The following is a 144,179-nucleotide window of genomic DNA, read 5'->3' on the forward strand; positions in this document are numbered from 1 at the left end:
AGTCCACCCAATACAATCCCCCGTGTCCACTGCCGGGGGAGTTGATGAGCCCTCTGGTCTGTGAACTTTTACCTATATGGGGGTGAGCTGATCTCCTTATTCTATATTTTTGTAATTCCTTTGGATAATTATATATATGAATACAACTTGTGCTCTATATTGTCATTGAATGTTTGCTTGTCTTATAGATCATCCTCCTGATGAAGCGGTTACCTGCGAAACTAGTCGAGGGATTTATGTATACTCCTCTCCATTCAAAACTCCTCGGGGCAACCCGCTAGTAGTTTGTCAACTGTGGTGTATACTATGTATTATTTTAGAACATTGTTATTTGTATAGCAACTTTTTCCTTTGTTTCTATTAAACGTTATACATTTTTTAACTATGTTTTTTCTGTTTGTTTACTATGTACCAGGAGAGTCCAACCAAAATAATATTTCTTGGTTGTGGTTGCACAGGGTCAACATGCGCAACTGCTCTGGCACTCACATACCAATCAATTTTCCTGTAATATGAACTCTGGATGATGGTACGGTTATAGTCTATGTATCTTTATGTAATTGAGACAATACTCTGTTTCTTTAAGACTGCTTAATTCCCCCCTGCAGTTATTGTAATTAGTTATGGAGCTGGAGATACTCAAGACTACATTGGGGGGGGGGGGGAGGGTGTCTTGTGTTATATATCAGGGAAAGGGTTAGGAAAACCAACTTGCTCTGTCCAGCATCACTTTGCAAGGACAGGCAGGTGGGGGTAGTATCCACGTTGCCTATGAGTCATAATAGATTGGATGACTCAGTTCCAGGATCGTCAAAATCTAACGTGCACTGCTCTCATCCCTAATAGCAGGGATGGAACATTGGGCAGATATCACGGTCAGTCTGGGTACTATCCTATCAGACTCTACTGTGTTACACCCTGGAGTCCATCTTGTTCTGATGGTTTGAGTCTGGACAACCTCAGATGACTGGTACAGATGAGTCTTGGAGAAAGGAAGGTGTTGTGCTATGGGAAAAGGCAACAATGCTGCCACAGGAGGGGGTTGTGTCTAATCGATGCCGGGGTAGTGTCCCAACTGGTCCTAAACAAAGTTAAAAATACTTGAGACCTGAGACAAGGGTATCGGTGCTGTTATCAAATGTGCAGTGATGCCCTATATTTGGCATACGGGTTAAACTGTACTCAGTGTAGTACACTACCTCAGGGAGTCTACTGCACATCTTCCCCCTGTCCTTGGAATAGATATAGCAGGGACACAAGGGTGGACCCCTATTACCCCAGAGAAAAGGCTTGATATCAAACCTGACACCCCCATGCATTTACAGAAACTTCCTTTGGGATTTGTGGCTGAGTTAAAAGCTTGGCTGGTAGATTTCGGGCAACAGGATAAAATATTAAATATACTAAGAGATGCTGAGAAACCAGCCACCATTGACTCACCCATGATCAAAATAGATTTATCCAAGTATCCCATGCTTTAGACACAGATGTTAAGATTTCCTGGTGGGAACGTTTATTTGGGTAAAGTCCTAACGCTACAGCTTTCCTAAACATTTTGCTCCACCCTGTTGTCCTAATCTGTGCAGCCTTATTGCTTTTCCTGATGTAAGTAATAATGTGCACTACTATCAGGAGAATGAATGCCAAAGCTCAGAGAATGTGCACCTCAATGAGATATCTTCTCTCAAGGAACAGAAAGGCCACTAACTCCAAAACAAATTTCTGAAGAAGCCTGATCCAATCCAGACCAGTACAAAGAATTTGCGTATTTAAGAGAAGACCCTACATCTATATTTTTCTTGTTCTTTGTTGTTCTAGGGATAAGCCTCTTCAATTTGTAATAATAAAGTACAGTCAGATTTACTCAAATTCTAAATGTTTTAATCATTTTTTTTTCTCCTCTCTTGTGGTTAATATCTGTGTACCTGACCTGCAAAGATACTGCTAATTACTTGTATGGGAGAGGAGTTTTTTTTTTTAAAGGAACTATATATATATATATATATATATATATATATATATATATATATATATATATATATATATATATTTTAATTAGTTTTAATATTTATTTATTTTTAAACCGATGTATTAATTTTTTAATACAGATTCAATGCTCTTTAACAGTAATCTTGGTTGGAGCAGCATTAAATCTTTCATTATTATTTTTACTATTTTTCTTGTTACTCACCTCTCTGCTGTTCCTTTTCCTTCTTTAATATTATGCTCTCGAAGTGTTTTTAGTTTCTATTGTCTATCTCCTCACTCAAGATAATGTAACTAAGACGCGTGAGAATTCCTGCCCGCCAGTACCATATTTTACACCCAGTGAAACCAAAGTATCCCTGGACATCCAGGTTTTTATGTCTTAATGTAATTCTACCTCCCAAATGTAATTCTACCTCCCCCTAGTCTATCTACTGCTTTATAGTCTTAATGGCCACAGCGCTGCTCCTGTCTGGCATTCCTCCAATAACTGTACATCAACGTTCTCCTCTCTTTTTTGTATTCATGCACGACTGTCTGGAGACCTGCCCAACCACCACCGCAAGACAACCAAGTGATTTCTTGAGACAAATGTGCCACAAATAAGACTCTCCTGAACTTTACTTGCTGAAAAGTGCTGTTTTGCGGTCCGATACAATCATTACACCATATTCCCAAGTTACAGGACTAGATGTGCCAGGATCGCGCCCTCAATGTTTGAGTTACACTTTTCCAAGGCAGAAGGGCGATGAAACAATGCAGTACAGACACTCATGGTTCGGAGGTGAAGTATCAAAGACACCAGGATTTCTTTACTATCTCAAGTCTACCTTGACGGGTTCTGGCATGTTCAAGAAAGGAAGAAGAGCCTGCAGTGGTGGTGGGGGAATGGTCGGGGCTTCTGGGCTGTTGTGGGTGGGTACAAAATCATTGACGGCGGAGAAGAATGAACTTCAGGGGGGACTGTGGTGGAGATTTTTGAATTTCATATCTATAACAAGGAGCTTCAAGGGAACCATTGCAAGGACTAATTAAATTACTGTGCCCCATTAAATGTATATATATATATTGTAACCTGGGAGACAGGTAGCAGGTACAAAAGCTTCCTGGGACAAGCAGGCTTTCAGGCACAGATACCAGAACAAGTGAAGTAGTGACAAACAGTGAAGTGTTTAATGGTGATATTTACAAGTCCATAGAGGTGCTGTACAGTGTTCAAAACAAAACAAACAGAACAAAATAGCCAAACAAAAAACGTTGTCACTGCATTAGGGCCGGTTCACACAGCGAGGCGATGCGAGGCGACACGACTCGCCTCGCCTCGCTCCCGCAAGTCGCCCCCATTCTGTACAATGGAACCGTTCTGAGAGGAGCGACTTGAGTCGCTCCGACTCAGAAAAAAGGTTCCTGTACTACTTCTGGGCGACTTCGGGGGCGACTTGCATTGACTTCTATACAGAAGTCCTCTGCAAGTCGCCGCTGAGGACCCCGCAGGTCGCGGCGAGGCAAGTCGGAGACGCCTCGCCGCGCCTCGCTGTGTGAACCGGCCCTCAAGCTTCCTGAAGTCATTACAGAACCTCCAAGTGCCATTGGGACTAACACGATGGGGCTATTGGATTCCTCAATGACATCTAGCTCCAACATTCTTTTAATTTCATTGCTGATGTCCTTTCACCTCGCTTCAGTATGGTTTGAGCTTGACACGGACCCCAGGTTCAGTAACAATATCATACTGAAGTCGTGCCAGGTAACTCTGAATATTTCTCTCTATTCCTTATCAGGAACTCTCTAGCTTCCTGTTTTTGGGAATATGACAGGGTGTCTGGAATCGTGACCTCAAGGATCAGAGGGGACTCAGTACCCTTAGGCTTGAGGAACCTCGCAGTTAAGGCCTGTCTATCCTTTCAGGGCTTTAATAGGTTAATGTGGTAAATCTGTTCGGGCTTCCTTTTTCCTGGTTGATATACCTTGTGATTGACCTCCCCAAGTTTTTCAATGACTTCAAAGGGACCCTGCCACTTAGCCAGGAACTTGCTCTCAACAGTGGGAACTATCACCAGGACCCTGTCACCAGGTGAGAAAATACGGAGTTGGCCCCCCCTGTTCTGCAGTAAATGTTCTTTTACCTTTGGCATGATTGCTGCAATCCTCTCTTGTATTTGAGCGATATGCTCAATGACACTTTTATGGGGTGTCTGCTCCCCCTACCAAGTTTCTTTGGGTATGTCTAAGAGTCCCCGAGGGTGTCTCCCATAAAGCAACTCAAATTGAGAGTACACCGTAGAGGACTGGGGAACCTCCCTGATGGAAAACATCAAGTATGGTATCATGAAGTCCCAGTTTTTCCCATCCTTGTCAACAACCTTTTTCAACATCCTCTTTAACGTCTTATTGAAGCGTTCCATCTGTTTGAGGATGGTACACCAAGGTTCGCAACTGCGTCACCTTAAATAACTCGCACAGCTCCCTAGTTATTGGTGACATAAATGGGGTGCCCTGATCTGTAAGGACTTCTTTAGGGATGCCAACATGACTGAACACCACAAACAGCCCCTTCTGTGGGGGCAGAAAGGGCCTCTAAAGAGCGGAGGGGGCTGCAGGATCAGGTGAGGACAAGAGCGGCACGGACAGAGCGCAAGCAACTCGCGTCCTCACATCCCAGTCGTTTACCTTTATCCATAGTGCTTGAAGGTAAAAAACATTCAGCCTTTAGAGACATTTTATTGTGTCCCATTTCCTATCACCTACAGCTCAGATCTATCAATAATCTTTATTAATATATATTAATTATCCTAATTAAATCTCCCTGCTTTTACTAATTGCATTCATGATTTCAGGTCAGTTCTGGTGCGGATATGTATGCAAGCGCCTGCATTTTCCTGAATCACATTCTTTTTTAGATTTAGCAGCAAGTTTGTTGTGTTTGTGTATGATAATAAGGTTATAGGCTGTATGATTAACCCCCAACTGTCCCTGATTTGGAGCAATGTCCCTCATTTTGGTCTCATCCATATAGTTGTATATATAAAATGCACTTTTTACCTATCAAAAGGTGTTTTCCAGCGCTAAACCTTTCATGTGATTTCTAAATTGCTGCATTTGTAAATTACAAAAGACAAGATAAAGGAATAGCAGTGGTAAAAAAAAAAGCAATTGTGGGTTTGACTAATTTTTTTTCACAATTCTCCTTTAAGTGGGCGTGTCCTATGCCTGCATACTTTTGCTGAAAGGTGTCACTCATTACCATCTCAAAAAGTTGGAAGGTATGGTGTAGGGGCGTGATAACTGACAGGGGCCCTGCACAGGACATAATGAATACGTGTCACAGAATTAGGAAGTAAAGGTGGGAGATATTCACAAAGAAGGTTTACAGACTTCAAGATCATTCACACAATTTTTTTTTTTAAATCAACCAGGTTTATTTTGATTAACAGTGCATACATGTTATAGATTACATTTACAAAAATGGTACATATCGTACAAATCCTCAAATAACAATTGTATAACCATCTCAAATCTTCGATATCACATCACGTTTTATGCATGAAATAAATAAAGCAAAAAGGTACCTTGTGTCAGTGTTTTGGGTTGCTTCACTACCCATGGGCCGGAAGATATACGTGTCATTTACATTACTATGTGTTGTGCAAAAGCAGGCTATGAACAAGTGCTAGACTCCTGCAGCCACCTGTCCCAGATTTTGTAGTATTTCTCAGGACATCCTCCATTGGTGTAGATACATTTTTTGTAGGGGAGGGTGTTGTTTATTTCTGCTTTCCATTCTGCAATGCTCGGGGGACAAGTCCTCATCCATTTCCTAGCTATTGTCTTTCGTGCTGTGAATAGCGTCTCGTGTAGAAATGTCTTCATGTACCTGTCGGTCGAGTCTGGCAAGAGTCCTAAAAGGCACATTTTTGGGTCTAGCGTGGCTGGAGAGCCCATTTCGTCATGGAGGAATCTTACTATCTGTGTCCATAGTCCCTGTACTTTGGGGCATGACCACAGTAAGTGAATGAATGTTCCTGTCTCCCCTCCACACATTTGGCACAAAGTGGACTGGGAGCCTCTGTACCTGGCAACCCTGAGGGGGGTAAGGTATGCTTGATGGATTATGTAAATTTGGGTCAGCCTGTCCGAAAGTTTTGGCGAAACTGCCTTACAGAATTCCAGAGCTTCCTCCCATTCCCCGTCCTCGATAGGTCCCACCGCCCTTTCCCAGCGAGGCTTAAGTCCATAAGCTATTTTAGTTGCTTCTGGGGTAGAGAGTAGGTTGTAGAAGGCTGAAATTCGTTTTTGAGGATCAGTGTTTTTGATGATTGCCATAGTGACATTTGAAGTGGGCTTAGGGGGGGACAATGGGAATTGAGTGCGGGTTGCATGTTTGACTTGCAGATATCTAAAGAACATATGATTGGGAAGATTGTACTCCTCTTGGAGTGTGTGGAAGGTTTTTAGAGTCCCATTGGTAAGTAAATGATGGAGATAGAAGATTCCATAGGTGGACCAGCAATCTACATCAGGGATTTTGGCAGAATTCAAGTAGGGCCTTGTTGTGCCATAATGGGGTGAAGTCGTTATATTGGGGAATCTCTTGTTTAGCGGAGGCAATGTCCCATATGCATCTGTATTGATGCAGTAGGGCCAGCTCACCAGTCCTCAAACCAGTATTTCCGGTGTTTATTGTTATCGCATAAATAGGGTCTTTAGCGTATCTGGCCCACTTGGATCACATCAGCTGGAGGAACCTCTCCCTGTCTGTCTTGTCAGTGTGGTATAGTTGCGATAATTGGGACAAAATATAGTATAGGTTGAAATCTGGTAGTGCCATACCTCCCAGGTCAGGTGGGTTTTTTAGCGTCTGCCATGCCAGTTTGTGTCTGTTAGGACCCCATACGAAAGTTTTGAGGAGGGCTTCTAGAGTCTTGAAGTATTTCAAAGGTAAGTATGTTGGGGAGTGCCATATAACATATAATACTTTGGGAAGTAGAACAATTTTAATTAAGTTTATTCGGCCCCATACCCCCAGTGGCAGGCGAGCCCAGGTCCTCAGCTTAGTTTTTACATAGGACATAAGGGGTTCAATATTGAGATGTACAAAGTCTGTCGACATTCTGGATACATGGATCCCTAGATATTTGATGGTACTAACTCTCTGAAGTGGCAGACTGGTCTGTAACTCGGTTGGTGGGAAACTGTCTATTGGTAATATTTGCGATTTTTCCCAGTTAATTTTTAAACCGGAGAAGGTCCCAAATTGTTCAATTGTATGTAGTGCCACCCGCAAGGAGGATCCCAGATCTGCCAGGTATAAAAGGGTGTCATCCACGTACATACTGATTTTTTCAATCAGATTACCTGAGCATAGTCCCTTGATTTCTGGATTATCCTGGATGGATATGGCTAGCGGCTCAGCAGCCAGGGCGTATAGCAACGGCGAGAGAGGGCAGCCCTGCCTTGTGCCCCTGGTGAGGTCAAACTGCTCAGAGGGCCATCCGTTCGCCATCCCCCTGGCTGTGGGCGACTGATACAGCAGTTGTACCCATTTAATGAATTTAGGGCCAAAGCCATACCCCTCCAGACATTTCCACAAGTACTCCCATTCCACCGAGTCAAAGGCTTTCGCCGTGTCTAAAGTCACCACCACCCTAGATCCTGCCTCCATGTGTGTAGCCTGTAGGTTGATGAACAATTTGCGTAGGTTAAAGGATGTGTTGCGACCCGGCATGAATCCCACCTGGTCGACATGTATTAAGGAAAGGATAACTTTGTTCAATCTCAAGGATAGTACCTTGGCGAGAACTTTTATGTCTACCTGGAGTAGGGATATTGAACGATATGATTCCGGATATCCCGGGTCTTTCCCTGGTTTGGGAATGAGCACTATTACTGCCTCTCTCATGGATGGTGGTAAGGAAAAGGTTTCAAACAGGTGGTTGTATAGCTTGAGCAGTTTCGGGGTAAGAAGTTCACTGTACTGAGAATAAAACTCGATTGGAAGACCGTCTGAACCAGGGGATTTGGATCTGGCAAAACTGGCTATAGCCGTGGCTATTTCATCTGTAGTGAGGGGTGCCTCAAGAAGGTCAAGCTGGTCTGTCGTCAGTTGAGGGAGGGTAATGCTATGTAAGAAGGCCGTTCTCTGGTCCGTTGGGTCTGTAGTCGTCTTGTATAAATCTGCAAAGAAGTCTCTAAATATAGCAGTTATTCTTTGAGGATCTGTTATCTGATGGCCCTCTGGTCCATGTAGCGTGATGACCACTGGGGGTCTATCCTCACTATGTACCAGGTAAGCCAACAGCTTGCCTGCCTTTTCTCCATGCTCAAAGAATTTCTGCTTCGTGAAAAACAGTTTTTGTCTGGCCTTTGTAAACTGAAGTTGAGTTGCCACTCTGGATTGCAGCTTGAGTCGAGCTGCTATCTCTGAGGTAGGATTAATGGCATACTCCCGTTCCGTGGAGGTTAGTTCTGCTAGCGCTCTGTCAAAGATATCTGCAGATTTTGTCTTAATTGCATTTATGTGGGAGGTAACGGTCACGCGCGTGTATAGTTTGAATGAGTCCCAAATCTCCGCAATAGAGGCAGTTTGGTCATTTTCCGCGAACTATTGTTTCCATAGGTTCGGGAGCTCGTCATCGTCCGGTAGCAGGGACAACCAAAATGGGTTTAGGCGCCAAGGCTTTGGGGGTTTACCCATGGGGATGCTCAGTGAGGTCCAGTATGGGCTGTGGTCAGATAGTAGTCTTGGGCAAAAGGTTGTTTCCAGTATCCGTGGCGTTAGGGTGCTTGATACAAGAATAAAGTCAATGCGGGACATGGTGGGAAGGTGAAAAGCAGGAATAGGCTTTTGCGAGGGGAAATTTGTAGCGCCAAGTGTCTATTAAGTGGACAGTGGAGATCAGTTTTGAGAATTTTGTCTCCCTGTTAGCCGCATCCGTCCCCTGTGTAGCCTGGAGTCTATCTAAAAGATCATTCACATTATTAGTAGTAGACTAGAAATAACTGGAATACAATATGGAAATGAATATATGATTTTACTTTTTTTAATTCATTCTTTTAACATAGATACGCTTTACATTTGAAATACATGAGTATTGCACTATATTGTGCTTGCATAGCACATAACGGGTTAAAGAGAACATTGAGGATGCTCTCCAATGGGCGGTACAAGGCGGTGCAGCCTCTAGAGGGAGGTAAGGGGTAGTGCCGCCTCTAGTGTACTGGGCGGTATGAGGCGGTGTGTCCTGTAGTGGGCGGTACAGCCTCTAGTCTAGGTGGTATTACAGGTCTCTAGTGGGCGGTACGGGCGTCCTTTAGTGGGCGGTACAGTGTGTAAGGTGGTATTACAGGGAGGGGGGGTCTGTAGTGGGCGGTACAGTGTGTAGTGGGCGGTGCGTCTTTCAGTGGGCGGTACAGTCTTTCTAAGTGGTATTACAGGACGGTGCGATCTGTAGTGGGCGGTACCGTCACTAAGTTGTATTACAGGGCGGGGAGTTCTTCAGTGGGCGGTACAGTCTTTCTAAGTGGTATTACAGGACGCTACGGTCTGTAGTGGGCGGTATGGGGCGGGGCGTCCTTCAGTGGACGGGACGGGACGGGACGGTGCGTTCTTCAGTGGGCGGTACAGTCTTTCTAAGCGGGGCGGTGCGTTCTTCAGTGGACGGTACAGACTCTAAGTTGTATTACAGGGCGGGGCGGTACGGGGCGGGGCGTTCTTCAGTGGGCGGCACATTCTTCAGTGCAGTCCAACGAAGAACGCCTGTAGGGTGTGATAGTGGGCGGTACAGGGAGGTGTGGTCTCGAGTGACAGACGGACAGGTAGTTCCGGGTTAGGCGGAGGAGGGTGTACACAGTGTGAATGTCCTGTGTCGCTGTCAGGGGTGATATCCGGGTGACCAGTGGAGTGTTCGGTGTGCGGATAGGGATAGGAGAGCTCGGCTGTAGTAGGATGAGAGCGGTGTGTGCGGGGCCTGGCGGAGTGACTGGGAAGGATGCCGAGGAGTGATCTGCCCTAGGAGGGGGAAGAAGTAGGTAGGTGGGGTAGGTAGGTAGAGCGGCGGGTCCTCGCTGTGATCTGGTTGAGGGAAGGGTCAGGCTATCCGCTCAGTTGGCGGGGATCAGGGCAGCCATTCCTGCATACGGCTGCAGGCTCATGGGATCGGAGAGCAGCTCTCTGAGGGGATTCACCCTCCAGGAGCCTCCATGGAGCCAGCCCTCCGGTCTCACCATATACCCGGCTCTGCTCCAGGATGGACGCCTGGCCTCAGTCTTCGTCTATCAGCTGGAGAACCAGGAGAAGGTGGATAAGGCCGCTAAGGTACGAGGATTGGACATTCCAGGGACTGTCATGTATCATGTGTGGGGACACAGGGGACTGGCCAATCAGGAGGCAGTCTGTCACTCCTGGGAGGGGTCATTTGTCCCCTTAGTCCCACAAGAGCAGGGACATCCAGGCTGTGGAGCCCAAGATGGGGAGCACCATACCAGAGCTTCTCAGCCCTGTCCTCAGGTACCCCCAACAGGCCATGTGGGCAGGTTTTCCATCATCTTCCCAGGTGCCTGCAATCAGAGTCAATGGCTTGGTATTTTGTACAGCTATTTCATCCAAGGGAAATTCCCCAAACATGGCCTGTTGAGGGTACTGGAGGACTGAGGCTGAGGACCACTGCACTATACAATCTGCTTTAGATCTACTAACAGCTATGCAATTGGATTGTATAAGTTTGTCCTTCTATTACATTGTTTTTATAGATGTTACTGAGATTGTACGATCAGATTGTAGTGTGTATGGCCACCCCAAGATCAACTGCAGCTCCATATCCAAAGAAAACAATAAAATGCCCGTATTTGGAGTATTACTTAAGCTATAATAACACGCTAGTAGGAGGTCACCCTAAAAATACAAGTGTGGCCCCTGACACTTCCAGGGGACTGCACAAAAGCTGGCTGTTCAGTTAGGCTGTGATACCCCCCGACACCCAAACACCCGCCCTGGTGCAATTCTTCAGACTGCAAAGTATGCCAAGGAGAAAGTTGGTATTGGTTTGTAATGAGTGCAGTAATAACTCCCTGACATTGGCGACCGCTGTAACCGCTGACCGTCCTATTCTAGTGCTACATCTACACCTCCTTTGCAACCCTAGACAAGTAACTTGTAAACCTTTTTAAAGCGTTACCTATAGAGATTTTTAAAGTGGAGTTCTGCTCTAAAGTGGAACTTCCACATATCTGTCTCCTCCCCCCTCCACTGCCACATTTGACACCTTTCAGGGGGGAACAGGTACCTGTTATTGATGGAGACGTGGTGCCGTCCTCATTCGGCCCCCCTCCTCATTCCTCCGCTGCTGGGGCAATTTCAAACACACTTGACGCATGCACAAGAGAGAACCGGCTGTGATGCCAAAAAGCTTACCAGGAATGGCGGCGGCTCCCGACAGCTGATCTAAAGATTGGCTGGGGTGCCAAAATCGTGGGCTCCCTGGACAGGTAAGTGTCCATATTTTAAAAGTCAGCAACTGCAGTATTTGTAGCTGCTGACTTTTTAAAATTTTCGTTGGGGGCGGGGGCCTCCTCTTTTAAGTATTGTAGCTTTTCCCCATTCCACGAGTATGCGCAATTTTACAGTGTTACATGTTTGGTATAAGTCTACACTCTTTACTATTTATATATTGTGTTTTTATCATTCGTTAAAGTGTGTGTGTGTTTTTTTTCCCCCCAAATAAATTGTGTTTGAAAAACAGCTGTGCAAATACCGCATGACTTAAAAAAATTGCAATCACCACCATTTTATTCTCTAGGGCCTCTGCTAAATAAAATATCATGTTGTGGGTTTGAAGTAATTTTCTAGAAAACAAAAGTTTTTTTTTTTTTCATGTAAACAAAAAGCGTCAGAAAAGGCTTGGTCTTCAAGTGGTTAATGTCAGGGCTGCTCTTGAGACCTTCTATAATAAGTTGGCCTCCACCAATATTGGTGGATTAAAAGAAGATTTATTTATTTCTTCCTAATCTTGTCCTACTTCTTGACTTGTTGAGTTTAGTAGGCCATTATGTTCCATTGGGAGTTTTCATATGATGACTGTTTCATTTCTCCTGTCCTACTTTTACTTCGCTACCTTCTGGATGTGATTCTTAGACAAATATATTTTGCGCTCTGTTAGTCACTCTCTTAAAGAGGAGCTCCGGGCTCTTTCAGAAAAAAAATAAGTCAGAAGCTACAAATACTGTAGTTGCTGACATTTAATATTAGGACACTTACCTGTCCAGCGATTGACGAGGTCTTCATCCGCACTGATTTTGTAATCTGCTATTGGATGCTGCCGCCGCCATCTTGGCTAAGGGAAACCCGCACTGAAGCTTTGTGGCTTCACAGCTGGTTCCCCAGTCCGCATGCGCGAAGTGCACTGCACTTTGTGAATGGCCTGACAACAGGGGAAGGGGCGGGGGGGGGGTGCCGAACCTCTGGCTGAGTTCACTGTGCCGAAGACAAAGCAGGTACCTATCGTACCAAATGTACAGGGTGAGGAGGTGACCAAGCAGAGCTTCCCCTTTTTGGTGGGGCTCCGCTTTAAGTCTGACTCTCATGGTCTGAGAGCTATGTCTTAACAGTGCCCATGGTATTTTGCTGCTATACTAGGCAATAGGAAATGTAAACAACATTTTGGAAAAATACTGGCAGGATTTTATACCTTGTTGAAGGAGGGGTGCACTATCCAAAATTGACCATACTTCATAAGAGTGTCTATAGACCACAATGGGAGAGAGGGATTCCCCCATCAACACTGACTGTGTTGATGGGGAAATCAAGCGATTTTGTTGCAGGAAAAACAATTGCTCCAAATGTGGTCGGTTTAAACCTACCTTCCAGTTCAAGGAATGTAGGCCAAAACTTCCTAAAATCTTCTACAGCCTGTGATGGCGCTGTCCCCAGGTACTGTAAGGGGGAAGTGGCCATTGGCACCAATGTTCCCTATGGTTCCAGGAGGAAGTGCTGTTCTTTTCTTTCGGGCCACACATGGAAAATGTGTACTCTCTCCTGTCGCACCCGCTAAGCTTATCATTGGCAACCAGGGAGAGCACACTGCTCATATGGTGCTCCCTCCAATGGCACTAGGGGGATGCTGGTCCCAATGGCTGCTCCTTCCCTAAATAACTGGGGACAGATCCATCACAGGCTGTGGAAGATTTTAAGAAGGCTTCTTTTGGCCTACATCCCTTGAACTGCAAGGTAAATCTATCTGAAAGGTGGTTTTAGCACACTATGCTGCTCCACCCATATCGGACAGCATAGTCTGCTTATTGGCTAACGGCCGCACTATTATTACACTTTCGGGGTCTGGTCATGAGTGCGTGACAGCTCACTCCCCCTGTGATTTTATGATGATGATGTCTGCCTGCACCTGCTGATCGTTCGGTGCACTGACAAAATGGCAGTCTGCATATGTAAACAAGGCAGATTGCCGTTCTGTCAGTATGGAAAGCATGGATACTGTTTCTGTAAAGCAGGAACACAGATCCAATGTCGTCCACTAGTGAAAGCACCTCCCCAGACTACACTGAAACATTAGCTAGGCACACGGTTCACCCTTTGATCTCTCCTGATGTTAACCCCTTTCCCAGCCAGTGTCAATAGTACAGTGACAGTGCATATTTTAGCACTGATCACTATAATATTCTCGCTAGTCCCCCAAAAAAAAGTGTGAGGTGTCCGATTTTGTCCACCACAATATTGGAGTCCTGCTATAAGTTGCTTATTGCTGTCATTACTAGTAAAATAAATAAAAAATAAATATCCCATAGTTTGTAGATATATGCTGCTTGGGACTTTTTTTTTTTTTTAATCAAAAATATGTGGCAGAATACATATTGGTCTAAATCTATGAAGAAATTGGATACAAAAAAAAAAAAAATCATTGGCTGTGTTTTATAGCAGAAAGTAAAAAAAAATATATATAGTTTTTTTTTTTCAAATTTGTTGGTCATTCTTTGTTTATGGTGCAAAAAATTTAAAACTGCAGAGGTAATCAAATACCAACAAAAGAAAGCTCTATTTGCAGGAAAGAAAGGACATCAATTTTATTTGCACGACTGCGCAGTTGTCAGTTAAAATAATGCAGTGCTGTATTGCAAAAAAAAATGGCCTGGTTATGAAGGGAGGTAAGTGGTTCAAGCTGAAGTGGTGTGTGGTTTTTTTATTTATTTATTTTTAAACAGCACCAGGGACTCTACTTGTATGAATGCAGTTTCCCATGTGCTGGTTGCGATTGTGTTCCGTGAAATCTTCAGACCATGGAAAAAAAAGAAACTTTGAAAAGTGCAGTTGCACTCTGCAAGTGCAATTGCTCCAGAGCTTAGTAAATGAGGTAACTCTTCACTTTGCACAGATTAGCCAATCGCCTGCAAAGGAAAATGGGGAAAAAACAACATTTTTGATTGGATGATGGAAGTCAGCAGAGCTTTTTCTCATTTTCTAAGCTCTGAAGCACCTGCTCTTGCGGAGTGCAACTGCATTCTGCAAAGTGCATAGTCAATTTGCCTTTAGTAAATCAACCCCTCTGCTCTCCTCGGTAGGCACCTCCATAGAGCATCTGCTAACGCCAGCCAAAAATGGAGTGCAAACATGATGATTATCTTTGTGAATTGACCTTTGGGCAGAAAATAGAGCTGAGACGGATGATTATAGAGCACTCCTAGTACAGTGCGTTTATATCAGGAGCTAGTTTTCAAATCTTGTTTGTGTTTGAGCTTGGTGGTTGGACATTTAGAGCCCATTCACACAGGGGCAACTCCTGATCCGACTTCAGGTCGCCCCTAGTCGCCTCAGGTCGGACAACATTTAAAAAGCAATGTAAGTGAATGAGAGCCGTCTTAATGCACACTACTGAAGTCGCTCCGACTTCAGAAAAGGTTCCTGTACTACTTCTATCCGACTTGTAGGCGACCGGTACCCATTGATTTCAATGGAGGTCGCCTCCAAGTCGGATCTCCGTTTATACGGAGGCGACTTTGACAGAATTATCAGCTCTCAAGAGGGAACTCCACGGCAAATTTCTGAAAAAAATTTGGCGTGGGTTCCCCCTCCGAGAGCATACCAGGCCCTTAGGTCTGGTATGGATTCCAAGGGGAACCCCCTACGCCGAAAAAACGGCGTGGGGGTCCCCCCCAGATCCACACCAGACCCTTATCCGAGCACGCTACCCGGCCGGCCAGGAAAGGGGGTGGGGACGAGCGGGCGCCCCCCCCCCTCCTGAGCCGTACCAGGCCGCGTGCCCTCAACATGGGGGGGTGCCTTGGGGGAGGGGGGGCCTGTGGCCCCCCCACCCCAAAGCACCTTGTCCCCATGTCGATGAGGACAAGGGCCTCTTCCCGACAACCCTGGCCGTTGGTTGTCGGGGTCTGCGGGCGGGGGGCTTATCGGAATCCGGGAGCCCCCTTTAATAAGGGGGCCCCCGGATACCGGCCCCCCACCCTATGTGAATGAGTATGGGGTACAATGTACCCCTACCCATTCACCTGTGGAAAAAAAGTACAAAAAAAAAACACAACACAGGGAAAAAATATTTTATTGCACAGCTCCGGGGGTCTTCCGTCTTCGGGGGTCTTCTCGCCGGACTCCTCCGCTATCTTCTTGTAGCTCTTTTACTAGCGGAGGAGTCCGGCTGTCTTCCTCCCCGCCGCCGGCCTCTTCTCCCGACTTCGGGGGTCTTGTCCCCCTCTTCGGTTCTTCTGCCGGGCCACCGTGCCTTCTTATAGCTCTTTTACAGGCGGTGGCCCGGTCTTCTGTCGTCGCCGCCGCCTTCCGTTCTTCTTCTTCTCCAGGAGATGTTGACACGACGCTCTCTCCGGCCGGAATGCCAGAGCCGCCCTGCGCTGCCACTTATATAGGGACAATGGGGCGGTGTCACATGGGTTGATGTCACATGGGTTGGTCACATGGGTTGATGTCACATGGTAAGGGGGCGGGGTCACCATGTGACATCAACCCATGTGACCAACCCATGTGACATCAACCCATGTGACACCGCCCCATTGTCCCTATATAAGTGGCAGCGCAGGGCGGCTCTGGCATTCCGGCCGGAGAGAGCGTCGTGTCAACATCTCCTGGAGAAGAAGAAGAAGAAGAACGGAAGGCGGCGGCGGCGGCGGCGGCGGCGACGGCGACGACAGAAGACCGGGCCACCGCCTGTAAAAGAGCTATAAGAAGGCGCGGTGGCCCGGCAGAAGAACCGAAGAGGGGGACAAGACCCCCGAAGTCGGGAGAAGAGGCCGGCGGCGGGGAGGAAGAAAGCCGGACTCCTCCGCTAGTAAAAGAGCTACAAGAAGATAGCGGAGGAGTCCGGCGAGAAGACCCCCGAAGACGGAAGACCCCCGGAGCTGTGCAATAAAATATTTTTTCCCTGTGTTGTGTTTTTTTTTTTTGTACTTTTTTTCCACAGGTGAATGGGTAGGGGTACATTGTACCCCATACTCATTCACATAGGGTGGGGGGCCGGTATCCGGGGGCCCCCTTATTAAAGGGGGCTCCCGGATTCCGATAAGCCCCCCGCCCGCAGACCCCGACAACCAACGGCCAGGGTTGTCGGGAAGAGGCCCTTGTCCTCATCGACATGGGGACAAGGTGCTTTGGGGTGGGGGGGCCGCAGGCCCCCCCTCCCCCAAGGCACCCCCCCATGTTGAGGGCACGCGGCCTGGTACGGCTCAGGAGGGGGGGGGGGGGGCGCCCGCTCGTCCCCACCCCCTTTCCTGGCCGGCCGGGTAGCGTGCTCGGATAAGGGTCTGGTGTGGATCTGGGCGGGACCCCCACGCTGTTTTTCGGCGTAGGGGGTTCCCCTTGGAATCCATACCAGACCTAAGGGCCTGGTATGCTCTCGGAGGGGGAACCCACGCCAAATTTTTTTCAGAAATTTGCCGTGGAGTTCCCCCTTGAGCTCATTCTCTGCTTGGCCTCGGCAAAAGTCGCCTGGCCTGGGGCGACTTGTAAGTCGTCCCAAGTCGGGCTTGAAGTCATCACAAGTCGTTTTGAAGTCGTCCCAAGTCGTGCTGTGATCTTAACTCAAGTCGTGTCCAAGTTGCCTGACTCAAGTCGCCTACAAGTCGTGTTGCCCCTGTGTGAATGGGCTCTTGGGTATAAAGCAGAGTGCTCCGAGGCCGAGCTGCTGTAAGCAGACACATTTTAGTGCCATAGAGGCCTGAGAGGCGAGTTGTTTTCTTTAGCACAGCATACACATTTGAATGTACCAGGCATGATTTGGATCCCTAGCTCGTGTTTTTTTTTTTTTTTTTTTTTTTAATCAAAACCACCTGCATGTTTCAGCTCAGGTGTTATTTGCATAGCTACCTGTGCACTGTAAGCCTATATCCCCTCGTGCTCTGTCTGCCAGGAGGAGGGCATAACTTTTGTGGATTTGTGCCATGGTAATTATCAACAACAGAAATGAACTTCGTGTCCTCCCCCAGGTGGCTGTACTATTTTCTACTTCATTATCGCACAAGGGAGCTGTAGAAAGAAACCTCAAGGGGTTAAAAAACAGTACATTCAGCATTTGTACATGGAGCAGGGATCGTTCATGCTTCCCTCCCAGTAATGCCAATCTTTTCAGATAAACCAATACATTTAAAAAAAAAAAAAAAAAAACACAAAATTCAGAGGGAAAGTTTTGAGTCACTGTAACTTGGCAGAGTTTAAAAGAAAAACACACAGATGCTTACCTTGGTGGATGCAGCATCTGTGTCCATTGCAATTTCTAAGACTGAGAACTGACTGATAAAAGATTGCTGATCGCTCAAATCTCGGTCCTCCCTTTGTAGACAACCATTGACTGTCAGTGACCAGCTCTCTGCTCTGCCCCTCCAGAACTCACTGAGAGGCTGAGCCAGCTGCCACTCCAGGCATCTGGGTGGATCCCCACATGAAAGTCTGGTTCTATCCAGAGCCTGTACCAACTGAGTGATGGCAGTCCACAGCAGACTTTGGGCTGCTGTTGGCAGAATATGAGTCACAGGAGTGCAGAACTAAGTGCTTTATTGTGACTCGTGGTAGTACTTTTCCTTTTAAGGGGAATGGGAAATAGAATTATATTCTGTTTATCATCTTTTTAGCTGCAGTTGCACGATGTGACTGTTGCAGTGATGGCAAATTATATCCTTTATTCTGTGTACCCTGTAATCTACGTTTTTTATAAAATCGTGTTACTGTGTTTTTCTGCCTCCTTTCAAAGTCCTCTGAGCTCCAAGTCTCTTCTTTTTTTCCTATTTTTTATTGTCTATGTGGAACAAGCAATGCATGTTAGTTGCAGTCATGTGCACTGCTCTATACACACTATGAATCCCAAGGTCCATCTCAGCAGGTGAGCGATTACATTCCTACATACAGTGGGACCATGGAGACCGATTGTAGCCACTCTCCAGCAGGAAGTCGGGTCACAGCTGCTAAGTAATTTGCAGGTGGCTGAGAGCCGGTTCACACAGGGGCGACAGTACTTCAACACGAGTTGGGGCGACTTGCAACATGACTTTAAGTCGCCCCAGGCCAGTCGACTTTTGCCGTGGCCAATCACAGAATGAGCTCTCAAGGGGGAACTCCACACCAAATAAAAAAAAAAAAAAAAAAAAAAAAAAAAAAAACCCGGGGTGGGTTCCCCCTTCAGGAGCATACCAGGCCCTTAGGTCTGGTATGGATTTTAACGGGATCTGGGGGGGACCCCCCACGCCATTTTTTTCGGCGTAGGGGGTCCCCCCCAGATACATACCAGACCCTTATCCGAGCACGCTGGCCGGCCAGGAAAGGGGGTGGGGACGAGCGAGTGCCCCCCCCCCCCGAGCCGTACCAGGCCGCGTGCCATGTTGATGACAAGGGCCCCCCCACCCAAAAGCACCTTGTCCCCATGTTGATGACAAGGGCCTCTTCCCGACAACCCTGGCCGTTGGTTGTCAGGGTCTGCGGGCGGGGGGCTTATCGGAATCCATGAGCCCCCTTTAATAAGGGGGCTCCCGGATACTGGCCCCCCCACCCTATGTGAATGAGTATGGGGTACAATGTACCCCTACCCATTCACCTGTGAAAAAAATCCAGGGGCCCCCTTATTAAAGGGGGCTGACAGATTCCGATAAGCCCCCCGCCCGCAGACCCTGACAACCAACGGCCAGGGTTGTCGGGAAGAGGCCCTTGTCCTCATCAACATGGGGACAAGGTGCTTTGGGGTGGGGGGGCCGCGCCCCCATGTTGAGGGCACGCGGCCTGGTACGGCTGGGGGGGGGGGCGCGGTAGTCCCCACCCCCTTTCCTGGCTGGCCGGGTAGCGTGCTCGGATAAGGGTCTGGTATGGATCTGGGGGGACCTCCACGCCTTTTTTTCAGCGTGGGGGTTCCCCTTAAAATCCATACCAGACCTAAGAGCCTGGTATGCTCTTGGAGGGGGAACCCACGCCAAAATTTTTAAATAAATTTGGCGTGGAGTTCCCTTTTTGAGAGCTGATAATTCTGTGAGAGACGCCTCCGTACAGACGGAGATCCGACTTGGAGGCAACCTCCATTGAAATCAATGGGTACCAGTCGCCTACAAGTCGGATAGAAGTAGTACAGGAACCTTTTCTGAAGTTGGAGCGACTTCAGTAGTGTGCATTAAGATGGCTCTCATTCACTTACATTGATTTTTACATGTAGGGCGACCTGAAGTCTGATCTGAGTCACCCCTATGTGAACCGGCTCTGAGAGAAATAGATTATTTTTTGCTTTATGAATGCATACTTGAGTTCAAATGTTTTTATTTTTTTACAAGAGTTTAGTACCACTTTAAGACCCCAAGGGGTGATGCAGATGCCTGAGGGCAATTGAATCATCCTTGTTTGTCTAACCTCCCTTTAACCTCTTGTGGACTGCCCCATGCACATATATGGTGATTGGGCAGGCCTCTCCTATGGGGCGGCGGCCTATGTGATCCGGTATTTATGGGTAAGGGGTGGACACCCGCCGACCCATCTATGCTGTGATTCGGTACAGCACAAGTTGGTCAGCAGGTTCTGACCAATGATTTATGGCTGGGACCTGCTGATCAGCTTAATGAATCATAGTACAGAGCCCTGTGCTTAGTAACAACACAGGGCTCTTTACATGGAGCAGCGATGTGGCTTTTTTTTTTTTTCTCTCCCTGCAAAGCAGCCACATTGATTAGAAAAGCAGTGCACGTTACATTGTTAGGCACACAGTTAACCCCCATTGATTGCCCCTAGGTGTTAACCCCTTCCCAGCCAGTGTCAGAACAATGACAGTAGGGCTGCAACTATCGATTATTTTTATAATCGATTCGTTGGCCGATTATTGTTTTAATTAATCTATTAATTGGATACAATTCTCAAACAAAAGCATGGTCTATAATTTAGTTAATATATTAAGTTTCACCACGTCATTATACGGCGGCTGTTTGAAGATGAATACCATGTTATGGTAGTAGATGCCATAACCCTGATATCCTTTTCCTCTGCGGACGTTCGGCTTTCAGATAAAAGTTGTGTCAGCAGCGGATTCGCCTCAAGGGGGGGGGGGGGGGGGGGGCTGCTTAAAGTGATATCAAACGTCACTGTCGACTAATTGTCTTTAAAGGGGATTTTTTATTTATTTTTATTTTTTTAATTGCATTGTATTGTAAATATGACAAGGTTTTCTATTACAAGGTTTGCATTCCTTGTAATAGGATCAAAAGTAACCCAATTTTTAAAAAATAAAATAAAAATAAAAGTAAAATAAGAAAAATAAAATAATTTAAAGCGCCCCGTTCTGCCAAGCTCACGCAAAGAAGCGAACACATACATAAGTCGTGCCTGAATATGAAAACGGTGTTTTAAATCACACATGTGAGGTATAGCTGTGATCATTAGAGTGAGAGCAATAATTTTAGAACTAGACCTCTGTAACTCATAACTGGTAACCTGTAGAAATTTTTAAACGACGCTTATGGAGATTTTTAAGGTTCAAAGTTTTGTCGCCTTTCCACGAGTGGGCGCAATTTTGAAGCGTGACATGTTGGGTATCAATTTTACTTGGCGTAACATCTACAATCTACAAAAAAATTGGGCTAACTTAATTGATGTCTTATTATGTTTTTATTTATTTATTTTTTTATTCAAAAAGGTGTATTTTTTTTTTTTTTTTTCAAAAAAAAAATTGCGCTTGTGAGACTGCTGTGCAAATGAGTGTGACATAAAGTATTGCAACGACTGCCATTTTATTCTCTAGGGTGTCTGAAAAAAAAATCTAATGTTTGGAGTAATTTTCTAGCAAAAAAAAATGATTCTCAAAAAGAGGCTCGGTCCTTAAGTGGTTAAAAGGCCAATTTTATTCTTTAATATCTATATGCAGTGGTAAATATAAATAACCAGCTATAATAAGGGAACGAAATGATCTAATCCACTCCTGAGCATAAGAGACAGAAGAGATGTACATACTATTAGAGGTTGAATCTGGTACATATTATTGGACTCGGAGATCAACATTTTTATCTAAAAAAAAAAAAAAAAAAAAATTTCTTTAAAGACCTAAAAACGCAGTGTTTTTGCAGACTTTCTGACTGTAATATATGCATGCGACTCCCTTCATAGACGGTTAGCTTGATACAAGTTACCTGCACCTGCTGTCACTTATGCTGGCCATACACAAACAAATTTTTCCTTCCGAAATGTATGTTGTAAGAACGTCCGATTTTTCTAATCGTTAGTGGAGTCAAATTTGACATTTGTTTTCAACCACAGATTCCAAAAAATTGAAGGAGCAGAATAGAAAACGTATTGATTAAATTACTTTTTGGACAGTGTTTTTGTTTAGAAGTTACGCAAGTGAAACATGTTAACTTGACTAGGGTGCAAAAACTTTTGCATATGACATTCATTCTTTGAATGTACAAATTATTTTTGTACGAATATTCATACGAATGTTCTACAAAAAGCCATACATGTATGGCCAGCATAAGACATTTAGTAGCCGCGAGATGTGTGTGGTTTGTGTGTTTTTTTTATTTTATTTTATTTTTTTATCACCTGTCATAATGGGGTTTAAAAAACAAAAACAGCAGATAATCGCTACTATATGGTGTTAATTTATGCTGCAAAACTGTGAAAGTAATAAACCAGCAGGCTAGGAGAAGGTTGGTAATCAGACTGTATGACTTCAGTGCATTATAGAAAATGAGATAACTGACAGATCTGAAAGTAATGTTTGATCACAAGACCTGCTTTGGAAAGAACAGATCGCTCTCTTTCAGCCAGCTACAAATAATACATGAGCATGTTTATTTATGCATTTGTATTATGTTTTGCTAGTGTCTTTTCATAAAGGCATGCCTTCACTTGTGTGGGTTTTGTTTAACCTTCTTATTTATAATATATCTCTTTGTATTTTAGCATTTGAAAACCTTACGTCATCCATGTCTGCTCCGTTTCTTGTTGTGTACTGTGGAAGAAGATGGGATCTACCTTGTAACAGAGCGGGTACAGCCCCTGGAAATGCTTCTTGACAAACTAACAAGTGATGAAATTTGTGCAGGAATCTATGACATCTTGCAAGCTCTGGTATTTCTACATGATCGGGTAAACAACCTCTTCTGTTTTTAAGAGGAAAAAAAGATATATAATTTTTTTTTTTAAAGTTTATTTTAGGGGCACTTTTCGCGCGCTTGCGGGGTGTCACTCCCAAAGCGCTTTGCAGGCGCATCAGCAGCGCTGGCCATTGATTTCAATGGCAGGAGCGTTTTAGGAGCGATGTGTACACTACTCCCACAACGCCCCAAAGATGCTGCTTGCAGGACTTTTTTTCTTGTCCTGCAAGCGGTGCTTTCACACTGGGGTGGCAGAGATGGTGTTTTTCAGGCACTTTACATGCACTATTTTTAGCCCTTTAGGGCCTGAAAGATGCCTCAGTGTGAAAGTAGCCTTACAGAAAATCCCCTCAGTCCCGCTGACCTGGAGTTTGGCAGTCGCCTGTTCTGACAGAACGTATAGCCGCTTTACCGGTCCCGGCATTTAAAATCCCTGCGGCTTGCTCTCCTCTTTGCCTACGGCGACAGGGCGGGCTACACAGGTTCTGATGTGATGCTCTGCTGCCCATGTGATGGCGCCGAGCAATTGGAAAGCCTCCTACCTATAGGAGATTGAGCCACAGGGGATTTATAATCCCTGAACTGGTGAAGCAACGAGCTGGTGTGTCAGTGCGGGTGATTGCTGGACTCCAGGTCTGGGCGATGGGGGGGGGGGGGGGGGGGGTTGCAGTGGAGAGGGGGTCCTGTGTAAGTTTTACCTTTTTTACAGATTTTTCTGTAAGGGTACTTTTACACTGGGGCATGGGGGTGTCGGCGTTAAAGCGCTGCTATTTAGAGCAATGCTTTACAGTCATTTTAGTGGCACTTTTCAGCCGCTAGCGGGGGATTTAAACACAGCGGCTAAATAAAGGGTTAAAAGTGCTGCTCCCGCTGCGCTGCCCGTTGATTTCAATGGGCAGGGGTACTTTGAGAGCTTTGCAAAGATTCTGCTTGCAGGACTTTTATTTTATTTTATTTTATTTTTTTTAAATCAGGCTTTCATGCTGGGGTGACAGGAGAGGCGCTTTACAGGCGCTACTTTTAGCGCTGTAGCGCCTCCAGTGTGAACATTGCCTAAAGGTGAACGTGCCCTTTAAGTGGTGAGTTGAGCTGGGAATTTCTCATTTTGTTTGGCAAAAAAAAAGTAAAGCCCAGCTTTAGCTGCCACTTTTAAAGCGGAGGTCCACCCTAAAATGGAGCTTCCGCACATCGGATTCCTCCCCCCCCCTCCGGCGCCACAATTGGCACCTTTCAGGGGGGAGGGGGGTGCAGTTACCTGGATAATCTAGGTAACTGCACCCACTTCCTGGCTAGCTCTCTGCGGAAAGGGGCATACATTACGCCCCTTTCTGCAAGTGCCCGCCCCCTTCCGCAAGTGCCCTGCTGCCTGCTGGGAAACACACAGATCCCAGAGGCAGCGGGGACCGTCCTCATTGCGCAGCGCGGCTCGCGCATGCGCAGTAGGGAACCGGGAAATGAAGCCGAAAGGCTCCATTTCCTGATTGCCATACCCAAGATGGCGGCGGCAGCACTCGAGTGTCGATCTAGAGATCGGCTTCGGGTGCCGACATCGCGGGCGCGCTGGACAGGTAAGTGTCACTATTTTAAAAGTCAGCAGCTGCAGTATTTGTAGCTGCTGACTTTAAAAAAAAAAAAAAACACGGAGTCCCGGCGGACTCCCGCTTTAAGCATTTGCAGCAACATGCTTTTTTCCCCTAATCATCTTTCAGGACAGCCATCTGAGAGACCTTGGCTCCTCCCCTCTGTAGGAAATGCCTGCACCAGCTTTCCATAAATTTTCCTCCTCCCCCGCTTCTCCTCAGTTATTTGTTTCCTCCAGGAGGGGAGACACTAAGGAAACCAAGCCAGGAGAGTCAGGAGGCTCAGGCAAATGTTCTGGAAAGCAGCAGAGGCTGCTTGGGCAAAACAAAAGACAGACTGATTTGTAATGCCGTCCCCGCATCACTGAGTGCAGATAGAGGTCGGAGGGGCTCCTGTTCAGCTCCGAGTGTGGAGCAAGGAGGTGCATGGCTGGCTGTCTCATACCCCCAGCATCGTAGAGCACTCAACAGTGCAAACCACGCTGGGTATTGTGATCGGTGGCGGGTGACGTCACGTCCGGCGAAGGGGGCGTACATTTCCGGGTTTGCGGCTTCCGGTTTCCGGACGCGAAACATGAAGAGGAGTCAGGCGTGAGCTGGAGAGGAGCCACATATGCTGTAGAGACAGCGGAGGCCCCTGTGGTGACATCAGCATGTCGGACGCAGAGGGAAGGGACACTGCTCCAGCAGAGACCAGCTCCAGCCATATCAAGGTAAGGGGAACCTAGGGTGGAACTCCCCTGGCCTAAACCACTACCCCCCCCCACCCAATCCTCACCCCCCCCCAGGGTACATGGAAAAGGGGGGGTAGGCAAGGTCCCTCCATTGTGTCAGAGGGTGGTTCATGGGGCCCCTGGTGAGGTAAGAGTATGGCAGTATTAATGTTGTGGGGTTTTCTTTATGTCATTGCAGAAAACAGATAAAACCAAGCCCTCTCACAACTCCAAAAAGGTGCCCTTCTTGTAAAAATACACTTAAAGATTCCTGGGGGAAAGCATTGTGTAAGGAATGTATTAATAAATTAGTGCAAGAACATTCCACTGAACAGGGCAATGATTTAGCGGCATCTGTTAAGGAACTATCCAGTACCTTTTGAGTCATTCAAAACCTTTTTTTTGAAGGATTTCAGATCCCACAGGTGCAGACTGCTCCTCCTTCAGTACAATCGGCACTACCAAAGACACAAGCACTACCCTCCACTAGTGCAAGTCCTTTAGTAGACCCTAGGGAGGAGGTAGAGGACAAGCCTGACAGCGCAGCTTCTGGCTTCCAAGAATCAGAGGGTGAGGCACTGGAAGGGGATTCCAGAAAACCCTCCCAATACAAGCTCTCATTAGAAGAGGAAGATCAGCTTTTGGGAGCCATTCATACCACATTGGGTATACAAACGGAAAAGAAACCTTTATCCCTACATGATCAAATGTATGAGGGTTTAGGAGAACAGGAAAAGAAGAATTTTCCTGTGCACGAGGTCCTAATAAAGGCAATTAAAAAAGAATGACAGGAACCAGAATGAAAACCATTTTTTTTTCTAAGGCCTTAAAGAGACGGTTTCCATTTGCAGGTGATGAATCAGTATGGAAAAAACAAAACAAAGCTAGATGCAACCTTCTCACAAGTTTAGCTTTTGAGGATATGGGGGTCTTATCTGAAGCAATGGATAAGAGAATGGACTCTCTATTAAAGAAGCCATGGGACTCCACAGTGGGAAGCCTAAAGCCAGCAATGGCAGTCACGGTGGTGGCCAGAAATGTAGAGTTTTTTTGGTTAAACCGTATTCAGGCACATGTCAAGGAAGGAACTGCAAAGGAGCAGATTTTATCCTCTCTTTTTTTTTTTTGTTTTTTTTTTTTTCCCACTCTACTACGAGGCATTGCGTATATCGCAGATGCATCGGCAGAGCTGGTACGCATGGCAGCCAGATCTTCGGCTCTAGCCAATTCTGCCAGACGGACCCTATGGCTAAAGACATGGCAGGGGAACTGTGCATCCAAAGGCAAACTGTGCTTGATCCCGTTTACAGGGGACCTGCTCTTCTGGCCAGTATTAGCAAAGGTACTGGACTATACAGCGGACAAAAAAGACGTTTACACTAAAATGGAAAGCAGCTTGGAGTCAGCCTCAACAGAATAAAGAGGCAAAGAGGGGACACAAAATCCCGCTTCTCAATGCCCAAGACAGATAACCAAAGGAAACCTTGGGTCCAGAGAGGGAAAAGCAAGGGAGGAGCGATTTTTCGTCGTCCTGAGCAAACCCACAATGAAGTAGTCTCCATGGGAGGAAGACTGGGGGCCTTCATCTCACAATGGGAAAAAATATCCTCCCAATTTATTTTAAGGACAATAAGAGAGAAGGGTATATTCTAGAGTTCTCAAAATCACCACCAAACTTCCAAAAAACAAAGAAAAATCCAGAGGTTTAAAGAGGTCCATAAAGGATCTCAGAAAACAAGGTGTAATCGTAAAGGTATCAAAAGAAGAAAGAGGACAGGGCTTCTACTCCCACACATTTGGAGTACAGAAACCCTCAGGAAAGATCAGGCCAATCCTCAACCTCAAACCCTTAAATCTATCCATAACTTACAAAAGATTCAGAGTGAATTCCATATACTCCGTAAAGGCTCTGTTACCCCCAAACTGTTATATGGCTTCACTAGATTTAAAGGACGCGTACCTACACATCAAAGTTGTCAGAAGTTTATAAGGTTAGCAATAGAAACAGGAAAGAAGACCATACACCAGGGATATGCAATTAGTGGACCTCCAGCTGTTTCAAAACTACAAGTCCCATCATGCTTGTGGCTGTCAGACTTGCTATGCCTCATGGGACTTGTAGTTCTGCATCAGCTGGAGGTCCGCTAATTGCATATCCCTGCCATACACCTTCAATTCCAGGCTCTACCCTTCGGCCCATCATCTTCGCCCAAAATTTTTATAAAAATTCTAGCGGAAGCTCTGGCACCATTGCCACTAAAGTCCATATCCATCATTGCCTATTTAGACGACCTTCTCCTTTTTGCAAAAACTCCCAGAAGGTTATTAGAAAACCTCAAATACACACGGACATTGGACATTGGAGCGCTCGGAGTAGACGCAGTAGCGCAGAAGTGGGCATTCAGCAAATGTTATGCCTTTTCCCCCCACCAGTGCTACTACCAGCAGTAATAAGAAAACTACGTAGAGAAAACACATCATTAATTCTCATAGCATCTCACTGGCCCAGGAGACTGTGGTTCTCTATGCTCAAAGGACTTGCCATAGAGCCCCTTTGATTGCTACCAGTCCAGGAGGACCTACTATCCCAGGGCCCAGTGTACTGTCCACATGTGGAAAGGTGGAAATTAGCCGGCTGGTATCTGAGGAGCAGCTGCTAAAAGCAAAAGGGTTCTCAAGCCGTTTGATAGAAACATTGCTGAAAAGCAGGAAGGTTGAAACACGTAATATATACCAGAAAGTATGGAAATGTATTAGCAGATGGTGCACAGAGAACAACTTCAAAACACAGAGCTCAGTAGCAGTCTTAGAATTTCTACAGAGTGGTGTAGACAAAGGACTAAGCCTAAGCACGTTAAAGAGTCAAGTGTCAGCACTGTCGGTTTACCAGGAAAGAAGTTTAGCTTCAAATCCTTGGATAATCAGACTCTCTAAATCCGTGAGCAGACAGAGGCCAATACAGGGTACGGCCTTTCCAAAGTGGGACCTGTCACTAGTGTTGTAAACTATGACAGCAGACCCCTTTGAACCACTAAGGGATTGCAGCCTGAAGTTGCTGACGCTTAAAGCAATCTTCTTTTGTAGCAATTACTACAGCCAAAAGGGTCTGTGAGATAGAAGCACTATCAATCAGACCCCCCCCCCCCCCCCTTTTTGCCAGATTTTCCCAGACTGCATAATCTTTAAAATGGACCCGGGATTTCTGCCTAAAGTAGCCTCAAGATTTCATAGAGGCCAAGAAATTGTGTTACCATCATTTTGTCCAAATCCTTCTCAGGAACAAGAAGTAAAATTCCATAATTTAGATGTCAGGAGATGCATCCTACATTATTTAGAAGCAACAAAAACAATTAGAAAGACTGAGTCTTTATTTTATTTTCTGGAGCTAGGCAAGGGCACAAAGCTTCAAGGAGCACAATAGCCAGATGGTTAAGAGAAGCCATAGGACAAGCTTACAAGTTAGGAGGTATGCAGATCCCAGAGGGAATCGGGGCACACTCTACAAGGGCAATGGCAGCATCACAGACAGAGAGAGCTGGAGCAATGCCGGAAAAAATTTGTAAAGCGGCAACATGGTCCAGCTCTATCACTTTTGTAAAGCACTATAGAGTGGACTTATGGTCAGCTAAAGATCAAACCTTTGGACACAAGGTCTTTCAAGCTGTGGTCCCGCCCTAAGGGTAAATGCTCGGTTATCCTCTCAGGTGGCTGTTCTGAAAGACGATTAGGGGAAAAACGAAGTTACTTACCGGTAACGTTCTTTCCCGGATTCTTTCAGGACAGCCGGGAACCCACCCAGATGTATATCAAGACATAAAGATTTCCTTACAGGAAATGTGATATAATTGATTATGTGTATCATATGTTCTTGTGTCTCCCCAGCAAACTGGAGGTGCTCTTTAAAGAACTGAGGAGCAGCAGGGGAGGAGGAAATATATAGAAAGCTGCCACAGGTGTTTCCTACAGAGGGGAGAAGCCAAGGTCTCTCAGGTGGCTGTCCTGAAAGACTCCGGGAAAGAGAACGTTACCGGTAAGTAACTTCGTTTTTTTTTTTTTTTTAACCACTTCCCACTGCCACCTCCTGGGTCTTTTAAGCTGATCTACATAGTTGGAAACTGAGTAGTCTTCAAGTACGCATCCGGAGCGTTATGGTACCCATTCTTTACTGTGCTGGGTGCGCATAAAATCCCACCTGTGGTGAGGGTGTGTGTGTGTGTGTGTGTATGTGTGTGTGTATGTGTATATATGTATATATATATATATATATATATATATATATATATACACACATATATATATATATATATATATATATACATACATATACACACACACACTGTTGTAAGCACCTCTGGCAGTTTTATATGGTTTGTCTTCGCTTCCGAGTAACTTTGGCCTGCATTTAAAGTTTAGGAAATCTATAAAGGTATGTGGATGCCGAATTCAAAAGAAAACTGAATACAATGTAAATATTAATTACACTTGGTATATTTATAAAGTGGTGAATGTAACAATTGACAATTATTCACTGCAGGTGAAACTTCTGGGTGCATGTGTTTTAAATTGCAGTGAATAATTGGTGGATGAAACATTCAAAGCTTTATAAACATGCTTCTGGATTACCAAAAACAATACATTTTGCTATAGTGTTTTGCCCTTTTTATTTATTTTTAATAAATTGAGTTGACATATAGTCAGATACTGCTAAAAGCTCATTCTGTGTAATATGCAAGTCTTATTGTTTTTATTGCAGGGAAAGGTTTCCCATAACAATGTGTGTCTTTCCTCTTTGTTTGTGAGTGAAGATGGACACTGGAAGTTGGGCGGAATGGAGATGGTCTGCAAATTAACAGAGGTGGTTCCTGAGGTAAGGCTTTATTGTCTGTAGTATAATGTGCCAGCGTAGAAATCTTTGTACTAATTGCGTTCCTCGTGGCGACATCAGTCCTAATTATTATTATTTTTTTTAAAGTTCATTAATGCGCTAAAACAATTTTGAAGCAAATCTCTCTAAACTGAGTATTGCTTTGCTAGAAAGAAAACTGCTGTCTCCAATGGTGCCAGATGGCACGTTTTAAGCGCATCGCCAACTTTTATGGTGTTGAAACATTGTAAGAATAGTAGGATTGTGGAAACCATCCAGATGACTCCTTGAGTGTTGCATTTGTAGTCAGGCATCGTTTTGTATATTTTGTTTTGTACACTTTGTAATTGATCCCACAGTAGACTTCAGAAGACGTGTTCTCTCCCCAGATAATTGCTTCTACTGAATGTGTTAAATTGGAGAAGAGGTCACTTGAGATTCAGTGGCTGACTTAATTAAGTGCATAAATCGCATCATTGTTTTCTTGGATCATCTTGATTCTGCACTCCTCATAACATAAAAGAATTTAAAATTGCTGTTTTTTTTTTTTTTTTTCATTCACCATATGCAAAAGTTTTTGCACCCTAGTCAAACTAATATTTTAGTCTCTGTAGGGATAAAATGTAATTTTAATTTATAGTAAATATCTGATCTAGTAAATCAAAGTTAAAAAACGCATAATGCTCTACAAGGTCTATCTACTCCTTCTTTTTTTTTTTTTTTTTTTTTTCTCCCTGTTCCCAGAACACTCCCATCCACTAGTTTTTTTTGCACATACAGGGTATTAGTTCATACAATAGAACAAAAAAAGAGCAAATCAAAATCTTTTCATATTTTAATTTATTTTAAGTCCCTTTATGGAATTCTATATTCCACAAAAAAAAAACTAAGTATATACATCATTTTTATCACACTTTAACCACTTCAGCCCTGGAAGGATTTACCCCCTTAATGACCTGACCACTTTTTTGTGATTCATCACTGCGATGCTTTAACTGATAATTGTGTGGTTGTGCAACGCTGTACCCAAACAATTGATGTCCTGACCGTCAATTTTGAAAAAGAAAAACTAATTTTTTTTTTGTATTATAGCAGAAAGTAAAAAAAAAAAAAAAAAAAAAAAAAAATTTTTTTTTTTTGTATGTGTGTGTGTAATATATATATATATATATATATATATTTTCACACTGTATTTAATTTATTGGCGTATAACACTCACTTTTTTCCTCCCTGAAAATCGGGTGCAAATAGTGTGTGCGTCGTGTGCCACCTGAGGGGGGAACGGGGAGAGGGGCGGGACGAGGACCATCAGATTACATACAGCGAGAATCTCCTGTTTACTCAGTAGCCTCTGTAATAGGAAGTCCCGTCTCCTGGGCCAGCATTGGACCACTGTTCTGTCTATCATAGAAGCCAGTCCAGGAGGCGGGACTTTGTATTAAAGAGGTAGCCGAGTAAATAGGAGATTCTTGCTGTACGTAATATGAAATGTAATCTCACCCCCCTCCCTGTCCCCTCCGAGGCAGCAGTAATCTGATGTGAGGCTGCAGATGGGCATTGATCAGGCTGCATTCATGGCAATGGTGAGGCTGCATATGGGCATTGATCAAGCTGCATTTATGGGCGATTGTGAGGCTGTAGATGGGCATTGATCAGGCTGCATTGATGGGCAATTGAGAGACCACAGATGGGCATTGATCAAGTTTCATTAATGGTTAATAGTGAGGCTGCATATGGCATTGATCAGGCTGCAGATGGGCAATGGTGAGGCTGCATTGATGGGCACTGACTTTTATTTTGCTTCAAAGTTATTTATTTAAAATGTACGTTCCCCCCCCCCCCCCCCCGAAACTTCCCTCCTAAAATTAAGGTGCGTGTTATATGCCGATAAATAGTACGGTGTCTATCTAATTTATTCATCAGTTTAAGCCAATATGTATTCTTCTACATATTTTTGGTAAGAAAAAAATCACAATAAAGCATACGTTGATTTGGTTTGCGCAAAAGTCTACAAAATAGGGGGATGGATTTATGGACTTTTTATTTATTTATTTTTTGGCTGCAACGGACAAATCTGACCCCACGTGACACTTTTTGGGGACCAGTGACATTACAGTGATCAGTGCTAAACAAATGCACTGACCAATGTATAAATGACACTGGCAGTGGAGGGGGTTAACGTTAGGGGGCGATCAAGGCATTAACGGTGTTCCCTGGGTGTGTTCGAACTGTGTGGGGGATGGGCTTACTGGGACAACACAGAGATCGCTGTTTCTGATAACTAGATACAGCAGATTTCAGTGCTTTCCCCTGTCAGTGGGGATCCGCCTTGTTTCTCTTATATTCACCGACTGACACAGCTCCTCTCTTTAGAGCACTGGGTTGTTACGCCACCTTTAGGAGAGGACTAGGCATAACATGTAATAAAAAAACTCAGACCTTCTAGTTCCGCCCAAAGGCCGGTCGCTTGGGTAACAACCCCTCAGCCTGCAATGCAGCCTCAGTTTTATTTTGCCTAGTGAAGGAGAAGGACCTAAGAACCCTGCGGGCCCATCGGTCTATGTTTTTTCTGCAGAAGCTTTGCTTTTTGCGCAAGTTTAAAGATCCTGTGATCTGCTATCAACAGCCGGCTGGGTGACAGGCTGGATACCCTTATCCTTGTAGTCTCCCCAGCCTGGCCAGCGAGCGTGTGCAGACCAGAGCTCCGTCCTGGGTCAGCCACGACATGCCTCAGCTCCAGAGGTGGTTGGTGAGTGTTAATGCTCCGGGGCACACATATGACCTGTCTGTCTCACAGTCTGCCAGGCCAGCAGCCACCCCGTACTGATTGGAGAGTGGGTCTGTGATGGAATGTCTCCCAGCTCTGCAGGACTGGTAAGTACAGCTCTAGCTGCTTTGGTGGGGCTGAGCAGCTGGGCATTCCCTGGGAGGTTACTTCGGGGGTCCCTCACCTCCCTCTCTTCTCTCCCTATCTCCCCCCCGTGGGGGATGCTGCATGAGGCTTCTGAGTGTTGTGTGTCATATGCAGGGGCTCTCGAGGGGGGGGGGGGGCTCTCACCTGGGGGGGGGGGGGGACTGCGCTGGCTGGCTGTGCCCTGTATGTGTGTGAATCTTTCCCTGGGGGTGTCTGGAGGCTGTACCTGTTGATCGCTGTAGCCCTGTTCACGGCCATTCTCTGCCTGTGTTTTTTTTTATTTTTATTTTTTATTTATTTATTTTTCATTGTCCCTCATGGTATACAGTGTTCGGCGGCCATCTTTGGTGGGGCAAGGAGCAGCATGCTTTCCTGTAGCTCGGTGGTCATTTTCCCTGTGTTTATGTCCTTTTTTATACTGGACGCTTGGTGGCCATTTTCTTGGAGCCTGAACACGTTTTGGATCAGTTTCAGTGCCATTTGCAGCAGCTCTGGACAGCACAGTGTGATCTCCTATGCACCTGGGAGCTGACAAGGGACACAGGCACTACTAGCTGGACAGCGCAGAACCAGTCGGGGTGGTGAGTCCTGCGGGAAAGAGCCTCTCAGCCAGCAGCAGTTAGGAGGGTGGGACCATCACTGTCCTAAGTCCCCATCAGGTGGCAGACAGGGTAGGGTCAGCATGGCTTCAGAAACTAGTGTTTCTTCCCCCGAAATCCAGGCAATTGCAACCGGTTCGCCTGCAGACTGAAGTGTTTCTGGACACTTTGTCGTCAGTCCTCAATTCGTTTGTTGCCAAGATGGAGGCGGTGCGTGGGCGCAAAGGTGGTAAAAAACAGCACCTGCCCCCCCCCCCCCCCCATCCTCCGGGGAGAACTCTGACACAGACTCGGGCCCTGCTGGGTCCATGCGTGGCAAATCGCTTGTTGGAGCACTTATCACAGCTGTGCGTGATACCCTGAAGATTCGGGAGCCAGCAGATCCCTTTGCTGATGTAGCGGTCCCTTTTGTGTGCCGTAAGCCAGCCCGTTCACCTAAGGTGTTCCTGTATCTGACTTCTTTTGATAAGTTAATTTACAAGGAATGAGGTCGACCGCAACTGACCTTTTTTTGGTCCCCAAATACATGGTGGTGCGTTACCACTTTAAGGAGAGCCTTATCAATAAATGGTCAGCTCCTCCGGTCGTGGTCCCCTCCAGTATCCAGGTTAAACAAAGTAACCACACTTCCGGTAGAGGGGACTCCTGCATTTAAGGATCCCACGGACAGGAAGGCCGAGCCAGTGGCTTGTTCCTTGTTCAACCATGCGACCAGTACTGGCATCCGTCACTAACCGAGTGGGCAAAACTTTTGCACCGCGAATTGGGAGAGCAACTGGCTTCTCCTGTCTGCGTGGAACTAGCAGACCAACTAGTGCAAGGCCTTAAGTACATTTGTGACATGGCCCTGGATACTCTCTCCTTGTTATCTAGGGCTTCAGTGTCAGCAGTGGTGCTGAGACGCCTGATTTGGCTGAAATGCTGGTCTGCTAACCAGGCACCCAAAAAAGCCCTGACGGATCTTCCCTTCTTTGGAAACTGACTCTTTGGAGCCTCATTGAATGACATTAAAAAATGCCACAGGTGGTAAGAGTACACTACTCCCACAGGCCAGGAAGGCTAAGGAGCCACGCCGTAGGCAAGGGCCTTCATTCTCCAATGAGTCTTTGGGTGGCTGTTGAACCTAAAAAAGATGACCGACTAAGCGTTTGGAGTACCTATGCTTGCTGCTGGACTCCATGGAAGCGAGAGTGTTTCTCCCTTCAGACAAGCTGCAGACTCTCAGAGCCGCGGTAAAACTGTTGATGAACCACAGGTGCTTCTGCATGCGAGTCCACCATTTGAAAATATCCGAGAGATTCCCTTGTTGACTCTTTCCCAGAAAGTGGTCTTTCTAGTGGCCATCATATCGGCCAGGAGGGTTTCGGAACTGGCGGCCTTGTCTTGCAAGTCGCCCTATCTGGTTATCCACAAGGATAAGGTGGTGTTGCGTCCGCAACCTTCTTTTTTGCTGAAGGTGGTTTTGGCGTTCCACATCAATGAAAACATTGTGTTACCATCTCCGTGTCCTAAGCCGACACCTCAGGAGGTGGCCCTTCATGCCTTGGACGTGGTTCGGGCTCTGAGGATGTATTTGTCTGCAACTGCTCCCTTTTCAGAAGTCAGACTCCTTGTTTGTTTTGGTGGCTGGTCCGAAGAAAGGCATAACGGTCTCATCGGCCACCATTTCCAGATGGCTCAGACAGATTGAAGTACAGGCCTATGCCTTGAAGGGGCAGGTGCCCCCCTTTCTGGTCATGGCGCACTCCGCAAGGGCAATCGGAATGTCTTGGGCCTTCTGACATCAAGCGTCTGTTGCAAAAGTATGTAAAGCGGTGACTTGGTCGTCTGTTCACACTTTTACAAAGTTCTACAAGGTAGATGTCAGTGCATCCACTGATGCCTGTTTTGGCCGCAAAGTTTTGCAGGCGGCTGTATATTTGAAATTGCACATACACTCTTTTTCCGTGTGTGTGGGGGTGTTTTTTTTAAATTTTTTTTAACTCAGTACTTTTAAGTAAATGCACTGTTGCATTTGTTACCGCAGTTTGAAGGTAGTGCCTCTCCGTTGAGCACCCTGTGTGTGTTTTTACCCACAAAAAAAAAAAAAAGTTTTTATACTAGTTCCCACATGCCATGGTGGATGAAGTTTTTATGCTGTTTTTCCCACCCCTCGATTTGGCACTGCTTGGGGATGTCCCAGTGGTCTAAAGAGAGGAGCTGTGTCAGTCGGTGAATATAAGAGAAAATAGTTTTTTTTTTTTTTTTGTTTGTACTCGCCATAAAATCCTTTTCTCTGTAATTCACCGATTTGACACAGCACCCGCCCCTCCTATTTTTCTTTACGTTATACTGCTTGTTGATGTACTGAGGCTGCATGGCAGGCTGAGGGGTTGTTGCCTAAGGGACCACCCCTTGGGCAGCACTAGAAGTTCTGAGTTTTTAATTACATGTTAACATGTTATGCCTAGTCCTCTCCTAAAGGTGGCGTAACAAACCAATGGTCTAATGAGAGGAGCTGTGTCAGTTGGCGAATTACAGAGGAAAAGATTTTATGGTGAGTACAAAAAAATTCTATTTTTGTCTCTTTACCACGATCACAGGTGGCCAGCAAACATCGAGTTTCCCCGGCGCACCCGCCCACTGTATCTCATGCACAGACCGACGTACAGGTTCGTTGCTTTGCACATCTAAACAGCTTTGCCGCAGTATATATGCGTATCATCCTTGATGTTTCTACAACTTGATTGGAGTCCACCTGTGGTAATTTCAGTTGATTGGACATGATTTGGAAAGGCACACACCTGTCTATATAAGGTCCCACAGTTTAACAGTGCATGTCAGAGCACAAACCAAGCCATAAAGTCCAAGCAATTTAGACCCCTGAGACAGGATTTTATCGCGGCACAGATCGGAGGAAGGGTAGAGAAAAATTTCTGCAGCAGGTCCCAATAAGCACAGTGGCCTCCATTATCTTCTGTAAATGGAAGAAGTTTGGAACCACCAGGACTCTTCCTAGAGCATGCTGCCCGGCCAAACTGAGTGATCAATGGAGAAGGGCTTTATTCAGGGAATTGATCAAGAACCTGATCGTCACTCTGACAGAGCTTTAGCGTTTGGAGAGAGGAAAACCTTCTAGAAGAACAACCATCTCTGCAGCACTCCACCAATCAGGCCTGTATGATACAGTGGCCAGACGGAAGCCACTCATCAGTAGAAGACACATGATATCCCACCTGGAGTTTGCCAAAAGGCACCTGAAGGACTCTCAGACCATGAGAAACAAAATTCTCTGGTCCGATGAAACAAAGATTGAACTCTTTGGTCTGAATGGCAAGTGCCATGTCTGGAGGAATCCAGGCACTGCTCATCACCTGGCCAATACCATCCTGACAGTAAAGCATGGTGGTGGCACCATCATGCTGTGGGGATGTTTTTTCAGTTGCAGGAACTGGGAGACTAGTTAAGATCGAGTGAAAGATGAATGCATTAATGTACAGAGACATCCTTGATGAAAACCTGCTCCAGAACGCATTGGACCTCCAGGCTGGGGCTAGGCTTCATCTTCCAACCGGACAATGAAGGAGCTTGGGAGGTCCTGCAAAGAAGAATGAGAGAAACTGCCTAAAAATAGGTGTGCCAAGCTTGTAGCATTAGACTCCGACTTAAGGCTGTAATTGGTGCTCAAGGTGCTTCAAGTGTTGAGCAAAGGCTGTGAATACTTATGTACATGGGATTTTAATTCAATTTTTTTTTTATAAATTTGCAAAGATTTCAATCTTCTTTATTCTCATTATGGGGTTTTGTTTATAGAATTGTGAGGAAAATAATGAATTTAATCCATTTTGGAATAAGGCTGTAACATAACAAAATCTGAATACTTTCCGGATGCACTGTACTACCTGCTGTTATATCCTTTGCAAACAAGCTTGGCAGCGAGCATGCACGGGTGCCTCCATAGCAAGCGGCTTGTGAATACTTTCCAGATGCATTGTATGTGTAAGGCAGGATTGCGGAGGTCAAAGGACTAGTCACAGTATTATCTAGAAGACTGTTGGAGATCTTTTGGAGTCCTTTTCCTGATTACTCACTTACCATGTTCTGCAGTGTGTCTTTTAAAAGCCAGTCATCTTAGTAGGGCTTTGCTTCTTCATGTCAGGGTTTGAACCGCCGCCAAACCCTGCCCATACCCCCCCTTTTTTATTTATTTATTTTTTCTGTAGAACAGTGAAAGTAATATTTACAGTAGCTATTATTTGCTCTTTTTGTACTATAAAGGGCTCTTTTTCGTTTTTTTTTTTTACCCCCATTATGTTACTGGCTGAGTAATCGATTAATTTCATAATCGATTCTAGTTTCAGCCCAAATATGTGTGTGTGTATGTAAAAAGCTCCTTGAACTTAGTCTGTAAGCTTTGTGGTAAGTGAACAGTCATGGAGTGCCACAAAACTATAAATAGTCATATTCCCATGTTTTCTCTGGCAGGTACACTGGTTTTATAATTGCCTATTATCTGTTTAAGTGTGTTTGCAAACTGAAAATCACAGGAGGAGCAGCTGCCTCTATCATTAAACTGTCACAGCTCACTCCAGTGTGCAGCTGGTAAAACTAAAATCTGTAAAATAGCCATTTTTGTTTGATCTGAATCTTCATTTTCCTGTATGGTTGTAATTGTGCAGTCTTGCCTTTCAGATTTTTATTATTCACCTAGCGGAATTGTCAGGCAGAATGCTGGGGTGTAAGACTTTCTGATCTCATTACTAACAAACATACTGTCAGGATTATATAAAAGGTTATGCCTGTTTTACTTGATGTAACCCCATGTTTTACAAACCAATTTGGATTTTGTGCACTAAAATTCATTTTAAGGGTGTTTTTTCTGTAAATTATGTTTTTGATCAACAGTTGTGCAAATATTGTGCAACATAGAAAATTGAAACACTCACAATCTTATTCTACAGAGCCTCTGCTTTCAGAAAATCAAATTAAAGTGTGTGTGGTGGTTTTATTTTTTTATTTTTTTCTGTGACTACAATTTTTAACTTAAAGGAAAGCTAAAGTACATTTGTATGGCACTGCAACCTATTAAATGTCGCTGCTCAAAGTAGAGGGGAAAGCATATTCCTGTATCCCAAAACGTGGGTCTCAGGTTTGTCCTAATACTAATCCAAGGGGTTAGTAAATGGAAAGATGAATGGATCACCACTACCCCCCGACCAGCCCAGGTGAATAAATGATAAAGAACGGCCTTTGCCTACCGGTCTCCACCAAACCACACACCCTGATGCATTTCACCCACACACCAGGGCTTAATCATGGGGTTGGGGTGAAATGGATCAGGGTGTGTAGTTTGGTGGAGACATGTAGGCTGAGGCTGCTCTTTATCGTTTATTGAGTCTGGAGTAGTGGTGATGGTTTCCTCTTTACACTTGTATGGAGGGTTAGGTATATCTGGCCTTCCCAATAACTTATATTTGAGAAAAGCAATATTGATATTCTACATTGTTAGTGTTTTTTCTTTATAATAGAATATATTTCTTTATCGTACATCACGGGAGCACAATAGTAATCACTATTTGGGTATATAGCCACCTTCAGATGATGAACACTGGTATACCTAATACAAGAAGTTCACTCCCTATATAACCCCTCCTCCTAGCAGGAGTACCTCCAGTTGTTTTATTTTTTATTTTTAGCCAGTGTCTAAGGTGTTGGTCACGAGTGAAGATGTGCTCTGAGGAGCTCCAGGAGGGATCCTTGCTGGATTTAAATAGCCTCCACAGACCGGATCCATCCCAAGTGCCACTGAGGCCAAGGTGGATGGTACCCAGGCCTTGTATACGAAGCACAAGGTTTTTCCTGCAATGCCGCTCTTTGCAGGGCTGGACCCTGGACTCGGGGCTTTGTTCATGCCTATATTACCTAAAGTTTTTCCTGGCGGGGTGCTGTTACAGGTCTAAGGGAGTGGGACCCTGATTAAAAAGGGACCCGTTCCTTGAAGGTTTGCTAACGCAGCCGATGTGATGGGTTAAGGTTGAATTTGTCTGTTAATTCAGCAGAATCTTGAGGCGGGAAGAAGCCTAGGAATTATAAGTCCACCTATGGTTTTCTTCTTTAGGGAAAAATGTTGTCATGCCTTAATTCTCCACTAGAGGGAGTATGTGCACATACCTTTTTAATCTGTTGTTGTCAGGAACCATGAAACAGACAGAAGTACAATCTAATCACACTTGTTTATTAATAAAAAGATAAATAGGAAACGGCGTAGTCAAGCAAGCCAGAGTCCAGTAGCCAGATTGGGTAGTCAGCCAGTCCAAAGTTGATAAACCAGATCGGGTAATCAGCCAGTCCAGACGTCCTGGATCCACGGAGAGCAACTACAAGCAGGATGGAAGCCAGGAGGGATGTTAGCAAGCCAGTCTTGAAACAACAGCAGGAGATGGTTCCTAGTGATGTGACCAAATGTGAAGGCAAAGGAGAAATGAGCTGAAAGACTTTATATAGGCAGGCCAGATGAGCATCATCGGGAACAGCTGGTAACTGAAGAGAGAGAAGAGAGCTGGCAATTAGCCGACAGCTGAGTGGCCAGCCCAGAGGAGGCAGGGCTAAGCCAGCCCTGACAGTTGTCTTCACTTCAAGCTCAGTGTCGGTCTGTGTGTGTGTGTGTGGCCGTAGCAGATTGCACAGGGGGATTCTTTTTGAGGTAAGAGATTTGCTGTGCTTTTCTCCCCCCTGAAGGGACCAGGAGGTTTAGGGAATCAGCATTGTTGTTGTTCGCCCGAGCGTGTGGGAACATTTTGAATTTCACTGGCGTGGTGTGTAGGATGTAGCATCCATGAGAACGCACAGCGCAAGCACAGGCTTAAGAAGTCTACTGGAGCACTCTCTCCTTGGCTGATAGCGAGGAGAAGCAAGCTGGTTACACTCTGGACACCGGAGTGGTAGGGCATGTAAGGGCTACAAAGGCCTTCCTAATATGGAAAGGATATTTCTCCCAGCGCTAGACTGAACTTCTATAGTGGTATTATACTCTGATTATTGTTCAGCGATTTAGTACATTTAAATAGTGCCTCTGCTTTTTGTGCTTAGGACTATGTATGTCAAAAAAGACACCACAAAAACCTCACAAAAGGTACCAAAGATTCCACCTCCAGGTGCTGGGAACTCCAGCCATGCCTCCACACTGTCATCCTTGTCTGAAATACCAGTTGAGGCAAGCCAAGGTGAGTCATTGGCACAAATTAGTGGTGCAGCTGCTTCTCACATCTCAGCCCCTGTATACGTGACTGAAGTTGCCTTTTCCTCTGCCCTGCAGGGCCTAGAGGGAAGATTTAGCGGCTTTAATAGCATCGTCCATCCAAATAGATAGGAAGCGTGTTAGATCCCCCTCCCCACCTTAGACTCTTTTCAAGGAGAACAGTGGGTACAGGATGAGGAGTTACCCTCAGGCAATCAGGAGGAAAAACAAACGGATTACTCCTCTGTGTAGGAAACCACGGTAGATGAACCCTTTTCAACCTCGCAATCTGAGAAATTGCTGGTACAATCTTACGGAGATGGTTCGTTCCCCTTTCATGCTGCTCCAAACAGTCTGCTGAAAGTTTGATTTCTTCTTTTGGGTTCCTTAAAAACTTCACAGCCTTTGCATACGTTTCCTGTCCATGCATTACTAGAAAAGCTTATTTATGCTGAATGGAATCACCCGGATGAGCATTTTCTCCCTCCAAAGAGTTTCTCAGTTTTCTATGCCATGGAGGAGAAATTCACCAAAAAAGGCTGGACTACTTGGGTCTGATCATAGACACAGCGCAGAAAAAGATGTTCTTGCCTCAGGCAAAGATCAATTCCAAAAGAGAGCTGGTGCGGATGGTCAGGTCGAAAGGAAATTCCTCCATTCGCCTTTGCATGAGGTTGTTAGGAAAGATGGTGGCTTCATTCAAAGCAGTTCGCTATGCCCAGTTCCATTCGAGACTGTTGCAAAACAGTATCCGGTCTGCTTGGAACAAACCAAGCTTTAGACTTGCCAATGCAGCTGTCCCCAAAGGTGTACCAAAGCCTCAGTTGGTGGTTACTAACCTAGAATTTGTTGACAGGAAAATCATTCAGACCGGTTATCTGGAAGGTGGTAACAGATGCCAGCCTTTCAGGCCGGGGAGCAGTGCTAGAAAAGTCAACTGTCCCAGGGACAGTGGTCAAAAACCCAAAGAGCCTTGCCCATCAACATCCTAGAGATTCGGGCAGTGGGTCTGAACTTTCAGGATACGGGATTGTCCTGTCAGGATCCAATCCGACAATGCCACAGCTGTGGCCTATGTCGATCACCAAAGGGGCACCAAGAGTCTCGTAGCGCAGAGAGGTGAACCATATTCTAACTTGGGCACAGAACATTCCTTTCTGTCCATCTGCAGTTTTTATTCTGGGAGTAGAGAATTGGCAGGCGGACTACTTGAGTCGACAGCGGTTATTCCTGGGGGATGGTCCCTTCACCCTGACATTTTTCGGGCTGTTTGCCAAAGATGGGGGACTCCGGACATAGATCTTCTGACATCCAGATTCAACATAAAGTTGGTCAACTTTGTGTCCAGAACAAGGGATCCACTTTCATACGGAACAGATGCGTTGGTGACCCCGTGGGATCGGTTCTCACTGATTTATGCATTCCCCCCCTATTCTGTTGCTGCCATGACTTCTATGCAGAATCAAGCTGGAAACAAAGCTGCTAATTCTGGTAGCCCCAGCGTGGCCCAGAAGGTCCAGGTATGCAGAAATTGCAAAAATGGCAGTGGAGGAGCCACTTTTTTTTTTTTTTTTTTTTTTTTTTTTTTCAGGAAGAAGTTTATTGAGCATTAACAAAAATACATTGTACAAGTGCAACAGGCACTAAACATAAGAATACCTTATTTGACATAACCTACAGGCAAGTGATGCATAGATTAGAACACATTAATTTAGAGCATAGCTGGGAATGCGACCACAAGGACCAGTGGGCCCCCTGCGGAGGGGTGAGACGCAATTCTTGCCCACAAATACATAAGGAGTGCGAGAGACTTGTAAGAATGCACTTAGGAGAGGATGAACCGTTCGATTGAAGGGCGACCAGTAAATGCGTGGGCCATGCTGAGAGCACTATCGCAGCTAGGGGTTATTCCTAGTCCATGCATGTGGACGTGTTGTCTAACCACCTGTCCCAAATTTTATTGTATTTGGCTGGGCAGCCTCTATGCAAGTACAATAACTTTTTTTTTTTATAGGGGAGCGTGGCGTTCACAACCCGTTATCCATTGATGAATGGTGGGGGGGTCTCTTTGATCCAGGTGCAGGCAATTTGCATTCTGGTGAGAAATAGAGATTCTTGTAGGAATATGTTGAGGTACTTCTCTTCGGGAATAGGGAAGATGCCAAGTAGACATTGGTGGGGGTATTGAGATAGGGGAGAGCCCATGCAGTCATGGAGGAACTTGCCCACCTGTGACCAATATTCCTGGAATTGTGATATCAGATAGTAAAATGTACCCTTGGGGTCCCCGCACTTGGGTCAAGTAGGACTGTGGTTGGGTTTGAACCTGGATAGGCGAGTTGGAGTAAAGTAGGCAGGTTGACCTGGCCAGTTGCAAACGGTTCTGTGGGTTTGTATGCCTTGCATCCATGGCTATGAAAAGGTTAAGGGGCACAGGATGAAGTCTTTTAGGTACACTATGCTTCTGCCTTCAGGAGACTGGACACTGGCAAACAGCTGTAAGAACAGTCTATTGCCCCCCCCCCCCAGCTAGCTTCCCTCCATTTTATTTTACTAGCATCCTATGAGAATGAACATCTCCCCCCCCCCCTTTTTTTTTTTTTATTTTTTTTATTTTTTTTCCTACTATTTCTCTAACCAGATTTTTCCATTGCTGAAGAGTCATTAGAGCTCATTGCAGCAGCTTTACAGATCGGCTTATCCTTGGCATGGCCCTGAAGACTATACCTGTAACCTCATATTTTATTGAACACTTAATGATATATTTAGATTTTTTTTAATGATATCGATTTATAGGATTCAGTGGTGGAACATACACTACACAGTGGTACACAGGGCAGCACAGTGGTGTAGTGGGTAGAACTCTTGCCTAGCAGTAAAAAGGGTCGCTGGTTCAAATCCCAACCACAACACTACCTGCCTGGAGTTTGCATGTTCTCCCTGTGCCTGCGTGGGTTTCCTCTGGGTATTCCGGTTTCCTCCCACACTCCCAAAGACATATTGGTAGGTTAAATGGCTTCTGTCCAAAATTGGCCCTAGTATATGAACGGGGACCTTGGATTGTGGGCTCCTTGAGGGTGTAGGGACCAATGTGAGTGTACAATGTACAGGGATAGGGACAATTGTAGACACTCCAGTTGAACTGGATGGACCAGTGTCTTTATTCAACCTTTCTAACTATGTAACTACATTTAGCGCCACCTGTTTCATTATTTGGAACTCTATACACAGTTATTATTTTTAAAGTGGCGGCTTAGGGGTGTCTTTTTTTCTTTATTTTTTTTTCTTAGCGCAGTGGTGAATACACAGTTAATAGGGCGTTAGTAAGTGTATTATTGGTTTACATATACCTGTAACCTGCTTAAGGAACAAGGGAGGCCAGTCTGTAATGTGCCCTCAGAGCACTGAACTTTGCATTAGGCCCTCTTAGACAAACTTGGTGTAATGTGTGTGTGTGTGTTTGCTGCAGTGTGCTTTACAGGTACTGGTGCAACCCTGTCCTTGAAGACTACCTAAAGAGTATGTCCACTTAGTCAGACTAATGGCCTAGCTGTTGAAGTTGAGATGCTGAGGGAAAGGGGTCTGTCTGATTTGGTTATTCCTGCACTCTTCTATGATAAGAAGAAATAAGAAATTGGACTTCTCACAAAGTCTACCATTTGCATCTGGAAAGGAATTTCATCCCTGTAAGTTCTCTGTGGGATGAATCCTGTCTATTCTCATGTCTGGTCTGGATCAACTTGGGCCTTGAGTACCGTAAAGGGTCAGATCTCAACCTTATGCCATGTACACACGAGTGTTTTTTTCCTTTGGAGTAAACTCTGACGGTTCCTCTGACGGAATTCCGCTCAAGCTGTCTTGCATATACACGGTCACACCAAAGTCTGCCCGTCAAGAACGTGGTGACATACAACACATACGACGGGACTATAAAAAGGAAGTTCAATAGCCAATAGCTTCCATCTTGTACTTCAGAGCATGCGTCGATTTTCATATGTCGAAAACCACATACAGACGAGTGGTTTTCCCGATAAGAATTGGTTCCGTTCGAAAAAATTTAGAACCTGCTCTCTTTCTAGGTCTGTCAGAATTTTCAACGTAAAAAGTCAGATGGGGCATACACACAATTGGAATATACGATGAAAAGCTCCCGTCTGACATTTTGCACGAGTTGTTCTGTTTCAAAGGCCTCATGTCTCTCCCACCCTAGTGAAGGCCTTTGTACAGGGTGTCACTCACAATCTCTGTTTGCTTCTGTCTGTTCTTCAATTTCTACCCCTTTTGAAACTATTGAGGACTTTCCTTATGGCTGTACAAGCTGCTGAGGCTGTGGACAATCGCGGCACAGAATTTAGTGTGTTTGTAAACAGTGATTTGGTTGGTTGGTTCTCCCTGAAATGAACTGTGAGTTCAGGGAGAAAAAACAGCTGGATCTGTGAGTAAGGCTGGGTTCACACTGCTGCGGGGGAGATCTGGATGTGATTCGCACCGCACTGCAGTGCAAATCACATCCGATCTCCGTAGCGATGCGAGTTCAGCCATACAGATAGTATGGCTGAATTCGCATCGCTCCCGCAGCAAACTCGCACGGGACCCTTTTTTTGGTCCGCAACAGAATCGGATCGCATGGGTATTCACACCATGCGATCCGATTCCTGTGCGAGTTTGCAGATCGCACTGCGATATGCGGACGGATCTGGGGGTGTCATTAACATTTCATTGACACTCCCAGCCGTCCGCATAGGGCAGTGTGAACTGCCGGTGGGAGTCATGCGATGCAGGAAAACGCTGCGGATTCGCGGCGTTCCCGCATCGCTATAGTGTGAACCTGGCCTAAAAGCAGTACATATTACACACATTAAACTTGTTAGGCACACAGTCAACCCCTTCACAGCCAGTGTCCATTAGTATAGTGTACAGTATTATCACTGATCATTGTATTAGTGTCAGTAGCGACATCCACGTCAGTCAGTGACCCTCCCAGCCAGCGTATATGTGTATGTATGTATGTATATGTATGTGTATATATATATATATATATATATATATATATATATATATATATATATATATATATATATATATATATATATATATATATATATATATATATATATAATATATCTCTATCTCTATCTCTCTCAAAAGTTAATAGAATACACCACTTTTTTTTTTTTTTTTTTTTTTTCTGTAAAAAAATTTTTTATTGATTTTTTTTCATGTGAGAACACTGAAGAAATTACACTTTGCTACAATGTAAAGTAGTGAGTGTACAGCTTGTATAACAGTATAAATTTGCTGTCCCCTCAAAATTACTCGGCACACAGCCATCAGTGTCTAAACCACTGGCAACAAACGTAAATACACCCTTAAGTCTATCTCTATTTTCTATTATCTCTGTCGCTCCCTCTACTTACCATAGTAGGTAAGGTGGAATAAAGACAATAGTCCATCCAGTTCAACCTGTGTAGGTGTTTGTGTGTTTAGTGTCTATAATTTCCCATATCCCTGTATGTTTGTGTTCTTTAGGTTGTACGTCCAATAGTCTTTCAAATCTATCAATACTCGCCACCACCAATTGTGGAAGAGTTTTACATCCTTATTGCCCTGTGTTCTCTTACACGCCCTGAGACTGAATAGTTTTTTTCCTATGCTGGGATCACCATCAAGGTATTTGTAAATTGCTATTGTGTCCCCTCTCGAGTGTTGCTTCTCTGTAGAGAACAAATATACTGTCTGTAGTCATTCCTCGTAATTGAGGTCCTCCAGTCCCCTTATTCATTTTGTTGTCCTTCTTTGGACTCTCTCCAGCACATCTCTTTGGAGCACTGGTGACCACAACTGGATGAAGTACTCCAGATGTGGCCTAACCAGAGTTTTTTATTGGGATAATTTTTTTTTACTAAGGCTACATAACCGAGTACCTTTTAACCAAAATTTTAAAAGAAATTTGATTTAAGGGATATATTATAGAACCAAAAGTAGGGTGGGGTTGATAATAATAATAATAATAATAATAATAATATTATTATTATTTATTTTTTTGGTATTTCTTTCTTTTATATAATATACCACCAAAAGAAAGCTCTGTTTGAAAAAAATTATATAAATTGAATTTGCCTTCAGTGTTGTATGACGGAGAATTTTAACCACTTCAGCACCAACGTATAGACATATGACGTCCGCAGATGGGCTCTCCCATCCTGGGCGGGCGTCATGACGACGTCCTCTCATTCCCAGCCGTCTAAGGGGCACGTGCCAGCACACGCGGCATCACTTGGGACCCAGTGCATGTGCGGGCACCCGCGATTGTCCGGGAACACGGCAGGACCGTGGATCTGTGTATGTAAACCCACAGATCCACATCCTGTCAGTGGAGAGGAGACTGATGGTGTGTTCTCAGTACAGAGAAACACCGATCGGTCTCCTCCCCTTGTGAGTCCCCTCCCCCCACAGTTAGAATCACTCCTATAGGGAACATATTAACCCCTGCAGCGCCCCCTGGTGTTAACCCCTTCCCTGCCAGTCACATTTACACAGTAATCAGTGCAATTTTATAGCCCTGATCGCCATGTGAATGGTCCCAAAAATGTGTCAAAAGTGTCCGATGTGTCCGCCATAATGTCGCAGTCATGAAAAAAAAAATCACAGATCGCCACCATTACTAGTAAAAATAAATAAAGTATTGATTTTCAGACGAGAATATTCATACGAAAAATCTTTGTACATCTCTTTAACATTGTTTTAAAATGAATTTCTCAACGAAAATTCCTTTGACCAAGTTCTCTGTTCAGCTCCTTCGAATTTTCCCATCACTGTGGTCGAAAACTAATGTTGATTTGACCCAACTAATGATTAGAAAATCTAACGAACTTTCTTAAATTTTTTTTATTTATTTATTTATTTTTTTGTATGGCCAGCATATAATATAATACAGATCTGTCTGAAAATCAACAAAACAGTCTTTTTTATTTATTTATTTTTACAACTTCACCGCCCGGCCTATAACAGATTGTCGGTCGGGTGGTGGTTCTGTTATCCTGACTGGGCGTCATATTATGTCCAGCAGGATAACATGGCGGGGTGCGCAGCGCGGTCATTGCTAGTTCGGTGTATCTCTGATCGTGGTAAGGAGCCTTTGTCAGAGGCTTTTTGCCACGTGATCAGCGGTGACCAATCACAGCTGATCATTGCATGAACCAGGAAGTGGCGGTAAAGGTCATTCCTTGATTCGTGCTGACAGGGAGAGCCGATCGTCGAGATTTTTTAGGTGCCGTCGTTTGTTGCCATTCCACGAGTACGTGCAATTATAAAGTGTGACACGTTTGGTATCTATTTACTCGGCGTAACATCTTTCAAGTTTTACAAAAAAATTGGGCTAACTTTACTGCTTCATTTTTTTTTTTTTTTTTTAATTCATGGAAGTATCCCTTTTTCCCAAAAAGTAGCGTTTATAACACTGCTGCACAAATACCGTGTGACATAAAATATTGCAACAATCGCCATTTTATGCTCTAGATTCTCTTCCAAAAATATATATGTTTGGGGTTTCTAGCAAAAAATACGGATTTTAACTTGTAAACACCAAATGTCAGAAATGGGCTTGGTCACGAAAGGGTTAAGGGAAAAAAACCTTACATTTTTAAATGCCCATCATCGCAGCCTTGCACACTGTCCATCTGCAGCCTTGCCTAAAATTACATGTTTGTTTTGTTTGTTTTTTTATTTTTTTTTATTTTTTTACAGAGAAGTTTTTTTATTACCGTATTTGCCGGCGTATAAGACGACCCCCTATTTTTCAAGTGAAAACATAGGTTTTGGGAAATACTCGCGGTATAAGACTACCCCCCTTCTGAGGCAACACCTTTTTAAAAAAAAAAAACATTAGAACCATTAACACAAAGCAAGAATGCCAACTACTCATCCGCCATGCTGTGATATGTCATCAAGTAAATCAAACAATAATAACACAAATAGAGATCTATTTAATGCCACAACTCTGGAAAGTAGAATTTTTCACTAACCACACCTATACCACTTTTGGGTTACTTTCTATGGGAATTGTCCACCAAAATGCATTTAATAACCCCCCTGTCATATGTCCCAGATTTACCTGTCCCTCTTGGGTGCCTGGGACCTCAAAGGCAAACAGCAGGATGTATAGTAGTAGGAGATCAGTGAATGGATTTACCCAGGGAAGTATGGTGAGCGGTGTATTATTTTAATGAATACAACGCCTGCTTGGATTGGCAGAGGCTGTAGCATCATCAGCCCTTGCTTCTCTCTCTCTCAAAGCCAATCCGAACAGGCTACTCTATGTAGCCTGCTCGGATTGGCAGAGGTTGTTACTCCAATCCAAGCAGGCTCTGTATTCATTATTAGAATACATCGCTCGCCGGGATTGGCTCAACGGCGTATACTGTTTGTAGCTGAAGCCACATACAGTATTAGCAGACATTTGGGGGCTGACATCCATTGGACAGCATTGTATACCCGGCGTATAAGACGACCCCTGATTTTTGGCATTTTTTTTAAGTGTAAAAGGTAGTCTTATACGCCAGAAAATACAGTATTCAATGACAAACTAGATAGTACAAACACAACATATTCCTTACAAAGGATTTGACAGTAGGTATTCAAATACACAACATCAAATTACATGCATATTGGGCTTCCCATTCTAACAAGACAAACCGTAAGGAGACCACAATCTCAGAACCCGGGATTTCACACGATTAAGCTAAGTGCTACCATCAGTATCGGCCATACCAAGATTATATGGGGGGGGGGGGCCTCCCAGAGACGGAACACCCCACCCCTGGGCCCATCCAAGCAGGGGCCCATCCAAGCAGGACCCCATCCAGGAAGCAAAGGGAAGGGAACAACCCCCTGTCCCCATCACTGGCAGGAGAGACTTCATTTTGACAGAGATACTCCTGAAATAACCTGGGGGGGGGGGGGGTCAGCCACACACGCCCACCCAGTTTGACCATACTTTATAAAATTTCTGCGGACAATTTCTGCTCTCATAGGTGATGCGGTATAATGGTAACACATTATTTATGGTTTTTTGCCATGTTTCCCTGGATGGGGCCTCTTTTTGTTTCCATTTAATGAGCATTTCCCTTCGGGCATAAAATAATGAAAAGGTTAGACGCAACTTAACATACCGATCCCCTTCTGTATCTTCCAAATGACTTAGGAGCATAACTTGGGGCTCTAATGGTACCGATACTCTGCAAACCATCCCCAGTGTGTCCGCCACTGAACCCCAGAACGGGCGTAGATTGGGACAGGACCAGACCATATGAAAGAAGGTGCCAGATTATAGTTCGAACCTAGTACAGATAGGGCTACTACCAGGGTATATATTCACTAACCTGTGAGGTGTATAATAAGCTCTATGTAGGAATTTTAACTGTATATATCTGTCTTTGGCTGCAATCATGGACGGTATACAAGTAGTTGGACACTCCTTCCACTCATCTCCCAGAGAAGGGATATCTTCCTTCCATTTGGCCTTGGATCTATGGCTCTTGACCTCATGCGCCACCGTTGGAGATAGAGATATAGGGAGGACAGGGGCATTTCCAGCACCCCCGAGATCAGGAGGCGCTCGATTTGAGTCAGGTTCGAGCGTCACCTGAGCGGGGATTTGAGCCCTATCTGAAAAGAGAGGTTCTCAGCAGGCCGTGGGTTAGTCTCAGCTCTTGGACCTGTCACCGCCAGGCTAGACCTTGGCCCTCTATACGGTAGATTGGACAATGCAGCATATGAGCCCAGGAGGGCAGCCTCCAAGGTGACAGCAAGATTCTGCCTGGGTTGCGAGAACCACCACCTTATCGTCACCAGCACAGCCGCCCAATAGTACACTAAGAAATTGGGCATTGCTGGCCCACCCCTGGACAGCGGAAAGTATAGTATATTAAGTGCTACTCCTTGGGGGTTTTCCTGCCCATAGGAATGAAATTACTATACTATCCAGTCGACGGAAAAAGGATCTGGGGATTGGAGTCGGGGTTTGCCTAAAGAAATAAAATTTGGTTAAATAAATCATTTTTAAGAGGTTGCCCCTACCTACTGGGGTCAAGGGGAGACACCTCCAGGTGGAGCATTTCTGTTGAAGTTGGGACAACAAGGGGTAGACATTTTTATCGAGGTAGCTGGACATTTCATGCCCTATCCTGACTCCTAGGTAAGTAAACTCACCCACCCATTTCAACGGGGTTCCTGTAATTATCCGAGGCGTTGACTGGCACAGGGGAAAGAGGGACTGATTTGCTCCAATTTATGCGGATGCCCGAGGAAGCGTCCAAAATCATCAAACGGAGCCAGAGCCGCTCTCAAAGAATCAGAAGCATCAGCCAAATAAAGGCGCGAATCATCCGCATATAAAGAGATCTTCTCTACCAATGTACCCACCTGTATGCCCCCACTGACTCGTCCGCCCTGAGGAGAGTGGCGAGAGGTTCAAGTGTCAACGCAAATAAATCTGGGGAGAGCGAGCACCCTTTTCTCGTCCCCCCCTCCCCAGTGCAAACGCCCCTAGAGGACCCCGTTGGTGCGCACCCTTGCCCTGGGTCGGGCATACAGCATCCCTAGCCCCACTCCACCGAGTCGAATGCCTTCTCTACATCAAGTGAGGCCACCACCCCAAGGCCCCCAGACGAGGCCATTGCAATATGTGTATGCAGTCTATGGATATTTATGTCTGTTCCCTTCCCTGGCATAAAACCTGTCTGGTCCGAGTGTATCAGTGCCGTAATGACTGTGTTTAATCTGTTGGCAGAATTTTTGTGTCAACATTAAGGAGGGAGATAGGGCAGTAAGAAGAGCACAGGGCTGGATCCTTACCTGGCTTGGGAATAACCACTATCCCCACTTTGTGCATTGAGTCAGTGAGGTAGTTCTCCTCCATGGACTCGGCTAATAGAAAGTGGAAACGAGGGGCCACTTTTTCTGCATATGTTTTGTAGAATTCCACCGGGAAAGTATCCGGACCCGTTGTCTTGCCTGCCTGCATCATTTTTAGTGCCTTTTGGATTTCCTCAATCTTAATGGGTGCGTCAAGTTTTATCCGCATAGGAGGGGGTGAGGGTCGGGACATCTAGGTCCTCGAGATAGGCCGCCAGTTCCCCAGGGTCGTAGACCACCCGGGAGCGATATAAACTTTGGTAGAAGGAGGCAAATTCACTGTTGCTCTCCTCTGGCCCGTCAGTAGTTTGAATCTGTCCTATATTCATGCCCGCGGAATGCTCCTTGGAGAGCCAGGCCAGCTGCTCAAATATCCTCTGTGTTTGATGGAGGAGCCTCTTCTGTGTTAAAGCTGTCCGCATCAGAAGGACCTCTCTCAACAGGGATTGTAATCTAGCATAGGATTGGGGGTCCGGGGCTATAACATTTATAGCCTCCTGTCTTACTGCCTCAGCTTCAAGGTTGGTAAGCTCCTTCCTACGTTCTCTACAGACTTCTGCTATGATGGTCTGGTACTGTCCCCTAGAATACGCCTTGAAGGCATCCCAAACTGAGGAGGCCGAGGTTGTGCCAGCGTTCACCTCCCAATACATTTCCATATTCTCCCTGTATTTCGAGTCCACCCCCTCATCTGATACCCAATATCGGGACAGTCGCCAGAGCCTGTCCGCTGAGGCAATTGAGAGGTCAAGGTCTAAGAGAAGAGGGGCACTCTAGGGAGAACCGAACCCCCCCGCATAGACTAAGTCGATACGGGAGAATGTTCTGTAAGATGCAGAATGACAAGTGTAAGCCCTGGTATGGGGATGTTTCCACCTCCAGATATCAATGAGGCCGTATGTGTCCGCCCATTCCACAAGCCCCTGGCGGGTTGTGCCCGTGGGAAGGAGTGTATCTAGCCCAGTATCAGGAACCAGATTAAAATCTCCAAGAATGAGCACACTCTCAGTAGAGAATTCGGCTATTTTAGCAGTTATTTGGTTCAATACCCGAAAGGAGGCGGGGGGCGGAAGGTACAGACCTACAATTACCCACAGTAAGTTGTTTATTAATGCGTGTATCACCACGAACCTGCCCTCTGGATCCAAAGCCAGGTTGAGAAGCCCAAAAGGGAGTGATTTCAAAACCAAAACGCTGACCCCTCTTGAGAAAGTAGAATGGGTTGAGTGATAGTGATAACCCACCCACGGCTTTTTAAGGCTAAATTATTTTATTTTATTTTTTTTCCCCCACCAAGTGAGTCTCCTGGAACACAAACGTATATGAGGATGATAAAATTTAACAAACTGGAAGACAAGTGATCTTTTAATAGGAGAATTTAGGCCTCTTGTGTTCCATGAGAGTATCTTAAGAGAAGACATTAAGAACCCCGTAAGATGATGTAGAATGGTGAGTGGGAACCAGCGAGGCACTCAAACAATAGCATGCATGCAATTTCAATCAGGTTATTAATTAGCAGTACTGTCAGATACCGTATAAACAGCTTAAACAAAAACCCAGGGTCTGCAACGGCAGGCCAACAGAAATAAACCCCCCCCCCACCCCTCAATCCCAAAGGAGGGCTTCCATTCCCAAAAACATGTTGGCTCAACTTGGGGGCAATGTGCAAGAGGTGTCAACTTCCAACTGTAGGCCGGGCTACAAGGCAAGGTAATTGCTCCGCAGACCCGGAAAGGTTACATCAGTGCAGGTCACCCGGGTCCCCGGGGGCACATACTTCAGTACAATGAAGAATTAAGCAGAAGCATCAACGCTGAACCCCCAGACCATATATACCCCTGGAACGTCACAATGTCACGACCTAGAAGGTTTAGTATCGCCATTGGAAGTCGAGCTGGAATACTGCTTGGAGGCAAGCGTGTGGGCAAACAGGCTACAAGCCTGTCCAGAGAGTCACTTGCCCTCAACCCTTGCCCTCCGTACGTTGTTCAATGTTGCAATGCAGCAAGGGGGGGTATCCCCCTAGAGTTAGGTGCAGCACTCAGGATGTCCATGCGGGGGAGTTCCCAGTCCGCATGTATTGCAGAAGGGCAGTTAACGTGAGGCACCAGAGCAATTCCTCCAAACCGGCCCATGGAGCCCCTTATCCAAAAGGTGGGAGCACAATTGCCCAGGGCAGATTCTAATGCACCCATCTTGGGAGAAGCGACAACCAAACTCTCCGCCCCGTACAGCAGACCGTCGCCCCACAAATCCTCCATGTTGGGGGGGAGAGGAAGAATCAATACCAACGTGTCGTGAGTCCTTCCCACCCCCCCCCCCCCAGGGAGGGGAGGCAGCCACACAGGAGTAAGCCCCGCAGACAGGAGAGCGGGACAGTATATTAACTCCCCGTAATGCATAGTATAACGAGTTTCCTTCCATGAGCAGCAATGACCTTGTTCAGGGGTATCTAGGGTACAACCCAATGATGAGCCATGGCCCAGGGGTTCAGCATACCTGTTAGGAATTAGCGGGGAAGCGTCTCGGCCCAGGCTGCAGCCTCCCTAGATGAGGTGAAGAACTGTACTCTCTCCCCCATCCTGAACTCGCAGCCGGCCTCTGTCTTGATCGAACCATTTTCTTTGGCGCTGGGTCTCCACCGAAAAATAGTCTTGTGTTTTTCAAATTTTAATTCCCTTTGTAGCCTTGCCGCGCAGAGGACCGTGCCACGGTCGCGGTAATGGAGTAATTTAAATATAAAAGTGCTTGGAGGGGCACCCTGGGGGCCTCTGGTCACCGGGATTCGGTGGGCTCTTTCAATGGAGAAATGTGGGGAGAATCTGGCCTCAGGGAGCAGGGATGGCAAAAGTCTCTCCATGAATATGACCGGATCGTTGCCCTCTGCCCCCTCTGGAAGGCCGAGAACCCGCAGGTTATTACGCCTATTGTGGTTCTGGGCATCTTCGGCTCTCGTTTCCAGGGTTTTAACTCTAGTTTTTTTAGGGCCTGGATGTCCGCATGGTGGTCCCTCTGGACATCCTCTGTCTCTGAGGTCCGCCTCTCCATTTCCACTACTCGGTCATGGAATTTGTCCATGTCTCTCCAGATGAGGGCCGTTTCAGTCTGGACATGGTCAATCTTGGCCGTCAGCATGGCCTAACAGGTTATTGCCAGCATTAGGGCATTGAAAGGCCGCGGAGCTGGCTTGTATAGCCCCCGTCAGGTTGGGAGTCTGTCTGAGTCTCCATGTGGTAGGCCGCGCCGCTGGTCTCACAGCCACCGTGCCGTTCTTCTTTTTGCCGAAACGCCTCCCCCCGGGCATCGCCCACTGTGCCCCCGCAGGAGGAATAGGTGCAACGCCGGTTACCTACAGCAGGATAATAAGTTGGAGCCGGGAGCTCAGCTAACACGCATCCGCTCCCTTCGCCATCTTGGACACGTCCCCCCCAAAATTGCATGTTTTTTTTTTTTTTTTTTATTTAGCGCTGCCGAGATGTTCGGCTCCTCTCACCGCCGACAAAGAGCAGTGTGTACTATGTACTCGGCTCCGCTCGCAGGCACGCCCTGTCCCACCCCTTGACCCAGCTTCTTCGATGGACACAACACTGGTCCAATGGCGGGACTGGGCGTGCCTGCGAGCGGAGCCGAGCCTAGCCGAATACACAGTACACTCGGCTCGGTCAATGTCGGCAGCACTCGTCTTGCCCTCACAGACAGCGGGGATCGGCGTATAACGCGTGCCCACGATTTCCCTCTGATTTTAAGGGGGAAAAAAAGTCGATAAATAAGGTGTGTTTATTTTTGGGGCATATTTCAAGTCCTGTTTTTTTTTTTTTTTTTTTTCGTAGGTTTTCAAGTTGTTACGGTGGTTACGTGGTAGTGGTTCCATTTTAACTTGTAGATGTTCATGCCTCATCTGATGCTGGCTTCAGGCAGCTCTGTAGCCCCTTGTAGCCAACCTTGTTAACCTGTTGGGGGATATATATATATATATATATATATATATATATATATATATATATATATATATATATATATATATATATATATATATATATATATATATATATATATATATATATATATATATTCCTGCCATCTATCACTATCCCATAAGCCTGCACAGAGTTTAAGATATTGAATTAATGCTTTTATTAAATACTTTACTTTTATATAATCTAATGCAGTGTTATGTTTCTCTCCAGTCTGCCGAGTTTGGAATTGTGCCAGTGTCATTAAGCCATGCTCGAGATGCTTTCTTATTTGGACGACTGGTGGAAAATCTTCTGACACATGTGAAAGATCAAAGTAGGTAACCGAAAAATGTCATAAATTGATGACTAACGTTTTGGTGGCAACATTGCCTAACAAATTGGTATATAATTATTATTAATAATGATTTTTTTTTTTTTTTTTTTTTTTTTTAGCTGATGTTCTCTCCAGCTTTAAGAACACTGTTAAGAACTGTCTTTTGAACCCTGAACCAGAGCTCCGGCCTGCTCTGTCAACTTTACTGACACATGACTATTTTAGGTACGCAAGTTGGTGCCTAAACCAGATATTTTTGTGGGACTACGACATTTTGTTTTTAATTGACTTTTCAATGTATTTATGCCTTTTTTAAGTGAAGTCAAAGAGTCCTTCACCAAGTCTCTCTTGTTGACTGCCAGAACGATTGATATATCTGAACATCCTCTAACATTGAATTGGCCCGATTTTCAAGTTTTATGTTGAGCTAGGTTGCTTGGTTTCCTCAGGTCATATGTATTTCCTGTCCATTTCATTCTTTCTCATGATAAATGCTTGCATGCTGTGCAGACATGGGTGTCTGGTTCTTTGTTTTAGGCTGTCCAACTGGCAAGCCACTGTTGCTTTTAGAAGAGGGAGGCGTTATTTGCTACCGTATAAAGATGGGGGTTGTGTTTTACACTTTCCAGTCATGGCCAGAAAAATGAAGACATGTTTTTGTCAGTTATTACTGTTCTGGCCGAAAGAATGGGGGGGGGGGGGGGGCTACTTGCAAAGTAGTTTTATTCACAAAAAGCAGTTTTACTGTCAGCGCTGACTAGCTGTCACAGTGATCGCATGATTGGCTGCTGTCATACCTGCTTAGAGACACCATGATCTTGATCCTCACTTTTTAAGGCACAGCACAAAAAAAAGACATCATCTTGTCAGAGATGCAAATGTTTATTGTGTGCAGGCATGAAATAGTTAAACATCATTTTAAAAACAAGGCACCAACTAAAATCAAGAATATGGAGTTTTTTTGAGGTTTAGAAAGTCAAAGAAATTGGTTGAATATATTTAATAGTGCTTCCTTACTCTTAATTATGAGGTGGGCTGCAGAAATTTACAGGATGGGTAAATCGGGCGTGCGCATCAAATGACCTGCTGTACTTTCTTGCCTGACAGGTTTATTAATCCCCAGGTTCAGCTAAGGGTACAGCTTTCTAAGAAAGTAAGCGTGTGCATGGGGGAGCAGTGGTATGGGTGCTGCTTTCAGACACTTTTATATTTTTATTTATTTATTTATTTATTTATTTTTTTTATATTGACTAAACTAAGAAAAAAACAATAGATCCTACAAGATAAACCATTTCTACCTACCTTCCCTTGCTATCGCCATGTTCGATTTTAAAACTGCCTGTCTATGCATGAGATACAGTGTGTATTTAAAATATAAATATAACTGTGTGTAAAAATGTTTTTTTTTTTTCCATTCCCTCCTCCCCCACTTCTAATGTTTTTTTAAATAGAAACGATTTTGTGGAAATTGTCAACTTCTTGGAAAGCTTAACTGTAAAAAGTGAAGAGGAGAAGAATGAATTTTTCAAGTGAGTACATGGGTAGAGGGTTTTCTGGCCACTTCTATGCTATTTCAATGGTATTTTCATTTCTGTGCTTTAAAGCCAAAAACACAAATGTAATATTTTGTAGCTTAACAATTCTTAAGCAGAGTATACATATTGAGGGTTTTTTTTATTTTTTTTTATTTAATTTTCGTTCAGCAGCAGGTTGAATGGGAAAAAAAAACGTGCACATCCTTGTATTAACACTATCAACGTGGATGCCGGGATCCTTTTAGCTGTGGCTTTGTTTTTCTGACAGCGAGGACTCCTCCAAAGAAAAGCCAAAAGTAAACAAAAGCGCAAGACAGTGTCTTTTAATAAAAATAAATACAAATGTCCCCTGGTAGTGATCCTCCTCGATCGCGATGAACGGCAGTCGCTGACCCACCCGAAAAACAGGTGATCCTGCCCTATGATGTCTGTCTCAAAGGCAACGTGTTGTCACAGGTGGCAGAGCCACCTAGTGACACCACCGGGTGACTCTTCCCCTATATTGTCATGGATGAGTGCTGACTTGGGGGCAGGGTCACATGGTGACATCACTGGGTGGCCCCACCCTTTTGTTTACTTGGTGGCAAGGGGAAAGTGGTTCTTTCATTCATGACTGTACAGAGAAACATCGACCAGTCTCCTCCCCTCATCAGTCCCCTCCCCCACAGTTAGATTCGCTCCCTAAGACACACATTAAACCCCTGCAGCTCCCCCTTGTGTTAGCCCCTTCCCTGTCAGTCACATTTATACAGAAATAGTGCATTTTTTTATAGCACCAATCGCTTTATGAATGTGAATGGTACCAAAATGTTGTTAAAGGTGTCCAATTTGTCCGCCACTATGTCAGACTTTTGCGCAAATCAATCAATATATGCTTATTGGGATTTTTTTTTTACCAAAAATATGTAGAAGAATACATATCAGCCTAAACTGAGGAGGAATAATTTTATTTTTTTTAAATGGAATATTATAGCAAAAAGTAGCAATTTATTATTTTTTCTCAAAATTTTTTTTTTTTTTTTTTTTTCATAGCGCAAAAAATAAAAAACGCAGAGGTGATTAAATACCACCAAAATAAAGCTCTATTTGTGGGGAAAACAAAAAGGTCAACATTTAATTTGGGTACAACGTTGCATGACCACGCAATTGTCATCCAAGTTGACAGCGCTGAAAGCTGAAAAATGGCCTGGGCAGGAAGGGGGTGAAAATGTCCTGTATGGAAGTGGTTAAAAAACGGCACAGTTTTTATTTTGTCGTACTTAACCACTTGCCGACCGCGCCACAGCCGAAAGATGGCTACAGCGTGGTCATGTTTTTCTGGATGGACATCCGTAGATGTCCTCCCAGAATCTTGCTCTCGTGCGCCCCCAGGGGCTCGCTCCCGAAAACATCCGTGACCGCAGGGTCTGGAAGAATCGGCGCATCACGGTAAATGGCCGCTGGTAGCGGCCATTTACCATGTGATCACTCCGTCAAATGATGGATTGATCACTTGTAAACAGACCGGCGGCATGTCATGATGCCAGTTCCTCCATCCCCTCTCTGTACCGTTCGATACAGTACGAGGGGAGAGGGGGGAGATGGCAGCAGCGCTGTGGGCTGGATGTGTAGTGCCCACAGCGCTTCTCAGTGCCAATACTCTGCAATACTCTGCAGTAAATTTTAACAGAAACAAAGAATTTTTTTTTCACAAATTTTCTGTCTTTTTTTGATTTTATAGCGCAAAGCGGTGATTAAATACCACCAAAAGAAAGCTCTGTTTGTGTGAAAAAAAAGGACAAAAAATTTATATAGATGACTGAGTAATTGTCATTTAAAGTGTGAGAGCACTGAAAGCTGAAAATTGGTCTGGTTAGGAAGTGGTTAAATCTATTTATTTTTTTTTTTTTGATTTTACATACGGGCACATAAATACAATTAAAACCTGCAATGTTTGATTTGGTCTTGTATAGGTTTCTATTGGACAGAGTGTCAACTTTGCCAGAAGAGCTCATCTCCACCAGATTGGTCCCTCTGCTGCTAAATCCATTTGTATTTGCGGAGCCTATGGCAGTGAAGAGCTTTCTGCCCCATCTTCTGAGACCAAAAAGAGGTAATTTTTAATCTTTATGAACAGACTTTCAAATTGAGCAGGATTTGCAGGTGGTTGAAAAGAAGAGGAACTGGGCTCTTCTGTGTAAAACCACTGCACAGAGCAGGTAACTAGAACATGTTTGTCATTTTTAAGAAAAATTAAAAAACGTAAACTTTATGTCAAAATGCTTACCGTAATTTTCCTTTCCTGATGGACTCCATGGCAGCCAACGTGTGGGTTTAGTCCCGCCTCCATTACCCTATAGGACGATACTCCCATAAATCTTTGCTCCCTGCCAGAGGCCGTGTTCGGTAACTATCCTACTCCAGCCATTTGGGAGGGAACTCCTGCTGCCATGGAGTCCATCAGGAAAGGAAAATTACGGTAAGTATTTTGACATAAATTTTCCGTTTTCCTGACAGACTCTATGGCAGCCAACGTGTGGGAAATAACTTGCCAAAACACACCCGGGTGGGCAAAATGCTGCATAACAAAGATTTATTTGACACCGTCAACCGACAAAACTTTAACACCAAAGTCAACTGAGGAAAGAGCCGCCGGCTCAACACAATAATGAGACATAAAGGTGTGTATTGAAGACCACGAAGCCGCCCTGCATATCACGTCAGGAGCCACATGGCGAGAGGCCGCCCACAAGGTAGAAAGACTTCTGGTCGAATGCGCCGTCACCGCCTGAGGAGGAGCCAAGCCCTTTTCTCTGTACACCCACTGGATTGCTTGAACTATCCATGCCGCAATTGACCTGACTGATGCTCTAGTGCCCTTGTTCTTCCCACAGAACAGAACAAACAGGAAGTCCAACTGCCGGAATGGAGCTGTAGCCTCCAAATATAGCTTTAATGAGCGACCAACATCAAGTGGATGAATTTCCGAGGATCTGAATGTGGGTAGAGAGAATTCCTGATTTTCATGAAAAACCAAGGTGACCTTAGGGTTTGACCCCAACATTGGAACTAGGACCACCCTGTCCGGAAAAAGTTCGAAAGGGTTCTTTGACTCCTAGAACCTGAATCTCTGATACTCGTTTTGCCGAGGTGACCGCCACTAGGAATGCAGTTTTCAAGGTGAGTTCTCTGATAGAGCCTAATTGAAATGAGAAAAAAAGTCCAGAACTAGAGGCAGATCCCATTTAGGGAATCTGGGTTTTCTCTGGGTTCTCAATCTTACTGCGCCTTTGAAGAACTGCTGGATAAGGCCGTGCTTGGCCCACGGAACCCCTGTAAATGCGGAGATAGCCGAGACTTGAACCCAAAGGGAACTAACTGACAAGGGTAAGTCCTAGCCTGATTGCAGGAAACTCAAAACATCTTGAACTGCAGGTGAAACGTAGGAACTAGTTCTGGAAGACATATAAGGTATAAATTTGGCCCAGATCCGTTCATACACTTTATTAGTACTACTTCTCCTTGCACTTAAGAGGGTGGAAATGGCCTCCTTAGGACACCCTAGTGCTTCCAGCCTTCCCCTCTCAAGAACCAGGCCCTCAACTGAAGGTGAGCTGGACATGGATGGAGAATCGAGCCTTGGGAGAGCAGGTCCTGTCTGGATGGGAGAGGAACTGGGTCCCAAAAACTGAGGAGGGATAGGAGAGGAAACCAAGGCCTGTTGGGCCAATGCGGAATTATTGCCAACACCTCCACTTCCTCCCATCTGAGTCTCTTCAGGAACTGAAAAATAATTGGAATTGGAGGGAAGGCGTATGCCTTGTGGAACCACCAGTGCTCTGTTAGGGCATCTATCCCGTAGGCCTGCGGATCCTTGAACCTCGAATAGAACCTCGTTAGCTTCCTGTTGAAATGGGAGGCGAAGAGATCTACTTCTGGAGAAATCTCCAGGCATAGAACCCACTGAAACACATCTTCGTGAAGGGCCCACTCGTTGTCCAAGTGGACTCGTGAGAGAAAGTCCGCTTGGACGTTAAGAACTCCAGGCACATAGGCTGCTGTTAGGTTGGCCAGATTCTTCTGGGCCCAACGCATTATTGGATCCACTTCCCGCAGCAGAGACCGACTTCTGGTGCCCCCTTGCTTCCTTACGTAGGCGACCGCAGTCGTATTGTCCAGCCTGAGGACTACGGATGCTCCCACTATCAGATGCGGAAATGCCAACAACGCTAGGAAGGCTGCTCGTAGTTCTAGCACATTTGACACTATTCCCCGAGAGGGAAAGTCCCAAATGCCCTGAGCCACTTCCGATAGACAATGCACCCCCCAGCCCCTGTTGCTGGCATCTGACGTCACTGTGATCCATTTGATTGGAAGAAGGGAGTGGCAATTCAACAGGTTCTCCCGACGAAGCCACCAGAGGAGGGAACCTCTCATGGTCTGAGTAATCTCGATGGACTGGACCTTTTCTCCCGAACATTGGTGAAGGAAACCCATTTGAAGGGGACGCATCCTCCACTGTGCCCACTTCACCATCGGTATGGTGGACACCATGGTGCCTATGATCTTTAGGCAATGAAGAGTACTGAGACGAGATGAAGAGAGGGCCAGGTGGATTTTGTCCCGTACTACTGCAACCTTCTCCTCTGGCAGAGAGATGGTACCTTTTGCCGTAATGAACAGAGCACCGAGGAACACGAGAGACTGTGTAGGAAATAACTTGCTTTCCTCCAAATTCAGGAGCCACCCGAATTCCTTGAGGGTTGCGATAACTTGATCCCTGTGTTTTCAAGAGGCAATCCCTGTCCTGAGCCAGAAGAAGCAAATTGTCCAGATAATGATGAATCCAGATTTTCCTGATTCTCAACAATGCTACAACTGCTAGAAGGACCTTCGAGAATGTGCGAGGGGAGGTTGACAGACCAAAAGGAAGGCAGGTAAACTGTAAATGAAGCTGGCCAATGGAGAAACTAAGAAACTGTTGGAACTCTGGCCACCGGGACGTGAAAATAGGTGTCTTTTGAGATCTATTGAGACAAGCCAGTCCCCTGGCTGCACTGACTGTTGAATCGTGGACAGTTTCCATTTTGAATTTCTCCTTTCTTATGAAGCGATTTAGACGCGTCAAGTCTATTACGGGTCTCCACGTACCGTTCTTTTTCTGGACCAGGAAAAGAGGGGAATACATTCCCATGCCGTGTTGGTTGTCTGGAACAGGAATAGCGGCGCCTTGATCCAACAGATTTTATGTAGGCTAAAAGAATTTGTCTTTTTTTCTTCCGACCTTGGAATGGATGTGGGAACACACTTGAGTTTGGGGACACTGCTGAACGACCAAGTGTGCCCCGAAGGAGACCGTCTTGACGGTCCAAAAATCCTGGAACGAGGCCGCCCAGATGTGCCGAAAGTGGAACAAACGAGCTCCCACCCGGACCGCCTGGACGGGCCCGATCTCAAAAGGACTTAGTAGGCTCCTTTTCCCCCATCGAACTGCCCATTGCAGATTTTTTGAGAGATGTCTGTCTGGACCTCCAAGATCTGGAGAATTCCCGTCCAGGCCTGTAAGTGCGTGCCTCCCTGGCACGGTCTTGACCCTGCTTTCTTGGGAACGATCTCCTTTGACTCTGCAGGCTCCTATTCTGGGGGAGAAACCCCGACTTGCCCCCGGTGGCCCGAGTTATAGCACTATCCAGCTTATTGCCGAAAAGAAAAGAACCATCAAAGGGAATACGGCACCTTGCTTAGAAAAGCGGGATCGGCTGGCCAAGGACTGAGCCACAGGGCACGCTTGGCAGTTACAGATGAGAGCATAACTCAAGCCACCAGTCGGATAATATCGATCAAGGCCTCCCCCAAGAAAGCCGAAGCCAGTCTTGGTTCTTGAATGGGAGAACCCTTGGCAAGATCTTCTGAGACGTTTCTGAGTGTTTCATCAACACTATCAGACCAAATTTCCATCGCTCTAGACAGAGCCGCTAAGGCCAGAGCTGGTTTACAGGCCATGCCAGCCGTAAGATAGATCCTCTTCAGGTCAGAATCAATTCTCTTGTCCAGAGCATCCTTAAGAGACTGTGTCCTCGAGGAAGGGTCACATGTCTGACCAGTCTCATTACTGCCGAATCCACCAGAGGGGAAGACTCCAAATATTAAACTTCTTCCTCCTTAAAAGGGTAAAGTCTCTGGATCTTAGATAGAAGAGAATTCTTTTTCTCTACCTTGCTCCACTCATCCAAGATCACTTCTCCCAACTCTGAGAGGAAAGGGAAGCTAATACGCTCCTTTTTTGAATTGTTTAAAAAACGTTCTTTGCTTCGCCGGAGCCACTACCGGCTCTTCTCAGTTCAGCGTTTCCTTAATGGCTTTGACCAAAGGAGGAAGCAAGGAAAAGTCAAAACCCGAACCAGACTCTTCTTCCTCAGATTCACTATCTGAGTGGACAGCAGACGGATGGCTAGGCAAAGAGGAATCCCATGTGTCCTGGGCCTGAGCATCCCTCCCCGGAGACCTTGGAGACTCTATGGGAGACAAATGGGGGGCTTCAAATTTCTTTAGACTGTCCTTTGACCAATTTTTCCACCATAGACTTCAGCTGTTGGTCAGAGTCACTCCTTTCACCTGTCGCTTTGACATAACAGGCATCACAAAGGGACTTGTCAGCAGGAACCTGCATCCTGCACCCCCAGCATAAACCTTCAGCTGCGTGACTTGGGCAAGCTGTAGAAGGGTGGGAAGGTTCCCGGCTACGGAGACTAGTTCTCGCAGGAGAATCATGACGTCTGGATCTGGAAGAGGAATGCCGGCGGTGGGACTTAGACGAATCACTTCCTCGGTGAGAACTCCGGCGTTGAGTAGACCTAGAAGGGCTGAAAAAGGGAGAAACCAGCAGTGGTAGCGGAACATCCCCTAATGTTCCACTGTTCCCCCCCCAGCAGGTAACCCAAAAAGAAGTACCTTCTACGAGAGGGCTGGCCACTAGCAGGCGGCGAGGCATCCAAGGGAATCCATCAGGGCTGGAAATAAAACAGCCCCAATTAAACACAGAGAACAGCTAGGATAAGCAAAGATAAACTGACCTTTCCCCATAGACGCATACCTAATGCTGAAGAAATCAGGGCTCAGGAATGGCACTGCAGGCTTTACAAGCATCCCAGAGGCTCTGCAAGCTGTTCTCTGTTTTTAAAACTGCCGCCATAATGACGTCACGAATTACGCCATTAAAACGCTAGTGCGCATGCGCAAAGCCTGCAACGTGCATGCGCGAACCAAGCCTCCTCCTCGCGCCGGTCTCACGCATGCGCAAAACGACCGAGCGGCGAACGAGGAAGTAGCTGGGTGGCTGGAACGCAAGGAAACCAGCCGCCCAGCTTGCCAGATACACCGCAGAGCGATGTATGGGGGACACAAGAGACACAGAGCACAAAAACATACAGAAAATGACATAGAATGGCTGCCATGGACAAACACAAAGCTCACCACTCCTGTACACGGACACCAGCCGATGTAGGTCCCCAAACACATGCCGGACTTCTGGGGGGGGGGGGGGACGCGCGCGATAGTCACCTGCTAGTAGCTAGGCTCACGACTAACACGTGGCTTCACCTGTCAGTGACCAGGCATACACCTCTTCAGCGCCTCTTCCATATGCCCCTTTTCCAAACTCCGCTAGTAGCTAGAGCTTATTGGAAATATGCGACTCCAAGTTGCTCGGCCGGTCCGTATCGCAGAAAAAAATGCAAGTCTTCAGGGTAAAAAAAACACATGCTAGGTCCTATGGAGGAGGACAAAAAAAAAACACGGCCTCTGGCAGCGAGCAAAGATTTATGGGTGTATCGTCCTATAGGGTAATGGAGGCGGGACTAAACCCACACATTGGCTGCCATGGAGTCTGTCAGGAAAGAGACTTTAGTATAATTTTAAGAATCCAAATCCACTCATACACCCATTTATATATTATATTATAGCTGACCTCCTGGGAAACTTTAAAACCTATTCCTTGCAGTGGGGCTTCCAGTGATGACTGGCTTATTGGGCATTTCACCTTGAATTTGTTGATGTAAACCATGGGCAGTATTCGTGGTGCATCACGGAATTGAATCAAATTGTTGACAGGATAATCTGAATCGACACGTGAGACCAGTGAAGGCGTGCACCTCTTTGGCAGGTAGTAGAGAGGCAATATCTCACCACCTGTTTTAACCTTGTAAAAAACAGCATCACCACACTGCAACCATGTGCAATACACACAGTTGTGGGGTGGTTGCAGTGCAGCCCGATTTACGCGGAGGTATACTTTCAGCCATGGCCACATCAAAGTTACACTACCAGCTGCTGCCTTGGCAGCTAAAGGGGGAGCAGTTAGGGGTGATAAAAGCTCAACCGCATGTTTTTACCACCCCCCAACCTCACACGTACACAAGCCCTTGGTTCACATCTGTGTGGCTACGTGCTGCATGTAGGACAGCCCATTCATTTCAGTGGGCTGCTCTATCCTCTGTGGGAATGCAGGGGGGAAAAAAGTCCCCGGCACTTTCAAAAAACAAAAAACAAAAAAAAAAAATTGTGACGCACCAAAAACACCCCACGTTTTCCAATGTGTGGTGTACCAGTAAGAATTAAGGGCACCCCTAAAGAGCAGAGCATTTGTCTGCGTGTCAGGAATGAGCGAGATTTTGTGTGCGCTCCGCAACACACAGCAACGTGAACCAAGCCTTGGATAGGGGTGCCTTGAGACTGAAAATACTTTTTAAGGGCGCCTGACTGGAATAAAGTTGAGAAACACTGCTTTATATTACAGTATGTGTTTTGTGCATTTTTTTTTTTTTTTTTTTTTTTTTTTTTTTAATAAATCTGTCACTAGCCCAACGCATTGCTGGATACAGGAAAACCTCCTCCCATGTGATCCAACAAGCAGAGAAGTCCCTAGTGAAGATTGAAAAAGAGTTCTCCAATGACCCATCGCCTTCCAATGCTGAACTACAAGCCCGCGTAGTAAATAGCCTTCACTTTGAGAAAGCAGAGAGAAAAACATTTTACAACAAGCAGAGAATGTATGAATGTGGAGAACGGGCGGGTCGCCTCCTAGCTTACCTGGCTCATTTGGACCACAAACCGCCGACGGTGGTCTCCCTTCGCACTTCCGCTGGGGATTTGGTTACTGAACCCGCTGAGGTGGCCGGGTAGTTCCGCTCCTTCTTTGCATCCCTATATTCTTCTACTACCAACAACCCCCAAGGGGAGATGGTGACACTCCTAGCTAGAATAGATTTGCCCACACTCTCACCATCGCAGGTAGAATTGTTGGAGGCCCCCATCACTGAGGAGGACATATCCAAAGCAATATCACACCTAAAACCATCCAAAGCACCCGGATCCCATGGGCTCCCCCTTGAATTTTATAAAACGTACACCGAAACTGATACCTAGATAACGGGAGATATTCTCCCACATATTTAAAGTCTGCTCTCTACCCAAGTCCATGTGCGAGGCCTATATAGTACTTACACCCAACCCTGGCAAAAATCTTGAACTTCCTGAATCCTACCGTCCAATATCGCTTCTCCAACTGGATATTAAAATTCTGGCTAAGATCCTGGCGTTGCGTTTGAAGGAGGTGATTCTAACCCTGATTCACCCGGACCAGACAGGGTTTATGCCAGCAAAAAATACAGCACACAATCTTTGCAGACTTAACATGAATCTACAAGCTGAGCAGGACCAGATGGGATGCAGAGTTGTGGTGTCTCTAGATGCTGCAAAGGCGTTCGACTCAGTTGAGTGGGATAACCTCTGGGAATGCCTGGCATGATTTGGATTTGGGCCTACATTTATCACATGGATCCGACTCCTCTACCAGAGCCCCAGTGCTAGGGTGTTGGTCAACGGGAGGGTTTCTGACTCCTTCCCCCTCTCTAGGGGGACGTGTCAGGGATGTCCCTTATCACCCCACCTATACGCCATAGCAGTGGAGCCCCTTGCGTCCTCTTTGTGAATGCACCCGGGGATCAAGGGACTGCAATGTGGGAATCTAATTGAAAAGATGAGTGTATATGCTGACGATATGCTTTTATACCTTGCGGATTCTGGCCCTTCCCTACTGGCAGCATTAGATGCAATTCAAGCATTCGGCAACTATTCAGGTTTAAAGATAAACTGGGACAAATCCCAGATCCTCCCTATTGACTTGGGTCCCCCCACAGTAAACCAGGTCTCCTCCCCCCCCATCCTGGTTGGTTATATTAAATATAGGTATAATTGTTACCCGCTCCCCTGAAGACTTTGTCAAACTTAACATACAACCTCTGATTGCAACACTAAAAACCAAAACACAAACATGGGCTAAACGACCCCTAGGTGTAATGGGCCGTATAAACCTGATAAAAATGGTCATACTCCCCCAATTTTTATACATACTGTTGCATGTCCCGATATACTTACCCCTTAGAATTTTCAAAATCATTGATACTATCCTCAACTCCTTTGTGTGGGGAGCAAGCCGACACAAACTGTCATGGCGAGTACTGAAAAATCCTACTGATTTAGGAGGCACGGCACTACCCGACTTTAACCTATACTATCTAGCAATTATCCCACCTCTATTACTTAGTAAAACAGGATAAAGATCGATACCTGGCCCTGGTGTGCTCCCCTCATACCAGCACATACACCACCCCTTCCAAATACTATTCAGAGACCCAACGGATCCATGGGTGCTGGGAAGTAGCAGGGGACTGCTCTATAACTATTGTAAAATATGGGAAGTAGTGAGATGCAGATTGAAAACGCCACCCACACATTCACATACACCACTGTGGGATAACCCAGGCCTGAAGGAATTAATATCTATACCAGATCAAAACTTGTGGCTTTCCCGAGGGGTGACATACCTTTCAGACATTTACCGAGATGACACTTTGAAATCATTCCAACATCTCAAAGACTAATTTAACCTCCCCAATTCCATGCTTTTCCAATACCTTCAGCTTCCCCACACCCTCCAAACTCAATTTCATGATAACCCTCCTAATCTAGAATGTATGGACACTGAGTATTTTACTAGGACAGGACTCCGCAAAACTCATCTCCATGTTCTATAATGACTTTCTCCGACCTACAGCGACTGCACTAGCCTGTACTCTAAAAGATAGGTGGACAGGAGACGTGGGGGAGATGGAGGACAAGGAATGGGAGGACGCGCTAGGCACCTGTAAAACAGTCTCTACTAAACTTTCTGGTCGCCTAACACAAATATATATCATCAACAGAGTGTACATGACCCCCGGTCACCTTGCCAAATACAGACCGGATCAGAATCCCCTTTGCCCCAGATGTGACAGTGCCTCCAGTACCTTCTTTCACCTTATTTGGTCATGCCCAGTAATACAAGATTACTGGTCTCGCATAGTTAAGTTCATACATGACGAGATGGGATCCCCCCTAACATTATGCCCCAAACAATGTTTACTGGGTGTGTTCCCCAACCCAGAATCTGACAAGTTCCATATCACTTTTCTGCAGGAATCACTATTCATAGCCAGATTACTAATGGTGAGAAAATGGCTGAGGGCATCACCTCCGACACTTCAGGAATGGATATCCACCATCAACAATGTACTACCTTACAAGAAAGGAAACTTTTATGCTCATAGGGGCTGCCCGGCCAAATATGGCAAAATTTGGGACTCCTGGTTGGGCAACGCAGCCACATGTAATGCCATGACCGAGAACCCCCACAAAAACTAACCTATAACCCAATGCAAAACTACCCTCCTATAATGTATCCACCAACTGAACTACCTCTATATATGAACCCCACTGTTGTGTATACGTAGTGCACTGTAAACAAAGTTTACTGCACTGTAAACAAAGTTTACGCTTTCAATTAGATGTTCTTCAATTGTACCCCTTCCCTTTTTTTATTATTATTACCTATCTGGTACTGCCAAACATTCATATTTTGTAAATGTGAAGTCTTCTCAAATAAACAAGTTATTTGTGTAAAAAAATAGATCTGTCAGTTCTTAGCTGCTCTGTTTAAAGTAAGCCTGTTTTTAAATCGCTCAAACTGACTTTGACTCTATTTTTACTCTCATCTGAATGTGTCCAATAAGTGACTCTTCCTCCCCTCTCTGTCTGCCTGTTCCTTGCCAATTCAATCATAATTCAGATATAGGAAAGGATAGGAACAGATGAGCCAAACACAGCTCACACTTACATAAATTGTATGCAAAACTACAGCTGCTGCATTATGAACCATGTTCTTTTTCTATCGCTTGTAAACAGAATTCCAGCATACCGAAATGCTATTTAAAGCAGACTTCCGCCTTGCCACTGATAACTTAGTGCAAGTTTTATTACAATAACACAACTTCATTATTCCACTTGATATATATCTCTCATTTTAATACAGATATTATGGGGAGAAACCGTGAAGATTGTCTCCTGTCCCCACCTCTCTTCCAGACCAGAGTAATCCCAGTGTTGATGAAAATGTTTGAAGTTCACGAAGAACATGTTCGAGTGGTGTTGCTGACCCATATTGATGCTTATGGAGAACTTTTCACTTTAAAAGAACTCAAAGATATTATTCTTCCACAAGTAAGATCATTTTTTCATAAGATTGTTATTTCATAAAAGAAATGTTTTGCACATAAATGCTTCCATTATGAATACATACACTATATTGTCAAAAGTATTGTGACTCCTGGCTTTACATGAACATTAATGGCATCCACGTCAGTATTGAGTTGGCACACCCTTTGCAGCTATAAAAGCTTCAACTCTTCTGAGCAGGCTGGCCACAAAGTTTAGGAGTGTGTCTATGGGAATTCCAGAAGCGCATTTGTAGGTCAGGCACTGATGTGGACGAGAAGGCCTGGCTTGCAGTCTCCACTCAGATTAATCTCAAAGATGTTCTGTTGGTTTGAGGTCAGGACTCTATGCAGGCCAGTCGAGTTCTTCCATCCCAAACTCGCTCATCCATGTCTTTATGGACATTGCTTTGTCCACTGGTGTGCAGTTCTGTTAGAACAGGAAGGGGTCAGCCCCAAACTGTCCCTACAAAGTTGAGAACATTAAATTGTACAGATTGTCTTGTTATGCTGACTCCTTAAGGGTTCCCTTCACTGGAATTAAGGAGCCAAGCCCAACCCCTGAAAAACAACCCCACACCATAATCCCCCCTCCACCAAGTGATTGTGATTTTGACCAGCGCACAAAGCAAGATCCATAAAGACATGGGTGAGTGAGCTTGGGGTGGAGGAACTTGACTGGCCTGCACAAAGTCATGATCTGAAGCTCATATGAATTTGAGCAGAGACTGCAAGCCCAGCCCTTCACGTTCAACATCAATGAACTCACAAATGCGCTTCTGGAAGAATGTTCAAACATTCCCATAGACCTACTCCTAAACATTGTGGACAACCTTCCAAGAAGAATTGAAGCTACTATAGCTGTAAAGGGTGGGTCAACGCAATATTGAACCCTACAGACTAAGACACCATTAAAGTTAGCGTGTGTGTGTATTATTTTTTTTTAAATAAATAGGCAGGCGTCCCAATATTTTTTTATAATATAGTGTTGTTTAGTGTTCACCTTTTACAGAAAAAATTTAAAGGTTAACTAACACACTACACCATGGCCATGCTCCTGGTCCTCCACTGTACTTGCCTTGCCTACGCAGCTGGTCAAGTGGTCTGTGGATTTGAAATGCCCACTCATCTCCCTCTTCCCTGTCCAGCGCTTCCAGGGCGGATCAGAGGGATGCTCTGTGACATCGCTGATCAGTCAGCATCAATCTGAGCTATCCTGGATGCACTGTACAGAGGCCAAAGAAAAGGGGGTATTTCAAATTGCTGAACCAGCTGCATGGGCACTGTCTGCTTGGCATCCCTGGATGTAAGTACAGTGGAGAACAGAGGGGTGGGCAGAGTTTACTGTGTTGGTTTGGCTCCTTGCAGTGACTGATGCCTTACTAGATAGTTCAGTCTGAAGTTTCAGTGAAACCAGAGCCTGTAGTGGGTTCTCTGTGTGTAACCCATAGAGCTTTCCAAAATCTTTGTCATGATTTTCTGAGTGTGCCTACCTTTCTCTCCTTATGCATCCTGGAGCAATACATGTGTGCATGTTTATGCATCTCTCTGTGTGGAGGGAAAAAGTAATTTCATGGATTTATTCTGCTTTAATGTCTAATCCCTCTAATGTCTGTGGACAAAATTGGTTAATTACTGTTCTTTTTATATTAGGTTCTCTTGGGTTTGCGTGACACTAGTGATTTGCTGGTGGCAGTAACCTTACGTGGCTTGGCTGCACTAGTGTGTTTACTTGGACCAGAAGTGGTTGTGGGAGGAGGAAGAGTGAAGATTTTTAAAAGTACAACCCCTGGATTTACTAAAGTGGCAGATACTACACCAGAAGGTAGCTTAATGAGAAGATGTAATTTTTGTGTATATGTATGTATGTATGTGTGTGTGTGTGTGTATATGTATATGTGTATGTGTATATATATATATATATATATGTATATGTATATATGTGTGTGTGTGTGTGTGTTTTTTTATTTATTTAATCTATAGCATCATCAGCACTTTGTGTGCATTGGCAGTCTTTAAAGAGGGAAAAACGTGATCCACGTACAGCAACAGATCACTGCAATATTAAGGCCCCTTTCGACCTGGGGCAGTGCTGGCGTCAGTGGTAAATAGCGTCACTTTACCGTAGTTTTAGCAGCGGTATGCGGGCAATAGCGGGGCGGTTTTAACCCCCGCTAGCACCCGAAAAAAGGTTAAAACCGACCGCAAAGCGCCACTGCAGCGGCGATTTGCCGGTGGTATAGCCACGCTGCCCCATTGATTTCAGTGGGTAGGACCGGTGAATACACCGCACCAAAAATGCTGCTAGCAGGACTTTTTTCACTGTCCTGCTAGCGCACCGCTTCAGTGTGAAAGCCCTCCGGCTTTCACACTGGAGTGAAAGGGGCCGTTTTTTTCAGGTGCTATTTTTAGTGTTGTAGCCCCTGAAAACTGCCTATGTGAAAGGGGCCTAAAAGATTGTTTCAACTACTAAAATGTGCCTGTGGAGGGTATCGTCCTTCTAATACCCCTCCAGTGATCACACGGGTACACTCGTATGAAACAATTTATTCAAAACTATTTCTAACAGTAAAATGTTTAAAACACACATCAAATGTCACAGCTTGTATACTGACACCAACAATCATTGTCCACTACAAACATGCATGACTGTTGGTCGAGATAAAGAGCTAAGGTTGACCACTTTTTCAGGAACTCTCATCTTAGATGATAAAAAAAAAGGGGAAGAAGCGGTCACTTCCACGAAATGTGTCGACCTAGCTCTTTCTCTTGACCAACAGCCATGCATTTTTTTTGTAGTGGACAATGATTGTTGGTATCGATATGCAAGCTATGACATTTGATGTGCGTTTTTAAACATTTTACTGTTAGAAATAAATTTTAGCAATCAAACACTCATAGAAGTGTGCACAATTTCTTTTTATTTTTAGTTCACAAATCTGTGAAATGTCATGGCCATTCTTAAAAGGGAGGTCCACCCTAAAAAATATATATAAATAAATAAATAAATAAATAAATAAAAGAAAAAAAAAATGCATGAAAAGGCTCCAAAAAAAAAAGTTCACTTGCCAGAAATGGCTGTTGCTAGGCAGATCGTCCTAATCTACCTCTTCCTATTCCGCTGTGATCTTCGGTCTTCTCCTCCTCGTGTTGTCTTCTGGTGAATGGGGCGCGGTGTGTTGTGGGAACTGCATGTGTCCCACAACACGGCGTGCCCCATTCACAAAGCGCCGCACGACTCGTGCATGAGCAGTAGGAAATTAGCAGTTTCCCTTTGAATGGCGGCGCCAGGACCAGAGGGACGGGTCTGCCTTGGGCGGCCGACATCGAGGGCGCCCTATAAAGGTAAGTGCTTATTAAGTCAGCAGCTACAGTATTTGTAGCTGCTGACCTTTTTTAATTTTTTTTTTTTTTCCGCTGGCCCACCACTTTAACTGTGCAAACCAGACTTAAAGCGGTTCTGCACACACTTTCAAAAGTTAGGCTCATTCGTTTGTAAATGCAGCACAGAGTGCACAATGGGCTTTTTTTTTTTTTTTTTTTTTTTTATCGTACCTGTTCATGTTTGTAATCTTGGTTTTCATTCCCTGCGGCTGTGGGCGGTGTTTGTGCGGGTATCTGCATCATGTCCGGTGAACGCCGCACTGTCTCCTGGGATCTTGTGAAATTCATCCCAGGAGTCAGTGCGGAGGTCTGATGTGAAATCTCGCGTGATTTCAACGCTTGGCGTCATTACACCGGCCACATTTGGAGGGCGTTTTGAAATTCTCCATTGTTAGGTAGGGAACTCGTTGTGATGGCAACATTGATTACGCCGCATGGTGCAGTTGCCACTGAGCATGCGCGGGATCCAGCAAGGAATGCTGCTACTTCTAATGCGATGGAACAAGGAAGTGATTGCTTGTGGGCTTCAAATGCCCACAAGCAAGATGACATCTGCTGGGCATGATTTTTAAAACTATCGATTAGACAGGAAAACGGACCAGGATACCGGGAAGCATCAGTACAAGTATGTCTGACTTTAGCATGAATTTACTTTTTAACAGTATAAAAAAAAAAAAAAAAAAAATAACGTGTGTGCAGAACCGCTTTAATGTCCCAATTTTATTCTAAAACTTTACAAACACAGAATACGTTTCATGTGCACAAAATCAAAATGGGGGGGGGGGGGGACCTGATTAAAACTTATGAAATACAAATATATTGTGTGTAAGTTGTAATTAAAGTTCTGCATGTCCTTAAAAAAAAAAAAAAAAAAAGATGTTGGATATGTTAGGATAGACTGTAAAAGCATTAAGGTATTTTGCCAACACATATTTGAAAGGGGAAAAAAACACCCTGGCACTAAACTGATTATCCACTAGGATTACTTTTCTTTTTTTTTTTTTTTTTTCTCATGGAGGTTATAACATTTTCCATTTATACACAAGCCTTACAAAATTAATTTTTTATGGAAAACGAAAAGATAATGGCAGAATGTAAAAAAATAATTTAAACTGGGGTGGCCTGAAAGGGTAATACCATGGAATGGCCACTTCACAAGAACAAACTCAAAAGCTGCAGCATTGCAGACAAACTTTTGCCTTTATGAAGTAAATCTCTGCAATCTTTGTCTCCTAAAGATTTTTTCGTATAGAATCTTGATATATCAATGCTGCTTTCAGTCACTCAGTAAGTAGTTTGTGGATGGCCTTAATTATTTTTTTTTTTAATTATTGATACCCTTTTTTTTATAAACAGCACAAGTTTATTGAACATCACACGTAGTACAGCTTAGTGCAGTGGGTACAGACATTGAACTCTTCATAAATGTAGAACAGTAATAAAACATACATTAAAAGAAATAATCTGCCTGCTCCAGTCTATCTCCAAGACCTTATTGATACCCTTTTACCAGTTTTTCTTGAGATGCTGAAGTAAATGTTTTGAAAAAAAAAATGCAAGGGATATATTTTTGGGATATAGCACAGACATCAGGGAGGATTTACTAATAGTGAAGCAGACCGAATCCTGATATCTTCTGCAAGGTGGACTTCAGGAGTACAGTATAGGACACAGCCACTCTTCCCTCTTTATTTTATTGTTCACTTGAAATTTTTTTTTTTTTTTTTTTTTGGGTTTTACTGAAAGTCTTTTATTGCAAGAAATCTATTATTCACGTGGATAACCAATGTAACCCACATCTTTGCCTCAGTTGGGCAGATGCAAATATTTATTTTCACCTTTTTGAAGTATTCCCATGCTCCTACGGCACTTGGAACTGAAGATATAATTTCCTTTCTATATATCATTGCTCCCATTCCCAGCTCAACATCATGCTTTTCCTAGCAATGTCACTGTCATCATATCTGGTACAGCAGTACATTGTATTGGGAAATATTAATTTTCACTCCCAGTCTTGCAGTGCTTTTCTCCTGGAAATATACATTTTATCACTGACACCAGTTGCTATTTCCAAATGAGCAAACCGAAGCACTTGGTGAATCTTGGACTTCTGGTGCCACTGAGAAGAGCGTCCTGGGCCAGGACAGTGTAGAACAATGGTGATGTGCAAAGTGCAGCAATCCATAGAAACTAGAAATTAGATATTTGTTGATTTGATTCCAGTAAAGATAACTAGTTATGGATTAAATCTATATAAATTGACAGTCACTGTACCAAATCTTGGAAGGAAGCACACATTGAAAGCACACATTTCCACCATTATCATGTCATTACATCACATGTCACAAACCTCCTAGGCTGCACCCAAATAGCCCATTGGACTTCTATTGGGGCAGGAAATATTTGCTAATGTACACTCCATTCCTAGCAACTTTCCCTTTTAGGAAGAGGAATCTTCCCTCTGGGTCGGTTAGTATATTCTTGAGAGAGAACCAGGCCCCTCTACCTATTCCAATTGCTACCCCCTTTGACTTATTTGTCCTCGAGTCCCCATAGTACCACATTGGCAATTGTTGGGAATATAGCTTCATGTTTGTTTCTTGGGATATGTGTGTCTCTTGTAAAAAAGACCACCCTGGCCCTGTAATGCTCAATCTCTTTCAAAATGTTATGCCTTTCTGTTGGTGTATTTAGCCCTCGCAGTCAAAAAATTTATTGTATTGGCATGGTTTAGTTATTTGCTACCTATTTTCACTGAAAAGGGATCCATATCTATATTTGCAGCTGTTTTTTATGGGGTTTGAATTTTGTCCCTCCCTCCCTCCCACCTCTAGTCATTTTACGGCTCCTGACTCGGAAATGGAGAGGGTCTCCACTTGCCTCCTGCAAATCTCCTATCCTAGGGTCTCCAGGTTTCCCAGCATTCCAGTCCCACTTCCCATTCTCATCCTCTCCCTCCCACCCTAGTCCCCCCACCATGGGACTTTCTTCACTCCGTCTCCCCAGTCTCATCCTTGTCTTTAAATTTGTCTTCTTCTTCCCGTGTATTTTAATCTTGCAGATCTGCCTTTTTTCTGAGATATTAAAGATGCCAGAAAACCCCAGCTGTATTTAATATTACCAGTTCTTATTTGTTCCAGTATTGGGTTAAGGGGTCTTCTTCTAGCCAGTGTTTCTGCTAAGTCTGTGAAAACTTGGGTCCGCACCCTCATACTTTAATGGTGGCCGATCTCCCAATCTTTTTCCATATCTTTGTCTTCGTATAGTTGGAATCTTAATATGACATCCCGCGGTACTTCTACATTTAGGTTTGGAGGTTTCCTAATCCTATGTCCTCGATCTAACTTTAGTTCTTCCTCCTCTCTTCTATCCGGGGAGGGGGTTAAATATTTTTTTTTTTCATGATTTTTTATTTATTTTTTTGTTTTTCCAACTCTTCTCCTCTATCTTCTGGGAGCGCCTTGATCCTTAAATTCTGACATCTGCTTTGGTTTACTTGATTTTCCAGTTTGTATAATATTTCTCTCTGACCAGTTTGCAGGATTTTGACTTGCATTTTTAACCATTTTATTTATAGCGCTTGCTTGTCGTTCTTATCCTCCGTTTCCTCTACCCTCTTCAACAACTAGCCCAGGTCAGCCTGCATTGTAGCAATTTCTGTCTTAATGAAGTTTTCTAGTCTTGCAAATATTTCTGTTATTTCCAAATTAGTTGGCATTTGAACACTGGTACTTTGTTCATCCATTCTACTTGTTTCTGCTTCCCTTTCCATCATGGTATCTGTTCTAGATTTATCCTGTATTTCTCCTTTCTTTTTCCCAGGCTCTTTTTTATTTTCTTTAGTCGCCTGTTGTTTTTCAGATCCCAGGCTTTTTGGGCTTCCCTCTTTTGTTAAATATTTCTGGATCATGCTTGTATTCAAGCTCTCCTTTGGGGTTTTGGACTCGGTCCCTTTTTATGGTTCTGCCTCTTATACTGTTATTTTTATTTACTGTTTTTTTTCCTCTCCAGGTTGATTTCTCCTTTGAACTGTGGTTACTTCCTACTGACGTCTTTAGGCGTTCGATATGCAACACCAATGTGGTTCCTCGTGTGTAGCTTCTTCTCTCAAGGTCTTTTCAGAGTTCTTCCCTTCCAACAGTTTTCTAAAATAGACAGTAAAGAGGAGACTTTCATATAATCATAAAATGGTTCATTGTCTTCTAGAGAGGATCTACACCTCTACTGCTTCTCAGATTCCCTGGACCAAATGCATTGAAGTCAGGGTAGATAGGGTAGTAATCTATAATCAGCTGTATAGCGCTGTTTCAGAGCTTATTGGGGGCTGTCAGCCCCTCAAAAAGGAGAAAGATGGATGTTTTAAAAGAACAATAGGCAGTTCATAGAATCTGTTAGCAATCCTGACTTTTGAGAAATTATTGCAACACTTATTGTGTCAACAACAGTGTCTCCAGTCAGGAATAATTTGGAGATCAACATATGGTAGCTTTCTTCAAAAATAATTCTTTAGGTTCCGAGTTTAGAGCATTTAGTGATTAAAGGTTAATATTTTTAAATCTTGTTTTAATGAAAGAGAGCAATGTGGTGCAAGAAAAAGAATTACTGAAAAAGATATGACATAGACCAGTGGTCCCCAACCTTTTTGACACCGGGGACCAGCTGCGTGGAAGAAAATTGTGCCAAGGCCCGGCGAGGGACTGGGGGTGATGTACGCACACGCGTGGGGGGGAGCGAATTTTGCCGGCAATTTATCGGGCAATAGCTGGTGTTCGGCTGTTGGTACTTCAATCATCATGGCACCATGGTTGGTATGGTGTCAGAATGATTGAGGCACATTATTTCTTATATTACATTGTAATATAAATGAAATAGTTCAACTCACCATAATGCAGAATCAGTGGGAGCCCTGAGTGTGCCACTTTCCATGTCGCCTGCCACCAGAGGAGAAATGCAACTTGTCACGCTGCCTGCCACCAGTTGAGGAATGCCACTTGCCACGCTGCCTGCCACCAGTTGAGGAATGCCACTTGCCACATCACCCGCCAGTTCCACCAGATGAGGATTGTCACTGCACTGGTGACACTGTTTCAGTGATCTTTCTTAAATGAGGGCTGGAGAGCAGAGATGCGGGGCGGGCAGCGAGAGATGATGTAATCTCTCTGCTCCCCGCCGCACCTCCGATATTCTGTATGCTGTGAGGGCGAAAGAGCGGTGATGCTAGGCGGGCAGGGAGAGATGTCATCTCTCTGCTCCCCGCCGCACCACCGACATTCCGCACGTTGTGAGGGCGGAAGAGCGGGGATGCTAGGTGGGCGGAGAGAGATGTCATCTCTGCTCGCCAGCCCGCTTCTCTTATTCGCCCGCCCGCTTTCCTCTCTGATCCACCGGTGCCTTACAGCCTGCCGCGGCCTGGCTGCAAAGACGCTACGGCCCGGGAATGTGCCACGGACCGGGGTTGATGACCCCTGACATAGACAATGAGCAACAGTAAAATATTTGTGGGGGAAAAAAGCGAATGGTGTTCAACAAAGGCTTTCATGGTTTCTGGTTTAGGTAGAGTCACATCCTGACACAGTTGCTAGCCGTGGAAATTGAGATATTTGTAATGTAGAATTCTGCTAGAAGTGTGGTGTGTGTGGTGTGTGTGTGTGTGTGTGTGTGTGTGTGTTTTTTTTTTTTTCTTTTCTTTCTTTTTTTTTTTTTTCTTTTCCCTGTGGTTTTTTCTTTCAACTTAATCTGTTCGATGTATGATACCTTGCTCTTGCTTTAATTGTGCTGGAGAAGGGGTTATATGGGATCGGTCTTCTTTCTCTTTGCTTGCCCTATGATAAAGATGTAATTTATTACTAGAGCCAAACCCCTATTTGTCCTGTTTACTGGGAGTAGTCTACTGTACATGTGAGGAAGAGTGTGTGTTTGTTTTTTCTTTTAACATTTAAGCAATGTCTTGTTGGACATGACAACCCTTATTTTGGGGAGTGATGCCTCCAGTTAATGTTTTCAACACTAGAACCGCTACATGATTTCCTTCATAGTGGAATAAAGTCTATTTACTGCAATATCCTATGCTTGCTCTACAGCACTTGTGTAATAATGTAACTATTCATATTAAACCTTTTTGCATATGCCTTACTTGAGCTTTGGTGGTATGTATTGAATTCCACATTGTTCTATTTTGTCGTAGCTTAAATGGTAGATGGGTAAATGGTCGTTGGGGCATTTGATTGAATGTCATGTCTTGGATTGCTGCACTTAGTGTGTAATGTTGCAGCAATGTTATCATTTCAACCAGAAGTCTACTGTTAATGGCATATGTTATTTTCAAGTCATGTGTTGGAACGTTTTGCATTTTGGGTGACCTCTTCCTGTACCCCAATGTTCTACCTCTTCCATGTGTATAGTGTATTCATTTTTATCTTGCTGCATTTAGGTAGTGTCTGACCTTGCATGCGTGTCCATGCAGTATGTTTGTTTCTTTCAAGAGTAAGACCATGTTTCATACATGAAAGAAAAAACATGCAGGATATGGGACGTTCAAGGTGCAAAAATAAACAACATGACAAAATATATAAAAGGAAAATATATACAATTTTTATTACACTAAGTACATCAATAAAAACCGTACATTCAGTATACTTATGGCCATGGATGAGTGCAAAAACATCCTATAAATGACAATGGTTTACTGTGGACACGTTCAAGTTTTCTACATGTTTTGCCATATGACTTCTTCAGGAAAGAACTTGAAGATTCTTTGAAATATCAAGACCTATACTTCAACAACTTTAATTGTGCAATAAAACAGAAAAAAAAAATACCAATTTGCGGTTGAAGTATCATTTATCAGCTGTATAATCTGTCATTTATAGGATGTTTTTGCACTCATCCATGGCCATGAGTATACTGAATCTACAGTTTTTATTGATTTAATTTGTTTAATAAAAATTGTATATATTTTCCTTTTATATTTTGTTATGTTGTGTATTTTTGCACCTGAAAGTCTCATATCCTCTGTTTTTTCTTTCATCCAAAACGGTATGTTGGTGCCATATTTTTTGTAAACCTTAACATTGATCACTGACCACACAATTTACCATATTTCATATATGTTGCAGGTTGCCTGTGGTAATACTCATGCATGCATTGATCTCTTACCATTTTGGTACTTTTGAGACAATACTCACCTTACAGATGAAAGCCTTATTTGGAGTCTTTTTTTTTTATTATTATTTATTTATTTATTTTTTTTCGAGGCATTTTGGTAACCCCTAACATTTACTAGGAGTTATATTCATTCAGGCTGGCACCCTACTGCTTAGTTATTTTAGTGACAGTAGATGTACAGTAGCTTGGGCTATCAGCGTGCCACCATAACACAGATTTGTTGGGTATAGTCTGTTATTGCTGAATATTGGAAGGGGAGGAGGTGGGCAGTCATTAGATAATGATGTATGTTTCAAGGCACTGGGCCTCTTTCATATACAAGGGTATCGGTGGTGGAAAGTTGCTGGTCATAGGCTTCTGCAGCAGACTTTTCTTATGTACTTCTATTTTGTACATGGTGTTTTATCCCTATCGTAACTCCTGGTCCATGCATGTATGTTCGGTTGTGGCTAGTCGTTCTTCATACAGTTTTCTTCAATTACATGCTTTTTGTACATTTATATGTACTGCATTGAGCACATTTTGAACCTCATAGCTGAGTTTGTCAGTTAACCTGGTTATATTAGCTTAGTACCATTCAGATGTCTTTTAGTTGGCCTTACTAGGATTTGTTTCGTTTTATACCTGATTTTTTGGAATCGGCTCTGTATAACTTTGAGCTCTTATTTTTCTGATATAGCTTAGACTTTTCCCTGTGGTTAAATCTGCTGCCTTAATTTTCTCTCTGAAAATTTTGTATAACAGGGTCCACCATATCTCTGCCATTCCTAGTCAGCTATGTGGGGGTGAGGCCTCCGGCTTTTTAAAAAAAAATTTTTATGTATTTATTTTTCATGTGCAGAAATGCACTATAGTTCATTTAACATGGTTTCCTATGAGACACGTTCATTTCTATACATATTTGAATGTTTTTTGGAATGGGTCAGGCACTTTTTAAGTGCAACAGTGCATTTTTTCACAGTGGGCAAGCTGCAGAAAAGCATGTAGTGCGTTTTTTAAATCAAAACATAAAAAAATAAATCAAACCCGTGAAAAGTGTGTCGTCAAATGTACAAAAATGCAAAACGCACAGCCAAAAGCACTGTGGAAACAGATCAAAAGCAAATTGCATAGGTGTGAACCAGGCCTAAGTTCTTGCTAATCATCTCATGGGCTGTCCTAGAAGACAAATTGGGAAAACCAGAGTTAGAGTTACAGGTAACTCTATTTGCAGGAGTCTTCCAGCACACCTAGATTCCCACCCTTGTTACTACTTTTACTTTATATTTGTATATGTTTTGTTCAGGTTCTTGTGTTTTAAAGCTGGCCAGTTCAGCGGAAGGGCTTCCTTTTTGTATATTAAAGGTACAAACAGCCTTCATTCATACAGGAGCCCTGACAACAGCTTAACGCAGAGCGAGGACACATGTCAAAATGCAGAGCCCTGCAGATTACATCAGGAGAGTGGCTTTCAAACTATTCTGCAAGACTTAGATGTCAGTTTGATAGCTGGTATTGCTCTGTGTATCAGACGCCATTCCCGAATCAGCACAAGACAAATCCTATGAGTTTGGCAGCTGGACCTACTCATTCCCTTACATCTCCTGGGTAGGCTTCTGCACCTTCTGTACACTGCAGGAAAACAGCTGTCAGTGACCACTGGCGCCGCTCGATTTCAGCAAAAACAAAACAATGGCTAATGGGATGCCGGTGCACAGAGCCGGCAACCAGTGCCAGTACCTGTGCCTGCAATACATAAATGGACACAACTGTCAAGGTGATCCTGATCCCACAGATTTCATCAGGCAGAGTGGAGCTGAGAGGTGTGGGGCAGCAACATCTAGGCTGACTTCTGCATCTGCAATGTACAGCAGAATAGCCTTCCAAATGATTAAAGTGTGTGTTACCCCAACATTTCATATTCCTGATATGTCTGTTGTACCATGTACTTTAAATAGAATGCCATTTTTCTCTTTGTATTGCTTACTTTTTATGCAAAATCCCTGCTGACCCTGCCAGCCCCTTCATTCCTATTGCACACCAACCACGGTAGGCATGGAAGCGCTTCCAGCCCAGCGTGGTCAAATATCTGGCTGTGCCAGGGGCTCAGCCTGCCTTGCCTCCAGTGGTCAAGATGCATGCTGATACGCTCCTTGCACAGCCATTCACTGGGGAAGATCAGTGTATTGCTCTTTCTATATGTGTGTGTGTGTGTGTGTGTGTGTGTGTGTTTGTGTTATCTTCTCAGATGATAAAGCTGCCCATTCTCTTGGCAAACAGCCTCCAGTTCCTGTAAATTCCTGGGCTACCTTGCATGAACTGCACGTTTAAGATCTCCCCAGATTGGCTCAATGATATTGAGGTCAAGAGACTGAGATGGCCACTCCAGAACCTTGACTTTATTCTGCTGTAGTGAATGTGAGGTTGACTTGGCTTTGTGTTTTGGATCATTGTCATGTTGGAATGTCCAAGTACATCTCATGTGCAACTTCCTGGCCGATGAATGCAAATGTTCCTCCAGTATTTTTTGAAAATATACTGCATTCATCTTGCCATCAATTTTGAACAAATTGCCTATGCCTTTTATAGCTTGTGCTTCCCCAAAACTTCAGCGATTCAACTCCGTATTTCACAGTAGGAATTATGTACTTTTCATGATAGACCTTGTTGACTCCTCTCCAAATTTTGCATTTTTTATGGTTTTGGTCTCATCACTCCAAATGACTTTTTGCCAGAAGGCTTGAGTCTTCTCTCTGTGGTGTTTGGCGTATTGTAAGCGGGATACTTTGTAGCCTCTGCATAGTAATGGCTTTCTTCTTTTGACTTGACCATGCAGCCTATCTTTCTTCAAGTGCCTCCTTATTGTGCATATTAAAACAGCCACACCACATGTTTTCAGAAAATCCTGTATTTTGCCTGAAGTTATTTGTGGGTTTTTCTTTGCATCCTGAAAAATTTTCCTGGCAGTTGTGGCTTAAATTTTAGTTGGTCTACCTGACTGTGGTTTGGTTTCAATAGAACCCCTCATTTTCCACTTCTAGATTAGAGTTTGAACACTGCTGATTGGCATTCTCAATTCCTTGGATATCTTTTTATATCCCTTTCCTGTTTTATACAGTTCAACTACCTTTTCCCCCAGATCCTTTTGACAATTCTTTTGCTTTTGCCATAACTCAGAATGCAGAAACGTCAGTGCAGCACTGGATGAAAGGTGCACGGGTCTTTCAGGAGTCCAGAAACTCACTGACCTTTTAGGCTGGGTTCACACTGATACTACACGACAGGCGTACCACTTTGGATCCGACTTTGCCCTGCGACTTGAAGTCCAACTTCAATGAACAAGGATCCAACTTTGATCCCCCGACAATACCAGACACCATGTCTGGTATGAATCTTTAGGGGGAAGTCCACACAAAACGTAAAAAAAAAAACCCAGCATGGGTTCCTCCTCAAAGAGCATACCAGGCCCTTTGGTCTGGTATGAATTTTAAGGGGAACCCCCACGCCAAAAAAAAATGTGTGGGGGTCCCCCCAAAATCCATACCAGACTCTTATCCGAGCACGCAGGTCAGACAAGGGGCTGGGGACAAGCGAGCAGCCCCCTCCCTCGTGAACCGTACCATGCTGCATGCCCTCAATATGGGGGGAGTGGGTGATTTGGGGCAGGGGGGATCCTGTGCCCCCCCCCACCCCAAAGTACCTTGTCCCCATGTTGAGGACAAGGGCCTCTTCCCGACAACCCTGGCCAGTGGTTGTCTGGGTCTGCAGTCAGGGGCTTATCGGCATCTGGAAGCCCCCAGATCCCGGCCCCCAACCCTATGTGAATGAGTTTAGGGTACATTGTACCCCTATCCAGTCACCCCAAAAAAAGTCAAAAATAAAACGCATTACACATGTTTTTAAAGTAATTTATTAAGGCTGCTCCGGCATCTCTTCCGATCTCTTCTCCCCTCTCCGGCTCTTCTGTGTCCTTCGCGGACGTCTTCTCCCCTATCTCCGGTTCTTCTCCCCTATCTCCGGTTCTTCTCCCCTATCTCCGGTTCTCCTGCCTCTGTCCACTGTTTTCTGCTGGGTCTCCTGCTCTCCTCTTCTCGCTCTTTTGCCCGATCTTCTCCACTGTCTTCTGCCTCTGTTCTTCCGTTGTTTACTCGATACTCTCTCCCGCTCTAATTCAAGGTGAGCGGTGTGCTGCCACTAATATTGGCATGGGACGCCCATCATGGTGATGTCATAATGCCAATATAAGTAGTGGCACACCGCTCACCTGGCAGTAGAGTGGGAGAGAGCGTTGAGTCAACATCGGAAGAAGAACAGAGATAGAAGACAGCGGAGAAGACCGTGCAAAATAGCGAGAACATAGCGGAGGAGACCCGGCAGAATACATCGGACAGAGGGAGAAGAACCAGCAGAGGTAGAAGACATCAGTGGAGGACGCAGAAGAGCCGGAGAGGGGAGAAGAGATTGGAAGAGATGCCGGACCTGCCTAATAAATTACTTTAAAAACGTGTAATGTGTTTTATTTTTGACACTTTTTTTTTTTAGGTGAGTTTTTTCTGTTCATCAATGTCAGGAGCCTGGCGGACAAGATAGGTGATAGGTGGGAATTTCAGAGACCTGGTTCAACAGCTCTCATGATTGGCTGGCAACCATTCAAGGGTATACCCTTTATCGCAGTGATAGAGAGGGTAAAAAAAGGGGAGGGGTATGCCTATATATCAAGAATAATGTGCAAATGAATGTAAGAGATGACATCCCTAAGGGAGCTAGGGAGGATGTAGATTCCTTATGGGAGGAGCTCCAAAGGGATGACGCTAAGGGGAAAATTTTACTGGGAGTATGCTATAGGCCCCCTAATCTGAGGGAGAAGGGAAGACAAATCTCCTATCACAAGTTGGTTTAGCAGCAAGGATGGGAAGTGTTATAATGGGGGATTTTCTGCCCAAGCCAATTTTCAGCTTTCAGCCATGTCGCAATTTGAATGACAATTGCGCGGTTATACCACACTGTACCCAAACAAATTTGTTATCACTTTGTTTGCACAAATATAGCTTTCTTTTGGTGAAAAAAATAAAATAAAATTTTTTTGAAAGTTTTTCTTTATTTCTCTTAAAAAAAAAAAAAAAAAAAAAATTGTAAATAAGTACACTTTCTTCAATGACAGGCACTGATATAACTGCACTGACAGGTAACTGATATGGCGGCACTGATGGACACTGATAGGTGGCACTGATGAATACATCCCTGATGTCACGTTATATAATGGTGCCAGTCAGTACCCATTTGTGAGCACTGATTGGCACAGACTGGGCATAATTTGAACATGTGGATGGCTATGGGGTACATGCCTGGCCATCCACATGTTGCCCCCTTCCCTGGTGGTCCAGTGTGGGCATCCGAGAGGGGGGGGGGGTCTGTGCTGATAAACAGTGCAGACCCCCTGTCAGGAGAGCCGCCGGTTGGCTCTCCTCTACTCGTGTCTGTCAGACGCGAGTGAGGAAAAGCCGATCAACAGCTTTTCCTGTTGACATTGTGATCAACCGTGATTGGACACGGCTGATCACGTGGAGGCTCTTTACCAACGATCGTCGGCGGTTATCCTGAAGGACTTCATATAATGCCTAGTCAGGATAACTGAACTACCGCCTGACCGTCATTTTACTAAGGTTGAGGGATCATCATCAGCATTCAGACTTTATAAAGAATGTAACAAGAAATGCAAGTGTGCAATTAGGGCAGCTAAGATAGAACACGAAAGACACATAGTGGAGTAGAGCAAACAGTAAAAAAGGGAGGACGGACCATATTGGCCCTATAAAGAATGAGGAAGGACATCTGGTTACAAAGGATGGCAAGATGGCAAAGGTATTGAATTTACTCTCTTCCAGTCTTCACGAGGGAATCGGGGGCGGGGGGGGGATAAATCACTGGGTCCAGATGGCTTGCATCCGAGGGTACTTGGGGAACTCAGTCAAGTAATTGCCAGGCCATTGTTCCTAATTTTTCTTTAGTCTACTGACTGAAATGGTACCAGGTGATTGGTGAAAAGCCAATGTACCGCCAACATTTAAAAAAAGCCCAAAATGCATCCCTTGGAATTGCAGAACAGTTAGCCTAACATCAATAGTATGCAAGCTCTTGGAGGGAATAATGGTCTATATACAAGATTGTAGTAATGAGAACAGTATCATTAGCAGTAATCTGCATGGATTCATGAAGAATTGTTCTTGCCAAACCAATCCATTAACCATCTATGAGGAAGTGAGTTGCCAATGACCTGGAGGATGGGGTAAAAATGGTTCAATCTCTGTATTTGCAGACGATACTAAGCTAAGCAGGGCAATAACTTATCCGCAAGATGTGGAAACCTTGCAAAAAGATTTGAACAAATAGGGTGGGCAACTATATGGCAAGTGAGGTTTAATGTAGAAAAATGTAAAATAATGCATTTGGGTGGCAAAAATATAAATGCAATCTATACACTGGGGGGAGAACCTCTGGGGGATTCTAGGGGGAAGCTAGGATGGAAAAGGACCTGGGGGTCATTAGTAGATGGGCTCAGCAATGGCATGCAATGCCAAGCTGCTGCTAACAAAGCAAACCAGATATTGGCATGCATTAAAAAGGGGATCAACTTCAGAGATAAAACGATAATTCTCCTAGTCTACAAGACTTTGGTCCGGCCTTACCTAGAGTATGCTGCCCAGTTCTGGGCACGAGTCCTCCTGAAGGATGTACTGGAAATGGAGCGAGTACAGAGAAGGGCAACTAAACTAATAAAGGGTCTGGAGGATATTAGTTATGAGGAAAGGTTGCGAGCCCTGAACTTATTCTCTGGAGAAGAGACGCTTAAGAGGCGATAAGATTGCAATTTATAAATACCGTACTGGTGATCCCACAATAGGGATAAAACTTTTTAGCGGAAGGTAATTTAACAAGACACGTGGCCACTCAATAAAATTAGAAGAAAAGAGGTTTAACCTTTTAAACTACATAGGGATATTTACTGTAATAGCAGCAAGGATGTGGAATTCCCTTCCACAGACAGTGGTCTCAGCGGAAAGCATTTTATTTATAGATTAAATTATAGATTTTAGTTAAAAACAAAAAACAAAAAAACAAACAAAAAACTATTAGATAAGCACCTGAACGACCGCAACATACAGAGATATACAATGTAATACTGACATATAATCACACACATAGGTTGAACTTGTCTTTTTTCAACCTCAGCTACTATGTAACTATGTGCAACGTACCCCATACTCCTTCACATAGGGTGGGGGGCCGGAATCTGGATGCCTCCTTGTTAAAGGGGGGCTTTCAGATTCCCATAAGCCCCAGCCCGCAGACCTCGACAACCATTGGCCAGGGTTGTCGGGAAGAGGCCCTTGTCCTCTTCAACATGGGGACAAAGTGCTTTAGGGCCCCCCTTAATAGGCTGGGGAGCGGTTCTGGAAGAAGCTTCCACTCAGGGAAGATGGTCCAGAGCCGAAGGATTCTGGAGATTCGGGCAATCTGTCTAGCCCCCAGGGTATGGATTTACAGGTTGCAAGGTTGCCCTGTCTAGATACAGTCCGACAATGCTACAGCAGTGGCCTATATCAATCACCAAGGAGGCACCAGGAGTCTGCCCAAAAAAGTGAATCATTTTTTCTTTGGCAGAAAGGCATGTTCCTTGCCTGTCTGCTTTCTTTATTCCAGGGGTAGAAAATTGGCATGCGGACTTCCTAAGCCGCCAGCAGCTGTGTCCAGGAGAATGGTCTCTATAGCCCAACATATTTCAGGCCTTATGTTGGAAATAGAGTACCCTGGATGTGGACCTGTTGGCTTCCAGGTTCAACAGAAAATTGGACAGCTTTGTGTCAAGAACAAAGGATCTGCTAGCACAAAGGTCAGATGCCTTAACGATTGCATGGGATCAGTATTCTCTCCAGGTACGTTTCTCCCGTGATTCCTTCAGAGAGTCAAAAGGGAAGGGAAGCCGGTAATTCTGGTGGCCCTGGCTTGGTTCCAACAATCTTGGTATGCGGAGATCGTAAAGATGGCAGAAGGAAGACCTTGGATTCTCCCGCTACCCCCAGATCTACTCTCACAGGGTCCAATATTCCATCCTGCCTTACGAAGTCTGAATTTGACGGTTTGGCTGTTGAGATCCACATTCTGAAGAGCTGTGGACTTTTGGGACCAGTCCTATCCACTCTGGCTAATGCTAGGAAGTCGGCCTCCAGGCTCATCTACTACAGAATCTGGAAGGCATATGTTTCCTGGTGTGAATCCAGGGGGTGGCATCCTAGACAGTATGCCGTTAACAGGATTCTTGTTTTTCTACAATTAGGCGTAGAAATGAAGATGGCCTTGAGCACTACCAAGGGCCAGATCGCGGCCTTGTCTGTATTCTTTCAAAGGCCGCTTGCCTTTCATTCCCTGGTCCGGGCCTTTTTTCAGGGGGCACTGCGCTTGAATCCGCCAGTTAAGCCTCCCGTGTACCCATGGAATTTAAAATAGTTTTTTTCTGTTTTGCAGGAACAACCCTTTGAACTGTTGCACCATGCTTCCTTAGTTCTTCTGACAAAGAAATTGTTTTTTCTGGTAGCAATATCCTCCGCTAGGAGGATATCAGAATTGCCAGCTCCTTCTTGTAAAGGGCCATATTTGAGTATTCACAAAGACAGGGTGGTGTTGTGTCCACACCCGACTTTTTCTCCTAAAGTGGTATCAGGATTCCATCTGAATCAAGATGTGGTCCTACCATCCTTTTTTCCAGAGCCACAGTCCGTGGAGGAGGAGTTGTTTACACTCTCTAGATGTTGTAAGAGCAGCCAAAATCTATCTGCAGGCAACAGCTCAGATATGAAAGGCCGATTGTGTATTTATTTTGCCAGAAGGCCCAAAGAATGACCAGGCAGCATCAAAATCCACTATCTCTCTAGATGGATTTGACAGGTTATTGTTCAGGCTTATGGTGTAAAGAAGAAAATTCCTGCTTTTTTCAGGTTAAAGCGCATTAGACTAGGGCAGTTAGTGATTCATGGGCAGTGCATCACCAGGCCACCATGGCTCAGATCTGCAAGGCTGCAACTTGGTCTTCGGTCCATACATTCACTAGATTCTACCAAGTAGGCAGAGGGAGTGGGAGAGGGCATGAGGATGTCGTCTTTGGGCGCAGTGTGCTGCAGGCAGCAGTATAAGTCCTCTTGTCTGTTGGCGGTCTGTGTTTTCTGATCAGTGTCTCCCTCCCCTCAAATTTGGGCATTGCTCTGGAGCATCCCACTATGTAATTATCAAAGATTCTGTGTCCTGTGATGTATGAACAAGAAAATAGGATATTTTAAAACCGCTTACCTGTAAAATCCTTTTCTTAGGAGTACATCACAGGACACAGAGCTCCAGCCCCTCTTCAGGATTATACGCAGGGATACTTATTGCTTTGCTACAAAACTGAGGTACTCCATGTAGGAGGGGTTATATAGGGGAGGAACTCGTCTTGTAGTTAGGGTTGCCAGTGTCCAATCACCTATGGTGACTGTCTAACCCACTAAGTAATAGGCTCTGTGTCCCGTGATGTATTCCCAAGAAAAGGATTTTACAGGTAAGCTGTTTTAATAAATCCCATTTCACAGATGTAGTATTTTAAATACAAACAATTCTCACTTTTTGAATTCTAAAATATCCCTGTGTTCTATAAAGTTGTCTTATTGGGCATTCCTATGCGCAAGTGATCAGTCCAGTTACATTTAGCACTCATTCATACCACCAGCATGCGTTGATGTGCGTTGTGCTAAGCAGGCCATTCAATTTTGAATATGCCCACAATGCATCCTGCACATTTTATTTTAATACAACATACAGGGTGTTCACTATTATACACTGTGTGTCAGGTTGCAACGAACATACATTGTGCATTGCTGCTTGTTGTTGTGGTAATGATGGCATGTGCATATGATTGGGCCATAATGGGATTGCTTTAAGTTTATAATTGAAGGTTTTGGTAAAAGTTTTTTGTCTTCATCTACCTTCTTTTGCTACAACTATAAACCTAAAATAAATCAAAATTGGTCATAATTTCTAAATCCATTCATTTGCTTGATGCATTATAAAAACACATTTTTGAACATGATCCTAAATTTCCAAAACATTTGATTACCTTCATTCAATTCCACAAATCTGTTCAAAGCATTTAATTTGATTGAAAAATATTAAAATGATAATTTCATTGTGCAGTTAGATTGATATACAGTGCCTTGCGAAAGTATTCGGCCCCCTTGAACTTTTCAACCTTTTACCACATTTCAGGATTCAAACATAAAGATATAAAATTTTTATTTTTTTGTGAAGAATCACCAACAAGTGGAACACAATTGTGAAGTGGAATGAAATCTATTGGATTTTTGAAACTTTTTTAACTAATAAAAAAATGAAAAGTGGGGCGTGCAAAATTATTCGGCCCCCTTGCATTAATACTTTGTAGAGCCACCTTTTGCTGCGATTACAGCTGCAAGTCGCTTGGGGTATGTCTCTATCAGTTTTGCACATCGAGAGACTGAAATTCTTGCCCATTCTTCCTTGCAAAACAGCTCGAGCTCAGTGAGGTTGGATGGAGAGCGTTTGTGAACAGCAGTTTTCAGCTCTTTCCACAGATTCTCGATTGGATTCAGGTCTGGACTTTGACTTGGCCATTCTAACACCTGGATACGTTTATTTGTGAACCATTCCTTTGTAGATTTTGCTGTATGTTTTGGGATCATTGTCTTGTTGGAAGATAAATCTCCATCCCAGTTTCAGGTCTTTTGCAGACTCCCAACAGGTTTTCATTCAGAATGGTCCTGTATTTGGCTGCATCCATCTTCCCCTCAATTTTAACCATCTTCCCTGTCCCTGCTGAAGAAAAGCTGGCCCAAACCATGGTGCTGCCACCACCATGTTTGACAGTAGGGATGGTGTGTTGAGGGTGATGAGCTGTGTTGCTTTTACGCCAAACATATCGTTTTGCATTGTGGGCAAAAAGTTGGATTTTGGTTTCATCTGACCAGAGCACCTTCTTCCACATGTTTGGTGTGTCTCCCAGTGGCTTGTGGCAAACTTTAGACAATACTTTTTATGGATATCTTTGAGAAATGGCTTTCTTCTTGCCACTCTTCCATAAAGGCCAGATTTGTGCAGTGTACGACTGATTGTTGTCCTATGGACAGACTCTCCCACCTCAGCTGTAGTTCTCTGCAGTTCATCCAGAGTGATCATGGGCCTCTTGGCTGCATCTCTGATCAGTCTTCTCCTTGTCGGAGCTGAAAGTTTAGAGGCACGGCCAGGTCTTGGTAGATTTGCAGTGGTCTGATACTCCTTCCATTTTAAAATGATCGCTTGCACAGTGCTCCTTGGGATGTTTAAAGCTTGGGAAATCTTTTTGTATCCAAATCTGGCTTTAAACTTCTCCACAACAGTATTACGGACCTGCCTGGTGTGTTCCTTGGTCTTCATGATGCTCTCTGCGCTTTCAACAGAACCCTGAGACTATCACAGAGCAGGTGCATTTATACAGAGACTTGATTACACACAGGTGGATTCTATTTATCACCATCAGTCATTTAGGACAACATTGGATCATTCAGAGATCCTCGCTGAACTTCTGGAGTGAGTTTGCTGCACTGAAAGTAAAGGGGCCGAATAATTTTGCACACACCACTTTTTTTTTTGTTTTTTATTTGCTAAAAAAGTTTAAAATATCCAATAGATTTCGTTCCACTTCACAATTGTGTCCCACTTATTGGTGTTTCTTCACAAAAAAATTAAATTTTATATTTTTGTTTGAAGCCTGAAATGTGGCAAAAGGTTTAAAAGTTCAAGGGGGCCGAATACTTTCGCAAGGCACTGTATGTACATGAAGCACAAAACAGAGTCTTGATAATAAGAGTGTCAAGCTAAACTCCAGGAATTCAGCCACTTTGAAAAATGTGCAGGTACACTGAGTCCAGTAAAGCACATGCATCCTTGTGGGCTTATCTCTTTAATTTAAAATAGATCTGACAGTTTTTTGGTGCTCCTTCAGGGGCTCTAAAAGAAGAGATTCTGTGTTTTCACACATCTCTGTATCCTCACACACCACATCTCTGCCTGCCCCTCCGCTCTTCTGCCCATTTACAGAAGCCTTTGCATTATGTGGATGAGTTCATAAAATATAAAGGCTTCTGTGAATGGGCAGCAGAGAGGAGGGGTGAGCATAGCAGCTGCATGTGACTCGGCAGCTAAAGGAGCTGAGACAAATTCCAACATCGGAGTTTTGGAAGTTTTAGTGATGGCGATCTTCCCAAAGTTCAATAAAACTGTCAGATGTAAATTAAAGACCTAAGTCCAAAGGATGGCATGCACCTCTTTAGACTTAAGCTTTGTACACATGTTTCAAAATTGGCTGGTTCGGCAAGAATGTCTGACTTTTGGGCCATGTGTATAGCTGGCTGTCTTACAGAAGCCGATCTCACAACATGGCTAGTGGCTGCAAGCGCTTATCGGTGTATTCTGGGGGGTGGGGAGAAGGCAGGCAGTCCCCTTGTCAGAACACAAAGGTACATTGTGGGAGATTGTGACACTAACCTCTTGTTAGTATGTAAATATTAAATTTTTTTCATTAAGCACAGAGTCTAGGTAATATGACCAGTCTGCACCAATATGGGTAATTCACATTAATCCTTAACCCAACAGCTGTATTGGAAATACCTGGAGGTGTTTAATCTAAAGATCTGTATAGCTCTAGTTAAGGACCTGCATCGTTCATTAAATTATTATTTTTTTTTTGTTTATTTGTTTTTTTTAAGTTCAAAACTACATGCGAATAATAATGAATTTGTGCCACTTAACTTATTGCTACTCCTGCAACACTAAGGATGTTTAACACTTTAGTAGGTATGAAAATTGAAGATGCTCTTTAAAGATTATGACTGCGCAGTTGTGCTGCACTAGACACTTTATGCATAAGGACACTTGTGTGCACCAGACACTTCATGTGGAAGCATCTGCAGTGGGTGACTGCATTTATGAATATATAATTGGGTGAAATTGTATATAGGATTAGGGATTAGTTAGGTGGCACAAACAAATTCATTTTAACTTGCACATGCAAAAAAATTGTACTTTAGTGAATAGTGCAGGTTCTTAAAGCGATTGTATATGCGCAACCCCCCCCCCCCCCCCCAAAAAAAAAAAACCTGTAAGGCAAAGGCATAATTAGTTAGTATGCACCGCATACTAGCTCATTTTGAAATCCTTACCTTAGAACGAAGTCCCCACATCACATTCCAGTCAACACTAAGGGAGCTGACATTTTCCCCTTGGCATTTCTTCCGGGTCACTCCTGTGCATGCATGCAGGAGTCCTCAGTTCTAGCACGATACGCTCCTTCATCGCGCATGTGCTGTAGACGTCAGTGACTGCATGCAGGGTGAATATCTCCTAAACCATGAAGGTTTAGGAGAAATTCATTTTACCTACAGGCAAGCCTAATTATAGGCAGACCTGTAGGTAAAAATTTCAAAAAGGGGTATACAACCACTTTAACTAGCGCTGTATAGATCTTTATAAAAATATTAAACGCCTCGTTGGATTTAACTCATACTATGAGTGCACATTTATCAAAGTGTATGAGTTCATCTTTAAGAGCATTGGGATCTGTACAGTAATTATGCAGAAATAGTTAATAAACACGATGGCTTCTGCCAATTTATACATTTTTGGTTTACAAAATAGCTTGGGGTACAGCATTGTGTGGATTATAAAGTGGGATGTATTAAATTAGTGATATTTGTATTGAATAGTACTAAAATTAATCTTGGATTTTCCTTTTATAGCCTCGCCTTATCCATCACTAAATTTATCTTATCCATCGCTACAGTCTCCTCCTGATTGGATATAATACACAGAAAATGACAATGTTAGCCCGAGCATCTGTCTAAACGGAGACCTGAATTATAGATGGAAACATTTTTCTACTTCTCATTTTCTTCATCTTCAAGACCACTGATCAGCTCTGGTTAAAAAAGGCCTTGCAGCTTTGCTCAACAATCAAACACAACTATTAATTGCCTATTACAATTTGTAATGCTTCCTCCTGTGACATTCACCAATGATGCATGGCTTGTTGTGAGACTGACCTGGATTTGTGGTCTATTTCTTTTCATTTTGTCTAGTTTGTCATTGTCCTGCTAGAGTGGTGCTCCATTCTACCATCGCGGTGTGCTCCCTTTTTTATTGATTTATTTATTTATTTAAATTCTCCCCAATGCATTACTTACTGTGGACTAATAGATAAAAGAATCCCTTGTACGTGTGTTCTGTAATGAACTTTTTATACATTGTGCTATCACATGCCATGTCAAGAGAGTGAATACACAGTGTGTTGTGTGTTTTTTTTTTTTTTTTTTTTTTTTTGACAAATAGCAGGACATTCCTTACCAATTTATCCTGGAAATTCCATCTTTTATTTCCAGTCCAAAGTCTCATCGTATTGAAGGGCAAATGTTCACAGATCAAGAAGCCTACCATTTGAAACCCAGACACGGGCCTAAAGATCACTGCCTTGCTTTTTTGGTCATGTTCCTTCCTGTAAAGTCATGTGAAAAACCCTTTATATATATATATATATATATATATATATATATATATATATATATATATATATATATATAAACTTCTGTAGATGGATGAATTCCTATGTGTTCTCTAATGAATTATTATGCTGTGCTTTAGAAATTAAATCAGATAATTTATTTTACGTTTTTACAATTTTTTTTTTTTTTTAAAGGAGAAACTTGAAGTTGCAAATAAAAAAAAAAAAAAAAAGGAAACCTGTATGTCTATGCTGCTGCATCGGTGTGATGCTGCAGTTATTCTCTCATGGCTCTAAGACCAAGAACTGAGCAATCACAAGACCACTGAACAATCACATGATCACACAGTTCTCAGTCTTCTTGGTGTGGTGAACAGTAGCTGTCAGTCTCCGCTCTGCCCATCCGGTGCTCACTGGCTGGTGGGGGTGCAGCTGGCTCTGGTGTTCACCTGCATGCTGAAAGGCAACACCAGCCGTCAAACAGCTTTGCGGATCTTTCCAGAGCCTAAAGTAGCTCTGTGATGTCAGCTGACAGCAGTCTTTAGCCTGCTGTCAGCTGATTCTGGGTCACAGAAATGCAAAGATGCCCTCCTGTGACCCGCAAGAGAAGTATGGCCAAAAAAGCATTGACCCATACTTCAACATTTCCATCACATTTTGTCACTTTAGTATCCACTTCTAAGTTCATGACCTTTTTCTTTGAAATTAGTGATGTTTTGATGGTTATGACATACTTCGCATTACTTTTTTTGAATTATTTGTGTCCTGGCTGTAGTACACTGCTGGAACATTCACAAAGAAACATTTTATACATATAGACTAAAAAAGTAAACACTCTGGGGATATATATATATATATATATATATATATATATATATATATATATATATATATATATATATATATATATATATATATATATATATATATATTTTATAATTCTGTTGGACAATTTCAACAATGTGTGCAGTTGATCTTGGGTTACTGCATAGTGGTATGATTAAGTCTTTTTACATATAAATAAATACATTTTTGAATGAAATATTGTACTCCTATTCTAAAACTGCTTCATTGGAGATAATGGAATGGAGGATGATTTGTACTGTTTATAATTGCTAGAGATTTGTATTTTTTTCAACACTACCTAAAGTTAATTGCTGTGAAGCTAGCCATATCCTCTACCATTGATTGTACAACCTCCTTTTAAATGGGGAAAAAAAATGTATGTAACACAAAGACCTACCTAAACAATCTACATGCAAATTGCATCCAGTCAGGCAGGCCCTTGTGCTACTAAAAATGTTGGTAAGTCTAAAATTATGCAATCAGATCTAAATGTGTATGGTCAGCTTTATTGTTGCATAGATAATTTTTTTTTTTCTACTTTATATTTGTCTCATTGACTGCCTAGGGTTTGCTTTTACCGGTGTTGAAATGGGGGGGGGGGGGGGGAGAATGTGTGCATGCCATGTGATTTTATTGCAAAAAATGTTCCTTTCTCTGAAGTGAAGGCGTTGTTTAACCGCTTGCCAACCAGCTGCCGCAAGCGATGTGGCAGGTTGGCTCGGCTGCGCGAATCACTGTAGCTGTAGGTTGGTCCCTTTTTAACAGCTAAAGCAGGCGCGTTTGCCGCTGGAGCCAATGCGGGTGGCCATGATGTCTGCCGGCCACCCACGATCGCTCCACAGAGAGCCAGAATGGGAATCTGTCAAACAAACTAAACAAACAGAATCGTCGTTCTGACCGGGGAGTAGAGAGAGATTGTCTGTCTGTCTGTCTGTCCGTTCCTAATGATCAGGAACAGCGATCTCTCTACTCCCAGTCAGTACACTCCCCCCACAGTTAGAAACACCTCCCTAGGGAACCCATAACCCCTTGATTGCCCCCTAGTGATAACTCCTTCCCTAACATACAGTGATCAGTGGTTATCTTTTTAGCTCTGATCACTCTAATAATTTCACTGGTCCAAAAAGTGTCTGATCTGTCCATCGCAATGTTGCAGTCCCGTTAAAAATTGCTAATTGCTGCCATCACTACTAACTAAATGAAATGCCATAAATCTATCCCCTATTTTGTAGATGCTATGACTTTGCGCAAAAAAACGAATATATGCTTATTGCGTGTTATTTTTGGTTTAAAAAAAAAAGTAGAATACATATTGGCCTAAACTGATATATATATTTTTTTTTTGTTGTTTTTTTTTGTTTTGTCCCGCAAAAAATAAAAACCGCAGTGGGGATCAGATACAACATTTTGGTGGTATGTGTACAGTGTTCCCATGACCGCTCAATTGTCGGTTAAAGCGACGCAGTGCCGTATCGCAAAAAATGGCCTGGTCATTAAGGGTAAATCCTTCTGGGGCTGAAGTGATCAAATATTGGTCACGGGATTAATATTTACACAGTGAAGAGGGGTATATAGCTTTAAATGTCAAAACCTGGCTTGTTTGTTTAAAAGGGCATTGTTGGAAATGTCAGGTTTAGGGGCTAAGGGGCGATTTTCCCATTACTTTGGATAGACTTCCTCTCTTTTCCTGTTTTGTCTCTAGGACAGGAAATGAGAGGAACTCAACCAATGAGACAGACGACAAAAAAAAACTAAAAACTGCAGTGGTTTAAATGTTGGCATCGTCTGCCCAAAACTAAATACGTTTTGGCTGAAGTTAAAATTTACCAATGAAATTGCATGCAGTGCTAAACCATAAGGGCTTATGCACAGTGCATCACAAAGAAGCTGCTCCTACTGGCTTTTCCACTTTTTTGAGCTCATTTTTTTTCTGCCTAGAAACTCCCCTCCATGTTTGTGTCAATGCACACTATGGCTTTTTCAGGAGTTTACAGACAGAAAAAAAAACCTCCACCAAACTCACATTTTTGAGAGGCGCTTTCGAGCAGAAAATATGCGTAAGTGCCCAAAAACCCACAAAAAAGTGAAGAAGCTCGAAAATTCACCAAAAAATAAAATAAGCTGAGGGGGATGGTTTGTGAAAAAGAATGCTTATGCTCGAAGAAGTTCAATAAAAACTCACAAAAGAGAACAAAAAAGCACAAGCTTCTTCAAGCTTTTAGGCAGAGAAATAAGTTCAAATGCCTGTAAAAGCAGGGTTTTATCTTTTTTTTTTTTGAGCTGCGGTGTGCATGAGCCCAAATTACTAATGGAACGAAGACCGCATGTACATATAGTTCATAGTCCTCTAGTCTGTTTTATATAGACGTTCACTACTAAAGAAAACCTTTTCAAATCGGCTAAATGTGAAATATTTATCAGTATTTAACCGGTTCCCGACCGGCTCACGCAGAATGGCTCTCCTGGGCGAAATCTCGTACATATACGGCACAGGGGTTTGTGTGTGTGTAAACACACAAATCCATGTGCTGTCAGAGGAAAGAAGACCGATCGGGTTTGTCTACAAAGTAGAAACCGCGATCTGATCTGTCATCTCTCCTAGTTAGTCCCATCCCACCACAGTTGGAACACACACAGGGAACATAGTTAACCCTTTGATTGCCCACTAGTGTTAACCCCTTCCTTGCCATTTTACATGGTAATCAGTGCATATTTTATAGCACTGATTTATATATATATATATATAGATATAGATATTTTTTTTTTACTTGGCATATTTACTATAGAAAAAAGTAAAAGATATTGTGGAGTTTATTTTATTTTTTTTCAAAATTGTCGCTATTTTGTGTATAGGGAAAAAAATAAAAACCGCAGAGGTGATCAAATACCAACAAAAGAAAGCTCTATTTGTGGGGGGAAAAAGGATTTAAATTTTGTTTGGGTACAACATAATTTTTGGGATCTGTCCAGTTCTAATTATTTTCTGATTTATGTCTTTAAGCCCCCCTAATAAACTGGTATGATCCCTCTCAAGACACCTACTTGGCCTAACAGCCTTGGACTAGTGGGCCTAAGAAATCCATTCCAGCCTGTACTCTGGTTTGTTCCTGCCAGCTCAGTCATTGATTTAACCACTTCAACTAACACTTGCGCAGTTGTGTGACGCTGTACACAAATACATTTTTTTTCCCTCCCAAATGGAGCTGCCTTTTGGTTGTCTTTGATGACCTCCTGCAGTTTTTTTTTTTTCTTTATTTTTTGCGCTAAAAACCTAAAAAGACCGTCAATTTTGAAAAAACAAAACCTTTTTATTTTATTTTTTACCTTCAGCTATAAAACATAGTTGCATACTAGGCGAGGCTGGAAAAAAAAGTCCATCAAGTCCAACCTATGTGTGTGATTTTATGTCAGTATTACATTGTATGTCCCTGTATGATGTGGTCATTCAGGTGCTTATCTAATAGTTTTTTTTTAAATTATCAATGCTCCCTGCTGAAACCACTGCCTGTGGAAGAGAATGCCACATCCTTGCTGCTCTTACAGTAAGGAACCCTCTATGCAGTTTAAGGTTAAACCGCTTTTCTAATTTTAGTGTCTTTATTAAATTCCCTTTCGCAGAGAAGTTTTATCCCTATTGTGGGGTCACCAGTACGGTATTTGTACATTGAAATCATATCCCCTCTCAAGCGTCTCTTCTCCAGAGAGAATAAGTTCAGTGTCCGTAACCTTTCCTCATAACTAATGTTCTCCAGTCCCTTTATTCGTTTTGTTGCCCTTCTCTGGATTCTCTCCAGTTCCAGCACATCCTTCCTGAGGACTCGTGCCCAGAACTGGATGGCATACCCCAGGTGCGGCCGGACCAGAGTCTTGTAGAGTGGGAGAATTATCGTTCTATCTCTGGAGTTGATCCCCTTTTTAATGCATGCCAATATTCTGTTTGCTTTGCTTGCAGCAGCTTGGCATTGCATGCCATTGCTGAGCGCCTGTCATCTACTCGAAATCCCAGGTTCTTTTCCATCCTAGATTTCCCCAGAGGTTCTCCCACCAGTGAGTAGATTGCATTCATTTTTTTGCCACCCAAATGTATTTTACATTTTTCTAAATGAAACCTCATCTGCCATGTAGTTGCCCACCCCATTAATTTGTTCAGATCTTCTTGCAAGGTTTCTACATCAAGCAGAGAAGTTGGTGCACTGCTTAGCTTAGTATCGTCCACAAATAGAGATTGAGCAGTTTATCCCATACTCCAGGTTGTTTATGTATAAATTAAATAGGATTGGTCCCAAGACAGAACCCTGGGGGATCCCACCCGAACCCTTCCAAGTACTCTCCACTTATCACTATCCTCTGAATTAAATTAGAAACAATGGTCTGGCAATTACTTGACAGAGTTCCTTAAGGACCCTCGGGTGCAAGCCATCTGGTCCCAGGGACTTATTTATGTTAAGTTTTTCAAGATTTTTTCTAATTTTATCCTCTGTTAACCATGAGGGTGCTTCATGTATGTCATGAGGATATACCTTGCAAATTTGGTTACTGAAGCCTCCCCTTTTCCTCATGAAGACTGAGGAGAATACGTTTAAAACCTTCACCATCTCACCATCCTTTGTAACCAGATTCCCTTCATCATTCTTTATGGGGCCAATATAATCTTTCCTCCCTCTTTTACTATTTATGTACTGTTTCTTGAGATTTTTACCCTCCTCCGCTATGTGCCTTTCGTGTTCTACCTTAGCCGCCCTGATTGCACCCTTACATTTCTTGTTGCATTCTTTGTAAAGTTGGAATGATGATGATGATACCTCAGCCTTGTGTTTTTATTTTTTTTCCTCCTTTGCTTTTATATTCATTCTTACATTGGAGTTAAGCCACCCAGGACTTTTATTAGCTCTTTTGAATTTATTTTTCCATTGGGGATGCACTGGCTAATACAGTAATCTTTATTAATCCAACAAAATTTTATTACATTTGCAGAAGTGTGTTACAAACATTATCTTCATCGCAATATAGTTAAACTCGATACAGCTTATTCCTACTGTTAACAACACAAATATAACTTCATTTTCACCTTATCCCTTTTATTGTTTCTCTTAGCCCATTGTTCAACCCGCATTTATTCCTAACAATCTGTCAGCCACCAGTTCCATCTGGGGGTATATCCTGGCACGGTGCCCATATTTTCTCACTGGAAGGCACTGTACATACGTTTTGGTTAAAAAAAAAAAAAAAAAAATCCCAATAGGCGTATATGGTTTGCGCAAAAGTTATAGTGTCTATAAACTATTGGATATTTTTATGGAATTTTTACTAGTAATGGCAGCGATCAGCAACTTATAGCAGGAGTACGGCGGACAATTGGACACAAAGTGACACTTTGGGACCAGAAACACCAATACAGTAATCAGTGCTAAAAAATATGCAGTGTCACTGTACTAATGACACTGGCAGGGAAGGCGTTAACATCAGGGGCGATCAAAGGGTAAATGTGTTCCTAGGGAGTGCTTTCTAACTGTGCGAGTATGCTTGAACTGTGGAAAGACAGAGATCCGTGTTCCCTTGTCGCTGAACGGAGATCTGCCTTTTTTACATAGGCAGAGCACTGTTCTCCCATTGTTGGGATTGATAAGCGGGTTTCAGTGGACATCAGGTCCGCTGCACCTGCTGATTGGCTCCTGCTGTGTCCAATCGCTGTGGGAGCAGGTAGCCGGCGGCGCAAGATCATGTACCTGTATGTGATTTTCCGCAAAAGAACCGCCACCCTGCAGTATATATACGTGGGCAGTCAACAAGCAGTTAAACTACCAGAATATGGTAGTTTGTATGTCCGGGATAATCACATGTCTGTTGTCAGGCATGCAGTTTGGTATACATTTTGCAGAAATCTGCGTCCTTTCTTGCCCACCAGCTATTCTGCATACTTATTTTAACTTTTCACTAGGTTATACCTGCTTAACGGTTGACACCATATCTAATGTTTTGCATTTCACTCACTGAAAAACTTAAGGGCTTAGGGGGGCATTTTAGAAGAATGCACAGAAGGAAAACTAGAACCAAATTGGAGAAATAGCCCAGAAACAACCAATCCTTTTTTCATTCTGATTGACTGCTGAACGACCGCCATGTCCATTTTTGTTAATGTGTTTTGTATTTTAGCACTATAACTAACCAAGTAGGACATATTGCAGGTGATGATACTAGTTTCTTCTAAATGTAATCCACACAGCATGTGAAGTTTAGTACATTAGGACAAGTTAATGCTTGGTAGAGATGTGTAAGATGAGGCTGGTCCATACTGGTAGCAGAGGTTTCTACATCATTTCAGCTCCATTGTTAATATCTAACAAAATTGTAGGTATTGCAGAATGCAAAATGTGCATATATATCTATATATCAAACACTGTTTACTAAGGGCTTTTATTCACAGAACAAGCTCAAGTTGTGTCCCTACTACTTATTTTGCAAATGTATTATTAGAATTCAGCATGTCGTGTTTTTTTTTTTTCTCCATATAGTGAGTTTGCCTGATGTAATTCTATAAATATTTACAATCATGTTCACAAGCAGCACTTTTTTAGTCTTTTTTTTTTTTTTCCTCTTTTCAAATCATCAAACATGTATTTCCCATAGGTTCGCCTGTGCATGGCACCAATAACCTTGTGCACCAGGCAACATCAAACAGTCTGTCGTCAGTACTGGCAAAAAGCAATTTTGCTGTAAACCACAATTCCCTAATTAACACAGATATGAACAGGAAAGAATCACTAAAGGAGATTTTACAGGACATTTCCATACAAAGTAAGTGCATGAAGTATATGTATTGTGCTTGTTTATAGAAGTATGTTTATTTTCTGTAATTCAAAAGAAACTTAAATATTACTACGTGAGTTAGGCAGGCCAAAGACTATGTAAATTTCTTTCCTACAACCAATCCTAATATTTTATAGTTAAAAAGCTCAATGGCTGCATCGTCTGAATGTTCAATAGGAAAAATCTGAAAATTTCTAAAGGGGAACTACTCGGGACCAGCTGTGCAATGTGGAAAATTTGTAATTACCAAGCATGGCGTTAAGAAATACCCTTGGTAAGGTAAAACCATAAATATATGCGTTTTTGCTGTGTGTTTAGCTGCCTTTGCTCTGCAGGGCAACCTATTACTAAAGCGTTTTTAAGCTGTGGATCTCACCATTTTAGGGCTCATATACATTGGACATTTGCCCAGCTCCTCTGAACTCCTTTTTGACCTGGCTGGAAAATAGCAGCTTAAAAAAACACTTTTAAAGCTGTGTTTTGGAAACGTGTTTAGGTGTGTCAAGCGACTGGCTATTAATTTAAATTGGGTAAAGCAAAAACTATCCCTCTGTCCTGGCATATTGTTTTGATGTGCAACCCTACTTGCATAATTATCTTATGGGAAATATTGAGTGAGCAGTGGCCAAATTCACAGATGCATTATATTACCAAAAGCATTATAATATTATTGGGACACCTGCCTTTACACGCACATAAACATCTCAGTCTTGGTCCGTAGGGTTCAATATTAAGTTGCCCCACTCTTTGCAGCTATAACAGCTTCAACTCTTCTGGGCAGGCTGCCCACAAGGTTTAGGAGTGTGTCTATGAGAATGTTTGACCATTCTTGGGTGACACAGTGGTGTAGTGGGTAGCACTTTTGCCTAGCAGTAAAAAGGTTTGTGGGTTTGAATCCCAACCATGACACCACCTGTCTGGCGTTTGCATGTTCTCCATGTAAAGCACTGTGTAAATTTATGTAAATTGTCTCTCTCAGGTGACAGCTCTTTTATAACTGAGAGCGGAGCCACACGATGTTGCCAGGTGACCCGCCCCCTCTGACGCACAGGGATATCCCTATGGCTTTCCCGTAGTGCAGAGGGGGCGGGGCCACCCAGTTATGTAACTGAGTGACCAGCCCCCCCCCCCGACACTATGGGAAAGCCATAGGGATGTGCCTCTGTGTCGGGGGGGGGGGGGTCACCCGGCAATGTCATCATGTGGCCCAGCCCTCAGTTGTAAAAAGAGCTGTCATCTGAGAGGTGGTCATTACAGTTGTTGTGTGTGTTTTTTTTTTTTTTTTTTACTATTTTCACACTTTTTTTTTTCTAAAATGGTAGGGGTACATACCCCGTTACCATTTCACACAGGGGGGATGGGATCTGGGGGTCCCCTTGTTAAAGGGGGCTTCCAGATTCTGATAAGCCCCCTGCCCGCAGACCCTCACAACTACCAGGCAACAGTTGTGGGGTTGAGGCCCTTGTCCCCATCAACATGGGGGGACAAGGTGTTTTGGCGGGTACCCCAAAGCACCCTCCCCATGTTGAGGGCATGTGGCCTGGTATGGTTAAGGGGGGGGCGCTCTCTCATCCCCCCTCTTTTCCTGCGGCCTGCCAGGTTGTGTGCTCGGATAAGGGTCTGGTATGGATTTTTGGGGGGACCCCATGCCATTCTTTTTTTCATTTTGGCGTGGGGTTCCCCTTAAAATCCATACCAGACCTGAAGGGTCTAATATGGACTTTGAGAGGGAACCCCCACGCCATTTTTTAACAAATGTTGGCGCGGAGTTCCCCTTAATGTCCATACCAGACCTGGAGGGCCTGGTATGGAATTTGGGGGGACCCCCACGCATTGTTTTTCATTTTGGTTCGGGGTTCCCCTGTGGAGGAATACTATGCCATTTTTTTTTTTTTCAATGGCTTTTATGTGTATTGCTGTGACCGACAATTCATTATAGCTGTGAGTACTTTTAAATTACTTATTTCCTTTAGAAATTTAATTTTGTGCAGGCACTGTTCTAAACACGGGAAACATACGCCACTTTAAAGGCCTACTATAGACACCCCCCCGGTACGAAATTTAAAGGAATATTTCACTTTAAGCATTATTAAAATCACTACTCCCAAAAAAACTTCAGTTTTTAAAACTTTTTTTGCATTGGTACATGTCCCCTGGTTTGGGAACCCAGGTCCCCAAACACTTTTTATGACAATACCATGCATATAAGACTTTTAAAATTAGCACTTTTGATTTTTCATGTTCGTGTCTCATAGACTTTAACGGTGTTCGAAATTTTTTTTTTCCTGTTCGCATGTTCTGCTGCAAACCGAACCGGGGGAGTGCTTGGCTCATCCCTGCTAGCAGTATTTCCATTCAGCAAAGCTGATGTGCGTTATGATATCAATGTGATGGATAGATTAGATAAAGTTAGATAGATGTGTCATATGAACCTTTTAAGTAGATTCTCAAAAGATGGGTGTTTTTCCTTCTATTTTACACCACAAGGACTCTGACTTAAAGAGGGATTTCACTGTGGGGAAAAAAAAATATTAAAAGCCAGCAGCTACAAATACTGCAGCTGCTAACTTTTAATAAATGGACACTCACCTGTCCTAGGATCCAGCGATGTCGGCAGCCGAGGCCGTTCGATCGCTCGGCTCTCGGCTGCTGCCGCCGCCGTTCTAGGTGTGGGAATCGGGAAGTGAAGCGTTGTGGCTTCACTTCCCAGTTCCCTACTGCGCATGCGCGAGTCGCGCAGCGCAATAGGAATGGTCCCCGCTGTCTCTGGGACACGTGTGTGTGTGTGTGTCCCAGCAGACAGCGCGCAGGGACAGGAAGAGGCACAGACTCCCGTGGGAGTCTATGCCCTGAAGTGGGTGCAAATACCTGTCTGAGACAGGTATCTGCACCCCCCCCTCCCCCCTGAAAGGTGCCAATTGTGACACCGGAGGGGGGGAGGTTTCCGATGAGCGGAAGTTCCACTTTAGGGTGGAACCCCGCTTTAGGGTCCGTTCACACAGGGGCAACACACCTTTTGGAGGCAACTTGGACACGACCTGAACACGGCTTGGGGCGCGGCCCCCCTACCCCAAAGCACCTTGTCCCCATGTTGATGAGGACAAGGGCCTCTTCCCGACAACCCTGGCCGTTGGTTGTTGGGGTCTGCGGGCGGGGGGCTTATCGGAATCCGGGAGCCCCCTTTAATAAGGGGGCCCCCGGATACCGGCCCCCCACCCTATGTGAATGAGTCTTCCGTCTTCGGGGTCTTCTCGCCGGAATCCTCCGCTATCTTCTGCTAGCTCTTTTGCTAGCGGAGGAGCCCGGCTTTCTTCTTCGTTGCCGCCCTCTTCTTCCGACTTCGGGGGTCTTGTCCCCCTCTTCGGTTCTTCTTGCCGGGCCACCGCTTCTTCTTTCAGCTCTTTTACTAGCGGTGGCCCGGTCTTCTGTCGCCGTTGCCGCCTTCCGTTCTTCTTCTTCTCCTGGAAATGTTGACTCGATGCTCTCTCCGGCCACAATGCCAGGGACGCGGTGCGCGGCGACTTTTATATAGGGACAACGGGCGGGGTCGCCGGTTGATGTCGCATGGTGTCACGATGTCACAGTCCCGGAGGATGCTGGGACTGTGACATCGTAAGGGGGCGGGGTCACCATGTGACATCAACCGGCGACCCCACCCCTTGTCCCTATATAAATTGCCGCGCACCGCGTCCCTGGCATTGCGGCCGGAGAGAGCGTTGAGTCAACATCTCCAGGAGAAGAACGGAAGGCGGAGGCGCCGGCGACAGAAGACCGGGCCACCGCTAGTAAAAGAGCTGAAAGAAGAAGCGGTGGCCCGGCAAGAAGAACCGAAGAGGGGGACAAGACCCCCGAAGTCGGAAGAGGGCGGCGACGAAGAAGAAAGCCGGGCACCTCCGCTAGCAAAAGAGCTAGCACAAGATAGCGGAGGATTCCGGCGAGAAGACCCCGAAGACGGAAGACCCCCGGAGCTGTGCAATAAACTATTTTATCCCTGTGTTTTTTTTTTTTTTTTTTACAGGTGAATGGGTAGGGGTGCGTACCCCATACTCATTCACATAGGGTGGGGGGGGCGGTATCGGGGGGCCCCCTTATTAAAGGGGGCTCCTGGATTCCGATAAGCCCCCACGCCCGCAGACCCCGACAACCAACGGCCAGGGTTGTCGGGAAGAGGCCCTTGTCCTCATCAACATGGGGACAAGGTGCTTTGGGGTGGGGGGGCCGCGCGCCCCCCCCCTTCCCCAAGGCACCCCCCATGTTGAGGGCACGCAGCCTGGTACGGCTCAGGGGGGGGGCTGCACGCTTGTCCCCACCCCCTTTCCTGGCCGGCTGGGTAGCGTGCTCGGATAAGGGTCTGGTATGAATCTGGGGGGGGCCCCCACGCCGTTTTTTCGGCGTAGGGGGTTCCCCTTAATATTCATACCAGACCTAAGGGCCTGGTATGCTCTCGGAGGGGGAACCCACGCCAATTTTTTTTTTTTCATAAATTTGGCGTGGAGTGCACTCTTGAGAGCTGATAATTCTGTCAGAGTCTACTCCGTATAGACGGAGATCCGACTTGGAGGCGACCTCCATTGAAATCAATGGGTACCAGTCGCCTAGAAGTCGGATTCAAGTAGTACAGGAACCTTTTCTGAAGTCGGAGCGACTTCAGTAGTGTGCATTAAGACGGCTCTCATTCACTTACATTGCTTTTTAAATGTTGTCCGACCTGAGGCGACTAGGGGCGACCTGAAGGCAGATCGGAGTTGAACCTGTGTGAACGGACCCTTAATGATTATATTATTTTGATGCTCAGGCTTGTAGCCAGTATTACTTAATTTTTACTAATTATATACCAGGAAGTTTTATGGGCTAGGTACTGTATACAGAAGAGCCACCATGGTAAAATACTATTACTGACATATAAAGCATTCCTGCTATGAGCACTGTTATGAATGATCAACTGATATGAATTTTTCTGTAACGTGAAATGTAGGTGGACAGAACAGTCTGTTTTTCAGTGTGTGCAAAGTGAAAATCACAACATCCTATTAAGCAATGAAGCCCTTGTGTACTTTTTTTACTGTTAGAAATGCATGCTAAGCACTTAATTTTCAACTTCATTAGTTAGATTTATTTTACAAGGTCCTCTTTAAATTGCATCTCTTTTCCATTTGGGGTTTGACCTGAATGCAAATGAAAAGTTTTAAAATATTTGTAAAGTTCTAATTTGTATAATATCTTGTAATGTGTTTTTTTAATTTTTGTTCTCTTGTGACTTTTTTTTTTTTTTTTTGATTAGAGGATAGCTTTACACATTCATTGAATGGTGTTTCTAAACCCAAAGACTCCCTCTTAACTGATCAAGTACAACAGTCAACAGAAGATTGGCCAGATTGGAGTGAATCAGAGGGGCACACAAGTGAAAAGATCCTCAGTGTACACGATAATGCAGAAACTGATGACAGATCAGAAATGGAGCAATGGATTGATTTTAGTTTGCCATGTGATAGTTCAAGAACTGTGACAACTGCTGCTGACACGTTTGTTAAACTGTCTTCTGCAAACCCTGTTTCTGAACTGGACAAGAGTGCAACTAGCGGGAGTTCACTTACTGTGAAACAGAATAAGGAATCTAAGCCAGATCCTGTGCCGGAACAAGTCCCAAAAAATAGGTTTGAGTCTGGGTACAGTTTGGGAGATGAATTCACGATAAAAGTCAGGAGCAAAAGCAAAGACCCAGAACTGGACTGGTTTGCAGATATGACACCGGAAATAAACATTTCTTCTGCCTTTTCTGCTTCTGGATACCATGAATTTGAAAATAAAACACAGACTAATGTAATAACAGATTCAGAACAAACAGCTACATTTTCATCCAAATTTGCTGCTGCTGAAAATACAGAGGTAAAAAAAGAATGAGTTTAAAGCTGAACGCCAGCTTCATGTATTGCACATTGTGCCTGGAAATGGTTGCCCACTTAATTCTGTTCCCTCACGCTTTGCAGTGAGCACACCTGTTACTATGGCATCTTCTCCTGTTTTGAACTGCATGGTGCCCTATGTGAGAAAATACTCGTCAGCCACCTGGCTGTGAAAGACTTGTGTTATGTAGTCCTAAGCACTACAGGGCATGTTGTCATCACAGTTGTATAGAGAAAATCCTTTTGAAAATGCCCATGAACACTCTCCCACTTTGCCCTAAAACAAATCCACAAGGGAAATGTAATGAGACTTAAACACCATTCTTCTACCCTCACCCGGTGAAATAAAACAAATGATTTGGGTACAGAGAATTGGAATTTCATTAAATTTGTACTTAATGTGACTGGGGGTCATAATGCTGGCAATGCAGAACCCTTTATTGTGGACTTCTGCTTTACGTTAGCAGTGAGTACAGAAAACATATTTTACACACACACACACGCACACACACACACACGTTATAAATACCTTTTTTTTTTTTTTTTTTATTATCACATAATCTCTGTTCTCAGATGCATAAGGAGCTTGAAGAACTGGTGGAGAAAAAACAGCAGGACACTGGCCTTCCCTGTGAATGGCTGGGGGTTGAAAGGACAAGTCTGATCATTGGAGGAGAGAAGGCTAAGTCCTTAGAACAGCTAGAGAACTGACCACACTGAGGTGGATGTGTTCTCATGCTTGGTGTGGTCAGTTTTTGGAAAGCAGAGGGACAGGCAGGAACACCAGGGATTTCACACGAAGTAAGAAATGCAAAGAGAACATATGAAATGTTAGGTTGAGGGATGATCAAAGGGTGTTCAAATGTGGTCCCTGGGAGTGCTTGCCAATTGTGGAGGGATGTGTTTTGACTGGGGGAAGACATGTTTACATAGGCAGACTTCTGGAATCGGTTAAAGCCCAACTCCACTGCAATCCAATGCACATAGTTATGGTGCACTAGTGTGGAGTTCAAGTTGCTAAAGAGGACATGGTACAATGACTACTCACCGGCTGACATGCTCTGTGAAGAGAGATCCAAAAGCAGATCACTCTTCAGAGATCAAAGCAGGTGTGAACAAGCCCTTACTGCTACTGCAGGGTATGTTACTGAATGCACGCCCTTGTTCATACACAATGTAAAGTGGACAAGTGTGAATGCAGCCTTTCTAGCCAACAGTGGAACAATATATTTATTCCGTATTAAGTGCACATTTAAGACACTTGCCTCCAAACTTGTGTCTAATAAAAATGATATATATTTGTACATCATTTTGTGTGTGCGTGCTCGCGCATTTATCCTTTATATACCTGATGCGCGTATATTTTCTTTCCTGCAGATGGAGTCAGAAGGCTGGGGTGAAGAGAATGACTTCAGCTGGGAGGAAGATGCCAATAATTTGTGATTGTTTACAAAGGCCATTCTTTATTTATTGATTCAATGATGAACTGCTCACCAGCCAAGGAGACAGCAGCTGATTGCACAGCAAACTGTCATATGCAAAGTTGTCAATGATTGTGAGACCTTGCTTCTGCTGTAATGATGATTATTTTAGAACTGATAAATCATTTAAAATAAGTTAAAACTGCAAGGAATTAGATTTGCATATTTGTTGTATAAATGCCTTGTGCTGACCATTATACTTGCTATTTTTTTAACCTGCTAAACGAGGTCAAGGCTCTCCAAACTTTTTATCTGTGGTTAGTAGGAGGAGGAATGGTGTCCCATCAAGTGGAAGGAAAAGTGCCCCCTTGTCAGTGTGAGGATTAGTTCCTCGTATTTGAAGAATAGTTCCCCTAAGGGCCTGATAAAGTGATAAAGGCAAGCAAAGGCCCACATGTGGCTAGGAGACCACTGAACTAGAAAGTTTTACCATGCAGATGGAGGAGGCACAATTCTATATTATATAATTTTTTTTTTTTTTTTTTTTTAAGCACAATAGATTAGATTTTAAATATTTCATTTATAAATGTGAAAAACTGATCAGCTAACAGGCATAGGGAATGTATAACTGTAAATATGTTTTGAACATTAAAACTCTCAGCTGGATTTACCACCGAAAGTCTAGAATACTGACTTTTTTTAGTAATTATTTTAACTTACCAAAAAGTCTGCTCTATTTATTTTCAAGATTTTGCATTACTATTTTTGTTTAACCGATAACCGGCCCTACATAAAAGCTGTAGGAACTTGGTGTAACATCTGACTATTCAACTGATGAGGGGAGCTTACCTAACCAAATAGTTTAACTTGTATTTAATGGAGGTAGGATTACATAGTTGTTGGTAATTTTAAGGCAATGTACATTAAAGTTATTGTAAAGACAATTTTTTAACTAAAATAAAAAATATGCTATACCTACCTGCCGTGTGCAATGGTTTTGCATACAGTGGTTCTTTACTTCCTCTTCTGGAGTTCCGTAAATGCGCTGTCCACTCCTTTCCTGCGGGTGTCTTCTCAGCAAGCCTTGTGCTGAGGGTGAACCCGTGCAGATGTGCTCCTGAGCCAGTCTGTATGCACCCTCTGACACACACACAAGGAATGGCTCAGCCTAACCCCCCCCCCCCTGCTCCCACCTCACAGGATTTGATTGACTGCAGCAGGGGCCTTTAGCTCCTGCTACGGCGCTGCACCCAGGGTCTTGTGAGACCAGGAAGAGAAAGCAGCAGTTCTGCTGGCAGGATAGCACCAGATTGAGAAATGCTAGGGAAGGTTGGGGGGGGGGGGAGCAAGTAGTGGATAGTTTTTTTTTTTTTTCTTTTTTTTATAGCTTAGAACCACTTTAAGGATACAATTTGTAGAGAAGTATGTACAGCTAGCTTCTATAACCCCTCCGGACGATTTCACCCCCTTCATGACCAGGCCATTTCTTTGCCACTGCTCTACTGTAACTGGCAATTGCGCAGCCATGCAATGCTGTACCAAAACTAAATTTATATCCCTTTTTTTTTTTCCCACACATTTTATGCTTTTATTTGGTATTTTATCACCACTGGGGGGAACTATTTTTATTTTTTTTTATTTTCTTATTTCTGCTGGAAAACATCGAATAAAAAAAAATTAATCTTTTCATACATTTTACGTAAAGTGTATTCTACAGCATCTACAAACTGTGGTGTGTGTGTATATATACTGGAATTTTATATATATATTTTTTTAACTGCCAATGGCAGCAATCAATGACTTGTATTCGTAGCGACTGCAATAGTTTGGCGGGCAGTCTGGGGGGAACCAAGTACCACTGACATTAATTCAGTGATAATACGATACATTGTCACTGTACTAATGCCACTGGTTGGGAAGGAGGTTAAAGTATCCACTCGCCTTTTAGCAAAAAATAATGCAGGTAATACTTGCAGGTGAAAAACAATTTGTTTTGGGAGCCTGTAAAGCATTGCACTAGTGATCAGCAGATCGCTGGTACCGTGCAGTACTCCTACAGACCTGTCAGCGTTTATTCGTACAGGCAAGCTGATACTCGCTGATGGAAAGAATGAATAAACTACCACAGCACTCAACAGCGACATGGTAGTTTGAGAATTACAAGTCGATAGCCACAAAGGCTGTTGGAACCTGCAGTTTCCCATTAATGGAGGACTACGTTCTTTTCAAAGCGTGACAGTGGGCATCAGAAGAAGGTGCCGCTCAATGTCACTGGGGGAGGGGGAATGGCTACAGCTGCTGAAACATGTTACATCTTAAATATGGGTGGAAGATGTGACAAGTTTCAAAAAGGTGAACTTGCCCTTTATACATTGTGTGTGTGTGTGTGTGTGTGTGTGTGTGTGTGCTGCTTTTAAAAAGTGATCTCATCCCTGCAGAGATCGTTCCCTGTGTACAGAGCTCTGTTGTGTGTTCTGGGCTGTGAATGTACACAGCCGATCAGCATGTCCCAGCTGCAAACTATTGGCCAGAACTTGCTGACAGGCTCCCACTGAACAATTGTAGCGTGTGTGTGGGCGCACACCCCAAACCTGGAAATAATCAGCGTCATACGGGTACATCGATTGGCCTACAGCGGATGCTCACCAATAAGAAGAGCCAAAGGAGTAGCTATAGGATTCACAAATGATGTAAGATTTGTACTGGAAGACAGGAAAGTAGACCAGAGGGACGTTATCTATTCTTGAAAGGAAATTTACAGGGGACGTTGGCTAATGTGTACTGCCCTAATAAACTCCCAAAAAGTTACTTGAAAGAGATCTTGAATAAACTAATGGACTTTAAGAAGGGCAGTACAGTAATGGCAGGGGATTTTTTTACTTTTGCTTGAATCCTCGAATAGATAGTAGTAATGCCAGCTGGTGGATGTATGGAGGGCTCAATATCCGCGGGCAAGGATGGGAAGTGTTATAATGGGGATTTTAATTATCCAGACATGCACTGGCCGGAAGGAACCATGCATTTGTGTAAGGCTCACCATTTCCTAAAGGTCTTACAGGACAATTTCATGGGTCAGATGGTAAATGCACCAACAAGAGACAATGCGTTACTAGAGCCACTGATTACTAACAATACAGACTTGATTGCAGATGTATAAATACTGGGCAACTTAGGAAACAGCGATCACAGGTCAATTTAATTTCCGCATAAATCACACAAATAGAAAACATAAGGGGAATACAAACACACTGAATTTCAAAAGAGTCCATTTCCAGAAACTTCGCTCCTTGCTAGTAGATACTGAATGGTATAAAATCCTAGAAACGACACGGAGGAAAAATGGGTGTGCTTTAGGAGCATATTAAATAAAGGTATTAGCCAGTGCATTTAAAAGAGCTAATAAAAGCCCTGGGTGGCTTAATGCCAATGTAAAAATGAATATAAAAGCAAAGGAGAGGGGCTTGAAAAAAAATACCAGGCTGAGGGGTCATCAGCATTTCAACTGCACAAAGAATTGCAATAAGAAATGTAAGGGTGCAATCAGGGTGGCTAAGATAGAACACAAGAGGCACATAGCGGAGGAGAGAGAGAATTATTTTTTAAAGTGAAAAAAAAAAGTGAGGGGGGGACAGATCATATTGGCCCCATAAAGAATGAGATGAAGGGACTCTAGTTACAAAGGATGGTGAGATGGCAAAGGTTTTGAATGTATTCTTCTCAGTCTTCACGAGGGAACCGGAGGGCTTCAGTAACCAAAATTGCAATGTTTATCCTCATGGTTAACAGAGGATAAAATTAGAAGCAGTCTTGAGAAACTTAACATAAATAAGTCACCGGGACCAGATGGGGCTTGCACCCGAGGGTCCTTAAGGAACTCAATCAAGTAACCGTCGTTCCTAATTTTTACGAACAGTATACTGACTGGTATGGTACCAACTGATTGGAGAAAAGCTCATGTAGCACCAATCTTTAAAAAAAGGACCAAGATACATCCCTGAGAATTACAGACCAGTTAGCCTTACATCAATAGTATACAAGCTCTTGGAAGGCATAATAAAGGGACTATATACAAGATTTTAGTAATGAAAACTGTATCATTAGCAGTAATCAGCAATGATTCATGAAAAATTGTTCTTGCCAAACAAATCTATTCACCTATAAAACAGGTGAGCTGTCATCTAGATGACCTGTAGACATAGTGTATCTAGATTTTACAAAGACAGTTGATACAGTTCCCCTGCAGACGTTTACTGTACAAACTATGGCCTGTCTGCATAGACCAAAGGGTGAATGCCTGGATTGAAAACTGGCTACAAGGGCGAGTTCAGAGGGTAGTGATAAATGGGGAGTACTCGGAATGATCGGGTGTAGAAAGTGGCTTTCCCCCAGGAGTCGGTCCTGGGACCAAGCCTATTTAACCACTTGCTTACTGGGCACTTAAACCCCCCTCAGTCCCAGAGCAATTTTCAGCTTTCAGCGCTGATGCACTTTGAATGACAATTGCGCGGGCATACAACACTGTAACCAAACGAAATTTTTATCATTTTTTTTCCCACAAATAGAGCTTTCTTTTGGTGGTATTTAATTACAGCTCGGAGTTTTATTTTTTGCTAAACAAACAAAAAAAGATGCAAAAAAAAAATCATGTTTAAAAGTTTGTTATAAAATTTTGCAAACGGGTCATTTTTCTCCTTCATTGAAGTGCGCTGATGAGGCGGCACTGATAGGCTGCACTGGTGGGCACTGATGGGCTGCATTGGTGGGCACTGATAGGCTGCACTGGTGGGCACTGATAGGCATAGTTAAGGCGGCACAAATAGGCACAGATAAGGCAGCACCGATGGGCACAGATAAGGCGGCACTGATGGGCAAAGATGGGCACATAAGATGGCACGGATGGGTGGCACAGATGGGTGGCACGGATGGGCACTGATAGGTACCACTGATAGATGGGACTGATGGGCACTGATAGGTGGCTCTGATAGGTGGCACTGCTGGGCACTGGTAGATGACACTGATGGGCACGGATATGTGGCACGGGTGCAGCACCTTTGTTAAGGCAGATTGTGGGCACTGCTGGGTGGCACTGACGGGGGGAACTTACTTTTTTTTATTGTTGCACTGACAGGGTTGCAGGTGGGCACTAGCAGTGCTGGCCATGATCGGGACTGATGTCCCGATCACGGCCGCCGGTGATCGGCTTTTTTTTTCTCTGTCAGCGCGAGGAGGAATAATAGCCGATTACCGGCTCCGTTATATCACATGATCAGCTGTCATTGGCTGACAGCTGATCACGTGATAAGGGGTCGGGATCGACCCCTTGCACGGATCGGTGATCAGGCGAGTCTCGTAGACTCGCCGATCACAGAGCGCGCCGCACGCGCCCCTCAGGGGGCGCGCAGGCCGCTCGTGCACGGGACTACGTCAATAGACGTAGTCCCGGAAAAGGAGATCCGCGCTGTAGCCGTCAATTGACTATAGCGCAGATCTCAAGTGGTTAATTTATTCATAAATGATCTAGAGGATGGGATAAACAGCTGAATCTCTGTATTTGCAGACAATGCAAGGAAGGGCAATAGCTTCTCCGCAGAATGTGGAAAACTTGCAAGAAGATCTGAACAAATTAATGGGGTGGGCAACTACATGGCACATGAGGTTTTGGTGTACGTTTATAAACCAGAGATAATATAGCTAATTTCTGTTCTCAGAGAAAAATCTCTTCTGGCACCCTGTTTATGAAACGGAGAACATTTTGAACATGGGGAGAAGAGAGACGTTTTTTTTTTCTCTGAGAACACCTGAGATCTGAGTGGAAGGGGGAGGGCTGCCTCTAATCTTCTGAGATACCTGTGTGATTACAGAGCAGCTGAGTTTTGAAAGTGAAACCAAAGTTAAAAAGACTGTAATTACATAAAAAATATTATAAGCACTGACGCTTTTTTTTAACTCACCTTTTTGTTTTTTACACACATTTTGGCACGTTCTTTAAATGTGTATTTTGGCCCTTTTTTTATTGCTAATTTTGGGAATATTTACGCGCATTTTGCCATTTTTTTTTTTACGTGCATCTGGTGGTGGGATTTTTTTATTGTACATTTTGGCGCTTTTTGTAAACACACGTTTTGGCATAGGTTATTTTAACATGCATTTTGGGGTGGTTTGTAACACATATTTTGGCAATTCTTTTAGCATGTAATTTGACACTTTTTAAATATGCATTTTGATTTGCTTTTTGTGTGTATTTTGGCAAACGGCACATTTGCTAGCCACTTTTTGGGTGCCATTAACCGATAATGGCAACACATGCATATCATGCATTTTGCATGTGTTTCCGGGAATGCACACAAACACAGGTAAAAAAAAATTAGCCAATAGCACCAAAATGCACATAAAAAATTGCTAAAATGCGTTTTTTAAAAACACACCAAAATGTGTGTTGAAAAAAGTGCACTAAAAACTGTACCAAAACGCGCACAAAAAGGCAGAAAATGCCAAATTTAAGATTTTTTTTGACCATTTTTTTTATGCACATTGTGGGACGTTGGTAGTGTAGTTGTCAAATGAAAAAATGTGTGGCAAAATGCATGTCTGCTAACTGTATTTAGAGTACCAATAACAATGAATGGAACTCAAAGGCGCATTACCTATTTTGACACAATTTTATAGCAATTTCGAATTGTGGTAAGAATTGCGCAATTCTTCATTGCTCAGATGTGAATGGGTCCTGAAAGAAAATACATTATAACTGTGTATATATAATAAAAAAAACACATTAGATATAAACATGTATAGTTATTACTTGTATCAATATTTAAGCTTACTGTTGCTGATATTAGAAAGAAAGAAGCCTCCTTCCTCACATCACAGCAGCTTCTCCCCCAGATTCTCCACCTCTGAGCTGGAGAATCTGGGCCGGAGATATTTTAGAGATGGCCAGTGAGATCTTCAGATCTCGGCTTCATAAACTGGTCATCTGTGTAAAAGTGAACGACAGGGGGGCGTGGCCTGGACGGCAATAGAGTAGGACGTCTGTGGTGAGTCCTCTGTTTGCCTACTGTATCCTGCCACTTATCCTGCTGAAATTCTCCCTGCTTCCACAGCCAGAGACCTTGCCACTCTCCCTGGGCAGCCATCCAGCGCTCAAAAGCGCCGCAGAAGCTCTTCTCTCCAATACAGGCTTGCTGTTTAGGAAAGACTGGGGACTCGGCCTACCTCCTGGAGCAGCGGCCATCTTGGTTCACCTGGCGGCCGCTCCGGCAGCTTTATCTTTCTTTCCGGGTAGCCCTGAGCCTGCTTATTGCCCCTATGCCCACCGGATGATCTGGGGTACATGCTGAGGCAGTTGTTTGGTCGGTGGAGGCCTAGCTCCCGGCGGCCATCTTGCTACACCCTGTGACTGCCCTGTTGAGAAATTACAGATCTCCTGTACTGCTCCCCTTCTTTTTAGTGCCACTGGACCTTGACACTGATTGTCTGGCACCCACAGCCTCCTCTGGGTGATCCTGCCTGGTGAACAGCGGCCATCTTGGTACACCCGGGAATTCTCCTGCTCTTCTCCTGCAGTATGTCTCCACCAAAAAAAGAGCTCGGAAGCCGCTGACAAACTTGCCAAGTACCGCAGGCTTGGAGAAGACCTGCGGGATAAAGATGGCGCAGGCGCATCCTCGGTTATGGAATGCTCCGAAGCGGCCACTAACAAGGTCCTAGATGCCATTGCCATGTGCCAGAGCACGCTTACCACCAAAATCGAGGAGGTCAAAATTGATGTTTCTCTTATCAGACAAGACCTTTCCGCCCTGCGGGATCGTGTGGAGGAGGCGGAGACCCGCATCGGCAGAGAGGAAGATATTTTACACCCTCTGCAACATACTACTGATGAGGTGCGTCGTCAGCTATAGCAGCTTAGTGCAAAGCAGGACGGCATGGAAAATTGCCTTCGGAGATGTAACCTCCGCTTTATCGGCCTTCCTGAGAATGCTGAGGGCAACGACCCAGCAAGCTTCCTTGAGAACTTCCTGACAACCAATTTTGGTAGAGAGGCATTCTCGGTGATGTTTGCAGTTGAGAGAGCTCACTGCATCCCTGCCCGGCCTCCTCCCCAAGGAGCTCCGCTACGTACCCTGATAGCGAAATTCAAAGATCCTCCGCCTGACTAGAGAGAAGGGGAATATCCCCCATGTCAACGTTCATGTGGCCGTCTTCCCGGACTTCTCCAATGAGGTGCAGCGACAACGGTCCAGGTTCCAGGAAGTTAAACGTCACCTCCGCGCTCTACACCTCAAATATGCCATGTTATATCCTGCAAAGCTCCATGTGGAGTGCGACGGCCGAACCCATTTCTTCAACGACCCCGAACTGGCGTCCACCTGGATTTATCAGAGGGATCGCCGGGCCTGAACGCGCCATGCTGTCTGAAAGCTGTGAGTGCTCTAACCCCCCCCCTTCCGCTCCTCTCCTATCCCCGCAATGCTGTTTGACTTTCATCTACGGTCTATACCCTTAATGAATACATTGCGGGTGTGTGTTTTCTAGAGGAGCGGGGGGACAGTAATGGCAACCCTTTCCCCCCCTTTTTTTTTATATATATATATATATATATACCACCCCCGGATCTTGCAATATTCTGGCCGCATTCAGTTGATTTTGATCCATAATCCCCACTTTCTCTGCGCCTGAAAGAGACTGGCTGAAGACAACATGCTGACCGATGCTGTGGATTCCTGCTATACCTTGACTATTGCTCCGCTGGCAAACGGAACCTCTCCCTGTACGACTAATGGTGCCACACTGTTGTGGCTCCTACACCCTATGTGCTTCTCAGAGGAGGAGTCGCCCCCCTAGGATTTTTGTGAACTTTGCCCGTTTGCCGGACTGTTTTCTGTTCCTCTTATTTTTATAATGGGTATCTATGCTCCCTTAAAATTAAGTCCCTTGCCTCCAATGGGCCTTGCCCGTTGGATGTCCCCCGTTGATACCTGGTTGTGGGATACTATGTCCGTACCGAGTTGGGGAGGCAGTGGACTGGGAGGGATGGGAAATGTTGTGGGTATTTGTTTTTCAATGCCAACCTATCTACAAATGTTTGGTTATGCTATAGGTACTATGTTGTCACATGTGCACTATCGATATTGGCTGATACAGAGGTTTACACCAACGGCTCTGTCCATGTCTGCTCGGCTGTTCCTAATCCAACTGCGTTTTATTACGCACGCCCTATATCCGCCATGAGCTCCCTAAAATTCCTGATGTGGAATGTCAGGGGCATGCGCAATAAGATTAAGCGCACCATCGTCCTGACATTCCTTAAATCTCAGCATGCTGATGTCATCGCACCGGTTGAGACTCATGTTACGGGTCACTTACAATCCTCTTTGAAAAAGCCTTGAATAGGCTGGGCCTATCATGCCACTCACACCTCGTATTCCAGAGGGGTTTCGGTCCTGGTTGCAAAAAGAGTCCCATTTGATTTAATGTCACTCCAGACGGACCAGCAAGGCAGATATGTGTTTATACATGCCACCATTAATGGATCCCCTATCCTGATACTAGCTTGCTCTGTCCCCCCCGTACAATTCACTTGTCATTAGTGAGGGTCTTGCCTTTATGACTCAATATCCCTCCGTACTAGCGGTGTGGATGGGAGACTTTAATATGACTCTCACTCCTGCCCTGGACTGTATGGGTGCACCTGACCCTCCCTCTGACTCGCCAGCCCACACTAGGCTATACCGCATGCTGACCGACTTTGATATTGTCGATACTTGGCGCCACAGACACCCACACGCTAAAGCCTTCTCATGCTTCTCGGCCAGTCACAACACTATGTCGCGTATAGATTTTATTTTAATTTCAAGGTCCCTAACACCGAAACTAGGGGATTTGGGCTTTGCTCCGAGAATTCTTTCGGATCACACTCCGTACTGGGTTGCGCTCAAGCTCCTGAGGGACCAGGAAGACATCCCCACTGAACTACAATATTACTTCACGGCTAACAGGCACTCAGCTGCTTATGACATGGTCTGGGAGATGTTTAAACTGCATGCCCGCTCCCTCCTTTTCACTTGATTAATAGAGTCAAAAGGTCATCTAAACTTATTCTGCAACAGGCTGCGGAACATCTACAGGGGCTGGAGGAGGCGTTCCATCGGGACCCTTCACCCAGCACAGCCAATAATCTTAGGGTACAGACGCGACAGGTTTCCCAGTTGCACATTGAGAAAGCTAAGCAGCGCATCTTCTTTTGTAGACAGAGGGTGTTTGAGTACGGTGAGCGATCGGGCAAACTACTTGCATACCTGGCCCATCTGGACGCGTGTCCCCCTGTGATAGTGTCATTGTTAGATCCGCGGGGGAACAATATCACCAATCCGCAACTAGTGGTGGAGGAATTTGGGAAGTTCTACCGTGCACTTTACACCTCCCGGGTCACCCACTCTCACCAAGACACCAGGGACTACCTGGCGGGAGTTGCATTTCCCAGACTGGCTGATGAACAGCTTGAACTGTTAGAAGCCCCTATTACTATAGAAGATATCTCTGTGGCTATCTCCTGCCTGGCAGCGTCCAAGGCCCCAGGATTAGACGGCTTACCACTTGAATTCTACGCCACTTACTCTGAAATCCTTATCCCTAAAATGTATGACTTATACAAATTTTTGTTTGATACAGGTACCCTACCCCCCTCTATGAGAGAGGCCCAAATTGTAGTAATCCCCAAGCCTGGCAAGGACCCTAAATACCCAGAATCGTATAGACTATCTCCCTGCTCCAAGTTCATATTAAGATATTAGCTAAGATCCTAGCCTCCTGCCTCAACCAGGTCATTCTGTCCCTAGTCCACCCAGATCAGACAGGCTTTATGCCAGGGAAAAATACAGCAATGAACATTCGTCGTCTATTTATGAATATTCAGGGATCCCACGATGACATCGGGTCGAGGGTCGTGGTGACTCTGGACGCTGCTAAGGCCTTCGACTCTGTGGAGTGGAACTACTTATGGGAGTGCCTTTTGAGATTTGGATTTGGCCCCAATTTTATTTGTTGGGTTCAACTCCTATACCAATCCCCCAAGGCCAGCGTGTTTGTGAATGGTTGGTTATGGGACCAATTTCCCCTTGAGAGGGGGACCCGACAGGGCTGTCCCCTTTCCCCTATGTTATATGCACTGGCTGTGGAGCCGTTGGCCATCATGATTCGGGCAGATGCTAAAAACCGCAGCCTTACGATTGGTAACCTGGAAGAGAAGATCGGGATGTAATGCCAATGATACCCTTCTGTACTTGGCAGACTCGGGTCCCTCCCTGTGCGCTGCCCTTCATTCTATAGAATGTATCGGTGGCCATTCGGGTTTGCATATTAACTGGTCCAAATCTCAGATCCTTCCCATTGACCAGTCCCCCCCCCCCTTCGTTCACATCTCCACCTCTGAGCCTCCCAAGGGTCTCCTCGATTAAGTACCTTGGGCTGCAGGTGACCAGATCGCTCACAGACTACACACTCCTTAACATTGAACCCCTATGTACCCTGATCAAGACTAAGACACAGAATTGGGCCAGACTACCACTGGGGGGTTATGGGATGCATTCATTTGGTTAAAATTATACTTTTACCAAAGATACTCTATCTCGTGTGGCATGCCCCCCTATATATATATATATATACCACAAACATTTTTCAAAACGATTGAGTCTGTTCTTAACTCATTTATATGGGGGCACAGCAGTCATAAATTATCCTGGAAGCTCCTGAAAAACCCGGCGACGCTGGGAGTGGCTGCTCTTCCAGACTTTCAGGAGTACTACCTTGCCTCCCAATTATCACGTTTTTATTATTTTGACAAAAGCGAACTACTACGATATCAGGCACTAATCTGTGGGCATCCTGACAATCCAGCCCACACCCCCCCTTCAGGCAGTCCTCAGGGCCCCCTTGACGGGTTGCTCCCCCCGCCATAACTCAGACATGCTGACACATCACCGGAGGGTGGGGGGTGGCACTGAAAACACTTGGGATCCCACGGGTCCACTCCCACACGCCTCTCTGGTCAACATGCACCTACCTGAACTGCTGTCCATTCCAGATCCTGCCGTGTGGATACGCCACGGGATCTTATATATTTATCAGGTCATGACTAATATGGGAATAAAAACGTTTCAAATGCTCAAGGATGAATTTTCCCTCCCTAACTGTCTCCTTTTTAGATACCTGCAGCTCTGCCATGCCATACAAACCCAATTTATTAGCTCTAACCCATCCTTGGCAGTCCCTTCGATAGTAGATACAGTTACGGGTACTGAGCCAGCTAAATTAATCTGCACCTTGTACTCTGCTATCCGTCTCCCTGGTGTCACGGCCTTGGCCTATGCTGCTAAGACCAGATGGGAGGTGGACATTGGGCTTATTGCGGATGAGGATTGGAATGACATTCAGGGGGATGTGAAATATGTATCCTCCCCGGCTGTCAGATCGCCTCACGCAGCCGTATATCATACACAGGACATATCTAACTCCCCAGAAGATAGCACATTTCAAGCCCATGTATAATCCGGGATGCTGTCAATGTGGTCATACCCCGGGCTCCCTTTATCACCTTCTATGGACCTGTCCAACTATTCACGCATACTGGATGCAAGTGATACGATTCCTGCACGACCAGATGGGTTCAACTGCTACCCTAGACCCCAAAATGTGCCTGCTCGGTCTGATGCCTAGCTTAGAAGCTGATAAATCTCTTCACACCTTTTTGCATAAGACCCTACTACTGGCAAGGAAAGCGGTGGCTCGAAGGTGGATGCAGGCCCTGCCCCCCACAATCCAGTGTTTGAAAAAAGAGGTAAATTATACTCTTCCATATAAGAAGCTGATTTATGTGCATAGGGGATGTTCACCTAAATAGCAAAAGGTCTGAGGTAGATGGTGAAACATGTACTTGATGTACTCGTCCGTCATCTTCCCCTTTCCCTCCTTTTTTTTTTTTTTTTATTTTCTCCCCTCCCTCTGTCTCTCCCCCTTTCCTTTGTCTCTCTTTTTATACACACATATATACTATGTGATGGCTCTACCTCTTGTGGGTAGTTTGCTTTATGCTACACGGTTACTGTAATGTGTCTATATATGTGCTATTGTTTTGGCCATGTTGGCCTCTGTCGATTTATGTACCAAGCATTCTTACTTCAATAAAGTTAGCTTTTTCAATAAAAAAAAAAAAAAAAAAAGTGAACGACGCAAAGAAGGGTGTGGCTGATGAAGAGCATCTCAGCTTCATAAACTGGCACAACGTGAGTGATCTGCCGTGATCTTCAGGATCTCAGCTCTTCTGTTTGATAAATGTACACCCTTATGTAGAAAAAAAACAGAAAATTCCTATCAAAATACTTACTGTAATTTTCCTTTCCTGATGGACTCCATGGCAGCAACATGTGGGGTTATTCCCGCCTCCATTACCCTATAGCACACTACTCCCCATAAATCTTTGCTCCCTGCCCACGGCCGTGTTCAGTAACTAGCCCACTCCAGCCATTTGGGAGGGAACTCCTGCTGCCATGGCGTCCATCAGGAAAGGAAAATTATGGTAAGTATTTTGATAGCAATTGTCAGTTTTCCTGACAGACTCCATGGAAGCAACGTGTGGAAAATAACTCGCCCTACACACCCAGTTGGGCAAAAATGCTGAACAAAAAGATTTATTTAACCCTTTCATGACTAAGCCTATTTTTGGAATTTGGTGTTTAAAAGTTAAAAATCCATATTTTTTGCTAGAAAATTACTTGGAACCCCCAAACATTATATATATATTTTTAGCAGAGACTTTAGAGAATAAAATGGCAATTGTTGCAATATTTTATGTCACACGGTATTTGCGCAGCAGTGTTTTAAATGCAACTTTTTGGGAAAAGGGACACTTTCATGAATTAAAAAAAAAAAGAAACAGTAAAATTAGTCCAATTTTTTTGCATAATGTGAAAGATAATGTTACGTCAAGTAAATAGATACCAAACATGTCACTTTATAATTGCACGCACTCGTGGATTGACGACAAAGTACGGTACCTAAAAATCTCAATAGGCGACGCTTTAATTTTTTTTTTTTTACAGTTACCAGGTTAGTGTTGCAGAGGAGGTTTAGTGCTAGAATTATTGCTCTCGCTCCGACGATCGCGGCGATACCTCACATGTGTGATTTGAACACCGTTTACATATGCGGGCGCGACTTCCGTATGCGTTTTCTTTGCTTTGCGAGCTCGTGGGGACGGCTTTAAAAAAAAAAAAAAATATATATATTTTTCTTTTATTTATTTGAAAATGAATAAATTCTTTAAAAAAAAAACAATAATAATTTGATCACTTTTATTGCTGTCACAAGGAATGTAAACATCCCTTGTGACAGTAATAGGTGGTGACAGGTACTCTTTATGGAGGGATTGGAGGTCCAAAAGACCCCCCATCCCTCCTTTACCCTTCAATGTATTCAGATCGCCGAAAACGGCGATTCTGAATACCGTATATATTTTTAAGACCGGCGCCATTGGCAGCCGAGTAAACGGGAAGTGACGTCATGACGTTGCTTCCGTGTTTACGATTAGGATACGGCTTCGTTCCAGTTCCTCCGCGGCAGCTGGAGGCGCCGGATCTTGAATCGATGCTCCCGATCGAGCGGGAGCACCGGTAACAGCGGCGGGAGGCAGCGGGAGGGGGGGGGACGTCCCCTCCCGCATAACAGTCAAGCGGCTTTTAGCCGCTTCGGTTGTTATGGCTGGATAGTCAATCGCCCACTGAATAAAACGGTACCGGGATGATGCCTGCAGGTGCGGGCATCGGTATACCCCCCAGAAGCCGAGTACGCACATCTGCGTACGCTTGGCGAGAAGGGGTTAACACTGTCAGCCGACAGAATTTTCAAACCAAAATTAATGCTAAAGATAAAGTTGCCGGCTCAACACAATAGTGAGACATAAGTATGGATCGATGACCAGGAAGCTGCTCTGCAGATCACTTCAGGTGCAACATGACATGAGGCCACCCATGAAGTTGAGAGAATTCTAGTAGAGTGCGCTGTAAACGCCTCAGGAGGAGCCAAGCCCTTCTCTCTGTAAGCCCATTGGATAGCCTGGATCACCCAAGCAGTGATGGATCTGACAGAAGCCCTAGAGTCTTCCTTTTTTCCATAGAACAGAACAAAAGAGAGAGTCCGTCTGACGAAAAGAAGCTGTAGCATCCAAATATTGCTTTAGAGGGTGTGGATCCAGACTCTCAGCAGAATTGAAGGTAGGAAGTGTGATTTCCTGGTTTTCATGGAAGACGGAGGTAACCATGGGATTTGTTCCTAGCATTAGAATTAGGATCTATCCGGAAAAAAAAAGTGAAAAAAGTTTCCTAAAGATTGGATTTCAGAAATTCTTTTTGCCGAAGTTACGGCTATCAGGAAAGAGGTTTTGAGTGTTAATTCTCTGACTGAAAGTGATTTGTCAAGTTGTGAAAAGAAATCCAGAACCAATGGAAGATCCCATTTGGGAAATCTAGGTGTCCTCTGTGGCCTAAGCCTGACTGCTCCTTTGAAAAACTGGATGATTGGCCCATGCGACTCCAGAGAAGGCTGAAATTGCTGACACCTAAACATGAAGAGAACTGACAGATAGTGAGATATCCAATCCTGTCTGCAAGAAACTTAAAAGGTCCTGAACTGCGAGAGTATTACAGGAACTAGACCTGGAAGACATGTGGCTTGTAAACTTCGCCCATATACTCGATTGGTACTACTACTTCTTGCACTAAGTAGAGTGGGAATAACCTCTTCGGGGCAGCCTAACGCCTCAAACCTTTCCCTTTAAAAAACCAAGCCTTTAGGCGCAGGTGATCCAGGCAAGGATGTAGCCTCGACCCCTGAGACAGAAGATCTGATCTGGAAGGTAAAGAAATCGGATCCCTGACACTGAGGAGCGTTAGGAGGGAAAACCAAGGCCTGTTGGGCCAGTAGGGATTTATGGCTATCACCTCTGCTGTTTCTGACCCGAGTCTTCTCAGGAACTGAAGAATGATAGGAGTCAGCGGGAAGATATAAGCCCTGTGGAACCACCATTTCTCCATCAAGGCGCCCACCCCGTAGCCTTGAGGATCCCTGTACCTCGCCAGTTTCTTGTTGCAGGGGGAGGCAAACAAGTGGACTTCCGGGGAGAGCACCAAAATTAGGATCCAATTGAATACTTCCTCGTGGAGAGACCACTTGTTGTCTATGAGTATTCAGGAAAGGAAGTCTGCCTGGACATTCTGAACCCCTGAAACATATGTCGCTGTTAGATCTTTCAGGTTCCTCTGAGCCTAGGACATGATTGGTTCTACCTCTTGGAGAAGAGGGATAGGCTTCAAGTACTCCCTTGCCTTCTTGTGTATGCCATTTCTGTGGTATTGTCGAGTGAGTAGGACCGAGGCTCCTGAAATCAGATGACGAAAGGCCAGTAGAGCCTGGAAGGCTGCTCTTAACTTCAAGAGGTTTGACATCTTTCTTCTGTGAGGAAGATCCTAGGAGCCCTGAGCCACTTCCACCAGGCAGTGGGCGCCCCAGCCCCTGTTACTGGCATTGTTATTGTTACCCACGAGATGGGATGGGAAGAATGGAATGGCAGTTGCAAAGATTTTCCCACTGGAGCCACCATGGAAGGGAGTTCCTCATGGATGAGGTGAGCCAAATCAGCTGGGCTTTGCTGCCTGTCCACTGATGAAGGAAACCCTTCTGAAAGGGCCTCATCCTCCACAGCGCCCATCTCACCATTGGATTTGTCGCCACCATAATGCCTATAATTCTCAAGCACTGGAGAGCATAGAGATGAGAGACAGAGAGCCGGACGTATTCTCTCCGATTATTGACATCTTCTCTTCTGGTAACGAGATAGTGCCTCTGACTGTATTGAATAGGGCCCCTAAAAACACCAGGGACCGAGAATGGTCTAACTGACTCTTCTCCAAGTTCAGGATCCACCCGAATTCCTGTAGGGTGGAGATGACCTGACTTCTGTGTACTAGGAGTTGGTACCTGTCTTGAGCCAACAGCAGAAGGTCATCTAAGTAGTGATGTAGACAAATCCCTTTGGTCCTCAGAAGAGCCACCACTGCCAACAGTACTTTTGAAAATACACACAGAGAAGTTGATAGCCTGAAAGGGGAGGCATGTGAACTGAAAATGGAGCTCGCCCACGGAGAAGCAGAGAAATTGTTGGAAATTTTCTGCAATGGGAACATGAAAATAGGCGTCCTTGAGGTCTATGGAAACCATCAAGTCTCCTGATTGGATGGACTGTTGAATTGAGGATAACGTTTCCATCTTGAACCTTTCTTTTTTGATAAAACTGGTTCAATTGAGTCAGACCTATGACCGGCCTCCAGGCCCGACTCTTCTTCTGGACCATAAAGAGAGAAGAGTAAATTCCCATGCCTCGCTGGTTGACTGGAACATGGATAACGGCGCCTTGAGCCAACAAAGATTTCACGTAGGCTAGAAGAATTATCCTTTTTTTCTTCTGTAGCCGGAAGAGAAGTGGGGACTCACCTGAGTTTGGGAGCTTTCTTGAATGTCCAAGCATGACCTGAGGAGACTGTCTTGACGGTCCAGAAGTCTTGAATCGAGGCCGCCTAGACAAAAGTGGAAAAGACGAGTCCCCACCAGACCTGTCTGAGGGGGCCCAATCTCCAAAAGGTTTGGTTGGCTCCCTCTCCTTTTGAATCACTTTTTTCAGACTTCTTGAAGAATGATTGTCTTGACTTCCAGGACCTGGAGAATCACGGCCTGGTATGTAACTGCAAGCTTCCCTAGCTCGTTCTTGATACTGCCTATTTGGAAAAGATTTTCTTTGGCCCTGCAGGTGCCAATCCTGGGGAAGGAACCACAACTTCCCACCAGTGGCCCGGGTAATAGCCTCATCCAGTTTGTTGCCAAAAAGAGAAGACCCCTCAAAGGAGATACGGCACCATACTTGTTTTGAAGCTGGGTCAGGGATGTAGCCACAGGGCCCGCTTGGCGATGACAGAAGAGAGCATTACCCGGGCTGCAAGGCGTATAATGTCAATTGAGGCCTCCCCCAGAAAGGCAGATGCAAGCCTCAAATCTTGGCTAGGTGAGCTTTTGGCCGTATCTTCTGAGATATTTCTAATGGCTTTAACCAGAGGAGGAAGCAGAGCAAAGTCAAATCCCACACAGGGACTATCCTCATCAGAGTCACTGTCAGAGATGGCAACTGAATGGTGGCTATGCAAAGAGGATCCCCAAGTATCTTGCAATTGTGTCTCCCTCACTGGAGAACATGAAGGCTCTGCAGGAGGAACATAGGACTGATCATTAATATTTCTAAGTGACTCCTTAACAACTCTCTCCACCAGGAATTTAAGTTGCTGGTCTGTATTTCCTCTTTCCTTAGAAGCCTTAACGTAGCAGAGATCACAAAGATTTCCCTGCAGGAACTTGTACTCAGCAGGAATTGGCTGAGCAACTGGAGTGAGCCATTAAGGAATGAGATCGTTCCTCACTACGGTGTCCTGATCTTAAAGAACCGTAATGTTTAGATTTGGAAGAGGAACGCCGGTGATGCGATTTAGAAGAGTCACTGCCTCTGTGAGAGCTGCGATGTTGTTCTGACCTGGAGGGGCTGAAGGAACAAGAAAAAAAACACAGGAAACACAAAATCAGGAAAAACAATAACCAAACCAGAGAGTCTATGTCCTCAGCGACATCCATCCAAACTGAAAATGATATAGGAATCAATTCAAGGGACAGGAAAGACACAACCCCCCCCTGTCCCAGAGTGCCACTTACCAGTAGTCAATACACAGGAGCAAGGGGAATTCATCGCAATAGCCCGCACGCATTCCCAAGGCTTGCAGGCTACTTTCCCAGTTTAAATACTTCCCCTGTGACAGAACCACTGTGCCCATGCGCATACGCGATTAGCGTAATTTTGCCACTGCTGCGCATGCGTGAAACCAAGCCTTGATTTCGTACTTGCGTGTGCGCAGTATGACCGAAAATGAACTCGGAAGTGATCCTGCGGCTGGAACGGAGGAGGAACCAGCCACCATGTCTACCTGTCATACAAACAGAAAAGAAACAAATAGGAGAAATATAGGAACATAAACTGCTGCCATGATCGTCAAACGGGACACAGGTAAGACAAAATGTCACCGGGCTTTCCAGGGGCAAAAACGGTCACTTGTTAATAGCTGGCTATGCGATCATTGCAGCGCCTTCCTGCCAGTGGCCAGGATATTGGCTTCTTCTTTGCACCTCTTCCAATGCCCACTCCATACCTTGCTAATAGCTAGGGCTTAGTGGAGTAATGCAACTTTCCACTCTCAGAGTCGCAGCTCGGGCAACCTTGATCGTGGGGGTGAAATCTTTGGGTAGAAAGACCACTACTAGGTCCTTCGGAGGAGGACAAAAAAAAGAGCATGGCCGTGGGCAGGGAGCAAAGATTTATAGGAGTAGTGTCCTACTATGGTAATGGAGCTGGGACTAAACCCACACGATGCTGCCATGGAGTCTTACAATTTAATACTTATATAAAATCACACACACATAGTTTGGACTAAATGGACTTTTTTTTTCTAACCTCGCCTGCTATGTAACTGTTTTATAGCAGAAGGTAAAGTTTTGTTTGTTTTCGGTTTATAGCGCAAAAAATAAAAATTGCACAGGTGATCAAAGACAACCAAAAGAAAGCTGTATTTGGGGAAAAAATGTATTTGTGTACAGCGTCACACAACCACACAAGTGTCAGTTGATGTAATGCAGTGCCGTGTCACAAAAAATGGCCTGGTCATGGGCGGGGGGGCTTCGGTGACCTTCCGGAGCTGAAGTGGTTAATAGAAATCCATGGCTGATCTGGCAGGAACAAACCAGAGTACAGGCTGGAATGGATTTCTTAGGCCCACTAGTCCAAGGCTGGTAGGGTGAGTAGGTGTCTTGAGAGGGACCATACCAGTTTATTGGAGGGGGGGTAGCAAAACAAAAATCAGAACTGGACAGATCCCAAAATATTACTGCATGTTTTATGAAAAATCTAACAATTTACTTAAATTTCATTTGAAAGTCTTTTATCTGGAAGTTTATACATCATAGAAACGTGTAAGATTTAATGAAATAGAGATGCGCAGTCTTCTAATGGGAAAGAACACCACTATCTGCATACTTGCCAACCCGTGTTAACTAATTTAGATGGTTTCATATCTAATAGGAGGAAGAAAAGGGAGAAAATGTTGCCCTCTAAAGCTGGCTATAAGCGGTTAGAATTAATTTGAAATATTTGGTTTTAAGAATGTTCATTGATTTTCTAATCATTAGTGGGTTCAAATCAACATTAATTTTCAACCACAGAAACAAGAAAATTCAAGGAAGCAGAATGGAAATTTTCTCTCAAACGAATTTCTAACAGTGTATTCGGTTTTTGTTCAGGAGTCCAATGCTTTCAAAATCAAAATGTTAAAAGCAAATAAAATTTGAAATTTAAAACGACATTAGTCAAGTAGTAAAGCTGGCTATATGGTATTAGAATTTGTCGCCTAGTTTCTTTGATTATGTGCATACACCTCAATCGTTGTAGTAGTATGGACATATGCATACCTAGATCTGAGAGATCACTATAGCGTTAGATTACCTGTTAACTTCAGGTCGGCCCATGGTGATTGCTGTCTGTTCCAACCCCAAAGAGGGACTTAGCTTGGTCACAAAGCATTATATCCCCCCCCCCCCTTCTCTCTGTGCTGTGGCTAATATAATTCTCCCTAATTGGTCACTGTACCTAGTAAATGTATATTGGCCACAGCCTGATTAGATGAGTCAAAGAAGGCTGTTGTTTACTACCCAGGTGAGATGTGATCAGGGGGGAAAAAAAAGGCAGATCTTTGCAGTTGAACTAATTATCGTAACACCAACACAACATCAATACTTTAAATATATTTCCTTCTAACTGAAATATATTTCTAATTGCACTATTATTTACAGCTGTTAATGCAGATTTCACGTAAAATCCATTATGTAACATTCGGTCCCTTGTGGCCAGTGAAAACTAACACATAAAATAATGGTTTATGGGTAATTTCCTTTAATATTTAGAGCTTTGCCTTCTGAAATAAAAACTTTGAAAAAACAAAACAAAAAAACAGCTTTTAAACTCTCCATCTCCACAGCCCACATTTCTGGATCTCGGTATCAAGTCATCACTTGTTCTGGATGTAATAAGTCCATAATAAAAATAAGAGACAAAACACACACAAAAAAAAAAAGGAGGAAAAAAAAAAGCTTTGTTCTCAACAGTCCGATAATAATAGTACGAAAGACCATAATGCCAGTCTGGTCATGTTGCCCTTGCTTCTGGGACAGCCTTCCATGGTGATTTCAATTGGATACAGCATACAGTAACCCTTTGGACCAGCTTTCCTGTCTTTCTGAGATTATACTTTATTAATGTGGACAAAAGTAGGGAAATAAAAACACGAGTACTTCTAAGACATATGCATTCAAATGAATGCTTATCTTGTAATTCTAAGTAGCAAGGACCTTTGATTAGAATTTCCATAGATATAATGCAACATAATAACGAGAACCTTTCCCAGTGACACGTGTAACAATTTGAATGGTTACGCCCTTCAGCCAGGTTGTCTGATTTTCATCACCCATCTTTCTTCCTACATTGTCATATGCCTGCAAATAACTCTGCACCGAATTCTGCTGAATACGTGTGTGTGTGTGTGTGTGTGTGTGTGTGTGTGTGTGTGTGTGTGTGTGTGTGTGTGTGTGTGTGTGTGTCCCTTCGAGTGTCCAGGGGGATCTTGTTGCCATCGCAACTCACCACTAACTCCTTTTACTGAAACTGTGTTCAGTTATATCTCAAACAATTTATAAGACAACTATCGCCCTGTTTCCTATAAATACAAGCGCTAAAGAAATAAAACTTAAATATACAAATTCCTTACGGCATAAATCAATAGCAGCTGCCGCTTAAAAACACATTCAAACAAGAATAATGTTACACTTCTGACAAAAAAAATCTCTATAAATACAGATTTAGCAGCACTGGTCAGTTGTCTATGCATCTATTTCTTTCTGTGCAAAAATAAAAAATCAGTTCAATCGATATAGTCCATATACCATATAGATATGCAAGGGATCAGTATAATCAATCAATCTAGTCTGTGTATCCTATAACAAGGATTATTATCAAACAAGACGATATAGTCACTATATATTCTGTGTATCCCAAGAAAGAAATATTATCAAAGAACCATACAAATACAGAGATGGATGAAGCAGTGAAGACTTACACCATATTTGAAGTACTGATATGCCTGTTTGACAGAGTGATCCCGGTAAGAACATTACCAGAGGGAGGATTACTTTCACATACCCCCTTGTTTCTTTTTTCTGCACACGTGGAGGTGACATTTACTGGTGCTAGCATCTCACTACAGCTTCTCCTATAAGGGAACTGTTTTCTTCATATATATGGTTCTTTGATAATATTTCTTTCTTGGAATACACGGACTAATATATATATATATATATATATATATATATATATTTTGACTATATCATCTTGTTTGATAATAATCCTTGTTATAGGATACACAGACTAGATTGATTGATTATACTGATCCCTTACATATCTATATGGTATACGGACTATATCGATTGAACTGTGTTCCGTTATACCAACCCTGATGGGCTAAAACCTTGGCTGGTGCCAAACATTTGTGCATATAGCTCCATCATTGGCTACCGTATGTAGCTACTGTACAGGTCCTGCCTTTAGCAGGCTACAGAAGAGGTCATAACCTAAAGAAGTCTCAGTGCAGATTAGGCAGTGTCAACTAAGCAGACAAAAATAACTTGATTTCAGAATATGGATACGTGTGATGTCACCAGTTATTTGTGGCTTCGGGAACAACCAAACAAAATTACTCTCAAGTGCAGTTGTACTATACTCCCTCCTATTTGCCAATCACTGAGTCTCACAAGTCCCAGTATATCTATATGATATTCAAGCAAGGCTCTTTGAACTTTTTTTTGACCACATATGACTGCCACATATTAGGACTGTAGAGAGAATCACATATACAAAGAAAATAGTCACATGACTGTTGCTAAACCCTGCTTTTACGGTTACTTTTGTCATAGTTGGCAATAGCTACAATGACATAAATGTATATAAAACACATTTATACAATGTCGAAAGAGAGAAAAAAAAAAAAAAAAACTGTTGTAACTTGGCCCAACCCCAAAATGCTATAGGGAAGCTTTAATATTCTATATCAACATGTTTAACTGTTTTAAATGTTCTCCATATAATGTTCCCCATACTCCCCCTTTTTTTTGTTTCTTTTATTTCACCATAGCAAAACCAAACTCCAGAATTGCCAAAAAATAAAGGTGATATAGGAAAGAAAGAAAAATAGTTAATATTAAAAGAAAAAAAAAATGAAAAAAAAAAGTACAGATTTAATGCTGCTTCAACCTGAGATTTGTAATACCCCTGTCTCTTTAAATTGTTAAAGAACATTGAATCTGTATTTAGATAAAAAAAACATAGTTGAAATTGCATCCAAACATTGCAGCTATACAATATGCAACGCCCTTTCTCAGTGATTAACATATTAATTGATCTTCCATTGAAGACCAATTTGCAAGTCAAGCAGGCAACAAAAAGTTGTATTAGAAAGAGGATAGAAACTCTGTTTAATGAAACAAACAAAAATATATAAATATATTTTAGAATTTAGTTAGGCTTGACTGCAATTAATTCCATTCAAGGCTTCTCCTTAAAACAAACATAAAAACGATGCTTTAAGGTCTTCAGCGTTGTAAAGAAATTTGCCAAGTCTGGTTCCGCTCTGTCCACGTTTGTGTATTTACCCTAAAATACAAAACTCAAAAAACATTAATAGCACCTCACGCTACCTTTTGGAGAGGTTACTAATGGACTAAACTAATACTGGATGCTTGGAACAGACTTTCAGCAGAGGAAGTCCATCAACAGTAAAAAAATGTACAGACACCTACATACATTCTATACTCTCACAAACAAAAAAGTTATAGGAAAACTTGGTGGGTTTGTAAGTACTTAAAATCTAAGACGATAACACAGACATATAACCTTAACACATATTAACAGGACACGAGGCAATTTGGAAGGAAAAACAAAACACAACAGATACTCAATCCATTAGACACCACAAGGTGCAATGTAATGTATTATTTACTTTCCCAGTGTCAGAGTGAATTAAACTTCACTCTAAGCCCCAGGAAAGTAAAAAGAAACAAAACAAAAAATCCCTATAGTTTCTCAGAGTTATAGGGATTGAGCTCTCATATCTGTGCACAGGTTATTTATTTAAGAATAAATGTAAACTTGTAAAAAAAAAAAAAAAAAAAGTATAAATGTAAACTGGTACCAGTACTGAGCTCATTACCAACAGAAACAAAAATACAAAGCACAAGTGTTAATGTGATCACATTTCTTATTGAAGGCCATCCAAAATTGGTGTGTACACACCCCTCATAAAAAAAATAATAAAAAAAAATCTTTTACACATACAGTTCATACACATCCATTACATCACTCAGACACACACCTTAAAGAGGAAGTAAAGGCTAAAAAAAACAAAAAACACACCCTGTAAGGCAAAGGCATAATGAGCTAGTATGCATAGCATACTAGCTCATTATGAATAACTTACATGAGAACGAAGCCCCCGAAGCGGTCCTCCGTCTTCATGTCCGCCGCTGCCATGTATCCCGGAGCAACTTCCGGGTCTCGCTGCTCCGGCGCTGTGAATCCCAGGGAAGTGATGATGTCACTACCGCACATGCGCACGGGAGCCGACACTCGCGGCATATCACCGCGATCTGCGGCCTGCCCAGTGCGCCTGTGCACCGCTGTCTACGGCGCATGCGCCATAGACAGCGGTGGCTGTCTTCGGGTAAATATCTCCTAAACCTTATAGGTTTAGGACATATTTCTTGGACCTACAGGTAAGCCTTAATCTAGGCTTACCTGTAGGTCAAAGTTGGTTGTAAGGGTTTACAACCACTTTAATTGAGACCGAATCCCATACATTCTGAGTAGAAGAACTTATGTAATTCCATATGAATTACTATGTGTTTCTGCAAACGGAAGAAAAAAAAACAACCAAGAAAAATAAAGCAAGAGTAAGCTTCTGTACTAATACTTGTACCCTATAATTTTAACTATTTATGGCAGTCTTCTGATTGTTTGGGGAAGATAAGCACCTGTATTAATAATAACCATGTTTGAATACCTAGCCTAATATACGCTACCTTTGTTAGGTGTGTGTACTTATTGTATATCTACATCTATGAACATACACCTTGAAAAATATAAATAAAGGGCGCAAAGGGCAATTGGAACAAATACCCAGTAAAGTATACAGTGCTATCCTAATTAATAAAGTGCACAAATAAGTAAAACATCAGAAATGTCCATGATAAACATTCTTGTGTATACTCCAGCAATGTGCTTCAAAATCTTGCTTATAGAAGTGCTTCACTCGAAGTGATAATAAAATGCACCCACCAGATAGCATCGGCCACAGAGTAACCACAAAGCATGATGTTAAAGAGAAATCCTCGATTCAATAGTATATCTCCTTCAAATATCTCATTCCAATCAATCATCCATGTGTGGAAGAAACTGGATCCCAATCCAATATGCAGATTTTAAAACGCAAGCATCTTCACCTTATGTATAATCAACTTGCATCAAGTTAGTGTCAATTCTTCATGACCTATTCGTTTATACAAATTTTAGGGGCAGCACTGGTATTCTTTGATTTATATTGTTTTTTTTGTATATTCTCATTTTATTTTGCATATATTAATTTTAACATTTATCCAATATCAAAATTTTACATTTCCACATAAATATACATGGTTAAGATTATCCTTTCCCTCCCTCCCTCCCTCCATACTTCAATCCTTCACCATTTATCCTAGTCTTCCAACATTTTCAGATGTTCCACTGTCTTTTTAAATTCTATCCACCTCCCCCATATACTATCAAATACTTCCATCGAATCTTCGCTTTTATATATGGTTTCTTCTATTGATCTTAACCAGTCTATCCTTCCTATCCAATCTTTTATTAATGGGGGGTTAGGGGTTCTCCATACTTTCGGTAGTAAACTCTTGGCCGCATTTAACAAATGAGGTGTCAGAGTTTTCTTATATTGGGCTAATGTTTTACCTGTATCATGGAACAGACATGTCCATGGCTCCTTCCTAATTTGTTCCCCTGTTATCTGGTAGATATTTATTATTTTTTCCCAATATGGTTGGATCTTTACACAATCCCACCATAAATGTGCAAAGGTTCCCGAGGCATTACAACCCCTCCAACACATTGCTGAGGTCTTTACTCCGATCTTCTGTGGTCTTTGCAGGACAATATACCATCTCGCCATCAATTTATAAGATATTTCCATTGTCCTGATGTCTCTAGAGGTAGTGCATACTGTTCTTAAGATCCTACTTCTATGTTCCTCATCCCGTAGATCTCCTAACTCTTCCTCCCATTTCTTCAGAAAGGCGGATACCTAGATTCTTTTTCCTCTCCGAAAATTTTGTATATTTTAGACATACTCTGTCTCAGTCACCTCGAGGAGGAGAAGTAATTTGTGTCTAATAAAGAAAATAAAAGGTGAATTAAATTGCCAGTGATATTTTCCCAGTTCATCCCATATTTTAAAGATTTTTTTTTGTTAATGGGTTTGTGCTACTTGCTAGTTCACGATACTTCCATGGAACCCATATCCTTTTTCCTAAATCTACTTTACGTTGAACTTTCTCAATATCTACCCACTCTTTACTACCCTTATCGTGTATCCAACCTGTTATTTGTGATATAATAATTGCCTGATAATATCTCTTAAAATCTGGTGCTGATAATCCCCCTAATTGTTTCCCCTTTACCAGTGTTGCATATGAGATTCTAGGATTTTTACGCCCCCAAATAAATTGTATTACTATGGTTCTTAATTTCATAAAAAAAACTGTAGTGGGACTTTTATTGGGATCATTTGGAATACATATGTTAGCTTTGGTAATATAAACATTTTTAGAGCATTATCCTCCCTATCAGTGAGAGGGGTTTATATCTCATGTATATTAACCACTTCAGCCCCGGACCATTTTGCTGGTCAAAGACCAGACCACTTTTTGCGATTCCGCACTGCGTCGATTTAACTGACAATTGTGCGGTCGTGCGACGTGGCTCCCAAACAAAATTGACGTCCTTTTTTTCCCACAAATAGAGCTTTCTTTTGGTGGTATTTGATCACCCCTGTGGTTTTTATTTTATGCGCTATAAACAAAAATAGAGCGACAATTTTGAAAAAAATGCATTATTTTTTACTTTTTTTTATAATAAATATCCCCCAAAAATATATAAAAAACATTTTTTCCCCTCAGTTTAGGCCGATACATATTCTTCTACATATTTTTGGTAAGAAAAAAAATGACAATAAGCGATCATTGATTGGTTTGCACAAAAGTTATAGCCTTTACAAAATAGGGGATCGTTTTATGGCATTTTTATCAATATTTTTGTTTTTTTTACTAGTAATGGCGGCAATCAGCGATTTTTATTGTGACTGCGACATTATGGCGGACACATCAGACATTTTTTACACATTTTCTGGACCATTGTCATTTATAAAGCAATCACTGCTATATAAATGCAGTGATTCCTGTGTAAATGACACTGGCAGTGAAGGGGTTAACCAGTGGGTGGCAGTGTAGGGGTTAAGTGTTCCTAGGGGTGTGTTACTAACTGTGGGGGGCTGGGCTTTAATTTAGTGAACACTGAGCTCTGCTCCAATCACATGGAGCAGAGATCAGCATCACTAGTTGCTTTCCTCATTCAGCCGTCCCGTGAGACAATCGCGGGTATGCCCGCAGCGATTGAGTCCGCAGGACCTGCGACCAGACTCACGGGGGTCCCGGCCAGCACGCGAGCGCTCGCGATGGCAGGGCGGCATTAAAGATTGGACGTACCTGTACGCCAATATGCCTGCTCGTGCCATTCTGACGACGTACATCGGCGAGGAGCTGGTCGGGAACCGGTTAAGTAGTCTTTCACCTTGTTCAAAATAGGAATATAATTAGCTGAATACGCAGTCGACGATGGTGTGAGTTTTATGCCCAGGTACCTGAGCTCCCCCTTACACCAAACAAAAGGGAGTGAGGGTTGGAGTGTCTGTCTGTTCTTTTTTAGTCATAGTTATATTTAAAAAATTTTGATATATTAATCTTAACATGTGTCATCTTTCCGTATCTATTCAATTCCTTCATTATGTTAGGTATAGTTCTCCTGGGGTCTGATACATAAAATAATGTCACCTGCGTATGCAGCCACCTTATACTCCTCTTTACCTATTTTCACACCTCTTATATGCCTATTTTTTTCTAATTGCAGCTAATAAATGTTCCAATGCCAATACGAATAGCATTGGTGACAGGGGACACCCCTGTCTTATACCATTATGTAATTCCATGGGGGGGGGGGGGGATAGGCTTCCATTTATTTTTATTTTTGCTGTTGGATGATGGTAAAATGCCATTATCCATCGCATCATTCTTTCTTTTATTCCCAGATATCTCAGAGTTCCCTTCATGAATTCCCCAATCGACTGTCGAAAGCCTTCTCGGCATCCACCGACAGTAGTACGACCGGGGCTTCACTCTCCTTGGCCTAATGTATCAATAACAAAGCTTTAAGACAGTTATCCTTTCTTTCCCTTCCGGTGACAAACCCCATCTGATCGCTATGCACCCAACAAGGAAATAATGTTTTTAATCTTCCCGATATTTTTGAAAAAGATTTTAATATCCGTATTCAATAATGATATTGGTCTATAACTCTCTGGTATCATTGGGTCTTTACCTTCCTTTAATATCAAGGTAATATACGCCATCAGCACTTCTTCCTTTAATTTTTCCGCTTCTGCCAAAGCATTCATATAGTCACATAATTTAGGTACTAAAATTTTTTCAAACTTCTTATAGTAAATGATAGAGTACCCGTCAGGGCCAGGACTTTTTCCAGATGTCATCTCCTTTATTGCTCTGGTTACTTCTTCCTGCGTTATTGGACCATCTAAAAGCTCCAATTCTTCTTCAGGGACCCCTGGCCGTGCAGGTACTCTAAAATTTCTTCCTTATTTCCTCTATTTTCCTCACCTTGTCCTACATTATACAGCTGACTATAAAAACTATTGAAGACCGCTGCTATTTCAGGGGATGAGTGCGTAATTTTCCTTTTCTCATTTCTGATTTTGCCTATAAATGATGCGTTTTTCTTTTCCTTTACTGCCCTCGCCAACCATTTCCCAGGTTTGTTTCCCTTCTGGTATCTCTTTTTATCCACTACGTGAAAGGCTTGTTTCATCTCCTGCTCTATTAATTCTGCCAGTTCTTTTTTATTTTTTGAGTCTTCCCTCTCTGGGATCCCCCTTGGTCTTGTCAGTTCTAATTCATATATTTCCCTGCGTAGATCTTTCATCTTTTTCCCTTTTTCTTTTTCCCTGTCCCGATACTTATTAGGATTCCTTTTATATATACTTCATGGGTCTCCCATATAATACCCCTAGATATATCTGGTGCATCATTTCTAAGAAAAAAATCCTCCAGGTCCTGCTCTAGTTTCTTATATACCTCCGGATTTTGAATCAAGGAATCATTGAGTTTCCATGCTCTGCCCTTAAAGGAGTCTGCTGTTATTTCTAATTGGGCTATCACTGGGGCATGGTCGGATAGAGAGATAGATTTTATTTCCCTTTCCTTAAGTAGGGGAGGTGGTTGATGTTCTACCAATACACAATCTATTCTAGAATATGTCCCGTGTAATGCTGAATAGAACATATAGTCCCGGGTGTTGATTCTCCAAGCATCTACCAGTTGGTATTCTAATAGTAGAGACTTTATCCTATTCTGTCTTATATTTGACCACCGGGGGACCCTCGTGTAGTATCCACCTGTGGATCAATACACATGTTCAAGTCTCCCGCTACTATTAATTTCCCCTTTTTAAATTCTGCCAGCTTACCAAGAGTTTTTCTCAGGAACCTATCAGGATCTCTATTTGGTGAATAGATATTTGCTATAGTAAACGCTATGTGATATAATTTCCCCCTTATAAAGAGGAATCTCCCATCTGGAAACGGCTAATTGCTCCTTTATTTCAATCATTGTATTTCTATTGAATCCTATTGCCACTCCCCTTGCATAGTTTGATGTAGAGTCCCCATAGAACCACTTAGGAAATTGCTACGTAGATAATCTCCCTCCTGCTGCATGTGAAATATGTGTCTCCTGGAGACATACCACATTCGTCCCATAATACTGTAGCTCCTTATTCACTATAAACCTTTTCTTTGGGGTGTTTATACCCCTTATGTTATACGATATTAAATTTAATGTAGCCATGTATCACCTAGAACCACCTATCCCCTTTCCTTCCACCCCCTCCTTTCGTGGGGATTTCCATGTTGTCCCCACTTGGATAATGTGTACGTGGGAAGGAAAGAGGGGGAGAGAGAGAGAAAGACCCCCCCAAAAAAAACTATGTATATATACTCCCCCTTCCCAACATTCTTCTAAATTGAAGAGTGAACAAATTCCACATTTGTTCCTCGCATGGGCCCGCCAGCGTCTAATTAGATATTGTTCGGTTCCCATGCTTTCTTAGGAGCGCACCTCTCCAGTCACGGCCCTCCCCACCTTTCCCTCCACCGCCCCCTAAGCATCCACCCAAGTCCAAGCCTTTAATCTCCCATAGGAGAGAAGTATCAGAAGTATCAGTTCACACTCTCTCTTCCCCCACCCTCTCCAAACCCGTGTCCATTTCATATTGCTGGAAACCATCTCTAGTCCATTATTCTCCTCCCATCCCGGCAAAGCCGGTGGGGGGATATCTAATTTACTGCAGAAATCTGGGAGATCTTCTGGGAACCTCAGGACTGCGCTGTGACCGTCTCTCCTGCCCTTGAGACAAGCTGGAAATCCACATTGATATGACACATTCAATGCCCTCATTTGTTCTGTCAATGGTTTAAGGAGTCTTCTTCTTGTCAGTGTTTCTCCTGCTAAATCTGAAAATATCTGCAGCTCCATCTCTTTATACATAATCCTGGTCATTTTGCGTGTTTTTTTCATAACTTTAGCCTTTTCCGCATAATAATGGAACCTTACTATTGCGTCTCTTGGATCACGTAACACACGTATCATTGGCTTTTGCTACTCTAATCTCTTCAGGCTTACTAGTTCCAGCTCTTACGGAGGCTGCCTGTCTGGGGGTACTATGTCCATTCTCAACCAGGCTTGTCTCACACATGATATATTGCTGGATCCCCCCAGGACTGACAGCCGGTGGCCCCGTTTTTTTATTTTTCTTACCCCTCATTATGTTGGATCCTACTATAGGCAGCCTTCTACTTCAGCACAGATTTTGGGATTCTTCTCTGCTAGAGCCTTAAAGACACACGGCATGGAGGGTCTCTCCAATAGCAACACTGGGCCTCCCCGCTACCACAGAGTTCTTAGGGGCCACTAATACCTCTTAATTACAAATAGGAGAGGCGGTAGGACCCTCAGTACCTGTCAGAAATTTGCCTTTCACCCTTGAACCAGCACTGCTATGTCTCCTGCAACTGTACAGTATTTAGGCCCGGTAAATGAAGGAACAATAGCACTGCCAAGAAAGGGCCTCTTGGAAGCCGCTGATGCCCTCAATCCTCACCTCAATAGAAGGTAACAGGAGAGGTAATCAATTACTCAATACCTTTGAGTAATTTGACCTTTACCCTTAATGCAATATCTCATGCAATCTAGCAGTGTTTAGACAGGGTAAATGACAGTAGCAATGTCCAGAGAGGAGGGCGCTTGTTTGTTTATGCTCCATATCAGACTCTGAGCCTCATGTGATTAACAGCAAATTATGATTATACAAAAGGCCCCATAAAATATAAGAAAAAAGAAAAAAAACAAAAAAACGCTGGAAATCAGGTTGGTCTGGTCCCTCTATATCCTTTGGTAAACACAGTTATTTATAGGAGGCAGCAAAAGTCCGGCACTTAATTATAGGACCCAGAAGAAGCACTGGCCTTGGGAGAGGCAAGCCTGGTCCCTCTATGGCCCTTAACCAGAGCCCTTGATCACATTTGCAGCCAGTGACCGATACCAATACCAAGTCAGGGGAAGAGAGCAGCAGCCAATGGCAGTGACAAGGCAACAATTGCAGAGAAGGGGTCTAGTCACTTATATCTACTAACAAAAAAAGTCTCGGACCATTCTGTAAGGTACTATTCACAAAGCAGGCCTTACAGGCTATTATATTCTCCTATTTAACAGCGGCCAGATGTCCATGGATGGAGACAGTCACTTATAGCCCATATATGATCTCCCCTTCAGCATACGCAGTCTCTCGTCTATACCTCCTGGTCACGGCAAAGGAAATGCTTAGCAGTTGGATAATAACAGTCTTTTACAGGGTCTGTGAGTTTTACTGCGATTCACTGAGCCACAGTTATTAAGAGTCCATATATATCCCTCCTTTCAGCATACAGTCTCTCGTCTATACCGTAGGGTTAAGGCAAAAAAACAATTGATAATCTTTACAGGATCTATAGGCTTTACTGTCATTCACTAAGCAGCAGGAGACTCATTCAGCAAGGGGAGATGCTCCACTTCCAAGAGAAAAAAAGAAAAAGAGACGACCCCACTCCGCCATGCATACAATAAGCAGGTATCAAAGTTTTTTCCCCCCCCCTTTCTCCTTCTCTCCAGCAGCTTTTCTCTCGTGATTCTTTCAGCTCTAGGTCAGGCACTCACCTACTGAGCTATCTATATGTCTGCTGCTATGTTTAGTCTATAGATATTAGTTTTTTACATTACCGCGTTCCTGCAGCACATCAAAAAGGGGGGGAAGCCTCAGTTCAGTTTCTGTATCTCTGTCTCCCCTGCAGTTATCTGCATGTCCTCATTTACCAGGTGCTCCGTTCTGACAGTTTCTACAAAACAGTGCCATCCACGGCGTTCCACTCTGTCTCTGCCTCGACCTCCGAGTGATCTATAGAGGAGAGGGAGGGAGGGGGCACTGCATTGGGGTACAAATCCACCGATCGGCTCCTCAGAGAGACCGGCTGGCGCGTGTGGCGTTCCACCTCATCCCATCTGGGGCTTCCGCTTTGGCTTGGGCATGTGATCAGGTGGCGAGAGAGAGCTCCAGTGCGGAGTGCGTCCGCTACGTGTGAAAGGCTCCTCCTCCTATCCCGGCAGGAACCACCAGAGGGGGAGTTTGTGCAAGCCAAAAAATATTGATTTATATTTTGGCGCCGTTATCCCACTTTTCTTTTTCATACTATGAACATACACCTGCTTAATATGCAAATACTTTTTCATGAGCTCACTGCACCTGGAAAATATAACTTGTAGACAAAAGTTATTACCCTTTTCCTTTTCTTTGACACACAAAGAAAGCAAACACTACCACATTGTTACATTTGCATAGGTATATGTTCACTGACATTCACACTTGGATCTGGTGAAACTAAATTAATCAGATCATAGACATCTGAATGACCCATTAGATCTGGTATTTCTTTCGCTCTTTCTACATTGCTTATATTTAAGTTTTATTCCCAGTAAGGTGAAGTCCTAGCAGATAACAGATAGGTTTGGCCTCCCTGCTGTATTTTCTGTTTGAATGGAACATACACTTTTCTGTGGGACCTTAACAATTTGATCAAAAGGTTGTTTTATACCATTCAGTTCTTTCCTACACTGTACCACATCTGCATGGCAGGCTTCACATTTTACCTTAAGAACATGTGATGTTTCCATTATTTTATTGGTATTTTCCCAAGTATGAATATGCAACTTCAGTAGTTCAATCTCATTTTCAAGAGGTAACTGTGGTAATTAACTTAAGTTCTTTCAGAACTGATCTCCTGTGCTGTAATCCGAGATTGCTTTCCATGGAATTTACATCCAAATGGGAGCATGAGGCTATTTGCCTCTGACTGAGGCCATGCCTACAGATCTCATCTTTGGAGGCATTGTAATTGTAATGGTGCCTCTTCCTGTTTGAAACGGTGGCCAATTCTCCTGTAGTGTGATTTTCTAAACAGGTATTGTCCATTTGTTTGGTGATATATCTTTGATTTCACAGAATTAGACCTTCCGACTACATGAAAATACTTGTGTATACAGTCCATGATGCATTAAGAGGATTTATAAAAAATCCTTAGATGGGCATTAGATATTAGGAGGGTTTGTAC

General features: G+C 43.8%; 1 protein-coding gene across 2 annotated transcripts; it reads left to right on the plus strand.

The window, feature by feature from the left end:
• Positions 1-5,966: 5,966 nt before the first annotated feature.
• On the plus strand, positions 5,967-110,530 carry SCYL3 (SCY1 like pseudokinase 3). Of its 2 annotated transcripts, none has more exons than XM_077452602.1 (12): positions 5,967-5,990; positions 22,370-22,555; positions 29,610-29,723; positions 55,551-55,653; positions 55,773-55,878; positions 57,105-57,182; positions 59,141-59,280; positions 69,574-69,761; positions 71,408-71,579; positions 102,348-102,515; positions 107,809-108,413; positions 109,808-110,530. In XM_077452602.1, the coding sequence occupies exons 1-12, from the start codon at positions 5,982-5,984 to the stop codon at positions 109,871-109,873; spliced, it is 1,935 nt and encodes a 644-aa protein (XP_077308728.1). In that variant the 5' UTR covers positions 5,967-5,981; the 3' UTR covers positions 109,874-110,530. The 2 variants fall into 2 exon arrangements, with proteins under 2 accessions (XP_077308728.1, XP_077308727.1); XM_077452601.1 differs by lacking the exon at positions 5,967-5,990 and adding an exon at positions 9,747-10,300.
• The last annotated feature ends 33,649 nt before the right edge of the window (positions 110,531-144,179 follow it).

The sequence above is a fragment of the Lithobates pipiens genome, unplaced genomic scaffold, assembly GCF_037356315.1.
Source record: "Lithobates pipiens isolate NorthernLeopardFrog02 unplaced genomic scaffold, aLitPip1_a1.2 Scaffold_23, whole genome shotgun sequence".
NCBI classification, from domain to species: domain Eukaryota; kingdom Metazoa; phylum Chordata; class Amphibia; order Anura; family Ranidae; genus Lithobates; species Lithobates pipiens.

What these genes read in the sequence shown, in the direction of transcription:
- SCYL3 (XM_077452601.1), top strand. Translation starts at nt 10,136, where the DNA reads ATGGGATCGGAGAGCAGCTCTCTGAGGGGATTCACCCTCCAGGAGCCT. An exon ending in AGGTGGATAAGGCCGCTAAG is followed by an intron (nt 10,301 to 22,369) that starts GTACGAGGATTG and finishes TTTGTATTTTAG; the next exon opens with CATTTGAAAACCTTACGTCA. An exon ending in ACAGGACATTTCCATACAAA is followed by an intron (nt 102,516 to 107,808) that starts GTAAGTGCATGA and finishes TTTTTTGATTAG; the next exon opens with AGGATAGCTTTACACATTCA.